This window comes from Adiantum capillus-veneris, chromosome 6 (assembly GCF_014529385.1).
Source record: "Adiantum capillus-veneris isolate H3 chromosome 6, ASM1452938v2, whole genome shotgun sequence".
Taxonomy (NCBI): domain Eukaryota; kingdom Viridiplantae; phylum Streptophyta; class Polypodiopsida; order Polypodiales; family Pteridaceae; genus Adiantum; species Adiantum capillus-veneris.
The window spans coordinates 29,519,042-29,663,220 of NC_140936.1; positions in this window are offsets into that span (position 1 = coordinate 29,519,042).

Here is a 144,179-nt window from a genome sequence, read left to right on the forward strand (position 1 = left end):
CTGTGGTGGAAAGGGACAGGGAGTGAAGAAGTATAGGGAATTACCACCCTCTTGCCGACATTCAGCCTGCCCTTTGCATCAAAAAGAATGCAAACTCATTCAAGAAGCCTTTGGCTTTATGATTTACCTGAACAGCCTGTTTGGATTCCTCATGCAGAATCCTGATGAGGTGTAAGAGGAGCAGGATGCAGCACCAGATGAGGAATGCGAGGAGACAAATCATATGCAAGAAGTCGAGGAGGTTGAAGACACACTCGACCTTGAGGTTGAGGCAATTGAAGTACAAAGAAGTAAGATGCTCTCTGTGAAAACCACAGAAATCAAACTTCCATTGGATGTCAGTAACTTCACTGAGAAGCATGCTCAGATGATGTTTCCTGCTGTGCCTGACTTCAGGATTGGAGACAGGACCTATATCTTCTTACATGATGTGCAAAGTGTGTTTTATTTAAGGGAGGATTTCTCCCTGGCTATTATTTCCAGAGTCCAAGAGGAGAGGAGTGGATTTGTTTCAGAGGATAGTAGTGATGATGAGGCAATGGAAACATCTAGCAATCCAATGGAATGCCTTTGAAGATGCTTTGAGAAAGCTAAAAAATACAAGGAGACACTACCTGATGAAGCCACCTTCCAAGCAATAAGACAAAGCCTAAGACCATCGAAAAGTAACAAAGAAGTGGAGGATTGGTTTAACCATTCAGGTCAGGGGTCAACTACATCTATAGACCTGTGGCAAGAAACCCTCTTTCTGCAGGATGAGAGCTTCATGGTAACTCTCTCTCTCTCTCTCTCTCTCTCTCTCTCTCTCTCTCTCTCTCTCTCTTTGTGTCATTTCTGACATTGTATGTGCAGTCTTGGATTGCTGACAAGGATGACTTCCTTCGACGCCGGACAAGAGAGTATCGAGGAAGGGATGCGGGCCTAGCACAGTACCTTTCAAAGCTTTGCGAGTCGCCAATAGTAGTTTTTCACAATTCCATGTCACAAGAGGGTTCAATAGCAACTTACACATTCAAGACACTATCACGCTTCTTGGGTGGACCAGTGCTGCCCAAAAGTGCAGATAAAGTCATTCTTGTGGACAAAGTGTTTGCTAGAGATTTTTTTGGTTACTGCTCAGGCTATACAGGTGGTCGGGCAGCGTATTACTACACCTACACAGCAATGGCACTAGCTCTTGGTAGACAAAACCCAGATGAACTTTTAGAGTATGGCAAACATCTCATGATTCGTTACAAGGGTGACGTGCCAAAAAACAAAATTGAACCTGCAAAATCTTGATACACTTCAAGTAGCAATTGTATAAGATCATGTATTACATAAATTTTGTACAATGTCATCCACTCGGAGTATCTTTCTCCACTTGTGATTCACATACACCATTGTCTCTCTCCACCTTCGTTGACTTTCACGAGCTCCGGAGTTGTTGTATGCCATTGATCTTTTAGCTTTTTGTTGTTGTAAATGTCTGATGGCTTGTGCTGTTGCTGAATTTGCCAAGACTTCTTTTGCCTGCATTCGATGAATGATTCTACGATAGAACCATTCAAATAGTTCTCTCAAACTGTTAGCCTTGATTCGAGAGCCACCATGTCGTGTGTGCCTGAAATAAGCATTTCTCGCCATGTAATGAGACTTTTCCATCCCTTGGGTATTCCATATTGCCGGGTTCCCATACTTCTGTATAAAATATGGCAAATGATTGAAGATGATGTGCTGGATATGAAAACAGTTTAGTTAGAATATTTTACAGTCACATATTTGCACATAAGAGAGAAAGAAATACATTATAATACCATGTAGTGAGTAATCTGGGTGTCTGTCCATGCTGTCTTGAATGATTTTTTCAGAAGCTTGAGATTTTCCTTGAACTTGTTCATATCACCTTGTGACCAGTCATCTTTGTTGCACATCAAAAATAGGATGTCTATTGATCACCAAACCTCAACCTTCGCGTTACGAGTAGTTGGTTCGTGGTCTTTGACTGCAATATGTAGCTTTTTCCAGCTCTGATACTCTACGTTGCTAACATAAGATGTGTTATATATTTTTCCATGTTTTGTTAGCTTTGGATCTCTTGTACCTTGGGGCTTAGATAAAAACCTCCGTGCCTTCACCCCACCGATGGATGGTTTGCATGGGACATCCTTCTCAGCAGTTGATCTCTTTTCATCCCGCTGGATTTTCACATTGCCACCATGAAGCCCCATATCCGACAGTACCATTTCTAAGCACTGCAGGGCTACTTGTTGTTCTGCGGAGTTCTTAATCTTCCAAGCAAACCCGATGTATAAGTAGACCAATTTCTCCACAATTCTACAAAGGGCATGCATTGTAAAAATGTGGACATTCACAAGTGGTATTTTCAAAACTGGTCGAAAAGCAGGATCCTCAATGTGACGTGTTGGAGCTTTTCTCCACCACTTTGGGTCCATGACCTTTGCAGGCTCCATGCAGAACAAACACGGTGACTTTGCCATTGCACCCATTCCACAATTATACATGCACTTTAATGTTTTAAGGTCACCTGCAAGATGCCACTGAACTTGAAAGTCTCCCCTTTCATCTAGACGTAGTACCTCTCCCTGGTTAGTCTGTCGATCAATCACCTCCGGAATATTAGTTCGATGGAACACCCAATATAGAATCTCATGATCTTCTTTCTTTACCTGCAACACAAAATAAATGAGACTTAAGTAGATCTAAACATTTGAGCTTACTTGAGAATATCGCTTACCTCAAACGCACCAAGCCACTATATGTTAGATTCTGATTGAACACTAAAATATAAAGGATCATCACTGGGACACTTTGAGAGGGCTCTATTCATTAAAGTAATAGTAACACACTCTAGCTTTTTCTCTTTAATAAGCTCACACTCATCCAGTTTTAACACAAAATGTAATAGCCCACGTGACTCTTCAAATGTGATGTTGTAAAACTCCACCATTCTCTTCTGTAGTATCCGCAGGTCCATAAAAATATTGTTGAACTCATCATATGCCATGTTCGCTCCATGGCCACTGTAAGTTGCTTTAATATGAAAGGGCTGTCCAAGATAGTCTCCCTGTGCCTCGTTAAGCTGAAGCCTCTCTTTCCAAACACTTGAGGCTGATGGTAGAAGTTTGGATTTTATACCCTTCCTAACAAAGATGGATGAGACAGACTTTTGGATAGCCGAATATCCTCTTTTGCTTACACCAAGTGAATCAAGTGTGCCTTGTATCTCTTTTGCAGGCACTGAGTTCTCTGAAATAAAGCGGTCCACTACATTTCTTTGTAGAACCTTAAACTTCTTGTCATGTACTTTATCTGCTGCCAGGCTTCTACTTATAAGTGGCTTCAATCTCTTTCCTATATTGGCTTTGGGGTCAATGTTTTCCTTGTCAGGATAGATTGAATCTCTACATGAAGACAATGCATAAGTAAATAACAGAAAATTTGCTTCACTAACACTATTTAGGCACATGAAAACAATGCATAACAAGAAAAAACAAAAAGATTACTTAACAAAGACAATGTAGCCAACCAAGAAGCATCACCTTAATGCTCGGATTCTTTTCTTGAGACCTCCTGATGCAACCTGCAATGTTTCAAGATTGCGCAATTTCTTCTTTCGGATACGACCACCCAAGATGGTGTCCTTCATTTGACAACTTCGCACCTTTCCTTTCAGTTCTTGTACCTCTGTTTTATGTTGCAAAATGGTAACCTGATCTGTAGAATGTAAATGTGAAAGACGAACAATCTCACATTGTTGATCTTGGAGAATGCTCTTGTAAGTTTCAGCTTCTCTTGTAAGTGATTTACAATAACCCAGTAGGCCCTTTTCTCCATCACCAGCAAAGGTCAATAAGCTTGTAGGATTGACAAACGGTGGAGACGCATTAGTTATTGGATTCTTAGGGTAGAGAGAGCCTCTCGTCTAGATATCTATGTGTTTAGCTCCTTGAGCTCTGAGCGTGTCTATGGAAGCGGGAGGTATATGTGTGTTTGTTTTACTGCGCTTAATCAATGGTTGGTACTCATTGTCCAAATCAATGTGAAGGTGATATTTGGCTCGTTTCTGGGTAACATTTGTGCCATTTGAGGAGTGCGCCATTAGCCAAATGTGTAGGTTTAATGGAAAGTGAATAGCGGCTGCGGATTCGTCCCTCCATGTTAGCCTCATTCCCTCCATATTGACGAGGTTCATTCAATGCAACTGAAAAGAGGATTATCCCTCAATCACTACGAACGAATGTTCAGAAGAGTAAGGAATCTACTTAAAGTACACTTTTTGAAGTTTTACTATGAAAGACCCAGCTCTTTTATTTGCCATTTTTTCTAGAGAGAGAGTGCAAAAAATACATTTTCTTAGAAGGCCCTCCAAATGACCTCCGAAATTTCCTAATGGGAGAATACTGCAACCTATGCTTTCAAGAAATTATCTCACTTCTTAGGTGGTCCAATGCTGCCACAAAATGCTGACAAAGTTATCCTCGTCGACAAGGTTTTTGGGAGAAAATTTTTTGGTTACTCTCCAGGATATATTGGGGATCGTACAACATATTAGTACACATACACAGCAATGGCATTATCTTTAGGGAAAGAAAACCCTACTGAACTCTTAGAGTATGGCAAAGGGAATTCTCTCTCTCTCGATCTCCTCGGGAAGAAAGAAGGAAGACTCAAGGATCTCTCTCTTGTGCATAAGCAAGCAAGAAGTTCCTCTCTCGTTAAGCATAAGGCTAGCGGCCGTGATTGAAAAGGCAAGGGAAAGGAGAAACTAGGTTAAGCAAAGAAAGGAATGAGCAGAGAAGGATAACAAGAGTTGTGAAAGCTTAAGGTATCTGGGATCTTGAAAGAATCTTTCAAGGTAAATTGAAGGCATCCAAAGCAAGTCGATTAGAGGAGAATTCGAAGCTTGTGAGCGGCAAACAAGGCAGTGCAAAGCACAGAGAGCAGGAAGCTGCAAAATATTTAACAATAATTGAATCGTGAAGATTGGGGCAGTGAGCTAAATTAACGTTTGCATAATCCAAGGGACAGTTGAAGAAGATAAAGCAACAGAAGAGAATTTCCATAATTGTCATCAGCTATAGATTAATTAAATATCATGTTAAGTCCCAGTGTCATTAACGGCCTGGTTAATCCTGTAAAAACGTAGCTTAAACTCCTAGTTATCAGATGATCTAAGTGACAGTGCTGTTAACAGTCCTCCTTGGCTAAGGATTAAGTTGTACTCAAAGAATTATTTTATTAATTGATAATTAGATGATTGCCATTGCCTCTTTCACCTATTGTTCGCATTCTCTTTCACATCTCTCACAACCAGATGCCCAATGCCTTTCCGACTCACGTTTTGAACACATATCCCTCGACAGCGGTAGTAGACGCAAAAGACGGCACTGAAAATTGAGCACTCCTTTCCAATTTATAGGCACTACAACAAGCTAGAGTGATGCCCAAGGCAAGCTACTAGTGCCTCGTCTCAACCAGGATTAGCTCCAAACTTTTGGGAAAAGAATCCTCTCTTTTCTATAAACATGGCACAGCTTTTGGCAGTCAATTCTCCCACTTACCATTCAATTTTTATAGTAAAAATTGACTAACTGGCTAGTATCCCTGTAAGTAATGAAATTGTGACTAGACTATGTTGCACCGTGATGTCCTGACAAAATTATGGCTTTCCCGTACTGCCTCAACGTATTTATAGTACTTCTTTTCATAAAAATAATTCCCGTCTCGTCCGGGTGGTCATTTTTAAATGCGACTGAGACTAAAATTAATATTTTTATGTTTATGTCATCGTAAAAAGCACGTTGCTTTTCAAAAACACCGAAAAGCACGAAAATTTAAAAATAGCATAAAAGTTTAAAAATGAATTCTAAAATTAAACCACGGGTTCTCCTTCTCCACTGGAACAAGAAAGCGGATTCAATTTTCACTAAAACGCACTAAAAATGATGAAAAATAAAAAATGCATGGAAAGCACTCAAAAAGTAGATTTTTACAAAATAGAATCATAGCTCACTTGAAACACGCAGGTTAAGGATCCAACCCTGCTTTTTGCAAAAAGCACCTAAAGGCATAGAAAACATGAAAAAACTAAAAATAGTGAATTTTTTCAAAAATGAACCAAACGTCCGTCTGACCTACTGGAACATGGAAATGACTTTTTTTATTATTTTAGAATCTTACAATACTATCAATCAAGCATCTTAAATCAAAATCTAACAAAACAAACATTAGAATCTATTTTTCTTATTTTCATAAGAGGCCCAAAAATTGGGGATCTTACATCCTCCCACATGAAACAAAAACCACTTTGTGGACACTCGTGTGTCAAAACAACCAGCCCAATCTGAGTCCGAAAAAGCATGTAATTCTGGCGGCAATGATCCCCCCTTGCCCGATAAAACAAGCATTTATTAAAGTGCCACTCAAATAGCACTACAACACGTCACACAGAAATAGGCGCAGGTACCGACGAAATAAAGTTAGTTTTAAAACTAAAAAGCAGTAAAATAGACCTCAGAAGAGACACCGATTTTATAACATCAGAATGACCATCAGTAAATAAAACGTTGGAACAAGCTTTGAAATGACCGTCGGAATGCACTATGAAATAAGCATCAGTATTCCTATTGGCATATTCCGACGCTGATTTAGAGGGTTGTACCGACGCTCATACCATATTTCTGTACCGACGACCAAACCTGCAAAATGTTTTTGGACAGAGACAATTGGGAAATGATGTTGCATGTACTACAGCAAAAGAAAATAGCCCTCTCTGCCCAAAGGAAGAGTGCACAAGCAACTCCACTCCACCTACAAGCTGACGCTAAAGAGAGAGTGTATGGCAATTAGCAAAATTGTAAGAATAACATAACCACAAAATCAAAAGCTTGATCATGACATAACGGCATAAAAATTTTAAAACCATAAATAAAACATAAGTCGAAAACTATAAAACCATAAACGTAACCTATTTGCCATACCATAACCATTACCATAACTTGCTTGTCATACAATAACCATAACAACCATACCATCATTGCATAAAAATAACCATCATTGCACAACCATAACCATAACCATAACCATCACATGATCTCCATACCATCATAGAAAAACCATAACCTTAAGTTGACTGTCAAACCTTAACCATAACATCTGTGCCATACCATTAACATAAGCATAAACCATAAACATAAGCATTCCAAAACTGTACATATGCAAACAATGACCGAGTGAGAAGACGCTCATGGAAATTCCTCCCAATCGACGTCCTCTCCCTCCTCATGCAGCTGGGTCAAAAGGGCCACAAGTCCATGCTTGTATCCATACTTCTCCTCTCGGCGTGTCGGAAGACGCTTCACGGCAACGTCCTGCATAATTATGGTTTAATCATTAGATAAATCTTCAAGTAACATATATATTATCAATAATTTAAAGCATACGTATAGTACTTACAAAATCATGTCGAAGCGTATCGTAGCCTCCACTTCCAAGATGTGACACTCCAGCACACTCCAAACATGCTATGGATGCATCTCTCTGTTGCTGAAATCTCTGAGGATTGTCTTGTGTCTCGCGTGCAATTCCCACCCACTCCTTTGCATCCAACCATGCCGCCTTGGGACTCCCGTCATTGTACCTGTCTGTCGTCTCTGACTGACGGTGTGACATTGTGGACTAGATCATACCCCTCTGTTGGCTTGTACTCTCTCTGAATGGCCTATACTCTCTGTCGGCCTATACTCTCTCTGAATGGCCTTGACAACGTAATTATTTCTTTCAACATCGAGGTTCTGCCAAACCTCCATCACAGAGTGACCAAACTGGATCGTATAGAGCTCTCTCAAATCCTCTGGCGCATGGAATTTCCGACCCTACCTGCCACAACAGCCCTATCCCTGCTATTGTACACCTTTGCTAGGATCATGCTCATGTGATGCCCAAGGTGTACATGGTGTGCGGATCGGTGACCTATCTACTGAAGAGAGTGGTGGATGCTCTCTCGATGGTATGGACACATCGGTAGAACGGCTACCACAGCAACCACCGCCTCTAGATTGACGCCTACCTCGTCTCGAGGATGAACCACCCGTCGATGTAGGGGGCACACGAGTACTAGGTGTGGGGGACACACTAGACTGAGGTGTAGGGCTGATCGGTGTAGGGACCACACTGTTCCCAAGCGTAGCGTCAGCTGTAGTAGGTCTAGAGGGACCTGCTGCCCAAAGGTGTTGTGCCATCGCGATCTGCTCTAGTGTGAACTGAGACAGAAACGAGCCCATCTGCTCGGGTGACATGCCAACCGGAGTGACAGAAAAACTAGAACTAGGAGAGTATGGCTCATCGTCATCGGCCATGGCTAATAATACACAAACAACACCCACAAAATACGTTAGTTTATAGAAGAAACTCTTTATCAATACAAATAACAAATCAACGAAACTGCTACATAGATGACAACATCTAAAGTGTATTGTAGACTAATAAAAAGAGTTCCTAGCAAAAGTCATTAGTTAATCTCTCATCCTCTATGAGATCTGATGCACCAAATATGTATATCTCAATCTGTACTTCTGTATCTTCGTCATCAAACTCTACTTCCTCTTCGCTCCTTGCATTAGCTTCAGTGTTTGACACCTCATTTCTAGGTTCAGACAATTGCTCATTGTTGACATCCACCTCAAAATCTAAACTTAAAGTTGGAGTCAGTCCTGCGCTTTGTTCATGAATCACCTCTTTGACCTCAACGTCCAATCCTTCACACACTTGCTTATTACGTGGAGCAACTTGAATGACATAGAGCTAGCAGGCTTTAGAAAGATCATTCTCATTATTTTTTGTTCATAGTGGATCGTGTATGAACACAACTTTTTCACAATGCTACGGAAGTAAGAATGTATCCCGCGCATATGTCCACACCCGCCTAGAGTTCATTTGAATCAATCCACTCTTGTCTTTATGCACATTTGCATTAGGGCCGCTGGTAATAACTTTGAACCACCTCACGTCAAAGATAAACATACCAAAATTTATAAAGCTAACCTTCAAGATGTCTTGGATGTGGCCAAAATATTCAAGCTGGCTAGTCTCTGTATTCTCATCCCTGGCACTACTCCTACTTTCTTGGACGAAGCTTGCCCTAACACCACTGTCAAAAGTGACCCTTTGTTCGTCGATCTGTTGGACTCTGAAGTGCTTCCCATGCGACCACAAAGCTCCGTATTAATGATAATGCAACCACAAAATTGAAACAAACTAAAATTTATTAAAGCAAAGTAATCTTCATGTGGAGCTTGAAAAGGAAGTTGTGAAATATACATGCCAATCGCAACCCCTTGACATCTCCTCTTCCTCTTCAGTAATCAACACACCATTCCTCTTTGCCTTTGAGAGTGTGGCATCTAACCACCACCCACTTGGAAAGTCAGGAAATTTTGAAGATGATCTGGGAAAGGAAGGTTTCTAGTGGCATGGTTGCACTTGAATTGAAGGTGATCTATCAAGCGTTGTTGCTTTTCCCCTTTGTACCTCTCTAGCCACTTTTGCATGATTTCTGAGTTGAGAAGTCAAAATCTCATAACCTTTTCTCGCATTGTGATGTCCATCTTCCTAACGATGCCTTGTCCCTGTGGCTCGTCCCCTGTCACCTTGACGTTGACCTCAATAGTCCACATTCAGGGCATGTCTGGATCAATTGAGACCAAAAAATTACTTGATGAGGACAAGAGACTCTTGTACAAGCCATCCTTCTACCATGCTACCCTTAGGGTGAGCCCTTTGACGAACAAACCCCTTTAAAGTCTTCATAAATCTCTCCAAGAAGAACATCCACCTGCTATGGACCACCCCAACAACTGCAACTTCATCAACCACATGCACAAGGACATCCATTTGGATGGTAACAATGTTTGTTGGAAAGTACTTCTCCACCATGCACATTGCTTCAATAGCATTTAAGCATGTTGCATCGATGCTATCTTCTCTTATCTCTTTTGAGCTGATCCAGCGTACCAGCTCACTGATTTTGTAGATTTTTCTTCATGTGTCAAACAATTCTTTAGGCAATTGGTAACATGAACTGTAAAAATTTGTGCCAATCGTGGGAGTTAAGACCACTGAGATTATCATCTCTCATAAAATCTGTTTTCAAACATTGCATGCACCCTGTGGGAGTCTTGAATGAAGATATAGTCTTCTTCACTTGTTGCTCTTCTGCGTGACTCAGAACCCATGGACCTTTTGGTATAACAAACTTTTCATTGGGTTTAAGTCGAGGCCACATCTCCGGCATTCGACCCATAGCCTGCAAGTCATCTCTTTGGGCCTTTCTCTCCCTATTTCCAGTGACGGTTTTCCATATGATCTCCCCCACATTCTTGAAGATGTGCATTGGGTTGAGAAAATGATTAATCAGTAGGTAGCTCTTGTATGGGAGTTCATGGAAAATAGAAAGTCTTTTCATTCTAGGTGGCATTCAATCTCCCCTCTCTAGCCACATGTTTTTCCAATCGCTCACTTTTAGTGTGGATGCATGTCATGTTTGCATATGTTTGGTCCACGTAGCTCATGTCCTTCAGGCAAAAATCTACCATGCTCCTCGTAAACTGTCTTGCTCAAATGATCAGAGCGGCGAAAGCCAAGTCAAGGACCACATTTCAGACATGCATGATTTCCCGAGTAACTCAAGCCTGAAACATCACAAAATTAAAATATAAAAGCATTGGCATAGCCATGAATAACATGTGTGTGAGGGTTTTAAAGGCACTTACCTAAGTACTCATCAAAGCTTGGCCAATCCTGCATAGTCCACATGAGAATTCCTTGCACATGTATATTCCGTTGTCCGATTGGTTGTGACATATCAACCATATCGATTCCTAGCCACAAGATTGGAAACTCTTCTATAAGTGGTACCAGATAGACGTCCATGTTCTTTGTTTTGTACTTTCTTGGGACGATCAATGACAACAGATGGCCCTTCTTGATAGCGAGCCATGGTGAAAGATTATAATCAACCAAACAAATAGGCCTCATCGATTCAGGTGCCTCACGCGGGCTGGTTTTGCAATATCATTTTCAATTAGGAGACCATCAAAAACAAAAAGCAAAAGTTTCTTTTCAGACATGTTCGCAATCTGAAAACGATAACTCAAAATCTATGCAGAATTTGAAAAAAAATTCTTCTACAAAGTTGTAGAACACATCGATGCCAATGCCTTCTGGGTGATTGTTTCTTCAAAATCGTTTTCTATCATGAGAAAACTCAAAAACAAAAATGTGCTGCTCTCATACCATGTTGAGAGAGAGAGAAAGAGAGAGCATAGAAATAGAACCCCGAAGTGTGTATAGAGAGCACACACTGAGTACACATATATAGTTATGCAAATCTATCCATGGTCATCTTTCCCACTCCACTTCCTGCTGTAGTTCTAGCCATGGATATCTCTCCCACTCCACTTCCTAGTATAGTTCTAACCATGGTGATCTCTTTTTGTAGCCCTGTGCGTTGCATCCAAGAGAGGATTTTGCTGGATCCAAAGCTTAGAGAGTAGGTTGCGGCATTGTGGTCTGAGAGAAAGGTCACATAGGGAGACACTACCACTCAAGCGGACATTGGCATTGTGGAGCTTAGCCAGTTCTTCCTCTGAGAGACTGCAGCTCGTTTGCCTACGATGAGGGAGGATAAGAAGAAACTCTAACAAGCCATAGTCTCCTTACAGTGGATACAAAAGCACCACCCAAATAACCCTTGGTTAGAGAAGCAATGCACTAGGCTTGGTAGGAGTTTTTCACCATTGAGGAGAGACAAAATGATTTTTCCTTCCATTGTCAGGCATCTTAGTGGATTTAGATGGGAGACAAAGTGATAGTTGCTTAGTCTTATGACATGTGCAATTCTTACCAGCACATTCTGCACACTGAGAAGATGCCTCACAATATGAGCGAGGGATTGATTTACCTTAACCCTTTACAATGTAACCATGTTTGGTAATATAAATGTTGACTTTCGTATTTTGGTACTTAGTCTTAAAATATTAGCTTAGTGGTTTTAAATCAAATATTAAATTTGTTGTGAAATTCTAGAAAAGGAGATTTTTTTTCACTAATTTATGATAGGCTTAAAGTATAAAAATTACTTTTAAGTCATTTTTCTTGGGTGTTTGCTCTCTACACTCAAACTATCACACAAATGGCTTCAAAAGCATGCTAGAGAAACTCCAATCCATAGGCCTTAACCCAACCATCTACACTCCCATCTTCCTATATCATATAGATCTTAGAGCCACACTCCACATGCATCCCCAGTCCTTACGCCTCAAATGATATGTGACAGGCCTCACAATTTCACAATATCATGAAATTGATGATACAACAGACATCATTCTAGCTTATGGTAATGTAGGAAACGAATTTCTAAGTTGGGACATGACGGTAACATCACCAACCAAGAAAGAAGGGAAAGGGGAAGAAGGACGAGGCTATCTTAGTTCAAGAAGAGGACAAAAAAAATGAGAATATCTTGACTGAGGATGAGGAAACTTCTATATGGCCCTCATTCTAATTAGGGCCCACACCAGAACAAGCTGAAGAAACACTTGAAAGAGATGAAGTCCTTCAGATCATTTCCAAGTTTAATGTACGGCTTCTCCTTCTAGTGGTAGTGGGTGGGTGTGAGTACTTGCTATTTTATGACGTCTGAAAGAGCATAGGCCTAAGGGAGGATGAGCCACTATTTATCATGGCACAAATTGCGGCTTGCAGTGTGCAAGGCACTAAGTGCTAGGTTGTAACCCCCTCACCCTAATGCCAACAAGAATGCAAGGCACTAAGTGCAAACCTGTGCGATGACCCCCTCATCCAAAATGCGAACAAGTGTATCCTAGTTAGCCATGAAGCCGAACTATGCACCTTCACTTGGAAATTTGAGGATTACATGTTGTTGACTGGCATCCTATCTCTCTCTACAGGTGTAGAAGAACCTAGAGCCATAGTGGATAAGATCAGAGACAACAATGTACTTATTGATACCAAGAGAGAGGCCATTCATGCCCTCCTTAGTAATATGTAATCAAAATTTAATGAGAAACTTCTGCCTTATTGTCTTAATACTGTAAAATTGTATTTTTATCTTCATTCTTGTAAGTTCAAAGTAATTCTGATTGTCATTTATGTTTTGTATCTTGCATGAAGACACTATCAGTCGCTTCGTTGGCTGGGTGCACAAATTAGAAAACTTTAGAAATAAAATTTCTTGTGTATGATACAAATTGTGTGCATTTTGCCTTGTTAGGAGTCATGGGTTATTTGAAAAGGCTTTGCAAGCAAGAAAATTGGGACGTCGGGCAGTGTAGAAATGTCTGATTAATTTTGGATTGCCAGGACCTCTAGGATGAAAAAAACATCATCGTGGTTTGAAAAGGATTTGCGGGCGACAAAACTGGGCCGTCAAACGGCATAGAAATGTACAGTCAGTTTTGGGGAGAATTTTGGGCCCAAATGGCTGGCCTATTTTGAGTTGTCAGGGCCCGGAGCACTAAAAAAAAAAGGCCAAAATTCCCTAGGCCGCCACAGTGTGACGTGGGGCATCGGACTAGGTCAAAATGCCAAGGTCGCACCGTGGCGGCCTGGGTATTTTTTCCTTTTGTTTTAAGTGCTTGGGGCCTTGGCAGCCCAAAACAAGCCATCCGGATCCAAAAATCCGCCCAAAATTGACCGGACATTTGTCTGCCATTCGACATCCCAATTTTCTTGCCCGCAAAGCCTCCTGATGGTGAGCCCATGGTCCTTCGCTAACCCTTAGGAGCCACACTAAAGGTTTTTTTTTTTTATGTGTCAAAAATTTGACCTTTCTTCTTGCCTTTGTATCTCTAAAAGGGTCAAGATTTCAAAAATGTTTGTGAGACAATGTTTTATTCTCCTTCTCGACATCTAAAACTCATGTAAGTCGAGTGTTTGCCTAATTTGACTCCGTTTGGCAAAAAAACTAGATTCTTTCACGAGTTGCTAGAGAGAGAATAAAAAACAACCTATTTCCTATAAGTGCCTAAGTTACATGCCTCGAACGGTCATGTATATTATTGAATCTTCATATAACCACTCAATCAAAGCTATTCTACACCTTGAGGACTACATTTGCTACATAAAAACCTTCTTCTAATTCTATATCTATCCTACTAAAAAATATCCCACAAGGTATGCATCTAGTAAGATGAGGAGCGAGAAAGTCAAAATCATGCATCACCAAACTTTGAGAATGTGATCCAAATACCCTACCAAACACTTTCAAATAATATTTACAAATGCCATATAGAAAAACGTCCAATACGAAAATCAAGCTCCATTATATTGCAAACTCTCTCACTCAAATCACTTAAATTAAAAAATAGAAACACATTGCAAATTGCAAAAGATGGTTGTGAGACAATATGAAAGGATACAAAAAGTTTTATTTCATTATGGTCATGATGATTACAAAATAGGGCTTCACTCTTGCGTGGAAAATTCTTAGAACACAATCTCATATAGCAAGGGCTAAGTCTCCTAGCTTTAAGGCAACACATTTTGTATGTATCTGACAAATAACTCCATATTGGAAAACCGAGGTTGTGAGATCCTTTGTTGCATCTCACAGTACTCCAATGCCACATCCTCAGCTTTTGCAACCTGACCTATTATCTCCCAAACTACACAAGTGCACGGTGCCTTTAGGATGATGGGATCGGTGTCCTTCCGATATTTTCATATCTCACGAAGAGCACGTACTCCCTAGCATAAACCTGTACTTCCTTTTTTTCGAAGGAGGGGGAGGTGGCCAGGCTTTTTGTTTCCATGGCTACTGACGATCGTGTCACATCTTCTTTCTCTTCTCCATATCTGGACGCATTAGATTATCTCTCCCTCTCTCACTCAAAGGCCCACTATAGCTTTGCTCATTTTTGTGCACCTTGGGAATCCTTGCGTTGATGCTCTAGTTCATCTTACAACTTTTCATAATAATCAATATCTAATTCTCCTAAATGATTTTCTCATATTAAACTGATCATTTAATGTGGGGAAGTGCCAGGGGAGAAAAAGCTAGAATATTGGTTAAGATAGTAGACCGGCCACAGTAGGGATCCAAAGGAGGGAAAATAGGGATCCAAAGGGGGGCCATCTGCAAAAGAGCGATGCGCAACAATGGGCTAGAAAGACCCTAAGGTTCAGCTCATTAAGACTTCCAAATTGCTAAGGTTCCAAAATTCAAAGGTTGTGTCCAAAGGGTTAAAGCTTAGGGGAATTGGATGCTTTGTGTGCTCTCCAAAGTCAACACACATCCCTACACATGAGGGGACGAGCCCTAAAGGTAGGGGATGAGAGAGAAAGTCACAGACACACACACAAACAGGCTCCCTTTACACAAAGGGAATTAGGGACACATGTTAGCTCCCTAGCCCAGATGCCCACAAGGTGTGCCCAATTCCTATTGGATGGCCTTGGAGGTGGACCAATGAGAATTAGGCTAGAGTAAATCTAGTTTAGTTAATTTAAAAACACTTAATAAAAGAACCAATAGGAATTAAGTCTCCTAGAAGACTATTGGACAGTCTCCCAAGGGGTCCAATGAGCATTCAGGAGCCCAATGGCTTGCCTGATTCCTATTGGCCAGGAGGCAAAGGTGTCCAATGAGAGTTTAGTTTAATTATTAGATTACCTAAGACTCTCACAAAAGGGGAAAGGGGGACACATGTCAGAAGGCTATCACTTATGCTTATTAATTGTGATAGGCTTGACTTGGGGAGATCCAATGAGGCCTGAGCAAGAGCAAATAGCAAGAGGGCTCGCCCAAGAGAGAGAGAGGGGGCTGATTTTTGCAAGGCATTATCACACACTCACTCACACAATCTCATGTGTGAAGAAAGAGAAGACTATCTCTTCCCAAGCTTTAATGGAGAGCTCATCACCTACTCCAAGCTTGTGAGATAGAAGTCTACATCAACACTCTCTTGGCATGTGGATGTTGAGGCAAGCTTTTCCATGCATGGGAACCCCCCATATATTTTTGCCCTTTTACCAAAATATTTTCTATTATATAAGTTACTTTTAATTTTTCTTCCTTTTTCACAAACGTTTTAGCCTTTATTAAATAAATAAGACTTATGCTAATCAATCACGATGTAGCATAAATAAGTAAGCTTTCTTTGTTGATCTCTCTTTTGACCTTAAATATTAAATATATATATTCTAAATTACATTATATATTTTAGTATTTTCTAATATATTTTTCATGTATGTATATTATTCCACCCTACCAAATATTTTATTCACTAGTTTTCATTTTCAAATCTCAACCCCACTTTCAAATTTCAATAATACCTCCATCTAGATGATTGCCAATCTTTTCAAAAATCTAGGTCATGTTTTCATACACATGAAGGAGCTTACACTTGAAGACAAGAGAGAAATCCACTCAAAGGGGACCACCAAAAGACCTTTGCAGCCACAAATAATACATTATTTGGCTGAATTGTTTAAGTAGATAAGAACCCCGAATCTGAAGGAGCGTTCAACATGAAAGATGTAGCTCGTGATCTCAACTTTTAGCTCAATGTTTTTCAGAGTTTTTGGAGTTATGAACACGGAGATATGATTTTTGTAGTGGACCCTAGTTTTCTCGTGTAATGGTGACACAGGCCATCCCCAATTTTCTTCCCTCTAGAATGGCTATGGTTCTACAAGTCTTCAAACATGATTAGAAGAGACAAGGATCTTTTAATGAGGTATTGGCAAGTCTAGAGTGATTCTATCACCATTTTTGGAGGATCCATCCTCATCAACAACTATCCACCTTTGACAATATCTCTTGTAAATTTCTTACCTCTCTCCTCTCCCTAATAAGCTTATGTCTAGCCAAAGCTAGACTATTGTAAATATCTCCTATCCTCTACATCCTACCCACATTCTCTCATCTTCTCTCTCTATTGACTCTGGTATTTTAAATAATGAGGAGACAAGATGGGAGCCACAATCACATGCACCCCATTTTCCTAGTCACCAAAGTGGGACACTCACCTCAAATAGAAATATTGCTAAATCCTCCCCTCCTTCCCTATATAAGGAGGCCATGAGATCTCACTTGGGGGGGGGGGGGGAGAGAACACACACACACACACACACACCTATCCATACACACTCTTGTGCTACATGCTTGTAGCATGAACCCTAATCACATAATCAGAACACCATCATCATCACCATCACCATGCACAAAAGATGAGCACCACACCTCCACACCACTTGTAATTAAGGGTTGAAGGCACAATTTAAAGAAGAAGAAGGGTGGACACACTCATGATATTCCTCGCCATCAACTCCCATCTCTCCATTATGCCTCCTACGATCTTGTCCCCTTCTCATTTTCCTGCCATACACTACCTATTGTATTCATGTTTTGCAAGCAATCAACACACTCCATCTTGGTGCCATACTTTGTGTCGCTTTGGATACATCTCATTGTGAGTATGGTATATGCTTGTTCCTTGCCTTTTTTTTTGCTTATGTAAAGGTGTGCGGATTCGCCACCATACACACACACACACTCTCTCTCTCCCTCTCATATTCCTATCATCTTGCTACTTTTATCTTGAGGTGTGTGGATTCGCCACCTCTTGTATGATAAGTGAGCATAATCGCAAGTTTCCCCTACCTCATTATCTTCCTTACTAACATGCACGAGTAGCAAGCCCATTCTCACTCATTCACCACTCCTCTCACCTTATTCTCCGACCACCCCATTCCACATTTGGGCGTGGATCTTGAAATTTTTTTCCATGGCATGCTTCATTGTGTATATCTATGCGTCCTACCCGCATATCTTGCTAGGTGGTGCCCCTATTGTGTATCCCCCATGATGAGGCCATTGTGCATAGTCTTCGTGTAGAGGCCACCGGGTCTATTTTTCACTTCCGCGTCTCATTTGGTGCCCCCACGGAGGAGGGCTCTTGACCTTCATTTTACAAGGCTGACATGTTTACTTCTCTTCATGGACGAGTGGCTTCTTGAATTCTCTAATTGGACCACTGAAGAGGAGGAGCTTCAAGCAGGTTTGACACAAGTCATCAAGACACTCTTGCGAGGGTGTTGTATTGTTAGCATAGAAGAAGTGGTAAGACCCTCTTTCCCTACTCAGATTGTTTACATTTCTCATCGTCCCCGCAAGCGTACAAGCAAGGCACAAGCTGCATCATGCTCACATTGTAGCCAAAAACCACACCTTCGACATGAGTGCAACCCAAATTGAAGAAAAGGCCATCATTTTCTCCCTCGACATCTGTACAGGAGTTCTCACAACAGTAGGCTTTCAAGTAGCACCAGGCTTCTCTAAATCTATGTCCCCATCTTTGCCACCTATTCCACCTACATCCGCAACAAGCCTTCACAACTTGAGTAAGCTACTACGAGCGCGTGGTCCCTCCCTCTCCCTTGCACCAAAAGATTCAAGGGTTTTTCAGCGCCGACAATCACGCTGTTTCCAAAACAAAAGGGTAAATCCTCCAAAGTATTTCTATACCTCACTCTCATCTCATGAGCCAAGAACTAGAAACAGCAGCATGGATTCTACGTCGTCTACCGAGTGAAGTGGTGGAGCTTGTCATCGGCAAGGTCTTTGACATAGGTTTTGCTTGGCGCAAAGACAAGACCCTCCACCTTCAAGGGGTGTTGCTTGTAAATCAAGGCTATGATAACGAATTTACAGCTTGCTATGTATCCATCCAACTTGGATTAATACAAGTGGTAAGACTCACCACCTACCTCATCACACCTCTCTATACACTAGATGGCACTCTATCTTTTAGGAAAGTCAAGTTGCTCAAAGAGAGAGAGTTCAAGATTCTCCAAGAGCTTGCTAGAGGGGCAGTCCTAGAGCTAGAAGACGAAGACAACCTTTTCCTATGGTACTATAAAGTTGACCTCGACTACCAAGAGCTCTACACCTCCGACTATAACCTTCCACCATGAAGGAGAGAGCCTTTCTGAATTATCATGTGATGGACCCAACGCATCAGCCTTTTGCAAGGAACCAAACTTATGCACCACAACGAATTCAATCAATCAAAGTAATCTTGAACCGCAAGATGTTTTATCAGCAGATCATTACAGCCATGTTTGGTAGAGAACGACTGCAAGAGATAAACACCTCTTCTCTACCCTTTATCCTCCCTATGATTAATCATGAAGTATCTTTTGATGTAGTTATTTTCATCTAAGTCGAGTTAATTTTCTCAGTCTCACAATGGCAAGTGTAGCATTTCCAACATTTACTGGTAAGGTGGGTGAGGATGCTGCAGACTTTCTAGACAACTTGGAAATAGCATGTGTCATCCCTGCGAGAGATGATGATGCTTCGCGCTTGTGCATCTTCCCACTTCTAATGAAGGTGGAGGCAAGATCATGGTACAATGCCTTGGCACAAGAAACCAAGGAACGGTGGGACTTATTAAGAGCAGCCTTTGTCAAGCGTTTTGGAGAGGGCACAACATCAGAGAAGCTATGGCAATTGTTGACAGAGTTGAAGCAGGGCAGTATGCTGGAATACGCATCATATGAGTCAAAGTTTGTAGATTTATGGGGGCGATGGGTTGCATCGCTAAGAGAGGATGAGGGGGCACTTGATTTCCTAAAAAAAGATTGGTTTGTGGCTGGGTTATGGCCAACTCTTAAAGAGAAGGTGAAGGGAAGGTTTCCTACTATGTATGAGCTAGCAGTTGAAGTGGCCCGCCTTAAAGACAAGAAGTTGCGCCTACAAGCCAGGAATATCGATGAAGAGGAAGACGTTAGGACCCGACTACCTCTAGCACCACCTACAAAGCCACCCAGAGAATTCAACCACAAGAACCAATTGAAGATCAGCAAGACCTGCTCAATCGAATCACCAATCAACTTGAGAATCTCTCAGTCCATTTGATACAACAAGGGCATGCACACAATCACAACCAAGATCAAGGAAGAGGACAACAAAGGCAAAACCAAGAATACCACTGCTACAATTGTGGGGAGGATGGTCATGGCATGTACTACTATCCACACCCAAGGAGGCATAATTTCAATAGAGGAGCCACGTAAAACCAGGTTTCACCACCGAGAGCAAGACCACCACCACCGAGGGCACCACAACAAGCACCACCCATTCAACCACAACCACCACCACCTCCACAACCTCTCATTCCACCCTTACCCCCACCACTAGTTGGAAATCCAACAGTAAGCGTCATCAGTCTTGAAGGTAAAGGAAAGAAGAAAATGGAGGAGGATATCAAGGGAGTAGGAAAAGGTAAGACCAAGTTTAAAGGAGTAGATGCCATAGGGGTAAAACGCGCTAGACAAGGTGAATCTTCCCAAAAGGAAGAAAAGATGAAGACTTAAGGGGAATCTAGCAAAAAGCCGTCCAAGTTACGACGTAAAATTGACATTGTAGATTTCTCTTTGGGTGAATGTTCCAAACCATATGATTTGGTTCAAGATGTTTTTGTGCACGGCCCAAACATCACCTCGCCCCAATTACTCCACCTAGCACCTAGGGTGAGGAGACAATGGACAAAGATGGTTAGCACGAGATGACCAAGGCCAAAGATAGCCGGGGCTATCTCTGGGAGTAATCTAGATGACATACTACTAGTGATGGATGCTTACATCAAAGGGCAACACATCTCCAATATCTACATCGATGGTGGCGCACAAATATGCGTCATGAGTGAAAAAAAGATGCACCGTTTGGGTTTAGAGGTGAGTCGGCCGGCACCATGCCGAGCCAAAATGGCAAATAATTTAAAAGTTCAATGTGTTGGTGTCATAAATGCAGTAAGGATAAAGGCATTGAACACCGAGGTAGATGTGGACATCTTTGTCATGCCACACAAAGGGGAGGGCTATCCTATCATTCTAGGGAGGCCTTGGATTATGGCTATGAGAGCTAAGCAGGACTGGGACACCGGCATAATCCAGATGAAGGATTCAAAAGGGAGTCCAATACTTTACGACATGAAGAAAGGTCGACAATGCGACATGGATCTAGAAACCTCTATGGATGAGTTTTCTAGTGGTGACTCTTCAACCACTTTAGAGGAGGAGTCAACAGTGAGTGAAGACAGTGACAGTAGCATTGAGGTGATGGGGATCATTCTCAAGGACCCTAAGAAGATGGAGCAACCTGATTTCTCATCATCAAACCAAGGGGAGACACCAGGTATACAACCTCTGGTAGAAGCACGTAAGCTACATCAAATGCTCTCTAGTGAGTTGTGTGGGAAGGAGCGTGAAGATTATATTGTGATACTAAGTAATTTTACCACATTGTTCATTGATGAATATGATAAAATCACTGGCATCAGAGTAGTTCAACATCACATTAAGCTCAAGGAGGGAAGTAAACCTGTAGTGCAGAAGCTCAGGCGGCTAGGAGTAATTCAACAAGACGCCCTGCTCAAAGAGGTGAGGAAATTGCTAGAAGCCGGTTTTATCTATCCTGTTGAAGAATCAGAGTGGGTTTCTCCACTGGTAGTCACACCAAAGAAGAATGGTAAGTGGAGGGTTTGTGTTGATTACAAGCCTCTTAATGCAGCCACAAAGAGGGACCATTTTCCTCTTCCTTTTCAAGACGAAATACTCAATGAGGTAGCAGGACATGAGCGCTACACGGTATGTGATGGCTACTCAGGCTACTTTCAAATTAGCATCGCTGAAGAATATCAAAAGAAGACAACCTTCATCACACCATGGGGATGTTTTGCTTACACAGTTATGCCTTTTGGTCTCACTAATGCTCCAGCCACTTTTCAGCGATATGTGACATTTGTTTTTCAGCCATTCTTTGGAAAATCAATCCGTGTTTTTATTGATGACTTTTGTATCTATAGCTCTCGCTCTCTTCATTTGGAGAAAGTTTATGAAGGTCTAGCTAGGCTACAAGCTTTGGGGGGCCAACTCAATGTGGAGAAATGCCACATTGGTGAAAGCAAGGTTACTCTTCTTGGCCATGTGATCTCGGCCAATGGCATTGAAGTTGACCCAAGCAAGGTTCAAGCCTTGCTGGCTTTGACCTCTCGCACCACAAAAAATCAGTTGGTCTCTTTTCCTCAAAAGGTGAGGTATTTGAGTAGGTTCATTCACTTGCTCTCCCAAGTGGTTCTTCCTTTACAACAAGTTACCCATCAAGAGATTTTCACGTGGAGTGAAGAAAATGAACAACAATTCAATGAGGTAAAACAAATTCTAGCTTCACTTCCCACCATAGCACCTCCAAAGTGGGACGAGCCATTTTATGTAAACCCTAGTGTGGGCAATAACACACTTGGGGCTGTATTGATGCAAAAGGATCCTCAAACTTCTTTCATGCGTCCTATCTACTTCTCTAGTCGAATGATGACTCCATCAGAAAAGGGATACACGACCGTGGAGCACATGGTGCTTGCATTAATGTTTGCTACCACCAAATTTGGCTCGTATTTATTGTTTAGACCATTCATAATCTTAACAATGGAAGAAGTATTTCCTTATGTAATGCAGCACATGGATGTTTCTTCTAGGATTTCCAAATGGCTCACAAGGCTGCAAGAGTTTGACTACACAATGCAAGTGCAGAACTCCACAAGGGCCAGTCTAGGAGGTATTCTCACTCATCGCCACTATGAAAAGAAGCTAAAGATAAAGCCAAATGATCAAGATATTACACCCATACTGGAAGTCCCTAAGGTAGAGGAGGCTCACTCTCTTTTCTTTGATGGAGCCTACAAGAGGAAAGTGGACACAGCTACAGCAGGCATTGTCATCTTCAACGAGCAAGGGGATAAGGTTTTCTCCATTGGGAATCTCTTGGATTCTCACTCTAACAATGAGGCAGAATATGCAGCCTTAACTCTTAGATTAGAGTGGTGTGTGACACAGGGCATTCAATGGTTAAATGTATTTGGTGATGCCATGCTTTTAATAAAACAAATACATGGAACTTGGGCTTGTAAAAATCATAGCTTGCTAGGCCATTTGCGCAAAGTCAAGGAAATTTTAGGAAAATTTCAAGTTGTACAATTACATCATGTCCCTCGAGCAGGCAATCAAGAAGCAGATGCTCTAGCTAGAGAGAAGCTGCAAGATGTTTCAATGGTGGGTGCTATGAAGTTGAAGCTGCCTCTCTTCCAAGGTAGCGATGCTATGCCTGACATCATGAGTTTCTTGGACACAGGAGAGTGTCCTAAGGATCTTACTAAGGGCCAAAAGCAGTGGCTTGTGCGCAAGGAAACTAAATACCGCCTTATCAATGACGGCCTCTACTGCAAGGGTAAGGATCAAATTCCTAGGCGTGTACCTCTCTCTAGAGAGATCACTGAAATCATTTCAAGTTGCCATGATGGTGTTTGCGGAGGACACTTTGCACTTGACATCACTAGTAGAAAGATTCTACAAGCCGGGTTTGTATGGCCTAGTCTACATAGGGATGTGCATCATTGGTGTAAAACATGCAAGGAATGTCAAAAGGCAGGTGATAGGAGGCTCACATATGAGCCACAGACTCCTATAATCTCATATGGACCATTCGAGAAATGGGGAATTGATGCTATTGGGCCTTTTCCAAGGAGCAAATCAGGTAAATTTTATATCATCATGGGTGTGGACTACATGACCAGGTGGGCTAAAGAAGTTGCCACCACCCGGATTACAGCTAACGAAGTGGCTAAGCTCGTATTTGAAAACATTTGTTGCCATTTTGGCACTCCTCTTGAAATAATTTCTGACAGGGGACCAGGTTTTAGAGGAGACCTTGTAGGAGAGCTAATGGAGACACTCAACTCCCTACTACCCACAATGCAATGGTTTGGTGGAAAAGGTAAATGATATGATCTGCAAGATCATCACTAAACATGTACACAATCACAAAAGTGATTGGGACAAGCATCTTATGGCTGCACTTTGGGCTTATCGCACTTCATTTCGCACATCCCTTGGGTTCACACCATATCACTTGGTGTTTGGTAAGGAAGCCATTTTACCCATTAAAGTACAATTGGCTAGTCTCGGGGTGCTAGTTGGGCAGGTGGAACGTCCTAATGCTCATCTCCACAACCACATTCTGGATCTAGAGAGGCTTGAACTAGATAGAGAAGATGCTATCAACTATTATGCAGCACAGTCAGAGCAACGTCGACTAACCTTCAACAAGGGACTTAGGGCAAAAGGTCTCAAGAAAGGTATGTTGGTCCTACAGTATGATAAGAGGTTTGACACTAGGAAGGATAAAAAGTTTTCACCCAGATGGGAGGGGCCATTTCTCATTAGAAAGTGCTACGCCAATGGCAGTTACCAATTGATGGATGCAGATGGTAGGCTCCACAAAACATGTGTCAAAGGATGGAGGTTGAAGCAGTACTTTTTGAGGTTTGATCAAGCACCTATGATGGAAATCCCTGAGGAGAGAGACTCCTCCACCTCAATTGAAGAAGGATCAAGAACAACGCTAGAGACATGAATACCTCTAGCCTTAGGGGGAGGGCTAATGAGGCAAGCTTTTCCATGCATGGGAACCCCCCATATATTTTTGCCCTTTTACCAAAATATTTCCTATTATATAAGTTACTTTTGATTTTTTCTTCCTTTTTCACAAACGTTTTAGCCTTTATAAAATAAATAAGACTTATGCTAATCAATCACGATGTAGCATAAATAAGTAAGCTTTCTTTGTTGATCTCGCTTTTGACCTTAAATATTAAATATATATATTCTAAATTACATTATATATTTTAGTATTTTCTAATATATTTTTCATGTATGTATATTATTCCACCCTACCAAATATTTTAATCACTAGTTTTCATTTTCCAACCTCAACCCCACTTTCAAATTTCAATAATACCTCCATCTAGATGATTGCCAATCTTTTCAAAACTCTAGGTCATGTTTTCATACACATGAAAGAGCTTACACTTGAAGGCAAGAGAGAAGTCCACTCAAAGGGGACCACCAAAAGACCTTTGCAGCCACAAATAATACATTATTTGGCTGAATTTTTTAAGTAGAGAAGAACCCCGAATCTGAAGGATCGTTCAACATGAAAGATGCAGCTCGTGATCTCAACTTTTAGCTCAATTGTTTTCAGAATTTTTGGAGTTATGAACACGGAGATATGATTTTTGTAGTGGACCCCAGTTTTCTCGTGTAATGGTGACACATGCCATCCCCAATTTTCTTCCCTCTAGAATGGCTATGGTTCTACAAGTCTTCAAACACGATTACAAGAGACAAGGCTCTTTTAATGAGGTATTGGCAAGTCTAGAGTGATTCTATCACCATTTTTGGAGGATCCATCCTCATCAACAACTATCCACCTTTGAAAATCTCTCTTGTAAATTTCTTACCTCTCTCTTCTCTCCCTAATAAGCTTATGTCTAGCCAAAGCTAGACTATTGTAAATATCTCCTATCCTCTACATCCTACCCACATTCTCTCATCTTCTCTCTCTATTGACTTTGGTATTTTGAATAATGAGGAGACAAGATGGGAGCCACAATCACATGCACCCCATTTTCCTAGTCACCAAAGTGGGACACTCACCTCAAATAGAAATATTGCTAAATCCTCCCCTCCTTCCCTATATAAGGAGGCCATGAGATCTCACTTGGGGGGGGGGGGGAGAGAACACACACACACACACACACACACACACACACCTATCCATACACACTCTTGTGCTACATGCTTGTAGCATGAACCCTAATCACATAATCAGAACACCATCATCATCACCATCACCATGCACAAAAGATGAGCACCACACCTCCACACTACTTGTAATTAAGGGTTGAAGGCACAATTTCAAGAAGAAGAAGGGTGGACACACTCATGATATTCCTCGCCATCAACTCCCATCTCTCCATTATGCCTCCTACGATCTTGTCCACTTCTCATTTTCCTGCCATACGCTACCTATTATACTCATCTTTTGCAAGCAATCAACACACTCCATCTTGGTGCCATACTTTGTGTCGCTTTGGATACATCTCATTGTGAGTATGGTATATGCTTGTTTCTTGCCTTTTTTTTCTGCTTATGTAAAGGTGTGCGGATTCGCCACCATACACACACTCTCTCTCTCTCTCCCTCTCATATTCCTATCATCTTGCTACTTTTATCTTGAGGTGTGCGGATTCACCACCTCTTGTATGATAAGTGAGCATACTCGCAAGTTTCCCCTACCTCATTATCTTCCTTACTAACATGCACGAGTAGCAAGCCCATTCTCACGCATTCACCACTCCTCTCACCTTATTCTCCGACCACCCCATTCCACATTTGGGCGTGGATCTTGAAATTGTTTTCCATGGCATGCTTCATTGTGTATATGTATGCGTCCTAGCCGCATATCTTTCTAGGTGGTGCCCCTATTGTGTATCCCCCATGATAAGGCCATTGTGCATAGTCTTGGTGTAGAGGCCACCGGGTCTACTTTTCACTTCCGCCTCTCAATTTAAATCCAACGAAGAGCCAAGCTTCAATGCATGCTCATCTCCTCTACCAAGATAATTACTAAGCTAAGCTATGCTAATATGAGTGATTATGTGAGGAGATGTACATCTTTCTCGTAAGATACTCCTTCTTCCTCTCAATCTACTGTCATACCCTGCTAGCTCTCACCATTTTTGAAGGTGTGTGAGGTCTTGGGTCTGAGAATGGGGATAATTAAAGTTGTGTTTGTTCAGTGTTTTGCTTAGTGCATGAATCTTTCATCTTCATTGCACTAGATAGTCTTGAAGGAACACAAAGAATTGTATTGTACAATGTCTCTCTTGATGGGAGAAACCATAATACAAAGCCTTTTGGAGGGGGGACTGGCTCCATGCAAATCCGGTCCTCAACTGTTGTCAATAGCTTAATTTCTCTCTCTTTTGAATGTATTGTTGATGCTATCTAACTAGGTGTTATGCTTTTTGTTGCTCTCTCCACCCAAGCACTCTTGTAATTCTCATTAGGAATCAATTCTAATGAAATGTCCCCTATGTTCATGCTAATTTCCGCTACACATAAGTTTTAAGACCATTAAATATTACAGAACTTCCTTGCAATTTCTTCATTGTGCTCCTCTTTCATCTTTCGTACTTTCTCCTTCATTGTCGTAGCAGCCAGCCCTCGCAATCAACTCCTACCAAATAGCCGAAATAGTCAACTCCTACTGCCGAATAGCCCAAATAGTCACCGACGGTGGCTCTAGGTGATCCTCATAAACCCTATGACACCTCGCTCTCCATACAACTATATAGTGATGTACATCCTCAAGAGTTAGCTACCATTTGGAATCCTTCTCTTGTGTCCAAGAAATAGCTATGAAGTTTGGGCTATTTCTTGCTGCCAGCCCTAGATATGAACACATGGATAATCACAGAGAAAGCTCATCCCCCTCGAGGAGCCATAAGATCAAACAGGAAAGGGAATTATGAGTCCAATGAAGAGTCAGTTGGAAGCTCACCTGAAGCCCATAGGAGTGAATAAAGTTTTGATAATGAAGAAAAAAGGGCAGTAAGGGAAGAAATAAAAAGAAAGGTAATACCCGCCCATCAGGAAGAACCTCAACAAGAAAAAGGCAAGGTTTGAAAGAGAAAAGGAAGCTTATGAACAAGGTCCAAAATCTGCGGGACGGACTTCAAATCTTTGGAATCCAAGGGAAGTTAAGTGTCCTAGAACCAAAAACCCTGAGAAGAAGATCCTAAAGACATGCTAGAAAGGATGTATGCGAAAGTTGAAGCCTTCAAGATATAAGCGGTATTAGTTGAAGCTCAAAGAAAAGCCACAGAAGTGTCCATTGCTCAACAACCACATCAAGCAGAAGTTGGGAAACTAACTGAAACATAGCATGAACGGGAGTTGATATCTCCAAGACCATCCTCACCAATACCGAACAAGGGGATTAGATTCTTCCTAGTCCAAGCTCTTCATCAACTAACAAATTAGATGAAATTAGGGAAGTAAAAGGAGATGGGTTAAAGAAAGATAAGGAAGCCAATCAAGAATAGCCACATGAAACAACCAAAGATGAGGTTGGTCCTTCCAAAGAGCCTCAAGCACAATTTGAAGAGTGGGAAACAACGGATAAATTTATCACTCAAGTCAATGAGTATGCAAAGCAGATCCAACTGATGACTAAGAAAATGTGAATAACAGCTCTTAGACACAGTGATAAAGCTCGAGAACTTGATCAAGTGATTGATGCGCTCCAATGCGAGCTTAAAGATAGAATGAAAGTATTGTTGATGCTATTTAACTAGGTGTTATTCTTTTTGTTGCTCTCTCCACTCAAGCACTCTTGTAATTCTCATTAGGAATCTATTCTAATGAAATTCCCACTATGTTCATGCTAATTTCCGCTACACATAAGTTTTTAGACCATTAAATGTTACATTAGTATCATAGCTCAAGGTTTCTCTTTTCTTGATCAAGAAGGGAGGTCCTCAAGCTAGCTACAAATGGTTGGTATTATTAACTGCCTGTGAGTAAGTAGAATAGGGATTTTTCAGCCTTGCAATGCGCCTGCCTTCGTGCAGTTAACGGGCATCACCGTCGAGAGCTATGGTCTTAATAGTGGAGTCCTACGGGGCTTGCCTACGGCTTAACCACTATTGAGCTATTAGAAGCTTCACATGAGCCGGTGTTGTTTTGGGGTCGAAAGACCCTCTCTTCTATTCCTTGCAATTAATGGTATTCGAGTCGCGGGTACAATAGCTTGAGTGCTTTTTCTAAAGGGGTAAAGAGGAGTAGCAACTAGGACTTGAAGTGCCAAAGTACACCTAAAAATTTTACACCTAAAAGTTGTTAGAATGGCTGACAATAGTAAAGAGAGTGAAATTAATGTTGATAACTTTGATTTTGCTCATGATCAGGCTACTAATGATGCTTCAATGCTTGCTAACTATCTTGTTTCTAGGCTTCAACAAGCCATGGGCAATCCATCTCTCCAAAGTGAAGTGCAACAGCAGCTCCGTGCTCACGGGATTCTCCAAGCTCATCACCATGACGAGAGAACACCTAGGAAGCCTCCTTGTGAGACTACCAAAGAGGTCTCTCTCCGATTCAGGAAGAAGAAGAGAATCCATATGAAGGGCTCAAGAATTTACTTCTTGATGATGCATCTCCTTCCCAAAGGAGAACTCAAGAGCCTCCACCGAAGGAACGAGAAATAAGTGAGTCTCACGCCACCTCGGCAGAGATGGCTCCACGAAGACGGCGGGCTAAATGCTCTCCATCACCACCAAAGCGGAGAAGACCATCACACTCTTCTCCACACCATAATTCAAAGAGGGATGATAAAAAGAAAGAGAAGAAAAAGGTGAGAAAGAGGACACACTCTTCTCCATCTTCTTCATCCTCTTCCTCTTATGAAAGCTATGGTGAAGGCGACAAAGATCAAGACAAGAAAAAGGCGAGAAAGAGGTCACCGTCTTCTCCACCTTCTTCAAATTCTTCACCTTCTGAAGAAAGTGATGGTGCAACCTTTGAACCATCAAAAAGAAGAGGCTATAGGAAATCATATGCCGCATGGAAGAGGTCATCCAAGTTGAAGAAATTCAAAGAGGGAGGGAAGAGCATCTCTTTCCTTACCTATGATGGTACCTTTGGTGCTACGGACAAAGTCTTGGCCTTTATTCAGCAATTCGATGCAGCATTTGGAGATGAGGGCTTCACGGAGTCCTCCAAGCTATGCCATGTAGCTATGCACTTTCAAAAGTCCACCAGGCAATGGTGGTCTAGTCTACGAGCCAACGGTGAAGCTCCACGAGCATGGAAAGCTTTAAGAGCTTCCATTATGAAGCAGTTTTTGGCCACCGATGCCAAAGACAAAGTACTCACCGAATGGAGAATCTTAAAGCTCTCTCCCAATGAATCCATCCACAAATATGTAGACAAGTTTTGGGACCTACAACTCAAAGCCATTGTCTTCAAAAAGTTGGATTTTGGAGAGCAAAAGCAACAATTTTGTGCGAGCTTAACCGAAGAAATGGTGGAGTATGTCAACTCCCAAAGGCCACGTACCATATCGGCGGTAATACACCAAACTATGGTGGCCTCTCAAATCAATTTCCAAACAGGGGCTAAAAGAAATAATAAGCCCCCGGAAAACAAGGGTTCCAATGAGCCTAAGGGGAAGGAAAATGTCCAAAAGTCTCCTAAGGTCATTCCAACAAAGCTAAAGAGAAGGGAGTTTACAAAGGTAAGAATAAACTCTCTCTTGAAGAGCTTGAGCGTTATTGCAAAGATAACCGGTGTTTCAAGTGCGGCGAACAAGGGCATGCGTACCACGCTTGTACCCAAAAGAACAACCGCCAAGGTCCTCCTAGTGCTTCCTTGGTTGAAATCCAAGAGGAGGAGACTCACCAAACTCACCACAAAGGATCTCCTCTATGCCATGCTTGGGGAAAGGTAAGAGAACATGATGCTTTTATTCTCTTTGACCGTGGTTCTACTCACAATTTTATATCTATGGAGTTAGCCACCAAGCTAGGCATACAATCCTATGAGATGGGAGATGTCCTACCCGCAGACAGTGCTTTCAAGGGGTAAGAAGCTTCAATCACTCCTTTAATCGGGAAATTGAGGCTTCATGTCCAAGGCTATGTGGACAAAGAGGACTTCTTTATCTCTCCTCTCAAGAATGAGGATGTAATCCTAGGGGCACCATGGTTTGACCGCCTTACTGCCGATGTTAAATTTCCTGAAAGGAGAATCTCCTTTGAGTTCAGGGAAAAAGACATGTATATAGATGCTAAGGAAATGGGTAACACTATTCCCATTGTACATACACTAGCTTTCAACAAGTCAATAAAGAGCTCTATTTCCGTGTACATGATTTTTGTTAAAGATTCTCAAAATGAACCTAATGCTTTAGCAAAAGAAAATAAAAGCAACCAAAAGGAATTAGAGTTATGCAATTTTCTCAAGGGGTTTCAAGATGTTTTTATTGACGACATCCCTTTTGAGCTACCTCCTAAACGAGGTAATGATGACCATGCAATTGAACTTCTTCCAGGAAGTTCACCGCCTAACAAACCTCCTTATAGAGTTTCTCAAGCTCAACAAGAGGAGATTATGTGGCAAGTGCATGAGTTAGTTGAGAAGGGTATGTTTATGCCAAGCTCATATCCATTTTGCTCACTTGTGCTACTAGTGCAAAAGAAAGACGGCACATATCGTATGTGTGTCGACTATAGAGCACTAAATAGGATCACTATCAAGAATAGGTTTCCCGTTCCACGGGTAGAAGACCTATTTGATAAGCTACTTCAGTAGGATTGACCTAAAAAGTGGCTATCATCAAATAAGGATAGTTGATCAAGACATTGTAAAGACCGCATTTCGCACCACATTTGGTCTTTACGAATACATTGTCATGCCTTTTGGCTTGACCAATGCACCAACCACATTCAACCACTTGATGGAGAAGCTATTCAGGCCTCATCGAACCTTCACTGGAGTGTTCTTTGATGATATTATCATCTACTCTAATTCATTAGAGGAACACAAGCAACACCTCCAGGTAATATTTCAAGTTTTAAGAGAGAATAAACTTTATGTTAATCGAAGGAAAAGTGAATTTTTCTTGCAAGAGATTCAGTATTTAGGTCATATTATCTCTCAAAATGGCATCCAAATGGATCCATCTAAGTTAGAGATAATAAAAGGATGGCCTAAACCAAGGAATCTTCATGAACTAAGAAGCTTTATAGGTATGTGTGCATACTATAGACGCTCCATAGAAAATTTCTCACAAATTGCGGGACCATTACATGACCTAACAAAGAAAAGATTTAGGTATACATGTTTTGCTAAGAAGAACAATGCTTTCGAAAAGCTTAAAGAAAAGCTTATCTCTCAACTTGTACTTACACTACGGGATCTCTCAAAACCATTTGAGGTCCAATGTGATGCTTGTGGTGATTGCCTTGGAGCTGTTTTGCTCCAAGAAGGGCACGCCATAGGCTATGAGAGTCGAATGCTCGACCCTATTGAGCAAGATCTAGGCATATATGAAAAGGAACTCCTTGCAGTTCTACATGTCTTAGACTCATGGAAGCACTATTTATTGGGGACTCCTTTCATTCTGCGAACGGATCACTAAAGTCTTAAGTACTTCATGACGCAGACCAAGCTCTCCGACAAACAAATGAGGTGGGAAAATTTCCTTTCGCAATTTCATTTTCATATTGCTCACATTGCTGGCAAGAATAATCAAGTAGCTGATGCACTCTCAAGACGGCCGAGAGTGCATGCGGTTTCCATAGCAACTCACAATGATCTATCTTCAATGATAGATGAGTACGCTATTGATCCCGATTTTAAAGATGTGATTTCAGCCCTTGCATTAGGGAAGAAAGAAGAACCATTTACATTACAAGATGGTTATCTTCTCTATGGCAATAGACTATGTGTTACTAACTCACTACGTGAGAAAGTAATGTATGAATCTCATGCTCCACCTTATGCGGGGCATAGAGGGATTCGGTCTACCTTAAAGGGAATTGAAACATATTTTTATTGGCCTACCATGAAAGTGAACATACAAGAGTATGTTTCTAAATGTGTGGTATGCCAAAAGACAAAATTTGATAGAAGGAAGCAACTTGGATTGCTTCAACCCTTGCCAATACTTAATTCACCATGGGAGAGCATATCCATGGATTTTATCTTTGGATTGCCTAAGTCTATCCATGGGAATATGGGAATATGAACGATAGTAGACAGGTTCAGTAAACAAACTCTTTTTATAACTGTCAAAAAGACTATCAAAGCCCATCAAATGGCAACCCTCTTCATTTCACAAATTTTCAAGTACCATGGCTTGCCAATGTTCATAGTGTCGGATAGAGATCCTAGAATGACCAGTAATTTCTGGAAGGGTCTCTTTGAGAATTTAGGGACAAGGCTAAACTTCTCTTCGGCCTATCATCCACAAACGGATGGCCAAAGTGAAATAGCTAACCTAACCATTCTCGATCTACTAAAAGCCTATGTAACAAAAGTAGATCAAAGATCCCAATGGGAGAAGAACTTACCCTTAGTGGAGTATGCTTACAATAACACAGTACATACTTCCACGGGAAAATCACCTTTCGAGGTAATTGAGGGAAGATCAAAAAGTCCCTTGCTACTTAAGGTACATGGGAAGATCTTCGCTACAGATGAGTATAGCCGAGACCTACAAGAATCTTTTCAAAAGATTAATGATTCTATCTCTATCTCACAGTAAAGGCAAAAGGCTGCTACTGACAAGCACAGAAGAGCCCAAGCCTTTAAGGAAAACGATTGGGTCTTGTTAAAGTTTCCCAAGGCTCGATTAAGGCACACGACGGGCAATAATCCTACGGGCCACCAAAAGTACTATGCTAAACTAGCAAAAAGGTACTATGGTCCCTTCCAGATTCTTAGGCCAATCAATGAGATGGCCTATCAACTCAAGTTGCCCAATCATTGGCTCATACACAATGCTTACCATGTGAGCCTATTAAAGCCTTACAACGGAGAGCCACCTCAGAACCAACTATTGAAGACCCACCGGAGATCGAGGACCAAGAGGAGGTGCTGCAGCCCGAGTCCATTCTCCGACATGAAGACAAGGTATTAAGAGGCGGTAAGATTATCCGATGATATCTTATTCAGTTTAAGAATTATCCTTTTGAAGATGCTAGATGGATGCAAGGCATACAATTAAAGGATAACCTAAACCTTGTCAATGCTTACAATGCTTCCCAAGAGTAAGAAAATGTACAAAATGTTAAAAATGAACAAAGTTTTTTGTCTTATAAGACTCTCTTTTTCTTTATTGTGCACAAAAATGAAGTAGTATGCATGCTTAGATCAAGTTTGCGGAGACGACGTCTCCCAAACACCAAGTAGAGCTTGTCACTCTACTATGGAAGATTGATAGGACTAATGTGCAGACATGCTTGCGGCAGCCTCAGGCTCTCAAGCGCCAAATGGACTAGTCATCCATTGTGGAATGATGTCATAGGGTAACATAGGGATCGTCTACCCGCTAAGAAAAGGACTCCTGAATATGCTTTATCTTCTCTACACCAGTCGAGGATGACTATGATTTCAAGAGAGAGGTAATGTCATAATAATCAATATCTAATTCTCCTAAATGATTTTCTCATATTAAACTGATCATTTAATGTGGGGAAGTTCCAGGGGAGAAAAAGCTAGAATATTGGTTAAGCTAGCAGACCAGCCACAACAGGGATCCAAAGGAGGGAAAATAGGGATCCAAAGGGGGGGCTATCTGCAAAAGAGCCATGTGAAACAATGGGCTAAAAAGACCCTAAGGTTCAGCCCATTAAGACTTCCAAATTGCTAAGGTTCCAAAATTCAAAGGTTGTGTCCAAAGGGTTAAAGCTTAGAAGGGAATTGGATGCTTTGTGTGCTCTCAAAAGTCAACACACATCCCTACACATGAGGGGGCGAGCCCTAAAAGTAGGGGATGAGAGAGAAAGTCACACACACACACACACAGGCTCCTTTTACACAAAGGGAATTAGGGACACATGTCAGCTCCCTAGCCCAGATGACCACAAGGTGTGCCCAACTCCTATTGGATGGCCTTGGAGGTGGACCAATGAGAATTAGGCTAGAGTAAATCAAGTTTAATTAGTTTAAAAACATTAATAAAAGAACCAATAGGAATTAAGTCTCCTAGAAGACTATTGGACAGTCTCCCAAGGGGTCCAATGAGCATTCAGGAGCCCAATGGCTTGCCTACTTCCTATTGGCCAGGAGGCAAAGGGGTCCAATGGGAGTTTAGTTTAATTATTAAATTACCTAAGACTCTCACAAAAGGGGAAAGGGGGACACATGTCAGAAGGATATCACTTATGCTTCTTAATTGTGATAGGCTTGACTTGGGGAGGTCCAATGAGGGCTGAGCAAGAGCAAATAGCAAGAGGGCTCGCCCAAGAGAGAGAGGGGGCTGATTTTTGCAAGGAATTATCACACACACACTCACACAATCTCATGTGTGAAGAAAGAGAAGACTATCTCTTCCCAAGCTTTAATGGAGAGCTCATCACCTACTCCAAGCTTGTGAGATAGAAGCCTACATCAACACTCTCTTGGCATGTGGATGCAAATCCAACCAAGAGCCAAGCTTTAATGCATGCTCATCTCCTCTACCAAGCTAATTACTAAGCTAAGCTATGCTAATGTGAGTGATTATGTGAGGAGATGTACATCTTTCTCGTAAGATACTCCTTCTTCCTCTCAATCTACTCTCATACCCTGCTAGCTCTCACCATCTTCAAAGGTGTGTGAGGTCTTGGGTCTGCGAATGGGGATAATTAAAGTTTTGTTTGTTAAGTGTTTTGCGTAGTGCATGATGCTTTCATCTTCATTGCACTAGCTAGTCTTGAAGGAACACAAAGAATTGTATTGTACAATGTCTCTCTTGATGGGAGAAACCATAATACAAAGCCTTTTGGAGGGGGGACTGGCTCCATGCAAATCCCGTCCTCAACTATTGTCAATAGCTTAATTTCTCTCTCTTTTGAATGTATTGTTGATGCTATCTAACTAGGTGTTATGCTTTTTGTTGCTCTCCCCACCCAAGCACTCTTGTAATTCTCATTAGGAATCTATTCTAATGAAATTCCCCCTATGTCCATGCTAATTTCCGCTACACATAAGTTTTTAGACCATTAAATGTTACAGAAGTTCCTTGAAATTTCTTCATTGCGCTCCTCCTATATCTTTCGTACTTTCTCCTTCATTGTCGTAGCAGCCAGGCCTTGCAATGAACTCCTACCAAATAGCCGAAATAGTCAACTCCTACTGCCAAATAGCCCAAATAGTCACCGACGGTGGCTCTAGGTGATCCTCAGAAACCCTATGACACCTCGCTCTCCATACAACTATATAGTGATGTACATCCTCAAGAGTTAGATACCATTTGAATCCTTCTCTTGTGTCCAAGAAATAGCCATGAAGTTTGGGCTATTCCTTGCTGCCAGCCCTAGATAAGAACACATGAATAATCACAGAGAAAGATCATCCCTCTCGAGGAGCCATAAGATCAAACAAGAAAGGGAATTATGAGTCTGATGAAGAGTCAGTTGGAAGCTCACCTGAAGCCCATAGGAGTGAATAAAGTTTTGATAATGAAGAAAAAAGGGCAGTAAGGGAAGAAATAAAAAGAAAGGCAATAGCTGCCCATCAGGTAGAACCTCAACAAAACAAAGGCAAGGTTTGAAAGAGAAAAGGAAGCTTATGAACGAGGTCGAAAATCTAAGGGACGGACTTCAGATCTTTGGAATCCAAGGGAAGTTAAGGGTCCTAGAACCAAAAACCCTGAGAAGAAGATCCTAAAGACATACTAGAAAGGATGTATGTGAAAGTTGAAGACTTCAAGATATAAGCGGTATTAGTTGAAGCTCAAAGAAAAGCCAGAGAAGTGTCAACTGCTCAACAACCACAGCAAGCAGAAGTTGGGAAACTATCTGAAACATAGCACGAACGGGAGTTGATATCTCCAAGACCATCCTCACCCAATACCGAACAAGGGGATCAGCTTCTTCCTAGTCCAAGCTGTTCATCAACTAACCAATTAGATGAAATTATGGAAGTAAAAGGAGATGGGTTAAAGAAAGAGAAGGAAGCCAATCAAGAATAGCCACTTGAAACAACCAAAGAAGAGGTTGGTCCTTCCAGAGAGCCTCAAGCAGAATTTGAAGAGTGGGAAACAACGGATAAATTTATCACTCAAGTCAATGAGTATGCAAAGCAGATGCAACTGATGAGTAAGAAAATGTGAATAACAGCTCTTAGCCACAGTGCTAAAGCTCGAGAACTTGATCAAGTGATTGATGCGCTCCAATGCGAGCTTAAAGACAAAATGAGTATCATAAAAAATCTTGAAGGACAAATCAAAGAGCTCAAGAACAAAGCAGAACAACACCAAAACGTCAAGGAAAAGCAAGAAAAGGAGATGGAAGAGTAAGGTGAACTCCTCACGCAATTATCAGATGCCTATAAAATTAAGGATCAACAGCTGATTGAAGTGACAAATGAGCTTATGGGCACTACTTAGTCAGTAAAAAAGCTCTAGGTACAGTTAAATGTAGCAAATGCTTCTTTGCAATACTCAAAGGAGAGAATCAAGACCAAGCGGCATTTCTAAAGCAAATAACGGAAAATCCAGCAATAGCTTCACTCAAGGGGACTGATGAAGTTTACAAAACTTTAGAAAGAAAAAACAAAGAATTGGAACTTGAGTTGAAGCTGGAACAATAACAAAGAAGGGACCTCACCCTAATGCGCATGCAAAGGGAGGAGCAGTTGCTTAAAGAGATAGAAGAATTAAAAAAAGCCAATTAGTTGGTTGAGAGAAGGGAATGTGGAAACACAGGAGGAGGCAGGTACATGTCTGAGAAGCTGAATCTAGAGATACCATCAATCTCCTTTGCAAAAATAGAAACACAACCAACCGAAGGGCAGACAGAAAGTTTTCAATTCCAAGTGCCAATCAGATACGAGGAACAAGTGCCAATGGTCCAACTCTCTAAAGCTAAAGAAGATGCACTTAAAGAGCAGATTGTTCAAAAAGTGGATGCTGAATGGAAAGCGTGCCATGCCAAGGGCAATGCCTGGTGGTCAAGGACCAGGCCCAAGGGGCGGGGTGCGAGTGTGGATAGGGAATGAGGCCTAGGGTGCTATTTAAAGGGAGGTTGGGAGGCTCATTCCAGGCAGTCCAACCAGGGGTATTTCACTTGTATCAGTTGCGTTGAATTTATTGCTTGTACCGAAATAACTATACGTATAAAATGCTATTATATGTTGAAATCTCATACAATCAATCGTACTGCTGTTTTATTTTTTTCGATCAAAAAAATTTTCAATCAGAAAAGCTTTCGATTGAAAAATATGTTATATAAGAAATCGTCATTGCCATACCATAACCATTACCGTAATTTTCTTGTCATACCATAACCATAACAGCCATACCGTCATTGCACAACCATAACCATAACCATAATTATGATGATAACCATAACAATCACATGATTGCCATACCATCATCGCAAAACCATAACCTTACTTGATTGCCAAATCTTAACCATAACATCTCTGCCATACAATAAACATAACCATAAACCATAAACATAAGCACTCAAAAATTGTACATATGAAAACAATCACTGAGTGAGAAGACCCTCATGGTAATTCCTCCCAGTCGACGTCATGTCCCTCCTCCTGCAGCTGGGTCAAAAGGGCCACAAGTCCATGCTTGTACCCATACTTCTCCTCACGGCGTGTCAGAAGACGCTTCACGGAAACTTCCTGTAAAATTATGCTTTAATCATTAGATAAATCTTCAAATAATATATACATAATAGTTACAAACTCATGTCGAAGTGTATTGTAGCCTCCACTCCCAAGATGTGATGCTCTAGCAGACTCCAAACGTGCTCTCGTTGCATCTCTTTGATGCTGAAATCTTTGAGGATTGTCTTGTGTCTCTCGTACAATCCTTGCCCACTCCTCTGCATCCAACCATACCGGCTTGGGATTTTCGTCATTGTACTTGTCTCTCGCCTTTACCGATGGTATGACATTGTGGACTTCTCCACGCTCAAAATCCAGGGGTCTAAGACTGGATCGTACCCCTCTGTCGGCATGTACTCTCTGTGAATGGCCTCGGTGATATAATTATTTCTTTCAACATTGAGGTTATCCCAAACCTCCATCATAGAGTGACCAAATTGAATCGTGCAGAGTTGTCGAATCCTCTGTTGCATGGCTTTTCTAACCCTATCCGCCACAACAACCCATCCTTGCTCTTGTACACCTTGCTAGGATCATGCTCGTGTGATCCCCAAGGTGTCCATGGTATCCTCCCTGTATCTGTTTGATCCACAATTGGGACACTCTTCCAAGTTTTCATACTCATTGCGAAAAAAGTATACAATCATTAGGACATGCATGTGTTTTGTGATAATCCAAGCCCAAATTAGTAAGAAGCTTTTTAGCGGTTGGACGGGTAGGGGAGATGTGATTCCCTTCTGGCAACATTTTCTCATTGAGCAACTTGTTGTTACATGAACAGGTCAGCCCTTTGATCACTTTATATGAACTGTAATTTGCACGTTATCATGCTTAGGATACGATGTATTTACCTGAAAAGCTCTGTGACTCAGGTACCAGACCAACCGTAGACTACAAATTAAGCATTTGCCAACGCAGTACGGAGAACTGAGATTTTTGCACCAGTGTAGAGCGGCATGCGTGCAAGACATTGCATAATCTCTCCCACTTTCTCGTTGTTATCATGCCGTCAATATGAACGGGATGGTTGAGGTTGGTTCATAGTACTACGTTCAATATTGTCACCTTCTATGTTGGAATCCATGTCAAAGAACGCGTCCAACCATCTGCTCCATCTCTACTTCTTGAAATGTCACATCAGGTATTAGTTGGGAGGACTCAGTTGATGGCTACTCGTTTGAAAATTGTCTTCTCTGGAATGAAGTTGGAGCAATATCTACTTGCATAATTTGACCTTCAATCTCTAGACCATGAGATCAATAATGCAGGTCTTGTAGTTGCTCTATCGGAAAGAGACCGTGATTGCATATGTGTTGGTCGCAGATTTTTCATTTTTGAAAGATTTGATGCTTGCAATGCGCACAAGGACACACCATCCTATCGTCGATACTTTATCTACCAATGATGCAACAAATAATTAAAACACTCTAGTTGTTATAACTACACACTAGTAAGTACATGAAAATACATGACAACCTCACATTCTCTAGTCAGGCCCGATCCCTGCACACCTCGGTCTAGAGGTGCATGGAGATTAGGACCACAGGGTAATAATCTCATCTTTATTATTCAATGACTATATATTAAATTTCTTGAAGTCTGTGTGCACTTTTGAAGTCCGATTGTGTTTTTTCAACTATTTGCTGCTAGCTCTAACAACCTCACATTCTCTAGCCAGGCCCGATCCCCGCACACCTTCGTCTAGAGGTGCATGGAGATTAGGACCACAGGGTAATAATCTCGTCTTTATTGGTCAATGAATATACATTAATGTTCTTGAAGTCTGTGTGCAGTTTTCAAGTCCAATTGCATTTTTTATAGTATTTGCTGCTAGTGAGGCGGTCCGGGGCGGGCAACAAGAAGAGCAACCTCTAGACAACCTTCAAAGCTCCCGTGCTGCTCAATGGGGCTGGGGCACAACACAACACAAACCAAAACAACAAACCCCCAGCCAAATCCCAAATACACAAGGGGCACCACCTAGTTTAAGAGCGAACTAGGACGCAAAAGAGGAGAATCGTTAGAGCAACCCACAAACAAGCAAGGAATTTACACTAACCCTAACACCAATGGAACACTCTCACACACTAAAACACGAGAGAGAGAGAGAGAGAGAGAGGGAGAGAGATGGTGCTCGGGCTGCTTTGAAGTGTATCGTTAATGATCAAGCAAACACAACTATATATTTAAGAAAGAGAGAGAAAGGGGGAGGGGGTGCTTGTTGCATTAGTACCTTCTTACAAATCTATCATGACAAATCAAAGTGAGATTAGTATTTGTTCAACATAGCTTAAGTAAATTTCACCACAACACATCACAAGAAAAGCCACCCCAATCACTGTCTTAAAGCCAGGGGAGTCCTCTTCAGTAATGTTGCCGCTACTTTCTTCTTCTGAAGTGCTATCGGTCCAACCTTCTTCTGTCTCACTTTGAGATGATTCTTCATGGAGCTCCTCTTGGCGTTGCTCCTTCATGTCAAAGACAACCTTCTTATAATTGTCATTCCTGCAAATTAATTTCCCACTCTCCCAATCCTACAAAGCTTGCATTTTCATTAGCCATGGTCTTCCTAGGATAAATGGATAACCACTTCCCTTGGTCGACATAACATAAAAATCCACCGCTTTCTTAATGCCAAAGGCCTCTACAAAGACATTTTTACAAATGCCTACACACCTAGCCTTGCTATTGTTTGCCATCTTGACTTTGATTTCAGGTGTCTCCTGGATGTGCATGCCTAGTCTTTGCATGAGTCCCTCTGTCATGATGCAAATTTGTGCACCCCCATCCACTAGACCTTTCCTAACCAATCTTCCTTTGATGTAACAGTCTAGCACCGGTGTAATGTCCTCATTCATTTCAGCTTGTGCAATTTTTACAACAGGCACACTCTCTTTTACCTTTCTCCTAGTGCTAACTGCCCTTGTTAAATCCCTCCTAACTTGTGGACATAATGCAAGAAATTGAGGCCATGAAATATCAGGACCCTTACCTCTCATGTCTTCCAACAAGTTGTATGGAGCCATACCATGTCCAAGAGGGAAGTCTTGGAGGTTGATACGACGTCGAGTCCTCTTGGTTTCCTTGGTTTCCTTTGCCTTCTTGCCTTGTCCATGGTCACTCTGTGATGTGACTCCTTCTTTCTCTTTACCTTTTCCTCGGCCACGCTTAATTCCATTCGCTTCCATGTCAATCTCATTTGAATTTGTCACCTCTACCACATGCACATTTGGATATGGCAAAGGTGGAACTCCTTCTACCCCTTGTGGAGGTGGTCTTGGTCCATTTGGCCTTTGTAGAAGCCTTGGTTGTTGACCAGTTCCTTCACTTGCATTCATCACTGGGTAATTCAAGTTAGGTCTCCCTGGCTCCCCACGGGGCCAAGGACAATTATACATCCCATGTCCAGACTCTCCGCAATTCCAACATTGCAAGACTCTCCTAGGTCGTGGATCTCGCTCTTCAGACTTCTTTGCTTGTCCCTTTGGACCTACAGCTTGTGCAAGGTGAATTGACAGGCTGCTTAAAGATTCGTTTAACTTCTCAATTACTTCCGCCGTTACCTCAGGAAGCTCCCTCGATGTTGATGCTTGTGACTTACCTTTGGGTCTAAGACCTTCTATTGGAACCTCTCCCCTTAAGCACTTGAGTTTCCTATACTTCTCAGCAGCCCTAGTTTCAGCTGCATCAAAAGTAGCAGGTGCACCCTCCTCAACTTTTACCTTAAGGTCAGGAAAGAGTCCGGCTATGAACCTCTCCTTCTTTAAAAATTCTGCACCATCACCAGGGTTAGCAACATTTCGTATCCATAGAGCCCAAAGACGTAGAAACTCTTGCTTGTACAAGTAGTAGTCATCTAAGTCTTTTTGCTTATGAGAAACAATGTCTTGCCATAGTTTTTGAGTGTTTTGGGGATCAAAGAAGTATCTCTTAAAACGATTCAACTCTTCTGTGTAATTCCCCTTAACTTCCTCAGGCAAAGAGTCAAACCAAGTACTAGCATCTTTCCTAAGGACCACCTCAAACATTTCTACACGTTCTTGATCGGTTACTATCCTCTTGATATGGCAAGACATCTTGAAATTTGCTAAAAATAATTCTGCATCCTCTCCCGGCTCTCCAAAGAAAAGAGGATATCCAGACATTTGGCGTTGGCTCTCCATTATTATGAAAGATTACAACACGAGTTACAATAAGGGATACAATAGAGATTTAGAACCACTCGCCTGCAAATGAAGAAGTGAGAAAATACCACTCTAGGTTTTCTTCTTCAGCTATCCAAGCTTCAATAAGGTCTCGATTTGTTTGATCAAAACAAAAGGGTAGACTATTGATGAGCTCTAAGAAGGGTTGAAATTCTTCAAAGCTAAGGCGATAAACAGAAATCTCTAGAACTTCATTTTCTGGATCCAAAAGAGCAACCACGTCCCAAGTGATAAATTGCACTTGCTCTACAATTCCCAATGCACAAGCGGTTTGTATAAAAACTAGATCTTCATGCTCGTCGAAGGCCGTGAGAAAGTAGCAATTGACTAGGAGCTCCTTTCCTTCGAGTTCCACACAGTCGGAGTGAGGCAACCTTCTCACAATTTCATAAAGAACATCCTCATCAAGTCCAATCAAGTTTGCAAGATTTAAAGACTCCACTTGTGCTACAAAATTCCTGGACAAAAACTCCTTAGGATTATGGTTAAATCATTCAAAAGCATAAAGAGATTTACAATGTCTCTATGAACAAAGTGTCATAGAAAGTAGAGAAGGATGAGAATTTATACAAATTTGCAATCTTCTCTATGCTCTCTTTATTAAGACAAGCTTTGAATAGCTCCCTATCTCCTTTGTTGAAAGCGAAAGGAAGACTATTAATAAGACGCAAATGAGGGAAAAATTCACCAAATGTGAGTCTATGAAGCATGAACTCTAGCCGCAAGTTTCCTGAAGATTCTTCCTCAATGGTGAAATGCACTCGCCAAACGCCAAATTTCACTCTATTTACCAATCTTAGGGCACACACTAGTTGGATGAATGCGCGGTCTTCCTTAGTGCCCAACAACAAGAGGAAAATGGAATCCACGCGTAGGACCTTCCGTCTTAACTTCACCACCCTCTTGTTATGAGGGAGACGCCTTACTACTTGCTCCTGCAACTCAATTGGTAATAGAGCTAGATCTCTAAGGATTGAACTTTCACTGCACACACATTCCCAGTTAGAACAAATGATCGTTTTTTGTTTCTTGTAACAACTTGGACAAACAAAAAACAAACATACACACTATTTTTCCGAGCTGCACTTCATTTTAAAATAAAATGAACACATGTACATCAAAAGAAGTGTGGTAGTTGATGAGAGGTAGAATGACAGGGTTTGGTGATGCAAGAATTTCTCCTGCTCTTTGGGCACCAAACATGAACACCATTCGTTGTTGAAAATGGATCTTTCTACTAATTGCAACGTTTATTCTAATGTGTGGAGTAAAATGAAAGTGAAAAACCTCTATTCCTAGGCCATTATCCATGGCCTATGCATGTCCTAATGCTTAAAACAAAAGAAAAATATAGACGTCCAAACTAAGGTCGTACCTAATGAGAGACAAAATAAAAGGATTTACTGAAGCGTTTATCTCGGCCAACCTAAGAGGACCTAAAATTCTACGAATGACACGTTGAAATTGCAACTTAGTACTAACAATTATGTGTACCTTTTGCCTTGCAATGGGAATGAAGGGATCATACAAATCTTCGTGATTCATGCAAACTACTTGACTATGCTAAAGGTTGATTCTACACAAAAATACACAAGCCGTTCCTCCGTGGGGGCACCAATTTGAGGTGGTCCGGTGCGGGCAACAAGAAGAGCAACCTCTAGACACCCTTCAAGGCTCCCGTGCTGCTCAATGGGGCTGGGGCACAACACAACACAAACCAAAACAACAAACCCCCAGCCAAATCCCAACTACACAAGGGGCACCACCTAGTTTAAGAGCGAACTAGGACGCAAAAGAGGAGAATCGTTAGAGCAACCCACAAACAAGCAAGGAATTTACACTAACCCTAACACCAATGGAACACTCTCAAACACTAAAACACGAGAGAGAGAGAGAGAGAGAGAGAGAGAGAGAGAGAGAGAGAGAGAGAGAGAGAGAGGGAGAGAGATGGTGCTCGGGCTGCTTTGAAGTGTATCATTAATGATCAAGCAAACACAACTATATATTTAAGAAAGAGAGAGAAAGGGGGAGGGGGTGCTTGTTGCATTAATACCTTCTTACAAATCTGTCATGACAAATCAAAGTGAGATTAGTATTTGTTCAACATAGCTTAAGTAAATTTCACCACAACACATCACAAGAAAAGCCACCCTAATCACTGTCTTAAAGCCAGGGGAGTCCTCTCCACCCTGTCGCCCTCTTACAGTATGTGGGATTTATGGCTAGATTGATGACAACACCAGAGACAAGCTATCAAGAACTTAACAAAAAACACCAAGACACTTACGCATCATTGTTGTCCATTACTTCACGTTGGAAGGGAGACAAAGTATCCAAGCTTAGTCCAAATCCACCCTCCTTGATTCAGCAAATGTTGGGCTTACACTAGTAGGAGAAATGATAGATTTCCTACTCTCAATTGAATGATCACTCTCTCTCTTACAATGGCATAGAGTTCCCTTGCTAATCCCCTATAACAACACATGCACATGCATAAGACAATAAGCTTCCACTCAAGAGCTCCTTCTAGAGAGGTTGAGCTTGGCTTCTCAAGCTATAGCATAGTGCTCTTGCTTATGGCTCCCCCTTTTGTGCTAGCTGCACCCTCCTTTTATAGCAATTTTGAAGGCTAGGGTTACTCCTCTAACCATGGTTGGGTTATATTTTCAGCAATTTATCTAATTTCTTTTGCTTGGAATTATCAAGAAGTTGGTGGGGAAAGAGAGAGGAGAGAAATGGAGGTGATAGGACTTTTCATAGTGGTTTAGTGTTAGTAGAGTTAGTATTAATTTACAAATGGAATTGGATATTTACAATGGGAGTATCCATGTAGGATACAAATAAGGAAGAAAAACTCTTAAGAGGTAAGAAAAGGTGGATTTCTTACAAGGTTGATGCTCCAAGTGTCTTGAGTAGGGCCGATTTTGACGCTTGTTGACGGTCCACTAGCTTTGACGGTACATTTTTTCTCCACTCTTGACCTTCCTTGAGAGACAAGGTAATTGAAGCTGAGTAATCAACCACCATGATGCTGTCTTTTAAGAGAAGAGGCTGAATTTTGTGGTTTTTTTGATAGATATGGGTAAATTGGAGGAGGAAAAATGAGACTAGGTGGTCAATTTTGGAATGGAATTGTGTGTGGGAGGTATGAGTTCACCATGGTTTCTCTTATTCTTCAAAGTTGAGGAGAAGGTGAGTAGGGTGCAGAGAGGAGTGGTGAGAGAGATGGGGATGATGAGTGGAGAAGTGTGTGTGAAAGAGGAAAATGATAAAGTGGAAGAGAGAGTGTGGCTGCATAGCATGGGAAAACTGGGGTCCACTAAAAAAATCATAGCTCACAGCTCGTAGCTCAAAAAAATATGAAAAAATTTGAGGCAAAAGTTCAGCCCACGAGCTACAACTTTTGTTTGTATCACCCTTTCAAATTCGGAGAGCAAGTGAACTTTAAAAATTCAGCAAAATCGACCGTTTTTTTCCACTGCAAAGGTCCTTGTGGGGTCCTTCTTTGGATGATTCTTTTGAATACCTCCAAGAGTGAGCCCTCCATAGTGCATGTATGCATGCCACCTACCCTTGACCTTATTTGGTAGGTCTATAATTGAAGATATTGTTGAGATTAGGATATAAGTGAATAGTACAACTAAGAAAATCAAATATTGAGGGGTCTAAAAAATATGTACATGTCAAATATAAATAATATAAGTGGAAAAAATATAAAGGGGTCAAAAGAAATCTCTCTCATTATGAGGCTACCATAAAAAGATAAATATTTTTGGTGTTCTAATTTTTTTAGAAAAAAACAAAATAGATGTAGGAAGGGAAAAATTAAAATAGTGAAAAAATATACACATAAATAAAACTAGTTTTTTTGGATTTTTGTTGGGGTGGAGTTACACCAAATATAAGAGAAGCTTACATGAAAATATTTCTCTATGGAATAAAGAGTATGAAAAATGGTAAGAAAAAATTGTGGTAATGGTGAGGCAATGTACAGAGCATAAATAACACACACCTAGGTAGAAATATTTAAATAAATACCAAAATAATTATGAAAAAATCTTTTATTTAGGCCCTATATATAAAGAAATATTTACATACGCATGGGCCATAATATACTTATATTTTATTTTTTTGGCTCAACTAGCCCAATGACTAGCTAATTGAAGGTTTTTTAAGAAGATATGGGAAAAGTCGCGTGACTCACGCACGCCTATGTACAGTGAAATGGTAGGGATAGCCACAGTGTTTGGGTGATTTTGGTAGGGTGAGGTAACTCACTGTGGTAATTACAAAGAGTCGAAAAACGGCTATCACTAGCTCTAACAACCTCACATTCTCTAGCCAGGCCCGATCACCGCACACCTCGGTCTAGAGGTGCACGGAGATTAGGACCTCGATCTATGGCTTGAAAAACGCTTGTGGACATAAAAACAACACAATGGCAGGTTGTTGGCAATACGACCAGCCATAGAGCTTGCCCTCGATGCATATGCATTGTGGGCAAGCTGTATGGCTTGTCGTATTGCCAAACGGATCGCCATTGTGTTGTTTTTAGGGACACAAGGCAATTTTAGCGCTTGAAAATCGCTCGCAAACATATAGACAACACAATGGAGATTGGAAATACGGAAATCCATACAGCTTCCCACAATGCATATGCATTGTAAGCAAGATCTACGGCTTGCCGTATTGCCAAAAGGCTTGACATTATGTTGTTTTTAGGGCCGCTTAGCTATTTTAGGATTTGAAAAGCGCTTGCAGACATATAGAAAACACAATGGTGAGCCGTTTGGTAATACGTCAAGCCATAGAGCTTGCCCACAACGCATATGCATTGTGGGCAAGCTCTATGGCTTTTCGTATTGCCAAACGGCTCGCCATTGTGTTATTCTTAGGGCCACTTAGCTATTTTAGGACTTGAAAACTGCTCGCGGACAAATAAACAACACCGTGGCGAGCCGTTGGCAATACAGAAAGCCATACAATGCATATGCATTGTGGGAAAGATTTATCGCTTTCCGTATTGACGAATGGATCCCCATTGTGTTTCTTTTAATATGCGCTGTGGGTAAGCTCTATGGCTTATATGCATTGTGGGAAAGATTTATCGCTTTCCGTATTGACGAATGGATCCCCATTGTGTTTCTTTTAATATGCGCTGTGGGTAAGCTCTATGGCTTGCCGTATTGCAGAACGTAGCTTAACCTAATCTAACCTAGCGTAGCTTAACCTAACCTAACCTAGCCTAATGTAGCTTAATCTAACGTAGCTTAACTTAACCTAACCTAACGTATAAGATAACCTAACCTAACCTAACCTAACCTAACGCCCGCTTAACTTAACCTAACTTAATGTATAATATAACCTAACCTAATGTAGCTTAATTAATCTTAACCTAGCGTATAAGATAACCTAACCTAACCTAGCCTAACTTAACTTATAACTTAAACTTAACCTAAAACATAAAGGAAATTTTCTCATAAACCAAAACAAATTTTTTTCATAATTCAAAATGAAATTTCATATCACAAACCATAATTTCTTTTATAGCATTCAAAGAGTAAAGCATGAAATTTTCTTTTATTAATATATAAATAAATCGAATATGCATTTAGAGATGCGAGCACTCACATTCGTCCTATTTGAGCAATAAAAGAAGTTGTAAATGTTCTGGAACCAGTAAAAACGCTCACACAAACACAAAGTTAAACCATAGACCCTATATCTAGTAAAACAAATCTCACCTTAGTGTTATGGGCTAACCCACAAGCAAGATTAGCACTTTCGACAGCTTGTTTTGCACCAGATCTGCTAGAGGTGAGGAAGGAGAGAGCTTGAGAAAAGGTGCAAGAAGAAGAAAAATGCATAGACAAATCCCGTAGTTTTGTTTTTTGTAGGTATTGTTGGTACAAAAATTGGTATAGGTGTCGGAAAGTGCATGCGTGCTGACGTCGGAATAGGCACCGGAACAGACATCGGAAATTTGAAAATCAAAATTTTAAAAAACTTTAACTCCCTCCATACATACCTATGTGTATTATGTAGCGCACATAACAGGGTCCAGTTCTTGTGATGAGCGTACCTCACACTCTTGGCATGTTCATCTCTCTCCTTTTCTCTTTGTGTATTCTCTTCTCTATTGTACAATGTATGTATTGCAATCATAACATATCATAGCTTGCTATGAATTAAGTCAAATTGTGTAGGAAATCTAGATAAACAAACATGACACAAATTTGATAATTTCTCCTCTTCTCTGAAAACATTTATGCTATAAAACTATATCTTGCAGATACGATAGATATTAAGCTAGCACAACATCACCAAACATTTGTCTTCAAAGTGATAATACGTCACTTTCATCGCATGTCAAAGCTTCATCTTCGTCGTTGCCTAAATCCCTAAGCTCCAAAATAGTATTACCAGCTCACAGAGGCTTTATCAAAGTCTGTCTTTGAGCACCTTCAGCACACATTTACACCCTAGAATGCATTTGACATATCTTTAATGACCTTAGGTTCATTATCTAACATGGTCAAGCAGTCTACTGGGCAAATTGCGAAGATTTTTCAAGATCTAAAAAACCCTAAAATAAATACTTTGCCCGGAGTAGCTACTCGCATACAACTTGTGCAGCAGTTGTATACTGAGTTCAAGAGCAAGGAAAAGCTGGAAAGAGCAGAAAAGCACACGAGAGTGGAAGTCAGCTCTTACGATACTACTAAAGAGCCAAAGACTACGGTAAGAGTAGAGACTCCTGCTAGTGCCACTCTCGCACTCGATCAGTCTCAGCTCCCCCCTGTGTTATATCTTTTGCAAGAAACTGCAGTCTTCAACATACAGGCTGCGCAGCTAGGAGAAGGGAGATGTGCAAATTTGAAGCGTGTAGGTGTCACACAACCTGCCTTTAAAGAGCCAATATATGCGGAGAAAATCTTCAAAGTCCACTTGCACAGACCCACGGTGGATCAACAGGTTTAGGACGAAGCCCAGCTTTGGACATCACTCATCGTGGCATCATTTATCCACTTGCCATGGTCCGCCATATAGAGCATCCAATGCTCATTTCACTTTTTTGGAATGGCGGCCATGTAGTGAAGTGGATAAGAGAGTGCACTACAGATGGTGGTCAACCTGTTATTTGCAATTATGTAACCACTGAAGGAACGGTAGAGTTGCTCCAAAATAACATTTTGCAGATAATAAACGCTCTTCTTCAAACCTTGAAGTATCTACATGTGCACGACTATCTTCACAATGATCCTGGCTCCTGCGATGCTTCACTTTGGGAAGAAGGGGGTCTATGCAGGCATTGTGGATTGGGGGTCAAGTACAAAGACCCCCACAACGGCATGCTTTTCTCCTCTCCGCAACTTGCCAATAGAAACTAGAAATCAGAGCGAGAGAGATTTTCCATGGTCTACCCTAGAATGCATATCTACTAATCCCCCTCCCTCGAATAAAGCCATGGATATGTACTCCATGTGCCATACTTGTAAACGGCTCTTGAAGTGCGTGGAAGTGCCATAAGAGAAAAACAAAAGGGATTGTTTAGGCAATGTACTTACCCACCTTGAGAGTGGCAAGCAAAATAATCCCTTAGATCGATCTAACACTTTTCATCTTTCCTATGTCTAAACGGTGCCCATAGAGTGGGCTATGACATTGTAACGATTTTTGGTCTACAACCAAGTGATGATTGAAGTGGCGAAATGTTTATGGTCCTTTTTAGTTGCTCTTGTGAATTATATAATTGATCAAATTATCTTGTCTCTTTCTAACGACATGGTGATAAATATTATATCTCTTTATTGCTACAAGATTAAGATATACTATCTATTTCTATGAAGATTTGAAAGTGATAACATTTTAAATTTATGAAAAATCTTCCTCATGATGACATGTTCGCTTGATTGACAAATATGAAAGAAGAACTTAAGCACGTGAAAGCACAGGCCATCTACAAACAAGAGAGAGAGCGTTATGGTCAAGAGAAAGATCTCGAACCTATTGCATGGATCTAAGAGATTGAGTCCTTGTTGCAAGGTGGACCTATCAACCTTAAGGAGTGCAAGAAACTATGCCCAAGCCACTTTGTACTTCAACATTTATTTTGAATCAGCGGCAATGCCAAGGAATCAGCGCCTAAAAAGCTATCACATTTGCAACACAAAGGACTCGCATGAGTGTTCCTATGAAGATTCATACATCGAGAGAGAGTTAATCCAAACAACAGTCAAATGGTACTCTAATTTATACAACAATGTTATGTTCATGACATCCTTGGGAGACGCGTGGATTGGTCAGACCTCCCCAAGAACTTTGGCGTTGGGCATGGTTGGATTGCAGAGAAAGTGGTTGCAAGTCATGCCAATAATCCAATGCCTCCATGAAAATGTACCATAGTTCTACTTCCCAAAGAATCAGACACACTCGCTACATTGGCAAGCCAAGTGCAAGATCTTGCAAGTCAAGGAGAGACACCTGATATTTTGAACGAAAAAATCCTTGAGCTTGAGATAGAGCTATCAGAGACCCAAGACAAGTTGCAACAGTATGGAGAACTCTACGGTCCACTACTAGATCAAGCCAGTGCTTCGCAGTAAGGGCCTCTAGCCTCATCTCCTACGCCTGAAAATACTGAGTTTGCCATAAATGAACTACTCAATGAGCTTAGCTAGTCAATGGCATGGTCTTCTACTTTTTGCATGTACATGTAAGGGCGCCGTGGAATTCAAGACTTGCTAGGTAGGCACGAAGAGGAAGGAGGGTCGATTTCTATGTGCAGAGCCTCTTGAGGCGAGAGGAGGCGGGTTCTCAACTACCACCAAATGCCGCAAGGGTAGTCTTGAATGGAGCGAGAGGCCTAGCCATGACGTTCACGTCATAGGGACGCAACCCAGATGACATCACAGCGAGACCTCTCGCGGGTTTGCCTTCCTGCGGGGTGTTTGAGTAGCCACCATCACTAAGGTTGCAGCCTCTACACACTTTGGCGGCCTGAAAAATTTCAACTTTTTTTACCCTTGATCTTCTCAAGGGTGTGTGCCCACCCCCGGCCTGCTGTCAAATTTCTTTGGTATTATTTGAAGCAAGCTTGGAACCTGACCCAGGCAAGGTGGCCCATCTAGGCACATCCTTCGACACCCCACCAGTCACTGAAGTTGCAGAAATTTGAACTTGCACACTCATTTGAGCGGTAATATTTAAGGATTGAACATCAATTTTGTTTAAAGGAAGCTACTTGGGAAGGGTTATACGAGAAGCTTTTCTGAACACATCCCGATTGTAATGACCTGTTACTAACAGGAAAACCATGGATCCAAGGGATTCAAGCTCAATTATTTCCCAATTCAAGCACGACTTGCTATTGAAGGAAATTTTATCTTCGATTAAGATTACAAATCTAATTAGCACAGCTAATTATCATCTTTAATGGTGCATACTAAGGTTGCGATACTTTTGGGAATCAAGGTATTCTTTTGCTATTCTTCCCTTTATTTGCTAGCACCACACACATCTATCATGGATGACTCGTTTGATTTTTCAGATACGGAACATTCTGAGAATCATATTTTTAACTTTGAACTTCCTTCTTGAGCATCTACTCCTCCTCCTGAGAGTGTGCTTGCCATTTTGGAAGACACTAGTAATTTACCCGATGACAAAGAGTACGTCACGACACGTGACTTTCAAACTTTTGGAGAATGGTTTTACAAATTTGCGGTTCGACCTTACGGAGCTGATCCTCTCATGCATCCCACAAGCTATCTACAGCGGTGGCATTTGTCGAACCAGTCTTCACCAAGGTGGCAAAGAGGAGACTTTCCACAATAGACTTTCAGATGGCCAAATTCCAAAATTTATGTTTCAATTGTATGGGACAACATCAACGTTGTTCCCAGGTACTAAATTCCTAGGTCTTTTTGATGGATCCTGATACTACATAGTCAATAAGTAGCCAATCAATTTTCTTGCATGCTCTTTATTGGTTATCTTCCCTTTCACATAACCCTTTTTCGTTAGTTGTATACGATATAATAACTTGCTTAGTATAGCATGTTCAGTCAATATATAATACATAATGCTTTCTTACTTTCAACAATTTCTACAGGGTCGACTGCTCTCCACTTAGACACATGTGTGTCAACAGGACTATGAGCACAAGCACTCCATGAGCATTGATGTGAAGCACGGCTTCCTTTTAGACATTTGGCATAATTTTTTTGCAAAGGTTTAGAATATGCTAATAAGAGGTTTTTAAGTCACAAGTGACGGTATATGGTGCATGCAACAACATTCTCTTCCGTAACAAATATGGCTATGAGCCATCTTGCAACGAATTTTGTTTTGCCAAAATCAATACAACTTGTAAGTTGTCATGGCTAGGCAACTAGGATACACACTTTTAAGTTTTCGTTTACATGACCAATGCTTGCCTATTGTACCAAGCACAGTGCTTTGACACAATTTGCGAGAAGCAAGGCTTCTAACTCGATCCATGACCTACAATGGTGAATTGTGATGTATCCATGCCCAATAGTGCAAGGCACTTTACCTATCGACTCAACTGGCAGAGACCATAAATGTCGCCAAGGAATTACACCTCTACGTGCATGGCATGCCACCAAGATTGACATAATCCTATCTCATTCTTATTTCAGCTTCTGCTATCACACTAGCTACTCTATCAAGGACGATCAATTATAGATATTTAAAAACATTTATTATTTTTGTATATTTCCCAGCGCAATGCCTACATATACACCGTGATACAGTCATGATCACATATACGGTAAATGAGTCTAGATGTGATTTATGGTACCTCTCTCTACAAGGGCGTGGTACAAGTACACACTTGTATGGTTATAGGATAAGCTAAAGCCTCTCTCTACGAGGGCGTGTAGTTGTATGCTTATATGATAAGCTAAGATACAGACATGTTCTGCACGGGATCATATGCAAGGAGCATATACCACATTCGCATAAAGGGTTTTTCCTCACTCCAACATTCTCTCTCTCTCTCTCTCTCTCTCTCTCTCTCTCTCTCTCTCTCTCTCTCTCTCTCTCTCTCTCTCTCTCTGCTACAAACGGAAGAGCGGAGAGCCCTGCAAAATACCCAAAAATAGTACACTACAAACCACAAACAAAACTGTATACCTGGCAACCATCTTTGCACATAATCCAAGCCGTAGGCGATAAGAGAGAGACAGAAAGTGGGAGAGAGAGAAAGAAAGCGTGCAGGCACACCTCCTAGAGCGGAGTGCTACACCGACACCGCGAGAGAGAAAAGGGAAGAAGAGAGAGGAAAATACACAGGCACTGGATGCAATCTCCCCCCGTCCAACAGTGACCATTTCCCTCTTGCATGTATTTGTTTTATAGATTTCTTGAATGGTCAAATTGGTTACAAACTGGCCGGCCGGTCATAAATGGCCAAAGCTCATAAAAGAGCACTTGAATAATAAAATGTACAATATATATATTTACATTCCCATAGGCCTAGCTCGTTCCAGTCTTTTCCACATGTAAGCTGCAATAAATAGTAAAATATCAATCCCTTAACATACCTCTCCGTTGGAAAGCAACTGTCCTCAGTTGTTGCGAAGATAATAAATTTGCAAATAGTATTTGTCAAAAACAATGATTAGAAATCTGTATCAAAATTGTCATATAGTAAAAGAAAAATATATAAAATAAGACAACATTGCTTATGCCTGCCATCATCCACATACTACCTATTCTAGTTTCCCATACCACTAGAATAAGCAGTACATGTCATATCCTGATGAATGAGGATATCATTGGTCACACTCATCATCATCATAATCAATTCTCATCAATCTCAAATCCAATTTCATAAATAGTGTTGTGACAACCCACAAAAAATCCAAGTGCAAATATCTGTCAATATATATCCATTTTAAATCCAAAATTCAAATACCCAAATCCAAAATCCCCGAGTAACAAAATCATACCAGTTGCAGTGGTGGCCTGCCACTCCAGCATGATTTTGTAATCGGTGTTGCCTAAACCAGCGAATCTACACCCGACGTGCTGCCTAAATCGGCGAATCTGCATTTGATATAAGTTCAAAAAGCGTGAATCTGTAGTTTGTTGTTGTGCTGCCTAAATCGGCGAATCTGCACTAGATGAGCATTGACACACTGCCTAATTCGGCGAATCTGTGTGCCTATGACCAATGGACTAAAAAGTGAAAAATAAATGACCTATTTGACATGAAATTGGAATAGACTAGAATGTGAAAGCCTGTATCAAATCTTAGCGATCATTGCACACCAATTGAGGTCATGTAAGTAGTGATATGACAAGTCGTCTCAATAAGAGTCCAATTAAAGAAAGTAGAACCCATGACATTAGAAACAATGGATTGTGCAACATGATATAAACAAGTAGAGGAGCATTTGAAAAAAATTCTTGCCTGCTGTAGATATCTATAGGGGTATGAGAATATCTGCAAAAAGACTCACTTAAAAGAAATCAAATATAATAAAGATTAAGTTATCAAACCACTATTAAACTGGACGATTCGCGCATACGGAGATGTGGTGGAGGGTGGGGAAATTTGGAAGGGCCAAGATAAGAGAAGAGATGGGATCAGCACTTGTGGTGAATTAATTAATCTTATTTCTAGGTCTAAAGATGCATAGAGAAACTTTACTTATCAAGGATAATTGTAATGATGTTTCAAGAGGGGTATTATCAGAATGCATTAACACTAGGTTGGTAATGGGACACTTTTATGTCCTGAGACACTTTTATGTCCTGTTAAGTGACCATTTTCCTTGAATTATGTCAAGATTTTTTAAATGGATTTTGAGGTGCTATCTATCTAGAAATCTGTCTCATGAGCTGAAAAAAACTCGACATTTTTTTGGAATATCAATTCCATCTTTAACCTTGTCCTTGCACAACATTTCACAACCTAAACCGTGTAAAAAAACGAGTCTGTTTTTGCCTCTTTTCAAATTTTTGTAACTATACCACTCTAGAATTCATGTTTGTGAGGTCTATAATGCTAGAGAACTATCTTTAGTAGTCCTCAACATGTCCTGATGCTTCTAGGGAGAAATAAATATTAAAGTTGTAAGTTATGACCAAATTACAAAAATTATCAAATCCTGTTTTTTAGCCAATTTTAGCTCTTCTATGATTTTTTTGGTGGATTTCATGATATCCAAATGCATTTTTTATTTTCTATGTCGCATAATATAACATAAAGCTAATATTCCTTGAGTTTTGGGGCACCTAATACCCTATTTTTCATAGTACACAACGATGGTTGATTTTTTCAATCATAGAAGAAAACGAAACATTCTAGTACATCAAGTATAGCTTTTTCAATATTGTTAGTTTCTTGCGACAACTACATGCATTTTGTAGGTAGTAACCATATCTAGTCATAAGGATAAAATTTGGCTAGATATTGAATAGTTTCTATGGGATTCTACAACTCATAATGTTGAACCCAGTTTTTTCATGTTTGCTATATTTAGCACTTCATCTTTGTCCCCAAGATTCCCCTTGGTAAGAGATGTATTATTCTTTTGACATGCTCCATGGATCCTTATGAACATAAAGGACAATAGGGAACTAAGAAAACATGCATATATTATTTGTATTGAGCGTGGCTATAGAAACTTTGATGATAGGTTTGCAGAATGGTAAAAATTCAACTTTTTTGTACCTATTTATTTTGGAAAAACAAAAAATAGTGAGTGAGAATCAATCATATGTTCTGATCACCAACCCATTGAAGTTAACTAGGGAATTTATATCAATGCAAGTCCTACAGAAATCCCTAATCTTATTTTTATGCAACAAACGTAAGAAATGACTGTTTTGTGAAAATACACTGGTCCATCAACTTTGGAGGCTTGGTGTGACCAAAAGATGAGAAACTTTACAAGTTTCTTATTTTTTCCATGTGTAGTAGGCCTTGAACTATAACCTCATGAAAGGATTTTACAAAATGAGTGGATGTACTATGGTTTTGGAGGTTTTTTTCAAAACCCTGAAAGGACACTTTTATGTCCTGTTAGGTCACCAACCTAGTGTTAAGCAATGCCATAACTTGGGCTTGATATGAGAACATTGTATGTAGATTTATCTGCAAAACTTTTCTCAAAAAAAACAAAGCACTAAAAACAACCTTGCGTTAAATTCAACAACAATCTAATCATACACTGAATTTATGTGGCCAAAAGCCGGAATATCTGGAGTCGATTGATTATAAAATTGATAATTCAGGAGAGAATTTGTACAAAATGGGAACAATCATAGTGATAGACATACAGGGGACATGCCATGTTAACAGTGAGAAGTCAACATGAATGTGTGATATATTTGCTTACCATTGGCGTGAAGAGTGGAAACATAGTGCACAAAGAGTGTGTGTAATTTAAAATTTAGGTAGACTCATTTGAAAAGAATTCTAAATGAATATAGAACACAATTACGAACATTTTAATAGCAATAGCAAGAACTTATCGAGTGTATGAGTAGTTGCAGGGCAACTTGTGCTCAAACAGTTCTGAAGCACTTAATTTTGGTTGAAATTTTTCATCAAAAAATTACTTTCAACTCAGTGACCATGTTCGACTAGAACGCTCGGGATAAGCTGCAATTCTGAGGGTGGTTAGTGTATGACACTAGCGTCCAAATTATATATGAGCCCTGCCTGTTGTATTGTTCAAGTACCAGGCAGATGTGTGTTCTCTAATGTTTTTTTTAAATTAATAAATTTATATATATACATATATATATTTAATGCAATTAGTGGATTATTATACATTGCATAATTGTGACTCGAATTGTGAAAATATAATATGATTGACTTCAATTACCATAACAGTCGGGGGTGGCGGGGTGGTTGTGAAAAGAAAGAGAGAAATGAAATGAAATGTTATAGTGCCAGTCCTAAAAATGCAAAAATAACCTACGAAAACAAAGTGAGACATTCCTTACGGATCTAATACAATGTCTGGGTACAAAAATAGACTAAAATCAGCTTTGTCGTTGTCAAGTTCTATGGATGCCCGGCATTGGACTTCGTTGCAAAAAGTATTGCATTGGTCACCGAAGATTTTGTGTAGATCTCCGCTTTTGTAAGTAGTCTCGGGGCGGGGGGGGGGGGGCACTGTTGTGGAGGGGTCAGATGTAGTAGATGAGGGGGAGAGTGAGAAATGAAATGAAATAAATTGTTACATTGAATGCATTGAAAGGCCAAAATTACATATGATACAATCTCGATGGAGCTAATTACAATATCTAGGTATAAAATGAAGTATGAAACTAAGGCAAAAGCCTAAAATATGCATGCTAGAATCATCATCAGCATTGTCATGAATGCCCGATGGTGCTCCATAGTGGGCGGTGTCACAAAAAGTATTGCAGTGCTTGGTGTAGAGCTGCATCATTGTTCCCTGCGATAGGTAGCTACACAAGTTGCCAAAGAGCTGCGTCAAGTACCGCCTCTATAGGTAGTCGGATTGGGGTAGGGGAGACAGATAAAGTGGGGGCGAGAGGGAGAGAGTAGACGACTTTGAACTACCATAACTGGGGGCGGGGGGGGTGGGGGGGTTACTGTTGTGGAGGGGTCAGATGCAGTAGATGAGGGGGAGTGTGAGGAATGAAATGAAATAAATTGTTACATTGAAAGGCCAAAATTACATATGATACAATCTCGATGGAGCTAATTACAATATCTAGGTATAAAATGAAGTGTGAAACTAAGGCAAAAGCCTAAAATATGCATGCTAAAATCATCATCAGCATTGTCATGAATGTCTGATGGTGCTCCATAGCAGGCGGTGTCGCAAAAAGTACTGCAGTGGTTGGTGTAGAGCTGCATCATTGTTCCTTGGGGTGGGTAGCTACACAAGTCGCCGAAGAGCTGCGTCAAGTACCGCCTCTATAGGTAGTCGGATTGGGGTAGGGGAGAGAGATAAAGTGGGGGCGAGAGGGAGAGAGTAGACGACTTTGAACTACCATAAGTGGGGTTTTTGTGGCAGGTCGGGAGCAACTTTGGGATGCTAGTGCAAGGGATAGAGCGACAGAGAGAGAGAGAGAGAGAGAGAGAGAGAGAGAGAGAGAGAGAGAGAGAGAGAGAGAGAGAGAGAGAGAGAGAGAGAGACATGTAGAGAGAGAGAGAGAGAGAGAGAGAGAGAGATGTGAAGCTACTGTGTGTGGTGGTTGCTATGCAATGGTTGGGAAAGGTGGCGGCTAGAGTAGGTGTGTGTGCAAGGGTGTGTGTGGATCAGGATACCTACATGAAGGGAACAACGAGTGGGTTGGAGTTGACGAAGGAAATTTGGAATGGCGGCCTCTACACCAAAACAAACTCCATTGCGCCACAAGGGAAATGAGATGAGGGCACCACCTAGCCTTGGAAGCGTGGACTAGGACCGCTACACACACACACACACACACACACACACACACACACACACACAGAGAGAGAGAGAGAGAGAGAGAGAGAGAGAGAGATATCACTATGAATGAAGCATTAACCGTAGTGTGTGTACAAGGAATGGATGACTTCAAACACTCCCAACACAAATAGCATATAGATTACCAAACAATCACTCAAGGATTAGCCAAGATCACATCAAGCACTCTCACACACATATAAAACATTTCTCTTAATTAACATAAGTAAGAGGAGGAGAGGTTACTAGCATGAAACAATTTGCACTCTAGGATGTGCAAGAATAGAGTGAATGAATGAGCTTATGGGCTCATGGTGAGTGATACAAAGGCTCAATGGGGCTGAGGGAGGCTTGAAATTACAAAGGGGAAGGCCTCTTTATATAGGAAAGAGAGTGATTAGGAGTGAGGTTAAGATCCAAGTGTAATTTGTACAAATGAAGCTTGATTAGGGACATTCAACCAATGAAGAAGCTCCTTCCAAGTGATTTGTTGACCAATTAGCTCCATCATCACTTGTGTTGTCTTCACTCCTTCCTCCATAGCTTGAGTCCAAGAGCTTCCTTATTTTAAAATGTAAAGAATCTACATAAAATCAATACATATCTAGTAATAATAGAAAGGGGTTGAATGAGAACTTATGAATTACAACAAGATTAAGCATGACTTGAGAGGTGATTAGAAGAAGAACTTTGATGGGTTTTTGAGCTTGAGAGAGAGGAGGAAGGAGAGGAGGGTGAGAAGACTAATGGCTGATTTTAGAGAAGGTCTCAATGTGGAAAAGGAAGGGTGTGTGTGTGTAAAGGTAGAGGGGGTGGTCTCCACCACAATTGAAAAAGCTGGCGTCCACCATTTTGGCCATATCTCCTAGACCGTAGATGCAAAAATTATAAAACAAATATGGCTAGAATCTCCAGCTCATCAGCTACAACTTTGATGAAGACAACTTTTCTTGGATCGAAGTGGAAGTATTTTTTAAAAATTCAACAAAATCATGTGTCTGGTTTCTTCCTTTACCAAGTCTTCCACTTGGGTCCCATTTGTTTGAATCATCATATGGCTCCAAAGCCATGATGATATGAGCCACTCATGACCCTTGAATCATGGGTGCATGGATCCACAACCACATCATATCTTTTCTTTTCACATTTACATATTTTTTGTTCCCTTTACCACTAGGTTCTCCCTCTACCTTTCACCTCCAGTGAACTAGTCAAGAAAAAATCTTTTTTAAAATTTTTTTCCAAGAGGTTGTTCTCACTCTTTCTTTTATTGTAAACCTCTAGAAGCAAGGAAAACCAACAAAATATGATAAACAAAAATTTGTGATAGGCTCGGATCATAGCCCCCCCAAAGTTGGCTAGGGGTATTTATGCCTCTAGTCTACTTTCTTTGATCTTGAGCTGACCTTATCCTGATGTGATAAGGCTTTAGACGCCATCCATTTGTCCTGGTCTTGTGCACTTTACCATCAATGTCTTGAAGTCTGTAAGAGCCATTTTTGAACTTTTTGGTGACCAAGAACGGGCCTTCCCATCGGAAAAGAAACTTTCCATCCTTACGAGTGTCGAAGCGATTGTCATATCGAAGCACCAGAGATCCCTTTTTGATGTCTTTGGATGCTAGCTTTTTGTTGAACTTTTCTCTGCGCTTCTCTGCTTCTTGAGAATAGTGGTTGATGGCTTCCTCACGATCCAATTGCAGCCTCTCTAGATCCATGATCCTTTGATGTACTTTCTCCTTTTGAGAGCCTACCTGGCTACCCAATATTCGAAGACTTGTTAACTTCACTTCAATGGGCAAAAGCGCCTCCTTTCCATAAACCAAATGAAAGGGTGTGTACCCTAATGTGGTTTTGAAGGAGGTTCTATAGGCCCATAGAGCTCCATTCAGGTGTTTGTCCCAATCTTGGCGCCTGGCATGTACCTGTTTGGTGATAATTTTGCAAATGATTCCATTTACCTTTTCCACCAAACCATTTCACTGAGGGTAGTAAGGAGTAGAGTGTTGATGCTGAATATTTAGCTTCTTCATGAGTTCTCCTACCAAGTCTGCTCTAAACCCTGGTCCTCTATCAGATAGTATTTCAAGAGGGGTGCCAAACCGGCAACAGATGTGGTCAAAGATGAACTGACTTACATCCTTAGCAGTAATTCTATTGGTCGGCATAGCCTCAGCCCATCTAGTCATGTAGTCTACTCCCATGATGATGTACTCTTTACCTGACTGAGTGCGTGGTAGAGGCCCTATGGCATCAATTCCCCACTTCTCAAAGGGCCCACATACCTTTATTGGGTTCTGAGGTTCAGCTATGAGCCGTCGTGGTCCTGCTTTCTGACATTCATCACATGTTTGACACTAGTATTTGACATCACGATGAAGACTTGGCCAAGTAAACCCAGCTTGTAGAACCTTTCTACTAGTGACGTCATGTGCAAAGTGTCCTCCACACATATCATCGTGACAAGCTTTTAAAATCTCTTCAATTTCACTCTTCAAAGGAACTCTCCTAAGCACATCATCCTTACCAAGACAATACAAGTCATCATTTACTATGCGATACCTGGTAGCCTTCCTAGCTAACCATCGCCTTTCCCCTGCATTCAAGTGTTTAGGAGCCTCTCCTTGCTCCAGAATGTGCATAATATCTTCCAAGTCCTCCTTGCCTTGCTGAAGTGGAAGTTTGATGGCCACTGCTCCCACTATTGACTCATTTAACTTTGATGATGCTAGGTGGTCTGCATCCTTGTTCTGGTCTCTTGGCACATGATGTATTTGTGCCTCCCTAAATGTCCTCATAAGAGATTTTGCTTCTCTCATTTTAGTAGAGAGACGGGCATTTTTGCAAGCCCATGTACCTTGCATTTGCCTTACCAAAAGCATGGAGTCACCAAAAGCGTTTAATCTCTTAATTGAATTATCGAGGCACCAACAAAGGCCATGAATTAGAGCATGATATTCTGCTTCATTGTTGGAGTGGACATCTTCTAGAGTGATCCCTTCACCATGGATCCTCTCTCCCAATGGGGATAAGACCATGATGCCTGCAGCTGCCTTATCCTTGGTTCTCTTGTATGCTCCATCAAAGTAGAGGCTATAAGCATTGACCAAAACCTCTAGAGCTGGAGGTGGTGGAAGTTCCTTTCTCTTCAAATGGAAAACTTTTTCATAGCACTTGTTTGTTAAAATGTTGTCTAAGCATGCTCGAGTTGTTCTTTCAACCTGTATTGTATAATCAAACTCTTGAAGTCGCACCACCCACTTTGCTATTTTGTCAGAGATTTCCATATGTTGTAGTGCATAGGGAAACATATCCTCCACAGTGATAATTACAAACCTCTTCGGCAGCAAGTATGGCCGAAATTTGGTTACCGCAAACATGAGAGCTAACACTAGCTGTTCCATCAGGGTGTAGGCCTTCTCTGTGTTTTCCATGAGGCGGCTAGCAAAATACACAAGCCTCATAAAGGAGGTTTCTGGATCTTTTTGTAGGAGGGCAGCACCAATGGCTTCTTCTCCCACACTAGGGTTTACAAAGAATGTTTCTTCCCAACAAGGTTGGAGGATTACAGGGAGTGACCCTAACATTTTTTTAATCTCTCTAAAATGCCCTTCACTTTCTTCACTCCAAACAAGCGTCTCTTGACGAGTCAGCTGTTGTAGAGAAAATATCACTTGGGAGAGTAAGTGTATGAATCTACTCAAATATCTTAGCTTTTGCAAGAAGGAGATTAATTGTTTGATGGAAGTTGGGGAAGGTAGATTTAGCAATGTTTCTATCTTTTCAGGATCTACCTCGATTCCATCAATGGACACTACATGCCCTAATAGTGTAACCTTGCTTTCCCCAATGTGACATTTGTCCTTATTTAGTTGTCCACCCAGCTTAGCTAAACGAGTAAATCCTTCATCAATCTTGCCGAGATGCATACTTTTGGAGCTGTAAATACAAAAGTCATCTATGAAAACCCTTATGGACTTACCAAAGTAAGGTTGGAAGACCATGTTCATGAATCGTTGAAAGGTGGCTGGAGCGTTGGTGAGACCAAAAGGCATGACTCGAAATGCAAAACATCCCCATGGTGTGATGAAAGTAGTCTTTTTTTGGTCCTCCTCTGCAATGCGTATTTGAAAGTACCCAGAGTAGCCATCACACACTGTGTATCTCTCATGGCCTGCTACTTCATTTAGAATCTCATCTTGAAATGGGAGAGGGAAGTGGTCCCTCTTTGTTGCAGCATTTAGTGGCTTGTAATCCACGCACACTCGCCATTTACCATTCTTCTTTGGCCTCACCACTACTGGGGAGACCCATTCTGAATCTTCTACTGGGTATATGAATCATGCTTCTAAGAGTCTCTTCACCTCAGACAACAGTGCATTTTGTTGCACAACTCCTAATCTTCTTAGTTTTTGTACTACTGGCTTGCTCCCTTCTTTTAGATGGATATGATGCTTCACTGCAGTGACACCTGTAATGTGAGTGTAATCAGAAATAAACAATGATGCATGCTTCTTGAGAACATTTACATAACCCTCCTTTTCTTCTTTCTTTATATCCTTGGATAACATCTCCTCTAGGCTGGCATCCCACACATTCTCCATTTGGATCCTTGGGTTGTCTTCTGATGAGGTAGTTTCCTTTATGGTGACACCCATGACTTCCAGAGTGCTATCACTCTCTTCACTTGAACTCTCTTCCTCGTCCATGGATGAGGAGCATCCACTTGAGCTCCACTCATCAGCTGACGTCTCTAGTTCAATGTTCTCTTGTCGCCCATTCTTTAGGTTATAAACCACCTTCCGACTATGGCCACCCATGCGAGGCCTCAACTCCAAGTCTCCTGTTGCCCAATCTTGCCTAGCTCCTATACCCATGAGCCAAGGTCGTCCTAAAATAAGGGGGTATCCTTCTCCCTTTACTGGCATCACATAAGCATCAACCTCTGTAGTGATTCCAAAAAGAGAAACTCTCAAAGCTTTCACTACACCCACACAAGTGACAGAGACATTATTGGCCATTTTTGCCCTAAAGTTTGATGATTCCATTACCTCTAAACCCAATTGATGCATTAGCTTTTCTGTCATGACACAAACCTCTGCTCCACTGTCAATGTAAGTTTTTGGAATCCGTTGTCCCTTGATTTGAGCCTCCACCAAAGGCACTATATCCTTGAGACCATATGCTTTGATTACACTTACTAGATTACTTCGCTTTGCCCTCGTGCTCACCATTTTTGACCATTGTCGTCGAAGCTTTGGGGAGATATGAAGTAGTTGTGGCCAAGTAATCTTTGGTCCTTGAGAACTCACATCAGCTGTCAAGTCATAAGGTTGTGTCCGAGATCCCATAGGGAAATCAGAGATGTCAATTTGATACCTAGTACGGGTCTTTCTCTTCTTGGCTTCATCTTTAGTTGCCCGAGATGTACTTGGTTCATTGCTTGCATCCTTGCTTGTTTCTTTACCTACTTCATCTTGGACACGCACACGTTTGATAGGCATTGTAGCCACTTCATCTATCTTCATCTTCCCTTTAGCTATTTCTTCCTGGTTGCTTCTGCCCTTGAGGACCTCCTCCATCCTTATGATGCTCACATTTGGTTGAGTAGCAGGGGCTTGAGATTGAGCACGAGGTGGCTGCAAAATTTGAGGTTGCGGTTGCTCTTGTGCTTGAGCTCTAGCACGGGGTGGACTTACTTGTTGTCGAGGACCTCTGACAGGGTAGTCATATCTTCTGGGATGAGGGCAATTATACATGCCGTGGCCAATTTCCCCACAATTGTAACACAACATTTCCCTTGCTTGACATCGCATTGGTGGCCGATTCCCACCATTTCCCTCAATAGGCCTTCTTGCACCCTGCACAAGATTTACTCTCAACCCCTCTAGCTGGTTTGTGAGATTGTTTATTTGTTGGAGCATATCTTCTTATTGACCTCTATTGAGGTCTGGTGCATTAGGCACATTTGGAGGTATGTGAGAAGCTTCCATAGTTGTGATATTGCCTCCCAAAGCTAGCTGGCCAGCTTGGGCTTGATAGAGAATCTTTCTATTCTTTTCCCTAGCAATTCTTAAGGCATCTTCAAAAGCATTTGGAAATTTGCTCTTTACCTTCTCCCTTAGCAAGGGGTACAAACCTGAGATAAATCGATCCTTTTGGAGGCAATTGGGAGCTCGCTCACCAGGGTTTAGTGAGTCTGACCATTGCCCCCAAAGTTTCAGAAAACCTTCCTCATAGGTTGCATAACCATGAGGGTCAACTTGATGAAGGGCCAGAAGCCGTTGCCATAGTTCTCCTGCCGAATTGGCTCGTTGAAATATTCGTAGGAAAGCCGCCTTCAATCCCTCCCATTCAGCTCTTTGGGTTGGATCTAGAGCCTGGAACCATACCCTAGCTTCTTCTTTGAGCACCAAAGGAAAAGCTCTCAATTTCAATGCTTCATCATCTCTCCCAGAGACAAGGAAAGCCATCTCCAAGTTATCCAAAAAATCCCCAGCATTTTCCCCAGTACGCCCAAAAAAATTTGGGAAAGCCATCATAAAAGTGGGTTGCCTTCCTCTCAATACAGCACAAAGATGAAAACGTCTAGGCCCAAATCATATCTTATTAAGGGTAGAATAAATGGATTGATAGATGGATTAATCTCAGCTAGACGACGAGGGCCTAGTAAGTCCCTTATGATGTTTTGGAACCTAAGCTTTGTGCTAGCTATTATATGCACAGTTTGTCTAGCAAGAGGTTGGAAAGGTCCATATAAATCCCTATGATTCATGGAGTATGCTTAAAGCAAGATGAAGATGTGAACATCAAAAGATACATTATACTCCAAAATAGGAAATATTATAGGGTCAGGGGACAGCAATATCTCTCTCAACCTCTCAGCTCCAAAATAGAAGACCAATCTTTGTTGGAAAAAAATCTTTCTATCAATGCGCACATTCACCCTAATATTCTGAACTGATTGAAAGTTGTAGAAAATGGGATTATTCATTGGTGCATTAAATACAAGCTTCCATGAAGCACTTCATTGAAGTTGAGCACTCTTGGATCCCACCATTTGAGAGATGCGAAGAATTTGATCACCAGTGATTAGCCTATCTTTGGTGTGACCATCTTCAGCTTTGTAGAGTTCATAGGGTTCGATGGCTACCCTCTCAACCACCTTGAGCATTCTTGCTAGTAGTAGTTGGAGTGCATCACCATAGGTAGCCTCTTGCCAATACCGCACCCCATTGATGTGTAGCTCCCCCTCCAAAAACTTGTTAATACCCGAGTTTGAGAGTGCTTTCACCACCTGAAGTCGAGGCTTCAAAGGAAGTGTCTTCACACTAGCCACAAAGCACTCAACACAATTTTTTGACCTAGGGACTTGATGACTACAAGATTTTCCTTGAAGCAAAGAAGGGTGTGTGTAGTTAACTCTCTTTACCCGCATACGTGTCGTTTGTCGATAAAGACGCTTCTTTTCTCGAGCTTCTTGGGGAGACCATAGTGGAAGTCTCGGAGAATTTGATGGATCTTCCTTCATAGGATTGATAGAGCGCTGCTTGAGAACTCCTCAGTGGGGGCACCAATTTATGACAAACGAAATTTGGAATGGCAGCCTCTACACCAAAATAAACTCCATTGCGCCACAAGGGAAATGAGATGAGGGCACCACCTAGTCTTGGAAGCGTGGACTAGGACCGCTACACACACACACACACACACACACACACACACACACACACACACACAGAGAGAGAGAGAGAGAGAGAGAGAGAGAGAGAGAGAGAGAGAGAGAGATATCACTATGAATGAAGCATTAACCGTAGTGTGTGTACAAGGAATGGATGACTTCAAACACTCCCAACACAAATAGCATATAGATTACCAAACAATCACTCAAGGATTAGCCAAGATCACATCAAGCACTCTCACACACATATAAAACATTTCTCTTAATTAACATAAGTAAGAGGAGGAGAGGTTACTAGCATGAAACAATTTGCACTCTAGGATGTGCAAGAATAGAGTGAATGAATGAGCTTATGGGCTCATGGTGAGTGATACAAAGGCTCAATGGGGCTGAGGGAGGCTTGAAATTACAAAGGGGAAGGCCTCTTTATATAGGAAAGAGAGTGATTAGGAGTGAGGTTAAGATCCAAGTGTAATTTGTACAAATGAAGCTTGATTAGGGACATTCAACCAATGAAGAAGCTCCTTCCAAGTGATTTGTTGACCAATTAGCTCCATCATCACTTGTGTTGTCTTCACTCCTTCCTCCATAGCTTGAGTCCAAGAGCTTCCTTATTTTAAAATGTAAAGAATCTACATAAAATCAATACATATCTAGTAATAATAGAAAGGGGTTGAATGAGAACTTATGAATTACAACAAGATTAAGCATGACTTGAGAGGTGATTAGAAGAGGAACTTTGATGGGTTTTTGAGCTTGAGAGAGAGGAGGAAGGAGAGGACGGTGAGAAGACTAATGGCTGATTTTAGAGAAGGTCTCAATGTGGAAAAGGAAGGGTGTGTGTGTGTAAAGGTAGAGGGGGTGGTCTCCACCACAATTGAAAAAGCTGGCGTCCACCATTTTGGCCATATCTCCTAGACCGTAGATGCAAAAATTATAAAACAAATATGGCCAGAATCTCCAGCTCATCAGCTACAACTGTGATGAAGACAACTTTTCTTGGATCGAAGTGGAAGTATTTTTTAAAAATTCAACAAAATCATGTGTCTGGTTTCTTCCTTTACCAAGTCTTCCACTTGGGTCCCATTTGTTTGAATCATCATATGGCTCCAAAGCCATGATGATATGAGCCACTCATGACCCTTGAATCATGGGTGCATGGCTCCACAACCACATCATATCTTTCCTTTTCACATTTACATATTTTCCCTTCCCTTTACCACTAGGTTCTCCCTCTACCTTTCACCTCCGGTGAACTAGTCAAGAAAAAATCATTTTTTAAAATTTTTTTCCAAGAGGTTGTTCTCACTCTTTCTTTTATTGTAAACCTCTAGAAGCAAGGAAAACCAACAAAATATGATAAACAAAAATTTGTGATAGGCTCGGATCATAGCCCCCCCAAACCTGGCTAGGGGTATTTATGCCTCTAGCCTACTTTCTTTGATCTTGAGCTGACCTTATCCTGATGTGATAAGGCTTTAGACGCCATCCATTTCTCCTGGTCTTGTGCACTTTACCATCAATGTCTTGAAGTCTGTAAGAGCCATTTTTGAACTTTTTGGTGACCAAGAACGGGCCTTCCCATCGGAAAAGAAACTTTCCATCCTTACGAGTGTCGAAGCGATTGTCATATCGAAGCACCAGAGATCCCTTTTTGATGTCTTTGGATGCTAGCTTTTTGTTGAACTTTTCTCTGCGCTTCTCTGCTTCTTGAGAATAGTGGTGGATGGCTTCCTCACGATCCAATTGCAGCCTCTCTAGATCCATGATCCTTTGATGTACTTTCTCCTTTTGAGAGCCTACCTGGCTACCCAATATTCGAAGACTTGTTAACTTCACTTCGATGGGCAAAAGCGCCTCCTTTCCATAAACCAAATGAAAGGGTGTGTACCCTAATGTGGTTTTGAAGGAGGTTCTATAGGCCCATAGAGCTCCATTCAGGTGTTTGTCCCAATCTTGGCGCCTGGCATGTACCTGTTTGGTGAGAATTTTGCAAATGATTCCATTTACCTTTTCCACCAAACCATTGCACTGAGGGTAGTAAGGAGTAGAGTGTTGATGCTGAATATTTAGCTTCTTCATGAGTTCTCTTACCAAGTCTGCTCTAAACCGTGGTCCTCTATCAGATAGTATTTCAAGAGGGGTGCCAAACCGGCAACAGATGTGGTCAAAGATGAACTGACTCACATCCTTAGCAGTAATTCTATTGGTCGGCATAGCCTCAGCCCATCTAGTCATGTAGTCTACTCCCATGATGATGTACTCTTTACCTGACTGAGTGCATGGTAGAGGCCCTATGGCATCAATTCCCCACTTCTCAAAGGGCCCATATACCTTTATTGGGTTCTGAGGTTCAGCTATGAGCCGTCGTGGTCCTGCTTTCTGACATTCATCACATGTTTGACACCAGTATTTGACATCACGATGAAGACTTGGCCAAGTAAACCCAGCTTGTAGAACCTTTCTACTAGTGACGTCGTGTGCAAAGTGTCCTCCGCACATATGATCGTGACAAGCTTTTAAAATCTCTTCAATTTCACTCTTCAAAGGAACTCTCCTAAGCACACCATCCTTACCAAGACAATACAAGTCATCATTTACTATGCGATACCTGGTAGCCTTCCTAGCTAACCATCGCCTTTCCCCTGCATTCAAGTGTTTAGGAGCCTCTCCTTGATCCAGAATGTGCATAATATCTTCCAAGTCCTCCTTGCCTTGCTGAAGTGGAAGTTTGATGGCCACTGCTCCCACTATTGCCTCATTTAACTTTGATGATGCTAGGTGGTCTGCATCCTTCTTCTGGTCTCTTGGCACATGATGTACTTGTGCCTCCCTAAATCTCCTCATAAGAGCTTTTGCTTCTCTCATTTTAGTAGAGAGACGGGCATTTTTGCAAGCCCATGTACCTTGCATTTGCCTTACCAAAAGCATGGAGTCACCAAAAGCGTTTAATCTCTTAATTGAATTATCGAGTCACCAACAAAGGCCATGAATTAGAGCATGATATTCTGCTTCATTGTTGGAGTGGACATCTTCTAGAGTGATCCCTTCACCATGGATCCTCTCTCCCAATGGGGATAAGACCACGATACCTGCAGCTGCCTTATCCTTGGTTCTCTTGTATGCTCCATCAAAGTAGAGGCTATAAGCATTGACCAAAACCTCTAGAGCTGGAGGTGGTGGAAGTTCCTTTCTCTTCAAATGGAAAACTTTTTCATAGCACTTGTTTGTTAAAATGTCGGCTAAGCATGCTCGAGTTGTTCTTTCAACCTGTATTGTATAATCAAACTCTTGAAGTCGCACCACCCACTTTGCTATTTTGTCAGAGATTTCCATATGTTGTAGTGCATAGGGAAACATATCCTCCACAGTGATAATTACAAACCTCTTCGGCAGCAAGTATGGCTGAAATTTGGTTACCGCAAACATGAGAGCTAACACTAGCTGTTCCATCAGGGTGTAGGCCTTCTCTGTGTTTTCCATGAGGCGGCTAGCAAAATACACAGGCCTCATAAAGGAGGTTTCTGGATCTTTTTGTAGGAGGGCAGCACCAATGGCTTCTTCTCCCACACTAGGGTTTACAAAGAATGTTTCGTCCCAACAAGGTTGGAGGATTACAGGGAGTGACCCTAACATTTTTTTAATCTCTCTAAAATGCCCTTCACTTTCTTCACTCCAAACAAGCGTCTCTTGACGAGTCAGCTGTTGTAGAGGAAATATCACTTGGGAGAGTAAGTGTATGAATCTACTCAAATATCTTAGATTTTGCAAGAAGGAGATTAATTGTTTGATGGAAGTTGGGGAAGGTAGATTTAGCAATGTTTCTATCTTTTCAGGATCTACCTCGATTCCATCAATGGACACTACATGCCCTAATAGTGTAACCTTGCTTTCCCCAATGTGACATTTGTCCTTGTTTAGTTGTCCACCCAGTTTAGCTAAACGAGTAAATCCTTCATCAATCTTGCCGAGATGCATACTTTTGGAGCTGTAAATACAAAATTCATCTATGAAAACCCTTATGGACTTACCAAAGTAAGGTTGGAAGACCATGTTCATGAATCGTTGAAAGGTGGCTGGAGCGTTGGTGAGACCAAAAGGCATGACTCGAAATGAAAAAAATCCCCATGGTGTGATGAAAGTAGTCTTTTTCTAGTCCTCCTCTGCAATGCGTATTTGAAAGTAGCCAGAGTAGCCATCACACACTGTGTATCTCTCATGGCCTGCTACTTCATTTAGAATCTCATCTTGAAATGGGAGAGGGAAGTGGTCCCTCTTTGTTGCAGCATTTAGTGGCTTGTAATCCACGCACACTCGCCATTTACCATTCTTCTTTGGCCTCACCACTACTGGGGAGACCCATTCTGAATCTTCTACTGGGTATATGAATCCTGCTTCTAAGAGTATCTTCACCTCAGACAACAGTGCATTTTGTTGCACAACTCCTAATCTTCTTAGTTTTTGTACTACTGGCTTGCTCCCTTCTTTTAGATGGATATGATGCTTCACTGCAGTGACACCTGTAATGTGAGTGTAATCAGAAATAAACAATGATGCATGCTTCTTGAGAACATTTACATAACCCTCCTTTTCTTCTTTCTTTATATCCTTGGATAACATCTCCTCTAGGCTGGCATCCCACACATTCTCCATTTGGATCCTTGGGTTGTCTTCTGATGAGGTAGTTTCCTTTATGGTGACACCCATGACTTCCAGAGTGCTATCACTCTCTTCACTTGAACTCTCTTCACTTGAACTCTCTTCCTCGTCCATGGATGAGGAGCATCCACTTGAGCTCCACTCATCAGCTGACGTCTCTAGTTCAAGGTTCTCTTGTCGCCCATTCTTTAGGTTATAAACCACCTTCCGACTATGGCCACCCATGCGAGGCCTCAACTCCAAGTCTCCTGTTGCCCAATCTTGCCTAGCTCCTATACCCATGAGCCAAGGTCGTCCTAAAATAAGGGGGTATCCTTCTCCCTTTACTGGCATCACATAAGCATCAACCTCTGTAGTGATTCCAAAAAGAGAAACTCTCAAAGCTTTCACTACACCCACACAAGTGACAGAGACATTATTGGCCATTTTTGCCCTAAAGTTTGATGATTCCATTACCTCTAAACCCAATTGATGCATTAGCTTTTCTGTCATGACACAAACCTCTGCTCCACTGTCAATGTAAGTTTTTGGAATCCGTTGTCCCTTGATTTGAGCCTCCTTCAAAGGCACTATATCCTTGAGACCATATGCTTTGATTACACTTACTAGATTACTTCGCTTTGCCCTCGTGCTCACCATTTTTGACCATTGTCGTCGAAGCTTTGGGGAGATATGAAGTAGTTGTGGCCAAGTAATCTTTGGTCCTTGAGAACTCACATTAGCTGTCAAGTCATAAGGTTGTGTCCGAGATCCCATAGGGAAATCAGAGATGTCAATTTGAGACCTAGTACGGGTCTTTCTCTTCTTGGCTTCATCTTTAGTTGCCCGAGATGTACTTGCTTCATTGCTTGCATCCTTGCTTGTTTCTTTACCTACTTCATCTTGGACACGCACACGTTTGATAGGCATGGTAGCCACTTCATCTATCTTCATCTTCCCTTTAGCTATTTCTTCCTGGTTGCTTCTGCCCTTGAGGACCTCCTCCATCCTTATGATGCTCACATTTGGTTGAGTAGCAGGGGCTTGAGCTTGAGCACGAGGTGGCTGCAAAATTTGAGGTTGCGGTTGCTCTTGTGCTTGAGCTCTAGCACGGGGTGGACTTACTTGTTGTCGAGGACCTCTGACAGGGTAGTCATATCTTCTGGGATGAGGGCAATTATACATGCCGTGGCCAATTTCCCCACAATTGTAACACAACATTTCCCTTGCTTGACGTCGCATTGGTGGCCGATTCCCACCATTTCCCTCAATAGGCCTTCTTGCACCCCGCATATTTTAGTAGAGAGACGGGCATTTTTGCAAGCCCATGTACCTTGCATTTGCCTTACCAAAAGCATGGAGTCACCAAAAGCATTTAATATCTCAAGTGAATTATCCAGGAACCAACAAAGGCCATGATTTAGAGCTTGATATTCTGCTTCATTGTTGGAGTGGACATCTTCTAGAGTGATCCCTTCACCATGGATCCTCTCTACCAATGGAGATAAGACCACAATGCCTGCAGCTACCTTATCCTTGGTTCTCTTGTATGCTCCATCAAAGTAGAGGCTATAAGCATTGACCAGAGCCTCTAGAGCTAGCAGTGGTGAAAGTTCCTTTCTCTTCAAATGGAAAACTTTTTCATAGCACTTGTTTGTTAAAATGTCGGCTAAGCATGCTCGAGTTGTTCTTTCAACCTGTATTGTATAATCAAACTCTTGAAGTCGCACCACCCACTTTGCTATTTTGTCAGAGATTTCCATATGTTGTAGTGCATAGGGAAACATATCCTCCATAGTGATAATTACAAACCTCTTCGGCAGCAAGTATGGCCGAAATTTGGTTACCGCAAACATGAGAGCTAACACTAGCTGTTCCATCAGGGTGTAGGCCTTCTCTGTGTTTTCCATGAGGCGGCTAGCAAAATACACAGGCCTCATAAAGGAGGTTTCTGGATCTTTTTGTAGGAGGGCAGCACCAATGGCTTCTTCTCCCACACTAGGGTTTACAAAGAATGTTTCGTCCCAACAAGGTTGGAGGATTATAGGGAGTGACCCTAACATTTTTTTAATCTCTCTAAAATGCCCTTCACTTTCTTCACTCCAAACAAGCGTCTCTTGACGAGTCAGCTGTTGTAGAGGAAATATCACTTGGGAGAGTAAGTGTATGAATCTACTCAAATATCTTAGATTTTGCAAGAAGGAGATTAATTGTTTGATGGAAGTTGGGGAAGGTAGATTTAGCAATGTTTCTATCTTTTCAGGATCTACCTCGATTCCATCAATGGACACTACATGCCCTAATAGTGTAACCTTGCTTTCCCCAATGTGACATTTGTCCTTGTTTAGTTGTCCACCCAGTTTAGCTAAACGAGTAAATCCTTCATCAATCTTGCCGAGATGCATACTTTTGGAGCTGTAAATACAAAATTCATCTATGAAAACCCTTATGGACTTACCAAAGTAAGGTTGGAAGACCATGTTCATGAATCGTTGAAAGGTGGCTGGAGCGTTGGTGAGACCAAAAGGCATGACTCGAAATGAAAAAAATCCCCATGGTGTGATGAAAGTAGTCTTTTTCTAGTCCTCCTCTGCAATACGTATTTGAAAGTAGCCAGAGTAGCCATCACACACTGTGTATCTCTCATGGCCTGCTACTTCATTTAGAATCTCATCTTGAAATGGGAGAGGGAAGTGGTCCCTCTTTGTTGCAGCATTTAGTGGCTTGTAATCCACGCACACTCGCCATTTACCATTCTTCTTTGGCCTCACCACTACTGGGGAGACCCATTCTGAATCTTCTACTGGGTATATGAATCCTGCTTCTAAGAGTATCTTCACCTCAGACAACAGTGCATTTTGTTGCACAACTCCTAATCTTCTTAGTTTTTGTACTACTGGCTTGCTCCCTTCTTTTAGATGGATATGATGCTTCACTGCAGTGACACCTGTAATGTGAGTGTAATCAGAAATAAACAATGATGCATGCTTCTTGAGAACATTTACATAACCCTCCTTTTCTTCTTTCTTTATATCCTTGGATAACATCTCCTCTAGGCTGGCATCCCACACATTCTCCATTTGGATCCTTGGGTTGTCTTCTGATGAGGTAGTTTCCTTTATGGTGACACCCATGACTTCCAGAGTGCTATCACTCTCTTCACTTGAACTCTCTTCCTCGTCCATGGATGAGGAGCATCCACTTGAGCTCCACTCATCAGCTGACGTCTCTAGTTCAAGGTTCTCTTGTCGCCCATTCTTTAGGTTATAAACCACCTTCCGACTATGGCCACCCATGCGAGGCCTCAACTCCAAGTCTCCTGTTGCCCAATCTTGCCTAGCTCCTATACCCATGAGCCAAGGTCGTCCTAAAATAAGGGGGTATCCTTCTCCCTTTACTGGCATCACATAAGCATCAACCTCTGTAGTGATTCCAAAAAGAGAAACTCTCAAAGCTTTCACTACACCCACACAAGTGACAGAGACATTATTGGCCATTTTTGCCCTAAAGTTTGATGATTCCATTACCTCTAAACCCAATTGATGCATTAGCTTTTCTGTCATGACACAAACCTCTGCTCCACTGTCAATGTAAGTTTTTGGAATCCGTTGTCCCTTGATTTGAGCCTCCTTCAAAGGCACTATATCCTTGAGACCATATGCTTTGATTACACTTACTAGATTACTTCGCTTTGCCCTCGTGCTCACCATTTTTGACCATTGTCGTCGAAGCTTTGGGGAGATATGAAGTAGTTGTGGCCAAGTAATCTTTGGTCCTTGAGAACTCACATCAGCTGTCAAGTCATAAGGTTGTGTCCGAGATCCCATAGGGACATCAGAGATGTCAATTTGAGACCTAGTACGGGTCTTTCTCTTCTTGGCTTCATCTTTAGTTGCCCGAGATGTACTCGCTTCATTTCTCTCATCTTTGCTTGTTTCTTTCCTTACTTCATCTTGGACACGCACACGCTTGATAGGCATTGTAGCCACTTCATCTGTCTTCATATTCCCTTTAACTATTTCTTCCTGGTTGCTTCTACCCTTGATGACCTCCTCCATCCTTATGATGCTCACATTTGGTTGAGTAGCAGAGGCTTGAGCTTGAGCACGAGGTGGCTACAAAATTTGAGGTTGCGGTTGCTCTTGTGTTTGAGCTCTAGCACGGGGAGGACTTACTTGTTGTCGAGGACCTCTGCCAAGGTGGTCATATCTTCTAGGATGAGGGCAATTATACATGCCGTGGCCATTTTCCCCACAACTATAACACAACATTTCCCTTGCTTGACGTCACATTGGTGGCCGATTCCCACCATTCCCCTCAATACGCCTTCTTGCACCCTGCACAAGATTTACTCTCAAACCCTCTAGCTGGTTTGTGAGATTGTTTATTTGTTGGAGCATATCTTCTTGTTGACCTCTATTGTGGCCTGGTGCATTAGGCACATTTCGAGGTACGTGAGAAGCTTCCATAGTTGTGATATGGCCTCCCAAAGCTAGCTGGCCAACATGGGCTTGATAGAGAATCTTTCGATTCTTTTCCCTAGCAATTCTTAAGGCATCTTCAAAAGAATTTGAAAATTTGCTCTTTACCTTCTTCCTTATCAAGGGGTACAAACCTGAGATAAATCGATCCTTTTGGAGGCAATTGGGAGCTCGCTCACCAGGGTTTAGTGAGTCTGACCATTGCCCCCAAAGTTTCAGAAAACCTTCCTCATAGGTTTCATAACCATGAGGGTCAACTTGATGAAGGGCCAGAAGCCGTTGCCATAGTTCTTCTGCCGAATTGGCTCGTTGAAATATTCGTAGGAAAGCCGCCTTCAATCCCTCCCATTCAGCTCTTTGGGTTGGATCTAGAGCCTGGAACCATACCCTAGCTTCTTCTTTGAGCACCAAAGGAAAAGCTCTCAATTTCAATGCTTCATCATCTCTCCCAGAGACAAGGAAAGCCATCTCCAAGTTATCCAAAAAATCCCCAGCATTTTCCCCAGTACGCCCAAAAAAATTTGGGAAAGCCATCATAAAAGTGGGTTGCCTTCCTCTCAATACAGCACAAAGATGAAAACGTCTAGGCCCAAATCATATCTTATTAAGGGTAGAATAAATGGATTGATAGATGCATTAATCTCAGCTAGACGACGAGGGCCTAGTAAGTTCCTTATGATGTTTTGGAATCTAAGCTTTGTGCTAGCTATTATATGCAGAGTTTGTCTAGCAAGAGGTTGGATAGGTCCATATAAATCCCTATGATTCATGGAGTATTCTTAAAGCAAGATGAAGATGTGAACATCAAAAGATACATTATACTCCAAAATAGGAAATATTATAGGTTCAGGGGACAACAATATCTCTCTCAACCTCTCAGCTCCAAAATAGAAGACCAATCTTTGTTGGAAAAAAATCTTTCTATCAATGCGCACATTCACCCTAATATTTTGAACTTATTGAAAGTTGTAGAAAATGAGATTATTCATTTGTGCATTAACTACAAACTTCCATGAAGCACTTCATTGAAGTTTAGCTCTCTTGGATCCCACCATTTGAGAGATGCGAAGAATTTGCTCACCAGTGATTAGCCTAGCTTTGGTGTGACCATCTTCAGCTTTGTAGAGTTCATAGGGTTCAATGGCTACCTTCTCAACCACCTTGAGCCTTGTTATGGCATTAGCCGCACATGCGGTCCTGCGGTCCTTTGGACACTGCGGATCAGGAGTCAAGAGTCATGCGGTATGCGGCGGTCGGAGCGGCAATTCTTCATAGGATATCATGGGACAGGAGTGTGTGCACCGTTCCCGATCTGCGCTGGAGCAGCGATTGTATATGGAGGGGCATACTTGTCTTTTGATGTAATTTAACCAATCTCTATGATATTCATGGCATCATCTATTGTACTCTGTGTCTGGATTACAAATGAATGAAGCAATGGTTGTTCTGTGTCTGTGTACTTTGTACTTCCTTCTCTTGTCATTCTGTGCGTTGATGTTCATATAATGTAGTTGCGGGTAATCATTCCCGTAATGCCTATTGCTCCTGTGTGGGAAATAGCCATTACATATGGCGACCACGATGCGTGATGAATGGCCTGCGATGAATATGCATGCGCACTAGGTCTCAGGGTCCGCCTGACCCTGTGGTTCCAATTGTAGGAAGACGTCGGAGGACAGGCGGTTCAGATGGATTTGTTTTTTCTTCACCACAGATTGAGGAATCTGTATCTCCATCACCAAGCCCGGTACGTGGTAGGAGGTTGCGGCGAGCGAGACGTACTCCGCGCAGTCAGTCATGTCCTCCTGCCGTACGTTCACCCTCACCCACACAGTTTTCTCCACCACCGTCTCCGGTAAGCAGTCCGGGAGTATCTCCGCCACTGTCTCCACCTCCTAGTGCTCGTCAGCTTTTTCCCGGGGGAGGAGGAACAGTTGGGCAAGGAGTGATGGCTCATCCTCAGATTAAGTATAGTCGGTTTCGAGGTCTTTCGAGTGAAGACCCGGATGCACATTTACGCCAATTCAATAAAGCTTATGGATTGAATCATCCTGGGGTGGTGATTTCTCTCCATCAACAGTCAGTATTTGAATCTACACTCTTAGGGAAAGCTCTAAAATGGTTGTTTGAATATCCTGATGATCATTTCTAGACGTATGCTGACGGATCCATAGCGTTTCTACGAAGGTTTTGAACGGAAAAGACAGTCCCTCAACATTTGGAGAAGCTTCGAACGCTCCGGCAGAAGTCATTGCCAGTGGAGGATTACGCTGCAAAATTTCGGATGCTTTTGCAGAGGGTACCTCAGGCACAAAGACCGGCAGCGGGAGTACTGAATGACTATTTTTTACGGGGGCTCAACAAGGATCTCAGAACGGCTATGGCGATAGTGGATAAGGTAACTACTCCACTGGATACTGTAATTGCTAGGGCTGTAGTAGCAGGAGAGGCTTTAGAGGATACGGAACATCCAAAGAAGTCAAAGAAGAAAGATAGAAAGAAATCTCATCGGAACTCACAGGACACTAGCAGTGATAGTTCGGAGTCGGAATCGACAGGATCTGATTCCTCGGACTCCGGCAACACCAATTCGGGAAAAGAATCGGAAGAGACACCACGGAAAAAATCCCAGCGTCACGGGAAAGGTGTATCCTCCGGATCGAAGGAATCGGCTGCAGTGGCTAAAAGTCTGAAGGAAATTTGGTATACCCAATGTCGGAATCCGGGCCATGCTGCTTAGGAATGTGTAATGAATCAGAAGTGGTGTGTGATTTGCACCACCAATACTCATAATATAGTGGAATGTTATTTCAATGGTCGGGGTCGTCGGAGACGAGGGGACTCTTCTACCTGGCAACAACAACAAATAGGGCAGTGACAAGAGCCTGCTGTGGCGATGGCTCATGCTCATACACCAGAGCCGCCTCTGCAAGGTCAAGCAGGAGGACGGGGTCAAGGGCGAGGCCGCGGAAGAGGTGGCCGAGATCCTAATCGCCCCAAGACATGCCTTTTCTATTTGGAGGATGGTCATTGGCGATCTGAGTGTACTGAAGCTATGGAATAAGATCGGAAAAAGCAAGAACGCGCTCCAGGGAAACAGCCTAGTGTGGCTATGGTTCAGATTGAAGGATTGGAGGAGTCTGACCCAGCGGTTTCATTAATCACGCGATCGGGTAAAAATGTGGTTCCAACTCCCAATGTGAAAATTCCGGATTGGACGGCTCAAGAAGAGGTGCGAAAAAAGACTGTGTCCTGGTTGCCACAATCCGCACCACCAGTAAAGACAGCAGGACTATCGACTATGCCAACCACTATAGGCCTGGAAATAAGGGAAGGGAAAGCTGGAATTAAGCGTGATATTAAAGAACAGGAGGAGTGGAATTCAGTTTGGAAAGAGGTTCTCGCGTCACCAATTCAAGTACCTCTGGGTTCATTGTTGAAATTGGTCCCGAATTTCCATAATGCATTGCTGCGACAAACGGCCACTAAGCTGAGGGAAGTTGCCATTGGGAAGGTTGAAAGCGAGGATGATGATTCAGCCCCGTTGCCGACTAATAGGATCACGGATACCCGTATTTCGGAACTTTCAGTTCGATACCATGGCACATACATTGACAAGGTACTCTTGGATGGAGGAGCGGAGGTAAACATTATCACCCAAGCAGCGTGTGAGCGTTTTGGTCTCAGTGATTGGGAGCCTGCACCCTTTGTAGTTTGCATGGCAGATCAGCAAAGAGTGCAACCAGTGGATTTACTTCGGGGTATTGTTTTGGATGTAGCGGGCTTATCCTTTGATGTCTCCTTAGTAGTTTTGAATATTGAAGATCATAATCAGGATTATCACATTATCTTGGGGAGACCCTGGTTACGACAAGCGAGGGTAAAACATAATTGGGAAGCAAATATGCTTACAGCAAAGAAGGGTAAAAGAAAAGTGCGTGTGATGTTGGGAACATGCCAACATGCAGTTCATGCAGCATGGCCGGTGATAGCAGAAACAGTTAATATGGTGGAAGGATTAGAAGAGGATGAAGAGGAACAATTTGTCAAAGAGAATCCGGATTTGGTTTCTCTATACCTTGCGGATATTTCTCTGATTCCGAAAGGGCATTCAGTGGGGGTTTCAGGAACTCCAGGAGGAATAGGGGAGCCCCAACAACAGGTGCTTCCAAGTCCTGAGTCATTGGAGGACGTGATTCAGCAAGAACGAGCGTTTGAGGCGCAAATGAAAAAAATTACAAAGGTTAAGGAAGATGAATTAGAGAAGGTTTTTCTTGGGGAGCAAGCGGAGTCGCAGCCCATATACACTAATAAGCAGTTGGAAGCAAGTTTTAGAGATGATTTGATCAAATTACTGACAGAGTTTCAGGATGTTTTCGCATGGGATTATGCGGCCATGTAGGGATTGGATCCTAAGTTTTATCAGCATACGATCAATCTGAAACCGGATGCGGTGCCCGTGAAGCAGCATTCGTACAGGATGAATCCGAATGTGGCAAAGAAAGTTAAATTGGAAATTAATCGCCTTTTGGAAGTGGGTTTTATTACCCCTATTGATAATCCGGAATGGATTTCTCCAATTGTGGTAGTACCAAAGAAAAATAAGCAAATCCGAATTTGTGTGGATTACCGGAAATTGAATGCCGCTACTGTTCCAGATCCTTTTCCTCTCCTGTTTTTGGATTCCATTTTGGATGATGTAGTAGGACATGAGATGTATACTTTTCTGGATGGATTTAGTGGATATAATCAAATCAGAATGGCATTGCGGGATCAACCAAAAACAGCCTTTATTACCGCATGGGGAGTATTTGCCTGCACAGTAATGTGGTTTGGATTGCGGAATGCACCTTCCACTTTTCAACGGGATATGTTTCAAATCTTTGGGCCTTACTTGAAGGATTTTATGCGGATTTTTCTGGATGATCTCAGTGTTTTTGGAGCACAATTGGAGCATTTGCAACAATTACGGTTATGCTTTACGAAATGCAGAGAGGTAAAATTCAGTTTGAATCCTTTAAAGTGTGCATTTGCTATTCGTAGTGGCAAGCTTCTGGGGTATATCATCTCTGAAGAGGGCATTTGTGTGGATCCGGATAAAATTGCCGCAATTATGGAAGCGCCTGCACCGCGGAATTAGAAACAGTGCCAGATTTTCTTGGGTCAAGCCCGATGGCATGGGAGGCATTTGCGGTTTGTCGCGCATTTGGCAATCCCGATTACTTAGGCAACTCATGCTATAGATTTCGAATGGACACAGGAATGTGATTTGGCTTTTCGAAGATTAAAAATGCAGCTCTCCAAAGCTCCGATTATGCTGGCACCGAATTGGGGGCAGGATTTTCATGCGTTCGTGGATGCTTCGGATCGCGCTATTGGCAGTGTTTTGATGTAGGAACAAAGTCAAGAATGGTTCCGAACGGTCTATTATGCCAGTAGACGATTATCATCTGCAGAAAGAAATTATTCAGTAACGAAAAGGGAATGTTTAGGGATGATTTATTCAGTGAAGAAATTCCGGCACTATCTGTTATACCTGGTAAGGCAACAGAATTTGACGGGAAGATTGTCTTGATGGGTGCTTCTGTTGCAGGAATTTGACTTTGAGGTCATACACAGGCTAGGGGCTCAGCATGCGATGGCTGACTACCTATCCCGGCTAGACTCTGGAGAGCCGTCGACGGGGGTCGCTGATATATTTCCGGATGCATCTCTGTTTCTAATAGGAGTCGCTGCAGAAGATATTACCGTCCCGAGTCACGTAAGGGTCATTCCAAGCATTCCATGGACATGGTATGAAGAGATGTTTCATTTTCTCGACAGCGGCGACATGCCTTCCTTCTTGACCAGCCATGAGAGGAAATGTATGGCTATAAGAAGCAGGAATTTTGAGATCATTATGGGGAATCTTTATTACCGCACGGTGGCAGAGGTGTTACTCCGAATTGTGCTACCACAGGAGCAGGAAGAAGTCCTAGAGGAGGTCACTTTGCAGCACTAATTACAGCTAGAAAGGTTCTCCAATCAGGATTATGGTGGCCCACACTGTTTCAAGATGCGAGAAACTATGTGCAACAATGTGATGTGTGTCAACGTTTGGGGCAACCTACCTGTTGAGAGAAGGAGAGAACACAGAAGTAGAACCCCAAAGTGTGTAGAATACATACATGAGATGATGTATATATAGAGGGGACCTGGGTGCCATATATAGAGAAGCCATATATTGAGTAGCTTCACATATAAGCTCAACACCCCCGCTCAAATAAGGGTCCCTAACTGTGGATGAAAAAACCCTTGGGGGATCAAGGGAAAAACCCACAGCTCTATATACACCCACCGTTATATTATAAAAATCATTAAATATACAAATGTTTACGAGGAGCTACATCACTCCTTTTACAATGAATGTTTTATGAGGAGTTACATTACTCCTATCCTATCAAATACAATAATGAATACAAAGGTTCAATAAAGAGGTATAAAAGCTATCGATTAGCTTGTAATCAAAAGTGTCTCCGTGAATCTGCTGTGTAGCTTGTCATCAATATCGCATCACCAAACATGTCTTCATGTTGTCATCAATATGGCATCACCAAACATATCTTCATAAATCTTTTATTGTCACCAAGTTTGTCTTCATAAAATCAATTCTTTGATCAATCCTACATAGATCATAGACTCCAAAAAGAACATGTCATGAAAATTATTAGCATCGTTAATGAAATAATTACGTTCACAATGCCATAAGAGATGGTTCGCGACGCCACTCTTTTGACGACATATATACGCACGACAACATATGGTACATAAATTATAAACGTAAAAGTACAAAATGTGTGATTACGTGATACAAATGATATGTTTATATACTACATAAAACAACATTTATCAATGTAGTGATCAATGAATACCATCAAAGTATTAACAAAATATCATCATTATATCAATAAAAATGAATAAATGACCATGGTATCAACGAAAAGCATCATGATATCATCGAGAATAATCATTGTATCAACGAAACAACATTATGGGAATTTGGACGATCATCAACGGCTCGACTGAATCGGAACGATGTGTAACTGGCTTCTGCAGCAAAGTTACGTCAGTAACAAATATATGATTGATGAAGAAAAATATAATTGAGAAGTTTTCAATTATGAGAAAAATCAAAAGCAAAAAGTAAAATTTTGATTTTCAAACATATTCGCAGTCCGAGACGATAACCCAAAATCGGTGCAGAATTTAGAGAAACTTCCTTCTGCAAAGTTATAGACCACATCGATTCCGGTCTCTCATAGCGGGTAGTTTCTTCTGCAAAGTTGTAGAACACATCGATTCCGGTCTCTCACGCGGGTAGTTTCTGCAAAATCATTTTCAATAAGCAGAAAAATAAAAAACAAAAAACGGAAATTGCTTTTTATGTATGTACGCAGTCCGCGAACGATAACTCAAAATTGGTGCAGAATTTGAAAACACTTCCTTCTGCAAAGTTGTAGACCACATCCATTCCGGTCTTCTAGGCGGGTAGTTTCTGCAAAATCGTTTTCAATTAGCAAAAAAATCAAAAACAAAAAGCGAAAGTTGCTTTTCAGGTATGTACGCAGTCCGCGAACGATAACTCAAAATCGGTGCAGAATTTGAAAACACTTCCTTCTGCAAAGTTGTAGACCACATCAATTCCGGTTTTCTACGCGGGTAGTTTCTGCAAATCGTTTCCAATTAGCAGAAAAATCAAAAACAAAAAGCGGAAGTTGCTTTTTAGGTATGTACGCAGTCCGCGAACGATAACTCAAAATCGGTGCAGAATTTGAAAAAACTTCCTTCTGCAAAGTTGTAGACCACATCGATTCCGATCCCTTCGCGGGTAGTTTCTGCAAAATCGATTTTGATCAGGAGAAAAATCGAAAACAAAAACGTACTGCTCTGATACCATGTTGAGAGAAGGAGAGAACACAGAAGTAGAACCCCAAAGTGTGTAGAATACACACATGAGATGATGTATATATAGAGGGGACCTGGGTGCCATATATAGAGAAGCCATATATTGAGTAGCTTCACATATAAGCTCAACACTACCAAACGGTCGAGAATGCCTTTTCAGCCAGTCTTGCCCTTGGAGCCTTTTCAAAAGTGGGGTTTGGATTTTGTTGGTCCTTTTAAACTAATGGCAGCTCACACAGGGAATAAGTATATCTTGACAGCAATGGATTACGCTACCAAATGGGTGGAGGCATGGCCTTTGAGGGATAACACTTCCATTTCTGTGGCGGGATGCTTATATAAGGATATCTTTTCTAGATATAGCTGCCCTATTGAGCTGGTTAGTGACCGGGGAAGTCATTTTTTGAATAAGGTGATGGAGAGAATGCTGCGGTTTTACTTTGTATTGCACAGGAAATCTTCTCCATATTATCCTTAGGCGAATGGGCAAGCAGAATCAACCAATAAACAATTGATTCGAATTTTGACAAAGTTAGTGAATATGAATAGAACGGATTGGGATGTGAAACTTCCTTCTGCCTTATGGGCCTATCGGACAACTTACAAAGTGGCAACAGGATTGACTCCTTTTAATTTAGCATTTGGCATGGAGGCAATCACTCCGGTGGAGCATGTGATTCCGAGTTTGCGGATGTTGATTGTGGATCGGCTTCTTCCGGAGGATTCCGTGATTTATCGATTGGATATTTTGCAGGAACTAGATGAAGAGCAGCTGCAGAGATTTGCGGTGCTGCAGGATCTACAGTCCAGGCGGAAAAAATGGCTGGATCGCCCGGAAGCACGGCAATTTGTTCGAGGACAGCTGGTCCTTGTCTTCAATTCCCGTCTCGGGAAGATGCCGGGGAAGCTTAAATTAAGGTGGTCAGGACCATTTTGGATTTTTCAAGCATGCGGGCCAATTTCTTTTTATTTGGCGGATTTGCGGGGGGAGGTTATTTCTGTGCCGGTTAATGGTTTCAGACTGCGCCATTATGTTTCACCTACCATGATTCAGTGCCCCTTTGCTGCGGTACAAGAGCCGGAAGACACCTTAATCATGATTGGGGATTCTTTTGCATGCAATCTTGGGAAGCGGGAAAAGATCTATGATGGTTGCGACACCGTGGATCTCCCTATTTTGGGAACTCATTGTGGAAGGGTTACTATTGCATGCATACGTTTTTTATTGTGGTTCTCTAGTTTCGTGTGTCGCACTCTCTTAGTGTTTTATTCGTTGCTCCTGCATCTCATCGCCACCATGACAGCTTCTCTTCGGCAATGTGTCCCTTTCACTCCCGTGCAGCAGCTCGTGCTTCGACGAGTGGACGCATGGCTGCAAGACTTGCGGCTGCGTGTGTTCGCCAACCTGGACTGGCAAGGAATCCCAATGCACCCGCAGGAAGCACGTTTGATCGAGCAACTCGCGGCTGGTGATATGGTGGTCCTTAACAATCAACAAATATAGTTGACAGCAGAAAGAATCTCAAGATGTTGCTGTTTACCCAACGATGGCGTGGTGCGAGCCTCCCATGTGATCCCTGCTGCAGATGTCGAGCAGGAATTTGGCTTGAAGGTCAAAGGGGAGTATAAACTGTCAGGGTTGTGAGATGTGGCAACCAGGGATGTATATCGGTGGTTCCTTGAGGCGATTTGGCTACAGGCCAAAACATATACTATTTCGACCCGAGCTAGAAATGTGTTGCATTCGGCCAACTTTGGGCCAGTAGCTTGGGCAGCAGTGGTCAGAGAGTGACTGTTGGCGGAGTGCCAACGAGTGATGGCACAGTCGAGGAGGGGTACCCCAACCAACACAAAGGTGGGCCAACAGCTCACATTGATCTTTCCTTTGAGAGAAGTGTTTCCTCTCGCCCTGCATCCTCTTTGCCACTTTGAAGATGATCGCTTGGTGGTCCAAGGCGCTAATCCTCCTCTGTCGCAAACACAAAGCTTGGCAGTTCCGGCGGAGAGGGAAACACAGCAGCAACAGGTGGGTACTGTGGAATTGCTTGGTTCATCGACGGCGGTGGTATCCTCTATAGCCCAGGAGATGGCCACTGCAGGTGTAGGATCAGCCAGCCGCAAGTGCGGCCGTGAGGAGCAGCAATTTTCAACACCACCTCCAACAACTGTATCTCCTGTTGTGGAAGATTTTGCGGTGGCTCGCTGGCTGGCGCCGCCGAATGCAGGAAAGAGTTAGCAGTACGACTCCCTTGAGGATGAGTTCTGCGGTTGCGGACGTCCCCGCTCAACTGGAAACGTCAGGTATTACGAATGCGGCTGCCTCGACGGGAGGTATTCTCCCCTCAGCGCCACCCTGGGAGGCTACGGCAGCAGCGACCCCTGCTGACCAATTACAGGCATGCGGCACATTTTTGAGCAGACTTGCAGAGTCTATTCGTGCGGCCTCGCCAGCCCCAGCCACAGAGAGACGAGTCAATAAGCTGGAAGCACAGGTAGCGACTTCGCAGACTCGGATTGACGAGTTAAACACTCAGAATGAACAGTTGACTACCACTACTCGCTAGCAAGGGGCAGAAATACAAAGATTAAGAGGGGCTAATGCTAAGTCTGTAAGGTCTATTCAACAAGAACTTCTTAAGTTGAGAACATAGCATAGCCTAGCTTCTTACTTAACCTCGCACCCTGGCGATGTTATGATCAACATGACTGATTTGGATGCATTGGCAGTGGAGATGCAACAGGATCTCCGAACTTTTTTAGATAATCAATTACAAAGCTGGAGCACACACTTGGCTGCTGAGGTGGGAGCACAGCCACCCACTTAGCAGGTTGTGGTGCACCAACCCGAGTCATCCAACACTGACAGAGATAAGAGTGTTGTTCCAGAGGGTTTTGATGTTGCTGATTGGGCACAAGCTACAGAGGATTGTGCTGAAGCCCAGGCTCATGCCTCTCATTTGCAGAAAATGTTTCATCGATTTCGTAAGGAGAGGCGCAGGGTCTGTTTTTGGGTGGAGACCTTAGCTCATTCTTTTTCTCTCAGTCTCCCACCTTGCCCTCCATTTTGGGCTGCCCTTAATCTCTACCTTACTCGTTATTATCCCTTGCATACACCTCTTTCTCCTCTGCCACAGCCGCCTCAATCTATCTCCTTGCCAACGCAGTTTATTCCTCGGGCTGCCTGGTCGGAACAAATTGAGATAGATCCACGTCTTTTGGATGAGGTCACTAGCCACAAAACACTCAACACAATGCTTTGACCTATGGACTTGATGACTACAAGATTTTCCTTGAAGCAAAGAAGGGTGTATGTAGTTAACTCTCTTTACCCGCATACGTGCCGTTTGTCGATAAAGACGCTTCTTCTCTTGAGCTTCTTGGGAAGACCATAGTGGAAATCTTGGAGAATTTGATGGACCTTCCTTCATAGGATTGGCAGAGCGCTGCTTGAGAACTCCTCAGTGGGGGCACCAATTTATGACGAAGGGAATTTGGAATGGCGGCCTCTACACCAAAACAAACTCCAGTGCGCCACAAGGGAAATGAGATGAGGGCACCACCTAGTCTTGGAAGCGTGGACTAGGACCGCTACGCAAAGAGAGAGAGAGAGAGAGAGAGAGAGAGAGAGAGAGAGAGAGAGAGAGAGAGAGAGAGAGCTATCACTATGCACGAAGCATTAACCTCAATGTGTGTACAAGGAATGGATAACTTCAAACACTCCCAACACAGTAGCATGTAGATTACTAAATAACAACTCAAGATTTAGCCAAAATCACATCAAACACTCTCACACACACATAAAAGATCTCTCTTAATTAACATAAGTGAGAGGAGGGGAGGTTACTAGCATAAAACAATTTGCACTCTAGAATGTGCAAGAATAGAGTGAATGAATGAGCTTTATGGGCTCATGATGAGTGATACAAAGACTCAATGAGGCTGAGGGAGACTTGAAATTACAAAGGGGGAGGGGGGGGGGCTCTTTATATAGGCAAGAGAGTGATTAGGAGTGAGGTTAAGATCCAGGTGCAATTTGTACAAATGAATCTTGATTAGTGACATTCCACCAATGAAGAAGCTCCTTCCAAGTGGTTTATTGACCAATTTGCAACTAATTGCCTCCATCATCACTTGTGTTGTCTTTACTCCTTCCTCCATAGCTTGAGTCCAAGAGCTTCGTTATTTTAAAATGTAAAGAATCTACATAAAATCAATGCATATCTGGTAACAATAGGAAGGGGTTGAATGACAACTTATGGATTACAACAAGATTAAGCATGATTTGAGAGGTGATTAGAAGAGGAATTTGTGATGGTTTTATGAGCTTGAGAGAGAGGAGAAAGGAGGGGAGGGTGAGGAGACTAACGGCTGATTTTTAGAGAAGGACTCAATGTGGAAAAGGAAGGGTGTGTGTGTAAAGGTGGAGGGGGTGGTCTCCACCACAAATGGAAAACCTGGCGTCCACCATTTTTGCCATATTTCCTAGAGAGTAGCTGCAAAAATTATAAAACAAATATGGTCAGAATCTCCAGCTCATAAGCTACAACGTTGATGAAGACAACTTTTCTTGGATCGGAGTGGACGTATTTTTTAAAAAATCAGCAAAATCATGTGTATGTTTCCTTCCTTCACCAAGTCTTCCACCTGGGTCCCATCTGTTTGAATCATTATATGGCTTCGAATCCATGATGATATGAACCCCTCATGACCCTTGTATCATGGGTGCATGGCTCCACAAACAGATCATATCTTTTCTTTTCACATTTACATATTTTCCCTTCCCTTTACCACTAGGTTCTACCTTTCACCTCCTGTGAACTAGTCAAGGAAAAATTCGCATCCAATCATTTTTTGAATTTTTCCAAGAGGTTGTTCTCACTCTTTCTTTTATTGTAAACCTCTAGAAGCAGGGAAAACCAACAAAATATAGTAAACAAAAAATTTGTGATAGGCTTGGATCACAGTCTTTTCCACCTGTCAGTTGCAATAAATAGTAAAATATCAATCCCATAACTCTCTCTCTCTCTCTCTCTCTCTCTCTCTCTCTCTCTTTCCAACTTCTTTGCGGGAAAGGTGAAATGAAACTAGGCGTGCCTTTATTGACATCTTTCTATGTCAATACGATAATATGAAGGGGTAAGAGTCCTCTATTGCCACTTATTTTGGAATGGCTAAGAGCTATCTTTTTGTAATCCCTTAGTGATTGCATTCTCGATTGACCAACTCTATTCAGTTTAGTACCCATTGATTTTCATGGACAAGTAAAGAGTCTTGCCATTACTGTTTTTTTGGGTATTATTTTCCCACTATATATCTTCAATGTGAAGATCACGTTGAGTTTCTAAAAGACTTAAACTCGTAAAGGCTTATCTCTACTATGGTGTATAGATGGAGCAAGCATTTCCAAAAGCACAACTATTCACAAAAACCCAAGATTATGGATTTTTGGGTCTAGAGGAGACCAAGTGGTGAATACGATTCGAACTTGAGTGGATCTTTTAATTTTATCTATAGCACTAAGAGTGTCTATATGAATACAGCTTTTGGGTAAGACCCATCTCATGATTACTCAATCATTTTCTCAAGTGTTGGTGATCAATTCTTGGACCCATCACACTTGCACTTTCACAAAAAGAAGTCCGTAAGCTGCCAAGGGGTCGTGGATAATTACAACTTCCAAAGTTGACTTCAGATACTGTTGGCTACTAGTCGAGCAGTATTCCCTACAAAAGTCTAACCATGAAGTTTGACAATGTGGATTTTAACTGAAGGGTCTGGATTGCAAAGGCAACACCCAAGGTTATGGGTGCACTCCTACTTGCAACTCATTATATACTTTGAGGCCTTTCCACGCGGGAAATTTAGGTAAGGGACTTTCACTACACATAAGTAAACACTCTGATCAACCTTCTTTGCTCATCAGATTTTTTTTTGTTTCTTTTTGTTTTCTTTTCCATGTAGGATGCATAAACTCTGCGTTCATCCTTTTTTGCTCTTAAGAGAGATGACAAGGTCATATAAGAGCCACAAAATTTGGGTAAGAGCCATGAAATTTGGGTTGTAGTGTCGAAAATAAGTTTCTGCTCCCAGGTATTCATCCACTTGTAGGGTTTTACTTGGCACATGTTGTCACATGGGATGCAACATGGTCTAGGAACTCAAGGAGTTTGGTTTAGCCAGTGTTGAGCAAGACTAATGAGGGTCCCTCTCACTCCCATCGTAGAGTGAATGCAATTATCTCCATGCACAAGTACATCTCGTACTTGAAGGATGTTCTTTTCTAGACATCCTTACATGAGGAATATTCCACATGTGGAGAATATGAGTCTTTGGGACTAACATTGGCGCCCCCTATTTCAATTATGTGTCACGACAAGTCCCTAGGTGTTGGTCAAATCCGTTTTCTAGACCGTTTTCACCACATCGTATCAAGAACAATTTCAGTGGCCATAAATTGTCGGATATTTAGAGTGACTTGGTAAACGTACAAGTGCTGCTAAACAACATTCACGGATGTTTGTTTATTCATATAGCAAGGCTATCTGTTTTTAATGAAAAGGTTTCATTGTTTGTCCTTAGAAGTGATTAATGTTTCACCTTCTATTATGGTTCAAACGCTAGCAAAGCTTGCAAATGATTGCAACAAAAAGTATTTGGTATCTTTTCATACCTATTTACATTCCTCTTTCCTGTGTGCTAGGAGCATCACATTCGCCATAAGTATTGGCAAGGATGATCATTGATCTATAGGTTTGGATTTGTTTTTTGCTAAATGCATGCACACTAGGTGTTATGGGACCTAGTGTTTAGGAAAGACTGATTTGGAGCGGCATGCATATTCATCACATTAGTTTCTTATGAAGCATTTTGCACTCTATGTCAAGTATACCTTGGGTCTACCAATCACCAATAGAGGTCATAGCTCGGTTTGGGTGCTTGTGGATGTTTCTAGTTAACCAAGATTTTTATTCATGACATTTTTGAAACCTCAGCCATGTTGTACGATATTGTGATCCCCGTTTATCGGTCCTTTGGTAAGACTGTCTATGAAACATTGGGAAAAACACCTCAGGACTGTGCGCCGTTATTCAAGGGGATAGGCAGATTAGAAAGTGTAAATTTGTGCTAAAGGATATGCAAAGTGCGTATGTTAGCACCAAGAAATCCAATTAGTAAGCATTTATTGTTCTACTTGGAGTTTGCGTACTATAAGTTAAAGCATGTTTGAGATTAGCTTTAGTTTCTTCATGTATAAGTCAGGTTCTCAACCTTGAACACTAGTTATGATGGGTTTGTTTACTGATGCAATCAAGGACTTAAACTTGGCTGATGAGTTACGTTAGCAAGTTACTCTCATGGAAAGTGAAAAGCAGACTCTTCTGGGTACATATTTGTGGTGATAACTCGTTTAGCATGCTCATGTGCGTTCCAAATGGAGTCTACACAATCTAATGGGATAGAAACTGGTTACACCAAGATGGTTGCAAAGGGACAACAAGGTGGAAAATCAAGATCTTACTCTTCGTTTTCTTGAACCTCCTAGTGAATCGTGTTCCGGTCAAGCAAACAACTAGATCTCTGAAGGAGGCCACTGTGGAAAACATAAGTGTATCATCACTCTTGTTTTCAAAGACAAAAATGCTTCTCCAAGGGGGGAGTAATTTCATGCCAAGTGCAATGCCCAGTGGTCAAGGACCATGCCCAAGGAGCCGGTTGCGTGTGTGGAGAGGGAATGAGGCCGAGGGGACTATTTAAAGGGAGGTTGGGAGGCTCATTCCACGCAATCCCACCAAGGGCATTTCAAAGCGGCTATGGATTGGGAGTTGAGAGTCCTTCACTCTGTCAATGTAACTCAGCTCACTCCTAATCAAATCAATTCTCAGTGGAATCAAGAATTGTAGACATATCCTTTGATAAAGGTGGAGTTGTTGCAAGTAAAATAAATACTCTATAAGGATATGCAAGAACAAGAGCCAGCTGATCTCCACCCCACATGGAGGAAAAATTGGCTCAACAAAAACTCAAGGTATCTCATATTGTTTACAAGGGCACCGACATCAATTCAAAAGGACCCAAAATTCTATCCTCTACCAAGGGTAAGGACATGTGAAGCACATGAAGCATTAAAAAGGAAAAGGCTGACTTGTCTCAACAATCCAAAATTGTCATCACTAGAGCAAGGATGTGCAATTGAAGAATACACAGTAGCAAGCCCACCTGCAAGGAGTCCATATGTTCTTTAAGCCGGATCAAATCAGTGTTGGCACTTGCTTTGAACAGCATTTTGGTGATTGCTTTGACCTCTACCTCCTTGCAGTCAACCTCTCATGGGTCTAAATTCCGTGAGTTCTTGAGAACCTCCAACTCCTTTTTAAGTTGCTCCAATTCAATGTAAAAGCCACTATAAGTAGAGAGAAATCCTTCATTTCTGAGGGAGATGTCCCTTTTTGCATGAAGCAATACTTTCACCTCACCCAACAGTGTCTGCAGCTGATCCTCTTTAGCATGGATTCCATCTACCATGCCCAGTACCAACTAAATATACATTGGATTCTCTATCACCTTGTGTGATTGTATCTTACTTGTAGACATTGTCAGTATTAATGAAAAGGTGTCATCACAAATAGATAGTTCTCTCTTGATAAAGCCATAATCAGCAGGGAAAAGACATATTGTGACCAGCCGACCAGCGTTGCCAAGCTCCCAACTTCTCCATTTACCTCCATCTCCCTTCAATGACCAATAGAAATGTGTGCTTTTGTACACATGAATCTTGTGATTTTTCTCTATGGCAACCAAGCTTATGTGCTCAAAACTGCAGCTGGTCAGCTAGCTTCCATGCTTCCAGCTCTAGCTACCTGGCTCATGTGCTCATGCTAATAGCTTGTTGAAAGCCCAGCTTTGAAACCCTTGTATGTTCAATGAAAAGCAAAATGCAATCGAGATGCATGCATAGACATTAGCGGGCGTCGCTATACGCATCGCAATGTGCATCGATATACGTGTGGAAAGGCTAGATTTGCCACGCGTATAGCGACACGTATATCGACGCCAAAAAAATTGGGCGAAAAAAGCAAATCCCGCATGCAGGGGCCATTTTCGCCTGCTCGGGTCTTGGCCGAAACCTGCTGCGTAGGTATTATGTCCATCTCCACCCTCCCCAACCCCTCTCTCTTGCTCTCTCACTCTCTCTCTCTACCTCTACATCGTGTGTGTGTGTGTGTGTGTAGGAGAGAGAGAGAGAGAGAGAGAGAGAGAGAGAGAGAGAGAGAGAGAGAGAGAGAGAGAGAGAGAGCGGTGTGTGTGTGTGTGTGTAGGAAAGAGAGAGAGAGAGAGAGAGAGAGAGAGAGAGAGAGAGAGAGAGAGAGAGAGAGAGAGAGAGAGAGAGAGAGAATGTGTGTGTGTGTGTGTAGGAAAGAGAGAGAGAGAGAGAGAGAGAGAGAGAGAGAGAGAGAGAGAGAGATAGAGAATTAATGTATGCTTAGGAAATTAAAACTAAAGAAAAAAAAATTAAAGAGAGAAATGAAATGAAATGTTATATTAACGTCTTTGAAAGGCCAAAGTGACCTATATATGAGACATGAGACAAGAAAGTTACAATGTGATGGATCTGATACAAAGTCAGAGTAAGAAGATGACAAAATAAAATATTATGGAATCCTAAACTGCTGGGTGTGGACTAAACGGCTAAACGAGCTAGTTGGGATTGGTAGATCCCCTCCATGGTCAGTACTCTGACCGGTCGTTGTGCATGTCGAGACAAAGTGACCTAGCTAGATCCTCTGATGCAGCCTCTATCAATGTTGTGTAGTCCTCCGCAGTCATGGGCGTCTAGATCTCCCTAGATCAGTCGCTCCTTCGATCATTAGAGAGATAGGGAAATAGAGAGTGAGAGAGAGAGAGAGAGAGAGAGAGAGAGAGAGAGAGAGAGAGAGAGAGATAGGAAATAGAGAGATAGAGAAAGAGAGTTATATATATAGAGAGAGAGAGACAGAGAGAGACAGAGAGAGAGAGGGAGAGAGGGAAGTGGAGCTCCAGGAGTTATGGCAGAGAAATAGGAAAATAGAGAAATAAAGAGAGATAGGAAAATAGAGATAGCGAGATAGCGAGAGCGAGATCGAGAGAGAGAGAGAGAGAGAAAGAGAGATAGCGAGAGCGAGATCGAGAGAGAAAGAGAGATAGAGAGAGTGAGATGGTACATGGTATGAGAGATTCGATGCTCCTTCGGCGCTGTTCTCAAGACGCCCACATGCGGTGCCTCTACAACTACTAGTTGCATATCCAAACGCAGTCGCAAGAAGGTTTGCAGACGCAGAGAATCGGCAGCGACAAGAGCATGTGCCTGCAGGCCTCTCAAGACTCTCCCGGTTTGGTACGCAGGCACAGCAGAGCATCTCGAAACGTAGGAGATCCTAGGTGTGGTTCCTTGGCAGTTGCCTTTCAAAACGCTCCCTTTTGTTGCACTGTCTAGAGAAGAGCCCGGTTGTGGCGGCAATGGCGAGCCTGCATATCAAAACTCCATCGCACTGTTCTGCCGATTTGACTGCTACAGTGTTTGTTTTTTTTTTAAATTTGCTACCTTCTTTGGTAATAAGCCTCAAATTAAGAGTTCATTCACACCCATGGTGCTCAACAGTGATAATCAGACAGTGATAATCGGCAAAGAGGTGGTCTTTAGTGCAAATCAAAACACCTACTACTACAACATGGATGATTTTCTAAGGGATGCGCATCATGCATCGTTCGATACATCTGAAAAGAAACCGTCTAATGATGATGGTAAGAATATTGATGTTGAATTTGATCAATTGGTGAATAACTTGGCTTTGGATAGTGATACCAAAGAAGAGCAAGTAGGTAAATCCAAATTCATAGTTTATGTGATAAGAAAGCCCCCAATGACTTTTTCAACACTTTGTTTTGAGTTTTTGGTACGTCAACAAATGCTACACCATAAAGATCTCCTTCGAGGTTGCAGTACAAATTTTCACAACTTAGTTTACCAATTCAGTGTTATACTCTTGTTTTGTCATGAACTTTCCAGTCAAAGCTTTTTCTTTTACATTGTTAGTTATTGTCATGCTTGTCAGCTTTCACATATCAAAATTTGTACGGGATATAGACACTGCTATCCATAAATGGTAAGACCTCCCATTTTTTCAGTTCTCAGCCTGTTGTTATCACTTCTCATGAGGTTATTGGGTACACCTTAAACCCAAGGTTTGGCAGTGAACCAAAAGATCCATCTATTGGTAGCTAATTTTTTGACCTACACCCTATCTGTTCAAGGGGGGGTTTTATTATAATAGCACCAGGTTATGGATACACCAGAAATCCTTGGTTGTGAGAGAACCTAAAACTCACGGTTGCTGAGTATACCAAAAACTCGAGGTATCATGAGAGGGTTTGTCTACTTCGGGCTTGAGGGGGGGATTGTTGGGTTCAAGCACTTGTCGGTCATCTACTCGTGGAAAACTCCCTTAGAGCATGCAGAGGAGAGTTCAGTTATGAGTCGAGTTGTTTTTGCATGGCTACCTAAAAGCCTCTTATATATGTAAAGTTTCACATAAGTAAATATAGAGCGTTATTTTTCTACTGTGTCGAGATCTCTCTTTCTCTCTCTCTCTCTCTCTCTCTCTCTCTCTCTCTCTCTCTCTCTCTCTCTCTCTCTCTCTCTCTCTCTCTCTCTCTCTCTCTCGTTCAACTTGTTCTGCTACGCTCCCTCCAAACCATGGCCCCTCATCGGCTACATCCTCCCTAGCCCTATTCCTAATAGCCATCATCATCTCTCTCTCTCTCTCTCTCTCTTTATGTCGTTTTTCTAAGTGGACACCCTCTCGGTGATTGTTTTTTATATACGAGTGTATGTATGGATTTTTTGAGTGCATATGAAGTTGCCCCATAATTATTTTATCATGTTTAATACGTTTATTTATGCACACGATGTGTTTATGATCACGTACGTGCATAAAATGTGCTTTTAGTTTCACGTCATAGAAGTGGTAGGAACACTATTTTGGTCAAAACTCACAAACCATTATGAATCAACCCAAACCCTTTAAACCAAAGATAAACCACATCATTTAGAAGAGTTTATCTATGGGTGTCACGTGAAAATCACGCACAGACTAAGAGATATGGTCAAAAACCAGCTTGCTGCTACCCACTGCACGGTCAAATTTTTGGACCCCAGGCTCCTTGGAGAACCACTATATAGATTCACCGAATGGGCAAACCCACTCAGCCAATTGAAAATCTTGATTAAAATTGATGATCAATGTATTTAGGTCTTCGTTATCACCTTGGGCATGCGAGTTATTAGTCCTTCCATAACCGGGTTTACCTACGCGTGTAAGGGTGCTACGAAGGGGGAGTACCATATGACCTCGTGAGTTAATCGAGCCGTTCATGTATGATTTATGGTTTATTTTGGTGATTTGATTTCAAGTATGAGATTTCCATAAACTCATGTGAGGGTATATGGTTAGTCAACCCGAACCACATAGGCATATATGAATAAAGGGGCTTTCTTTTTGTGCTACCATTTGTTGTGTGAGTGTCTAATTGGCAAAGTGCTCTGATAGAGTGTTAGTCTATATTATGGAGCTGAGATTTATGCATTTGTTTGAGGTCAAACACTTTCATTTTCATCGTATGTATGCTCTTGAAAATGGTTAAAGTTGTTTTTTGCATATGTGTGAAGTTATGGTTTATGGTCGACCTATGGGTCGGAGCTATTTTAAAAAATGAACCCTTATGTTGACCATGAACCATAACTTCACACATATGCAAAAAATAATTCAATTGCTGGGGGGGGGGGGGAGAGAGAGAGAGAGAGAGAGAGAGAGAGAGAGAGAGTTAAGCCCTTCATAGGTGAGAAAGAGATAGAGAGAGATGATGAGATTTGTGAGCTTGCCAAGTAACAATATTTTGGCACCAAGGTGTGTTTGTTACCATATACATGGGGTAGTGATGTGTATGAACACACTTAGGACCGTTGGGGAATTTTTTTCCCTCACTAGCAGGTTTTTCCTCCCGTGCATTGTATATATGCCTTCAACTTCCTTCATCTTCTCCAAGCTGTGCTCGTTTCCCTGTAACCCTCATTCCAATAATTGTTTGGTATCAGAGCAGGTTGCGTCCTCTCAAAATTAAGATACGCATGCTCATGCTTTAATTGCGTTGTCTGTGAAGCGCACTATTACTCCTCATATTTGTTCAACAAAATCTGCAAGACAGACATGGGATATTCTGATTGGTCTTTATGCAAGTCGCAATGAGGCAAAAACTGCATTTTTGTGTAAAGAGTTTGAGTCAAAGATCATGCATGAGGAAGATGACATGGACACCTTTTCTTGATGGTGTCAAGGATGTAAACGAGCAACTTATTTGTGCTGGTGAATGTCATTTCTGACAGTTCCCTTCTGCAGATTTTTCTTGATGCTTTGCCAGATTCTTACCAGACTTTTGCTAGCACTTGGAGACTTATGATCCAAGGAAATCCTGAATTTTTCAAGTTTGATACATTATGCACATTGTTGTTGCAAGAGTCACTTTCCAAAAACAACAGGACTAAACAGCGTGCAATTGAATAGCCTTTTATTGATGCTCAAAGAAAAGGTGGTAACAAAAATGTAACTACTTCTCATGGTTCTTCTGTGAGCGGAAAATATTTTGTTCTTAATGCTTCTCCTGGAAGCACTTCGTCTGGGGATTTTTGTGATAAGGGCAAAAAGAAGATGCGTTGCCATTATTGTAAAGCTAATGATCACTTGATCAAGCAATGTATGAAACTGAAGGCAAAGACGCTAAGAAGAAAGAGGTTGGATCAACTACAAGGTCCAATACAAGTGCAACTATTGTAGAGTCCTATGTGAAAGGAGATTGTGATGCTGATGTAGATGTGGAGTGGGCTTTTTGTCACGGGAACCGAATAATAGAGATCGATAGCAAAAGATAGAGAAAGAGATCTTTGTATTGATGAATCTTTGTAGAGTTTTGATACAACAGAGGAGAAAAATATATGGGCGCACTCCGTTGTACGAAGCTCGAACCTCCCGACCACCCCCGAGCTTCAGTTTGCTTGCATGCAGCGTCTCACTCGCACTCGCACTCGCACTCTCACTCTCACTCACACTCGCAGAAGAAGAGATCGGTGAATGATCCCCAAACGCACCACCCGTCGTGCTTTTATCCTTCTTTTCCTCGAAAAGCCTGCACGATTTTCACACCAAGTATACCTGCGAGTATAATATAAGAACGTGATCGCTAAGCGATCCGTAAAGGCTAGATTTTTATCATGACACTTTGCACAAATCCTGTTTCACACATTGATTTCTGCATCGCCTACAAAATAGCCAAAAGAACATACTCGTGCAACCAATTCAACATGATAATCAAAGTAAAAAATATAATTATATACCTTCATAATCTCAATTGCCATACTCTACCATGAAGAAACAATCCACTTCTTGGTTGATAGCAGGGAGAACTGTATGATGTTGTATGTTTGTCTGTCCCTGTGTACACTACACTACTGCTGCCTTCTGTTTGTTTTCATCATAACTTTTACAAACGAACTCATAATAAATCGATCCACATACTCAAAACGACGGGAATAGGTCTGATCTACAAGGCAACGCGAACAGAATTACGAAAAACATCTCTGTTTGGCTAAAATCGTAACTTTTAGGTCGCGACTTATAAAACCTCTATTTTTGGGTCTCCACTACTTTTACAACTTATTTTAAGCCTATCCATGCATTTTAAGCTAAAACACATAAATATAAAACATTGATATTAATAAAAATCTCAATTTTACTATTCATAGACAGACTATCTGTTATTCATTAATCTTTATCAAATCCGTCTTTAGTGTATTATTTAAAAAAAAGAATATATGTTCTCTCTTAATATCTCAACTCATTCGTATAAGCTCTATTTAATAGACTATTCAACAATCTTTCAAATCGTGCTAACGAAAGATATGCCCTGCTACATTCTTTTCGACTTTAAGAACTTCAAAGACTAGTCCTATTACATTCTCCCCTTATCAAAATTAACTCTATCCTCAGAGTTGGTCTAAAGAGAGGAAAATTTTCTTTGCAAAATACTAAGATCAATCCATGATGCATCCTCTACTGGATAGTTCTGCCACTTAACCAAAACTTCCACAATGTCTCTATTTCTCAGATGTTTAAAACGCCTATCTAGTACTAAGTCTGGTTCTACAGTCAATGGTCCGTCATCTTTCAACTTAGAGTTGTCCTCTAAAACATGATGCACATTAGCAACATACTTTTTCAATAAACTCACATAGAATACATGATGCACTTTAACATGAGAAGGCAATTCCAATTTGTAAGCTAATGAACCAATGCGCTTCAAAATTTTAAATGGACCAACAAATCGTGGAGACAATCTTCTATCATTTCCAAGAATCAAATGAGACTTCTCAGGAATAACCTTTAAAAAACCATATCACCAGTTTCATACTCCACAACACGATGTTTCTTGTCATAATACAGTTTATGTCTCTTTTGAGATTCTCTAATATTCCCCCTGATTTTGGCCAACTCGCTATCCATTTTCTCAAGCATCTCACGTGACAGTTCTACCTTATTCCTCGAATTAAGAAAATGAATAGGTGTAGGATAGTTATAGCCATACATTGCCTCAAACGGAGTCATCCTAATAGATGAATGATATGAACTGTTATATGCAAATTCAACCACCAAAGGCAGATATTCATTCCAATTAGATTGGTTTTCATTGACATACATTTGTAACATATCTTCTAGAATACGATTCACTCTCTCCGTTTTCCCATCTGTTTGAGGATGAAAAGCAGTAGACATGCGTAACTGGGTACCTATAGAGTCAAAAGTCGCTCTCCAGAAATGAGAAGTGAACTTAGAATCTTTGTCAGACACTATGCTCTTGGGCATGCCATGTAAACGAAATATCTCTTTCATAAACAAGTATGCAATGGTCAATGCAGTATAAGTTATTTTTACAGGAAAGAAGTGAGCTTGTGTTGTGAGTCTATCTACCACCAGAAAGATCGAATCATACCCTCCACGAGTAGTAGGAAGTCTAATGATAAAGTCCATGGATATACACTCCCACTTCTGTAAAGGAATGTCTAAGGGTTGAAGGTCACCAAGTATCCTCTTATGTTCAATCTTAACTTGTTGACATTGAAAGCATTCACACACATAATTCTTAACATCCAATTTCATACGCGGAAAAAGAATGAACTTTTAATCTTTTCATGTGTCTTATTCAATCCAGGATGACCAGAAAAAGGTGAATTATGACACTCATGCAGAATTTGACTCTTAAAAGCAGAATTTGCAGGAATACACAAGCGGTCATAATAATACAGATTTCCCTTATACAAGTGATATCTGTTCTCATACATCTCACCAATATTCTCACGCAAGAATTTCAAAATAGGCATGTAAAAAGAATCATTTTCAACTTCGGCATGTATCTCATCAACCAAATTGGATCGCACAACAGTCAACAAATTACACATGGGCCTACGACTCAATGCATCTGCAACTTTATTTTCTTTCCCACACAAATACTTCAAGTCAAAATCATACTCAGCCAAAAATTCAATCCATCTCCTTTGTCTGTTGTTTAACAATGGTTGAGTGAAAATATACTTCAAACTTTGATGATCAGTACGCAATTCAAATTTGACACCAAGAAAAAGATGACGCCAATGTTTCAATGCATGAACAACAGCAAGCAATTCTAGATCATGTGTTGCATAGTTCAATTCATGTCGTCTTAATTTCCTAAACTCATATGCAACCACTCTTCCTTCTTGTGTCAAAACACAACCTAATTGTTAACCACTAGCGTCACAGGACACAACAAATGGTTTGCCCATCTCAAGAACTTTTAAAACATAATTTTCCGCTATTTTAGCCTTCAAGGTCTCAAAAGCAGTCTCACAGCTAGAAGTCCACACAAAACCCTTGTCTTTCTTGGTCAATTCGGTCAAAGGACTTGCTATCTTAGAGAAATCTTTAATGTGTGCTCTCTCATATTGTGCTAGACCCATAAAGCTTCTTATATCTCTTACTAACATAGTCTTAACTTTATCAAGATCAATGTGAATCCCCTCTTTAGAAATCACTCTTCCCAAATACACAATCTGATCCTTTGCAAAAGAATACTTACTTGCTTTGGCATACAATTTATGTTCACGCAAAACCTCAAATGTTTTCTTTAAGTGCAATGCATGATCTTCTTCATTCGTAGAATACACAAAAATATTATCCAAGAATACCAGAATAAAGTCATCAAGATACGGGTGAAAAATATTATTCATTAAGCACATGAAAGTTGTTGGTGCATTAGTCAAACCAAAAGCAAGAACTCTAAATTCATAATGTCCATAACGTGTACGAAAAGAAATCTTTGGAATGTCCTCGACCTTAATGCGGATTTGATGGTAGCCAGAACGAAGATCAACCTTTGAAAATATTGTGGCACCACTCAAATGACTAAGCAATTCATCTATGTGAGGAAGAGGATATTTGTTCTTAATGGTCTTTTTTGTTTAATCCCCTATAGTCGATGCATAACCTATATGTACCATACTTTTCTTTTGGAATAACACAGGACTACCCCAAGGAGATACACTAGGTTTAATGAAACCCTTTTTCAAAAGATCATCAAGTTGTATCTTGAGCTCTTTAAGCTCATCAATATTGAACCTGTATGGAGATCTGGAATAAGGTGTTGCTCCTGGATATAGATCTATGGCATGGTCTACCGCTCTAGGCGGAGGTATACCAGGAAGATCGTCCAGAACACATCCTTAACTTCATGTAAGAGATTCTCTATAAATTCTCGATTTGTCTCTTTATGTTTATCCCTAGATTCTCTTTAATCTCATTAGCAAACACAAGCAATGTCTCACACAAGCAAACACAAGCAACGTCTCACACTCTTATCTAAGTCACCTTATCAATTCCATTGACAAAACTAGATTTAGAATCTCTTTCTTTCCACAAAGAGTGTGACTTATCATCATCAAATGATTAAAGATATATTTTTCTTTCTTAACAATCAATCAAAACATGATTTTCAATGATCTAATTGATACCAATGATAACATCCTGCATATCAATGTTTATGTTATAGAAATCATCTTTATGATTTCGACTCTTCAAAGAAAAAAAAAAAAAATCTACTAACTTTTTCGTGGAACTATTATTACCACTAGTTAAGTCCACAAGTCTTTTAACTTCTCGATTTAATTTCAAGTTTAATTTCTCAATCAATTTAGACGATAAGAAGCAATGAATACTATCCAAATCAATTAAGATATTCAAATTTTAATCTCAACTTCTATGCATAAATTTGATCTCACAGAAGCTTTCAAAGGACGTATCAAAGACATAAAACATCACAAAGAAGGGGTAGATGACTTACCTTTATCGTACGCATCGCCAAAAGTCTCCAATTGAGCCATCTTGGTACGTATTGTATTATCGGTCACCTTGCTCGAGCATTCGAAAGTCTCGTGGTCGTGCTCTCGATATTTAAAGTATAATCCAAATCTTTGAGTTCTTCAATCCACGCTTCTAAATCTTTGCATATCTTTCTTATGCCATCAAACTCTTTAAGCTTAGCCTTCGTTAAGAATGATTTGGTTGTCGCTTCTCCCATATCATCATCATTTCTTTTGGCGGTACCCCAGCGCCGCCACGATGATTATTGTTTCCAGGTGGATTAGCATGGTTTTCACCTTCATGTTGGCCATCAAGTCTACATAGATATCAAGCTCTCGTGCTGCTTTCCCCCGCAGAGCCTCAGCACGCTCCCGATTTGCAATTTTCAGATCTTCTCATAGTCGCCGAATCAGGTCCTCTTGCTCCTTCATCCTCCTCTCGTATCCTTCCATGTCCAGAATCAGCCGCTTGCTCTGATACCAATTGTCACGGGAACCGAATAATAGAGATCGATAGCAAAAGATAGAGAAAGAGATCTTTGTATTGATGAATCTTTGTAGAGTTTTGATACAACAGAGGAGAAAAATATATGGGCGCACTCCGTTTTACGGAGCTCGAACCTCACGACCACCCCCGAGCTTCAGTTCGCTTGCATGCAGTGTCTCACTCGCACTCGCACTCTCACTCTCACTCTCACACACACTCGCACTCGCAGAAGAAGAGATCGGTGAATGATCCCCAAACGCACCACCCGTCGTGCTTTTATCCTTCTTTTCCTCGAAAAGCCTGCACGATTTCCGCACCAAGTATACCTGCGAGTATAATATAAGAACGTGATCGCTAAGCAATCCATAAAGGTTAGATTTCTATCATGACACTTTGCACAAATCCTGTTTCACACATTGATTTCTGCATCGCCTACAAAATAGCCAAAAGAACATACTCGTGCAACCAATTCAACATGATAATCAAAGTAAAAAATATAATTATATACCTTCATAATCTCAATTGCCATACTCTACCATGAAGAAACAATCCACTTCTTGGTTGATAGCAGGGAGAACTGTATGATGTTGTATGTCTGTCTGTCCCTGTGTACACTACACTACTGCTGCCTTCTGTTTGTTTTCATCATAACTTTTACAAATGAACTCATAATAAATCGATCCACGTACTCAAAACGACGAGAATAGGTGTGGTCTACAAGGCTACACGAACAGAATTGCGAAAAACATCTCTATTTGGCTAAAAACGCAACTTTTAGGTCGCGACTCATAAAACCTCTATTTTTGGGTCTCCACTACTTTTACAACTTATTTTAAGCCTATCCATGCATTTTAAGCTAAAACACATAAATATAAAACATTGATATTAAGAAAAATCTCAATTTTACTATTCATAGACAAACTATCTGTTATTCATTAATCTTTATCAAATCCGTCTTTAGTGTATTATTTAAAAAAAAGAATATATGTTCTCTCTTAATATCTCAACTCATTCGTATAAGCTCTATTTAATAGACTATTCAACAATCTTTCAAATCGTGCTAACGAAAGATATGCCCTGCTACATTCTTTTCGACTTTAAAAACTTCAAAGACTATTCCTATTACACTTTTACTGGACTTATGATCCTTATGTCCATGATGGATGCATGTCAATTGCTACAGATTCACATCTGTGATATTTTGACACTCGTGCTACAAAGCACATTACCTCACATTGTGATTTGTTTACCTCTCTCAAGTCTGTCCCTCATGGGAATACTGTCACTTGTGCCAACAATGCCTCTTATCCAATTCAAGTAGTTGGAAATATTGACTGCAAATGGCATCTCTTTCGCACGTGTTGATGCATTGTATGTACCTAGGACCAAGAATAATCTTTTGTCTATATCTTCACTTGCTAGACTTCTACTTGTAGTCAAATTTGTGGATGAGAGATGTACATTACATTTGGGCATCTGAATTTTTCCATTTTGCTGCGTTTATAAAAATTTGATATAATTGCTTCTTTGCCGCCTCTTGAAGCACCTATCAAACATGTTTGTGAAGGTTGTATTTGGGTAAGATGTAGCGTTCGAAGCTTCCAAAGGATGGTTCAATTAGGGCCACATGTAGGTTGCAGCTTGTGCATAGTGATGTTTTGTGGGCCCATGCAAACTCCATCCTTGGGCAATTACATTTACTTCGTGACTTCCATTGAAGATTACTCTAGGCATGCATGGGTGTATCCACTTAAGGTGAAGCCCGAAGTGTTTTTGTGCTTCAAGCAATTTCTGGCTATGGCTAAAAATGTCTTGAGATGTACTATGGGCACCCTTCGTTCCAATCGAGGGGGGGGGGGGGGGGGGGTGTAAATGTCTCATGAAATAAATGCATTTCTGGCTAGTCATGGAATAAAATACCAATGTACAATTCCGTATACACCTCAGCAAAATGGTGTTGCTGAGAGAAACAATAGATCACTACGAAAATGGCATGATGTATGGTCAAAAGGCAAGCTTTACCACATTCATTTTGGGTTGAGGCTATTATGTGTACCACTTGTGTACTTTATAGGTGTCGTGCAAAGCTTTCTAGTCTATGACTCCATATGAAGCATGGCATGATAGAAAGTTTTCTATTGAGCACATGCATGTTTTTAGTTGTTTGGCATATGCATTGGTGCCACAAACACAACACAAAAAATTGGATGATAAAGATGTCAAATGTAATTTTGTTGGTTATAGTGTTGAAAGCAAACGTTACAGGTTGTATCATCCAAACACAATGTGTATCTTGGTTTCACAGGATGTTGTGTTTGTGGAAAATTCTGTTTAGCCTTTCTGTCATGTACTAGAGACAGTAACATAAGCTCATAGGACATTTATGGCACTTTGTTGCCTCTTTTCAGTGGTGGAAGTTTGAATGTAAATTCGAATGAGGAAAATAAACAACCTATGGGGATTTCTGAAAATGTTACAGATCAGCCTAGTGCTAATGTAGATGTACATGATGTACTTGATGAGGAAAGGGTTGAGAATGAGCACCCTAGAGGTATGCCAAAATTGCTGGTGCATACGTTGTGTGACAGTAAATTGGATGCACCTTTGTCTAGTCGTACTCATTTAGGTTCTTGCCATGCATCAGATTGTTATACTTTGGCTGTGTCTAGCAAGTTATGTGATGTTGAGGAACCTCTGTCTTTTGATGAAGCACAGAATATTGGATGGCTGCCATGTAATCTGAATATAATACACTGATAGAAAATGACACATGAACTTTATTTGATTTGCATCCTGGAAAAACGGCCATTGGTATGAAGTAAGTTTACAAGTTGAAATGCAAGCTGGATGGTGAGATTGATCGCTATAATGCTCGACTTGTTGCAAAGGGTTATGCACAACAAAAAGACATAGATTATGAAGATACCTTTGTGCCCACTTGTTGTATGACTATTGTGAATTTTGTATGTGCATTGGCAACTCATTTTGATTGGGATGTACATCATTCAGACATTGTTACTGCTTTCTTGAATGGTGACATATTTGGGTAAGTTTATATAGCACAACCTCACAGTTTTGCCAAGAAATAACAAGAGGATAAAGTGTGCAAATGTAAGAAAGCTTTGTATGGGTTGAAGCAATCTCCTCATGCTTGGTATGAGAAAGCTGATACTCATTTGGTCAAACGAGGCTTTTGTTAACAGTCCAACAAAAAGCTCTCATTGTCGTTCTCTATGTGGATGATTTGCTGATCACTGGACCAAGTGAAAGACATATTGTTGAACTTAAGGCTGATCATAATTCTACTTTTAAGATGAAATATGTGGGGCTGTTGCATCATTACTTGGGCATACAATTTTAGCAATGTGATAGTGGTATTGCCGGTCGATCCTTACATAGTGTCCGATGCTCTGCTAGTTATTTTGTCATACTTTTTTTTGATATTATGGTATACCCAGATTTTTGTCATTGCATTAATATATGGTGGCCTGTTTCATTTAGATGGGGCATTTAAAGATTCTCTATTGTCATTCTCTCATGTCTCTGTGCACTCTATTTCACCCTCCACTATACTCTTTCTCTCTCTCTCTCTCTCTCTCTCTCCCCGCAATGTTGTGTACACATATATTCACCCTCCATAATAATATATTTTTCCTTGAGTACTCTTTCATTCATAACACCCATTCAAGGCTAGCACTAGTTGCTAGGTGCCTCTGGATGCAGTTTGGCTCCTATGCTTGGTCGGTGCTGAGAACTCCTCCCTTATGAAAACTCCTTCCCTATGAAAACGCTTCCGCAACTCTGATGTATATTGAAAATTTTATAAAGATATAAATTGTATATTTTGTTCATAGACCCCTCGGGAGGGTATCTCTCACTTGGTATCAGATCCAATGCTTAAGGTTAAGGAAATAGCCTAAAGCCTAGTCGGGTTAGTTATGCATCATGCACGCATTCTTGAATGATGTTCGGGAAAGGATATTGTATTCATGATGCATCTATGAGTGACATTGATTGGTTTATTTACTTGACTTGTCTTCTTATATGGGATTATGTGGTCTCGAGTTATGATGAAGTAATTGAAGGTTTCAACACGTGTAACAAAAATTTCTTTGAATGCTTGTTTTAGTAATGACTCTTGAGGTGACTTCTAACGTCTCATAACTAGCTAGATATTGTCATTCAATTGGGTGTAAATGACTATCCATTCCTTAGAAAATTATGGTTGAAATTTTTTCCTCCCACCCACCCTTTTTTACTTATAGTGCGGGAAGATTAATCTAATATATTGTTAATAATGTTCTGGATTTGACATGATGCAGTAATAGATCATGCCTCCTAGAGGAAATGGAGTACCTGCGTACCTCAACCGAGTATCATTGATCGTGACATCGATGCTATGCTTGAAAAGTCACAATTTGGGAACTTTAGCGGAGAAGGCAAAGATGTAGGCAAGGTTCTTGAGGACTGGATTGAGCGCATGGATTATTACTTTGATTTAGCTCAATCATCCACGGAGAACAAGGATATCATTTCTAAGTTTAGAATTGAAAAGATGGCCAAGCGTTGGTGGAGAGACCATTGTACTGAGAATAATGTCAACCCTAATGCAGCAACTTGAGATTATCGCAAGACTCTAATAAAGAAGAATTATCAGAACAAAGTGTATCATTCAAACCGTATAAATGAGTTTCTTGATTGTACTCAGGGAACCAGAGATTTGGAATCATAGTATCAATATTTCTTGACCCTTGTCAAATATGCTCCAGTCGGAATGACTCAGGAAGTCAAAGTGGCACGATTCGTGTCAGGCCTCCATAATCCTTTGAAGACTAGACTTCAGAGCTTATGCCTTTTTCAGATGTTCTTGATGCGGGTAAACCGATTGAGCTCAAAATATCAAATGGTAATAAAAGACCTCGACCAGAGGATGAGTCTAGATGTTCATATTCTCAGACTGGAGAAGCCATATTACGTAGGAGCGCAATAAGAGATCACCTTTGCTTCAATTGTTTTGAGTATGACCATGTGTCTCGAGATTGTTCGCTTAATTATCTAGAAAATTATGAACTTGCAAGACAAAATGATGCTCAAAGTACGGATACTAACAAAAACCTTAGGTCTGGGTCTAATACAAACCAGAGACCACCATAAAACCAAGGGAATTTCAAACCTGGGAATCCAATCTTTACAAGAAATGGACAATCAAATAGACCAGCTTGTTCAGGAGGAGATCAACAACCTCAAGGAGGAACCCAAGCCAATAGAACTCAAAATGCTTGAGGTGGAGGAAATCCATCAAATGTTTGTACCCATGCAGCTACTACAGATGAAGCAGAAATTCAAGAACTTTCGGTGCCTTTTGGACTTCTTAATGCTCCAACATTATTCAATGTTGTGGCAGAAATCTCTCAGGACACGATCATAATTGAGAAATAAAATAGTCAATTTAGCCTATATTTTAGACTTACTCATTTGTTATTCATGTCGAGGTGAGGACACCTCAAAGTTTTCAAGTGTGGGAGGATGTAAGATCCCCAAATGTTGGGTCTCTTTTGAAAAATAAGAAAAATAGATTCTAATGTCCGTTTTGCCAAATTTTGATTTAAGATGCTTGATTGGCAGTATTCTAAGGTTCTAAAGTAAAAAGCAAGGTCATTTCCATGTTCTAGTAGGTGAGACGGACATTTGGTTCAGTTTTGAGAAAATTTGCTATTTGTAGCTTTTTTTGCTTCTTATGCTTTTAGGTGCTTTTTCGCAAAAAGCAGGGTCGGATCCTTAACCTACGTGTTTCAATGAAGCTATGGTTCAATTTTACAAAAATCTATTTTTTGAGTGCTTTTCACACTATTTTTAGCTTTTCATGATTTTTAGTACTTTTTAGTGAAAAGCGAGTCCGCTTTCTTAGTCTGCTTGCTTTTTTCTCCTTTTTACGCTATTTTTAGCTTTTCGTGCTTTTCGGTGTTTTTGAAAAACAATGTGCTTTTTAGAATGACTGAAGCATAAATATATTAATTTTAGTCTCCATCGAATTTAAAAATGACCAGTTTGAGAAAAAAAGGGATTAAATGAGATTTTTATGAGAATTATTTTTATAAAAAGAAGTACCGTATCATATTGGGTTTGAATATATGTATATATAGTGTCTTTCATTCATGACACTCATCACTTGGCGCTCGACGGGTAAGATCGTCACTATCGATCTTTCCCAGACGGATGAACTAAGTGTGAAGAGTGGGGGGAGTTAACTAGGAGTGAACTAGGGATAAACTAAGGAGGGGTGTGAGCTAGGTTTATCTATGTAGAGTGCACCCCCCATGGCATGATGCGCATGATAGTATGATGGTAAACCCTTTTCCATGCCACATGGGGGTCATTGGTTCGATTCCCTCCCAAGGGGTGGATGGTGTACTATACTGCACTTTTTCCCCCGCCCCTAGTTTACCCGTAGTTCACCACTCTATGTGGTCCCATGGCCATCATTTCCATATGGGAGGATGCGATGAGCATCAAACAACTATGGATTGTGGCATCATGGTGGGCAACTTTGATACAACCACCAGTGAGGCATAGTACAGCGGGACCATTGAGATGATTCTCAAGATGGATTTTCGTTCTTTTCAAATGTATCTATTCAAATATATATGGTTCTAGAATGTCTCCATAAGATATGTACATTGCCTTTTTCCCCCCTACTTTAAGACTCCTACTACTCTGTTGCATTTTCTTACCAATTCTCCTGAGTTGCCCCCCAATCTTAGGGTAGTCCACGTCAGGGCTAACAGTTTGTCATGAACCTCCACCCCTCTCCACTTTCCACCTTTTGAACCAAGTTGAGTTGCTTCTATCATATCTTTCACTTTTTTAAGAACTCTTTGCAGTGACACATAGCCATCTTGAGAAGCGGGCTAGTGAAGGCAATATAAGGAAGCATAAAGGCATTTATCACTTTTATCCGACTTGGGAATGGGAGAAGAGCATACTCCCACCTACTCATTTTTGTTTTGATTTTGTCTAGCACCCACTCAAATCTTTGCTTGTGAGTTACGTCCACCCCCAAGGGGGCTCCCAGGTGTCTGAAGATATTCCCTTTTGTGACAATCTCCCCCGACCAGTCGGAAGGGTCAAATGAGTCATTTTTTGATAGGGAGATTAGCCTTGACTTCTCTATATTACATTGGGACCCCGAAGCTACTGAGAATATTTGTACAATCTCCAGAGCTTTCCTTATGACCTGGGGGCGGGGGCACACCTTCAAGAAGAGGATAGAATCGTCTGCAACAAGTTTTGCTTTGAGTTGGTTGTTTCCTGGCTACTCCAGGCCGTGCAACTCCCCTCGTTCCGCACTAGCTTCGAGAACTCTATTTTGCATTGGTCCCCCTGGCTTTCCAAAGTTGTATATCCGCCACAAATTCCCTATTGGATAGAGACAGCCAGGAAGGTGAATAATAAGGATCTGAATCGATTGGGGCACTTCTGGGATAGTGACAACAAGAGTTGGAAAACCATTGATCTCCTGGCTACCCAATTCAAACTGAATAGCTTGGAGGTCTTGCTAGTCCACAAGGTGAGGGAAGAGCTTGACAATATAGTGAAGCCTATCTATAATTCGGAGTTTGACTGGAACTCCTGGAAATGGCCCGGAAGCAGTCTCTTAGGGAAACCCATACGAAATACATTTACCATACAATGATGCAAAAGAAGAATTGGTCTAGCCCCCTCAACAAGATATGGAAAAAACAATGGTCGGAGGAAAGGTGGGAGCAAGTAATGGAGAACATCTGGAAGCCAAAGGTTCCGCAGCACGTGAAGGTATTTTTTTGGAAGGTAATTTGGGGTGCTCTACTGGCGGGGGTGAAAATTTAGGAAAGAGGGATTGGGTTAGATCAATGCTTGGGGTGCAGGTTGGCTAGTGAAGATCTGGCCCACTTCTTCATGGATTTCCCAACTATCAAAGGGCTCACAAGGAAAATATGTAAATGGGTCCAAAGAACATGGAAAATTGGTTTTAACAAGACTGATCTATTCCTTGGAGGTAAGAATTCAGGTGGTCCTGCCATCCTCATCAGCACTCAAATCGTCGAGTACTTCTTCTTGCATAATGTATGGCAGACAAGGAACTGTCGTGTGTTTGAAGGAGGCCTTGAGGTGGCAAGCTTCACAGAAATTATACAAGAAAGCAAGGTGCTAATTTGGACGCTTGGGCGCAAGCAACACTCGGAGGATTGGTCTAGGACTAATTGTGCCTTGATGTCAGTAGAGGGTATGCCTAGGATGGGGGAAAATCTTGGCTATCGGTAATTAAAAGATCTCAGAAGAACATGATAATGGACCTTTTGTATCAAGGATAAGGGGGCGAGTTGGTTGGGATCGTTGCCGATGTAATTATGGTCCCTGGATGATGTCATGGCTCAACACAAGCATGACAAGACATTGTAATTTTTTGGGTTGAGTAATATAATTCACTCACAATTGTGAGTTTTGGAAAAAAAAAACAAAAAGATATGCACATTGGCTTTACATGGTATAGTCCGGATTCTACCATAAGGGGAAGTATGATAACTTAGTACTTCCAAAAGATTGTCAGGAGGTATGTTTCCTATGTGACTCAAAAAGCATTAAAACTATTGGATAAGTAGATATCATAATTATATCTAACATTTTGTTGCTCAATGTCCATAAATGTGGGTTATCTTCTGTTACCATATACATGTGGTAGTGATGTGTGTGAACACACTAGGACCGCCAGGGCATTTTTTCCCTCTTTAGGAGGTTTTTTCCCCCGTGCATTGTATATACACCCATCACTCTAGGGCTATCTATTTTTCCATTGCACACTAAGTAACACACTCTCTATTGTGTGCCTTGAGCTTCCTTCGTCTTCTCCAAGCTGTGTGTTTCTCTGCAACCGTAATTCCAACAATTGGTATCAGAGTAGGTCACGTCCTCCCGGGCTTAGTCACCAGCTGCTCCAAAACACACCTGCTCACTTTCTCTGATTTCAGTGAGCTTTGGCATTCGTAGGTTGAAAAATATTTTGGGCCTTCGTTTCCACTACAGACAGTACTCCACAGGCTATTTCGTCATTTTGTGCATAATTTCTGTCAGTGCCATTTTCTGCATAACATGTGCCTTATAGTCTTCTACGTTTTGTGCTATATAGCACGTGTTGTTCCCGCTCCATTTTTTCTATTTTCGGGCATTTTTCACATCAGGTGCAACATTTACCATGGCTGACAACAACAACACAGATGTGTTCAAGATGTTTGCTACTGAGGACAGGTTGGATGGGGACAACTACCCTATGTGGGCTTATATGATGCAACATGTTCTTGTGTAAAAGGGCGTCTGGAACATTGTGCAGGGCATTGATGTACATCCTGGTTCTGAAGATGTAGGCGATGTTGAGGATGTTGCAAGTCTTGCTGCAAGGATTACTGTTGTTAGAGTTGTTTTGCCTACGGCAAAACAAGCTCGTTGGGATGTTAAGGAAAGTGCACCACAACAAAGTCAATCAGAATTGCATACCAAATAATGTCTTTGTCTAACATGTGCTTCGGTAGTGTTGGTCTTCTTGCATGAATGTGGTGTTATAGGTCTATCTCCCAATCCCTCTCTTATGATAGACAATTGTACATAGTGCCAAGCTATCCATGCACTAGATTTGCCTTTTCCCTCAAAAAACTTCATGGAACAGAGATGAGAATCTCTTTAGATGATCATCTGTCCAACTCCAGTGGAGAGGCAAGAAATAAATGATGTAAGGTATGAGAATAGCCTATACTATCCTCAATTCGATGTGAATAGGCCATTTAGCAATGCCATCAAACAATCTTAACGCTTCCTCAGTAAAAACCCATTCAAATTTCTAGGAATGACTTATCCGAACCTTGAGTGGGTAATCAAGTTGTTTGAAAATGTGGCCCTTGGGAAATGTCTTACCTCCCTAAACAAATCATGTCAAAGCCATCTGGAGTAATGTGCACTAGGTAAGATCTCTCCAAATTGAGATATAGTCATGTAGCCATAGAGTGTAAGCCCAAGTAGGGAATTTGTGTTGTAATGTTGGTGTTGTCTACCTATAGGAAAACAACTCTATCATCTACAAATACCAATCCTACCACCCGATGCTACCCTAGTGTGGGACATGTGGTGTTGCCATTGCGTGCCTTGACTTGCAAAAGGGAAAATAGAGGATGAATAGCAATCGCAATCAAAAGTGGGCTAAGTGGGTATCTCAGCCTGACACTTCTAGCTATCCAATCTACATGCAATGACTTCTTATATCGGGTAGTCTTTGGTATTTGTCTTTAGAACCCTTTTGCACCTTTGAGACTTGATTCTAGGAAAACTTCCAAAATTTATCCCTAGCTTTAGGACTTCACTAAGGACCTTATCCTATACGACCCTTGTACTGACAGAGCGAGGCCTCTGGGCTCCCATTGTACATGAATCCATTGTTTGAGAGCTCCTGCAAGGGATCTGAGTTCATGGAAAAAGACAATGGAAACTTTGTCATCAAGTGCATTCTGCCAACTATGGAAGGTGTCAATGTTGCCCATGACATCACCCCGAGGATGAACTTGAAGAGCTTGTATAAAGGAAGAGGCAATAGGATTAGGGGGACACTGATCAAACAACAAATAAGGATTGAAATCTATTTCCTTTGTATGAGTTTCACCTTGAGAAGAAGCCCTTGAAAGGGGAATGCCAGTTCTTAATGGGATAGAGGGGTAGCCACTTAAGGGACATGCATAGGGCTCGTCGCAAAAGCCATGTAGGTAGAGGACCTGGATATAACCTATTGACGTATAGCCAAACATTCCCAAAGTTGAAGATGAGAAAGGAAGATGGACAACAACTTCACATAAATAGGAGAAACGGGACGTAATAACACACGTTTTGAAAGTATCTAGGCTAACTCTTTTTCACATACCTTGACCACTAAGTAACACCTATATTTAATGCGTGAGAGAGTAATGGGATCGATGCTCCGGGTTGGGGGGGCGGGATCTTGAGGCGCATTAAACCTGGCCAGCGTGAAAAACGAGGTGTGACGTCGAAAAAAAGAAGGGCACTAAACCTGGCCTGCGAGAAAAACGAGGCATGCCATCGAGATTTGAACACGTGACCTCGCAGTCCAAGTTTAGGGTCACATAAGCTAACCACCTCACCCATGCGCACATTGTGTATCCCAAACCGTGTTTAAGATGTAATATAGTGAGTTGATATCCATTGCCCACATTGTCCAAATTTAGTGTGTGTCCAGGTTTAGTTTTTGAGCAGACACCTGCGGCTGCGATCTTTTCGGTCTTCGTGCGTGATCTTTTCCGCCCTTGATCCCCCTTGAATATAGGTGTCGATTAGTGTTGAGGCATACCATGCCCGGAGGCAACGTCGTGCTTATGCCCTACAAGCTAGCATGCAAGGCATCTTTTCCTTGGTCAAGAATTATCCAAAATGTGGTTGGCACATTAGCATCGTGTGATGCCCCTCTAAAAGAACTGCGGCGCGATCTCCAGTCAAGAGTCAAAGGTCTCAGCACGTGCCCACTGCCTACAATCCCATTGCCATTAGATTGATGAGCAGTAGATTAATATTTTTTCGGTAGAAACGTTCCGTTAGGTAATAGATTATAGTGTAGGGGGGAGGTGTAGTGTTTGGTCGTGTAGCCTGAGTCCGACCACCTACACTTCTGGTGTTCTTGGCATGTAACCTTTCTAGTACTCAATATAAGGAGTTGTCTCACTGGAGGAAGGCACGCTCAGTTTGGTGTTCTCTCTCTCTCTCTCTCTCTCTCTCTCTCTCTCTCTCTCTCTCTCTCTCTCTCTCTCTCTCTCTCTCTCTCTCTCTCTCTCTCTCTCTCTCTCTCTCTCTCTCTCTCTCTCTCTCTCGTGACGGTGTCAGGAGTTTTTTGGAGCAAGGGTTTGCGCATATGTACATACACATGCATGGTGCATCAAATAAAGAATTGCCCATTTTTCAGAGCCAGGTGGTTACGTGGGGCCCACATGTGTACAGGTAGGACAGGGTGTACAGAGTGCATCGATTTTCACTATTACCAGTACCACTGTGTTTTTTCTACAATAAGGAGGAGTTGGTAGTGCGTAAAACTTCTCGAGGAAGTTATCTGCGGGCCGACGACATGAGGTAAGCAGGTGCGTCAGATGGCATCTAGTGGCGTCAAGAGGTCGAACGGGGTCAATACTTGCACGCGGATGAGTACGAACACAACATGGATGTTTTCTTGTGATAATTATGCAGAGAGGTCATCATGAAGACCATATTTTGGGGCCACTTCACGTGGTGACGGGATGCATTATTGAAAAAAGTCGAGTGCCAGGTGTGCGGATAATGCAAAAAGGTGACAACTATGCACTGCGAGGTCAGTTTTTGGCCTGTTCGGGGTCCGTTTGAGGTCATCTAAAAGGCCAAGGGTGCCCAAGTAATAAAGCTAAGTGTGGGAACTAAAAAAACAGAGAGAAGACCAGAAAAAACATGGAGAGAAGAGGAGGAACAGCCGCAGGTGTGTTTTTGGAGCCTGTTTTGGCCCTAAATTGCTCATCCGAGGTCGGATTTGAGCACTTTCACATTGTAGACTGGGGTTTTGGGCCGTTCTGGACGCGATGGCGCTGTCCATTTTGCCAAATTCCTCACTCTTTTCCTGCTATTTTTCTGTGTATGTTTCTCCTATGAGCGAAGTTTCTGCTCTAGTTTGTGATTGTATCTGGCTTATTTTACCCATATTGTGTGAGCTATTTGCCCCATTGGTGTTGGCCCAAGCTCAATTGTATCTAAAAATCAGAAATTATCCTCTTTTGAGCTGATTTTTTTGGGTGTGTGTGTGTGTGTGTCTGTGTGGAGTGCGCAAGTGGATAGTCTCTCTCCTCTCACTCTAGAGGTGTGTTCCCTGTCTCGGCCAGGTGTGTTGTGTAAGCCGAGTGGTGCCCCATAGTGTGTGTGTGTGTGTGTGTATCTTCCCAAGAGTGTGTGTCGGGTCGTTATAGAGGCGCTGTGTGTGTTTTCATCCCGCTCACATTCTTTTGGCGCCCCCACGGAGGATCTTCTTCGAGTACCTTCTGCTTCGAGCTTCAAGCTTCGAGATTCGGGATTACAGGTTGCAGGTTGCAGGTTACAGGGACAGGTACAAGTACAGGTGATTCACACAAGTACAGGTAGCTGGAGTACAGTGATATACTAGGAGTGATGTCACTTGCAGTTGTTGTGGGAATGCATCACTTGGCGCCTATTTGAGCGCATTGTCTGCTGGATTGTACGTTACTTGTGGAAACTGCCATTGTACACATTTGTGGAGCCATACTTGGTTGTATTTGGCAGTCCCAGCCATTTCTGAGACTTGACTATACGCGATTTGCATTAGCCTTCGTGTGAGGGTCGATAGCCTGAGGTTTTTATTGAGCTGGGGGATTCTCAAATGTAGAGATCCTTTCGGTGATACAAGTAGCTGGAGCAACCTTTTTGTGACCTCGCCATAGGCTATGTACTAGTGAGTCCTACTTGATGCTCGGGTTCTATTGTCGACAGTTTATGCATACATAGACAGTCTATATTTTGGGTTCCTACTGCTCTACTTCTGGGGAAACTCTGTCAAAATTTTCCCAAGTTATGATGGCTAGTTTTTTGGTCTTTTGAGCCATTTATGTTGTTATGCTGCTGAAATTTTGGAAAAAATCAGAGGTTAAGTCAGGTGTGCCTTCTTGGGAGCTTCATGGTTGGCTTTAATGGATGATCAACATGGCCCTCAATTCACTCCTTTTCATTTAACTCAAAGAATCCAGATAAATGTTCATGTGTCCAGGAAGATTTTTTTCCAGCAGCGCATAGTCTTTATGTTCGGGCCAAGAAGATTACGAGAGATCCTGGAATGTCCTTTGCCTGTTGTAATTCCGATGATCAACTATGAAAACTCATTTGATGTGCATGTGTTTGTCCTTATCTAAAGCTGAGCTCCATTGAAGTTTCTGGGGATTGGATAGTCAAAAGTCTTGGGTTCTTGCATGTGTGTTCAAAGGGGTTCTCAAAGCATTGTAACTTGGGTAGCCATGGCTTTCTCTTATCCGGAATTTCATGGAAGAAGTGGTGAAGATGCGGAAGACTTTCTGGAGCAAGTCGAGGTGGCATGCATAAGCAACAATATGTGTGATGAGGACAAGATTTTGAGGCTATTTGGATTGCTTTTGAAAGATGAGGCCCGTGTTTGGTTCATGGATTTGGAAGCTAAAGAAGCAGTGGCTTCTTCTTATGGTTTGAGTCTTGACAAGTTTATAGAAGCTTTTTTAGAGCATTTCCAGGTTGTGGAAGATGCAAATGCAGTATGGAATGAACTCAATGCTCTTAAGCAAGGTTCTTGTCAAGGTGTTGATGCCTATGTACAAGGTTTTATAGATTTATGGACTCGTTGGTGTGTTGCTCTTAAGGATGAGATCCCCCCTTATTCATTGAAGAAAAGTTTTTTTGTTTATGGTTTGTCACCTTGGCTGCGGTTCGAGGTTGAGTTGAAGAGGCCCGAGTATTTTGAAGATGCAGTATGCATTGCAAAACACAAGGAATGGAAGTTTAAGCGTCTTGAGGAACATGGTATCAGTACAGGTATGCATGTGCAAGATGGATTTGACATGGAAGATGAAGTTAAGCCTAAGCAGGTGAAAAGTAGCCTATCCTATGATGTTTCTCGTTTCTTCCAAAGGTCTATTGTGAAGCGTAAAGAGGTCTTGCAGGTTGACAGGTTTATGGAAGAGCCTAAAGAGGTGAGTAATTCTTTGGATACAAGATTGAAAAGTCTTGAAGAGGATGCATTGGCTACTTGTGTACCTTGTGATTCTGGGTGTGAGTGTGAGGTCGAGGTTATTGATGATGAGCACGTATCTTTGGATACTAGTTCCTTGGAAAATAGGGAAGAGGGCAAGGTTGAGAGCCATTTTGTGGATTTGTTGGATGTGGAGCCTGTTTTGAAGCCATATTTTGATGTATGTGCAGTGATTGAACCAATTTGTGAGCATGATTGTGGTTTAGAGCAGGGATCTGTAGTCTTGGAGACTGATGAACCCATGCTAGAAGCTATGGATAGTGGTGATAGCCATGATTATGATGTGGATGAAGTTATGTGTGATGATGAGTATGCTTATGATGATGAGAAGGGGTTTGTCATATATGAGTCCAATCTCAGCTATGTGGATGCCTATGCTAGGGATATGTGTGTTGCGGGGATACTTTTGTGCTTTGGATATCAACAACTTTACCTTCACACAATTCTTTTAGCTACTTGGGTGCATGATTTGCAGGTTGTTGCTACGGCTGGTGAAGCCAAGATGCCAGGTGATGAGTCACTTGAGTTGTCTCTATCGGTTGGGTTGAATGTGGCATGCAATATTTATGCTTTTGGAACTCCAGACAGGGCGGATGTGTTAGTTGGATATGCCTATGGTGCATTTTGGTTGATTGTTGACAAATGTAGTTGTGGCGTTATGATGCTTCTTGTGAATCAGGCGATATGCCTTTGGCCTTTTGATCCAGGTGGAATGAGCATCTACTAGTGCTGTTGCTGAGCATGAATTCTCTAGCAGGCTAGGGGGTGGGCAAATTATGTCAGGAGTTTTTTGGAGCAAGGGATTGCGCATATGTACATACACATGCATGGTGCATCAAATAAAGAATTTCCCATTTTTCAGAGCCAGGTGGTTACGTGGGGCCCACATGTGTACAGGTAGGACAGGGTGTACAGAGTGCATCGATTTTCACTATTACCAGTACCACTGTGTTTTTTCTACAATAAGGAGGAGTTGGTAGTGCGTAAAACTTCTCGAGGAAGTTATCCGCGGGCTGACGACATGAGGTAAGCAGGTGCGTCAGATGGCATCTAGTGGCGTCAGGAGGTCGAACGGGGTCAATACTTGCACGCGGATGAGTACGGACACAACGTGGATGTTTTTGTGATAATTATGCAGAGAGGTCATCATGAAGACCATATTTTGGGGCCACTTCACGTGGTGGCGGGATGCATTATTGAAAAAAGTCGAGTGCCAGGTGTGCGGATAATGCAAAAAGGTGACAACTATGCACTACGAGGTCAGTTTTTGGCCTGTTCGGGGTCCATTTGAGATCATCTAAAAGGCCAAGGGTGCCCAAGTAATAAAGCTAAGTGTGGGAACTGAAAAAACAGAGAGAAGACCAGAAAAAACGTGGAGAAAAGAGGAGGAACAGCCGCAGGTGTGTTTTTGGTGTTTTTGGAGCCTGTTTTGGCCCTAAACTGCTCATCCGAGGTCGGATTTGAGCACTTTGACATTGTAGACTGGAGTTTTGGGTCGTTCCGGACGCGATGGCGCTGTCCATTTTGCCAAATTCCTCACTCTTTTCTTGCTGTTTTTCTGTGTAAGTTTCTCCTATGAGCGAAGTTTCTGATCTAGTTTGTGATTGTATCTGGCTTATTTTACCCATATTGTGTGAGCTATTTGCCCCATTGGTGTTGGCCCAAGCTCAATTGTATCTAAAAATCAGAAATTATCCTCTTTTGAGCTGAATTTTTTGGGTGTGTGTGTGTGTGTGTGTCTGTGTGGAGTGCGCAAGTGGATAGTCTCTCTCCTCTCACTCCAGAGGTGTGTTCCCTATCTCGGCCAGGTGTGTTGTGTAAGCCGAGTGGTGCCCCATAGTGTGTGTGTGTATCTTCCCAAGAGTGTGTGTCGGGTCGTTATAGAGGCGCTGTGTGTGTTTTCATCCCGCTCACAACGGGTACACCACATTGGTGGAGTTGACGGGCATAGGTTTGTTACAAGTCTTCTTTCTTGAAATCGTTTCTTGCTTGTCTGTCGAATAGCTACAGCTATGGCGCTATTGTTCGACCCATGATAGCTGCTACCTTCAATTTGCATCCCATTCCATGCAAGATGGTGCACCTAATGAGTTGAATCTCGCAGTTGGGCCTTATTTATCTGCTTGCAACTCTGCTATAGCTAACACTACCTGAGAAAAAATAACCCGACACGCCAAGGTCTTGTGCTAACCTGTGTAGCAAAGGTCGCCAATGCTCCTCCTCCCTTACGAAGGGTTTCCAGAACACTGTATGAACGAACCTTCAACTTCCTTCCAGCCAATTGCAAGAGGAGGCAGCCCTATTGCAGCTCAAGCTCTCATCACATTTCCGCCCTTCGCTTCTCGAGTGAAGTTGCATGAGCTACAGAGAGCTGTGGAGGAGGCACACCGAGTGCAAACAATGAAGGAGCTGGGGTGAGAGCGCATAGAAGGTGACGTGTGCGAGGTGCTGTTGAAGACAAGGGCCATCAAGGTGCACGTGGGGGACTAGGACGCCTCCAAGGCTAGTGGTGCAAGAAAGATGGACGGATACAACCCTGGCATGCCCTCCAATCACACGTCTTGCACCTGCATTACACATGCCTTGTGCAAGAAGGTGAGGCAGCTATTGGAGGAGGTACACTATGCTCATTTGCCTGTGTTACGCTATGCTCATTTGTTCGTGCTTGCTTTTCTTTCTGCTGATAGCCGTTTTTCGGCTCTCCATAATTGCTATACTAAGTTACTCCACCCTACCAAATTCACCCAAATGCTATGGCTATCCCTACCATTTCATTGTACATAGGCGTGTGTGAGTTAGGGGGCTTTTCCCATATCTTCTTAAAAAACCCTCAGCTAGCTAGTCACTGGGTTAGGTGAGCCAAAAAAAAAAAAAAAAAAAGTATATTATGGCCTCTTTGTGTGTAAATATTTCATTGTATATATGGCCTAAATATAGGGATTTTTTATAATTATTTTGGTATTTTATTTAAATATTTCTACTTAGGTGTGTGTTTTATTAAACCTATGTACACCTTCTTTCATCCTCTTACACCATAATTATTTTATTTTTTTATTTTTTTTATTTTTTATTTGCCAATATGTACATACTCTAACCTCATATTTTTCCTTTATACAAATCACTCCCACATTTTCACCCTCACCCTCGTGAAAACAAAAAATTGATTTCTACTCATTGGTCAAGTTTATTATATTATTTACTTGCATACCTTTTCCTCTTTCACCCAAAATAATTCAAAGAGGGACCATATCATATGATTCCAATATCCTTCCATATCCATAACTCCTCCATATTTTTATTATTATTTTTACTCATTATTCTAACACCATGTGCTCATTGAGCTAAAGTCCATGAATAGTCCATACACTAGTCCCACCATGTATATATTTCTTTATTCACCAATAATCCTCCTCCATGCATGTGTCAAGGGCAACTTGGATGCTTTGTATTATGATATGACAAAGGAGGAGCTCACTCTTGGATGCATTGTACAAATTCAACAAAGGAGGGGTCCACTAAAAGACTTTTGCAAGCATAAAAACAGGCTTTTTGGTGAGAATTTTGGCACCTATCTCCACTCCGAATTTGGAGCAGTGGTCAAAAGAGAAAATGTAGCCCACGCTCTGAATAATCACCTCAAATTTTTTCATGATTTTTGGAGCTACCAGCGGTGAGCTATGATTTTTTGAGTGGACCCCAGTCTGCCCACTTTTTTCACAAGTAGCCCATAGTCTTCTCTCACCTCTTTCCACACTTCTACACACACACACACACACACACACACACACACATTTCTCTCAATCCCTCACTCAAACCTGCACCTTCAATGGTTTCTCTCACCTTCTTCACCATTAACCTCCCCACTTACTCCCATAGCTCTCATATGAGCTCTCCATGTACATACACCATCTCTATGCCTCTCTCTATTATCTCCAAAGTACAATTCCATCTTACTCCTTATATATATACATAAATTCAGCATGTGTACCATGCTTAACCTCTGCAAATCAAAAGATCTCATCAACGGAATTACCATTTTCATCACGATGATCAACCTTGGCAGCGGTGGCGTAAAGAAGAGAAGACGAAGAAGAAGATCGATGGTCATTTTGAGAACCTACACAAGTAAGTCCAAAACTTATTCAAGCTTCACCATCACAAGGATTTGTTCATTTCATTCAACCATCTTACTCCAACCATCCCACCCATTCTACCCATTGTAAATATATCATTAACTTTCTAGTGATTACTAACACTAACCACTAACATACTAACACAAAATAGCCATTGACCTAACCATAAAAGACACCTCATCTCAAGACATGTATAGTAACTCTCTCTCTCTCTCTCTCTCTCTCTCTCTCTCTCTCTCTCTCTCTCTCCCCTTCCTTAAAACTTACTTTCACCTTATCTACCATCAATAATGCTCTCTTTTGAGCCCACACCCATGACTCAAGTAGACAAAGAAGGCCCGCAATGTTTTGATATTCAAAAAAATCATAATCCTGATTTGTTAGCTTGTAAATTAGGATTTCCAATAATCTTAATGAGGGGTCTCCAACCTATAAATAGGCCCCTCTCCTTCTTGTAAAACAACTTCCAATATCTCACATAGCACCCCAACACTCTATGCGTGAGGAGAGACTTAGGTGTAGCAACCACTTGTGAGCTTCACTCTTGGTGTGAGAGAAGCCTTCAAGCTACACATTGTAAGTGAGAGAGCGTGAGTTCCACAAATCTCAAAACCACTATTGTATATGCTTCTTCATCATCAATAAATTGAGGTTTGGTGCATCAAAGGCGTGATTCGACGTTCAAATCTTCGTCCTTCCATTTGTGCAATACGGTTTGGTGAATTCAAGGTGACTTGTGTATTTTGAGTTTTTATCGGTTGATCTTGATTTTAGAAAGTGTTTTAGTGTGTTTTTCATTGCCAGTTTTTTGTCCATTGTAAGAGGGTATTGTGGTGAGAGGTCTCCCACACCCTAAGACAGTGTGTGTGTGTTTTGGCAATGTTTAGCAATCACTAAGCATTGAGTGAGTTTTGTACAAGTTGTACGATAGCATCATAACGAATCATCTCCATTTGTAAGTCACAAATAAGGTATTACGCAAGATCCTTTCCTCTCTCTCTTTCCTTTGCTCTAGCTCTCTCTGGTCCATTTCATGTGTGTCTTGGTGTGAGGTTGCTTCTGTGTGTTGTGTGGTGCATCTTCTTGGTTGTGCCAAAATCTCTCTTGCGTCCTAGTTCGCATACCATAACTAGGTGGTGCCCCTATTTTGTTTGGGTTTGGCTATGGGTTTGTTGTTGTGTTGTGCTTGTGGTTGCCCCAGCCCCAATTGAGCAGCACGGGAGCCTTGAGGGGTGTTTAGAGGTCGCCTCTCTTGTTGCCCGCCCCGGACCGCCTCACTGCTTCTAGCAAGAAAGGTATGGGAGCGCAAAGGGGGGCATGACAATAATCAGTATCAATGCACTCGTCCTCGTGGCGACTAGTTTTGGAGGTCCATAATCTTGTTTTTCTCACACTAATGATCGCAAGGTCTTTCTCAACCTGCATGTTTAATTCGGTGATGCCCTCCAAGAAACCACAACGATGGTCAAACATGCTTCTGCAACCGCAAAGGTTATGCATAGTCTTGAGAAGCTGGATCAACCAGAACGAAGGCAGCTTCTTGAGGAAACAGAGAATCAAGGCTTTCTCCATTTTTGGTTTAAACCATTGGAGTCTTTAGCTGCTCAAAGAAATGGAGTTGCTGAAGTGCTAGTGCTGAGGTGCCTTTTATGGATGAGAGTGCTCAAGAGCTGTAGACCTTTTTCACTTAGTTAATTGTTTTTGCCAAACAAAGCAACACCTCACCAAACCCTCTTTGTGAAAAGATGCATGTCACAAAAAAAATTATCACTTTGTTATGACTTAGCCCTTGGTCGTTCCTCGTTTTGTCCATTACATTGGAATAGCAACCTAATGTTTGCACAAGCGAGATGTATGAGTTCCATGCCTTGATGATGAGCGACACGATGACAAGTCTGGCCCCCCAAGTTTACTCCCTTAGCCCCTAAGCCGTTGTATGATCACTCCCCCCAGATGAGGCGTTGGAGTTGATCCCTTCCTATCGAGTACATTCCTAGCCCAAAATTCTAAAAAGATGTCCATCTTTTTCTCCCTTAGGGGGGAGGTGTAGTGTTTGGTCGTGTAGCCCGAGTCTGACCACCTACACTTCTAGTGTTCTTGGCATGTAACCTTTCTAGTACTCAATATAAGGAGCTCTCACTGGAGAAAGGCACGCTCAGTTTGGTGTTCTCTCTCTCTCTCTCTCTCTCTCTCTCTCTCTCTCTCTCCCCCCCCGGGTACACCACAATAGAACGTGCTTAATATAAATTCTTTTAGTACGTGAGTGACTGCCATCGAGCACTTGCATGAACATAGTAAGCCATGACGATTCGCGTCGGGGTCTGGCTGAATTGGTTAATGGCCAAAGCTCTGGACGACTTCCAGACGTGTGCTCTCTCTCTCTCTCTCTCTCTCTTGTATATACTGTGTTGAATTAGGGAAGAGAGGAAGGTGCTTAACGAGCCGCATATCGTCCGCCCAATAATCCGCCGCCGTCGTGATCTATCGCATCCAGCCTGTCTTTCGAGTGGAGACCGTGATCAGCACTGGCCATAACGCCAATGACGCTCTATCACTTGGCACTCAGATGCTGTTTGAGACGCCCAACAGCAATAAGCTCACCACGTCGCCTGCTGCGATCTACCAGATTTTCTGTAAGATAGTCTACAACCAGGTTTTTTCTTGAAAGTGATCAGTACAATATACGTCTGCCAATCCATTCTTCCTCTTCGCCCTCGAGGCTATGCTCGGCGGCGGCGACTGCGCGGGCAAGTTATGGATATAACTACGCGCTTGCAATGCACATCGATTGGGTCATGTATGTTCCTGCCTGGAGGCTATTTGAGCGTCATTCGATTTGTTCTGGGCTCCATGGTATGGCTGATGTCTGATGTATCAAGCAGTGTTAGTAAAAAACCGGGGTCTAGAGTATTTTAACCGGCTGAAAATATAAAGTCCCGGTTAGATTTTGAGTTTGCCTTTAAGAAAACCGGCAAATTTACACAAGTTTTAGTGCTGGTGTGGTTGTTATGTCTGATGTGTCACCAAGGTCAGGTTTACATGTCAGTGGTCACCAAGCTCAGGTTATGTCTGATGTGTCAACAATGTCAAGTTTACAACACTTCTTACATGTCAGTGGTCACCAAGGTCAGGACTAGTACTCAGGAGTTGCTGCATAAATTAATTAAGAACAATGATATTAATTTGTTGCGGATATGTGTCATTTTGTCTATTACTTTGTGTATGTCTCAATGCTCATACGTCACTTCCAAGGAGTTACACTATTAGAAGAAGAAGAAGAAGAAGAAGAAGAAGAAGAAGAAGAAGAGAGTTTTAACGTCGTAGGAGACTATCCCAAGAGACCTTAAAGATCTAGCCGACGAGGAGAGTTGAGCTCAAGATCTGTTATTCAAGAGGGCAATGGCATAACCAATCCACCAAACTTGGCTGATAAAAAGAAGAGAGGTGGTGTTCGCCGCAGGAGAGAAGTTTGTTTTTCTTTAAATTTTTTTCTATATTTATTGTGGGCGGTAATATAGATAGCCCCACCATTGTGTGTGCAGTAATATTAATACTTCTACTCAAGGTAATATCCAATTTATATATTATTTTATTTTAATTGACTAAACACAACGGGTCGTTTACAAATACATAAATATTATATTAAATACTTCTACTTAAGGTAGTATCTAATTAACATATCATTTTATTTTAATTGACTAGAGACAACGAGTCGCTTATAAATACACAAAATCTTAAAGTAGAACCAACTGTAGACAAATGCATACACAATCAATTTCATGTAAAATATAAAAAATGGATATACATGAAATCGTAATTCATCATACATGAGGTCATTATTACAAGCACCTTCATCTAGCTCTAGATCCATAGCACCCAAATCAACAAAAAGATCGAGTGATTCCTCTTTCGAGGCATCCCCAAGAGAGTCATCATCGGCATCTCTCTCATAAACTACTGCTTTGTCATCATCGTTGTCCTCATTCATTCTCTCATCCTCATTATCGTGAGCATCATCATGTAGTTGAGACGAAGAATGCGACACATCCATATCCATCTCTTGATCCTCATTCATAGCATCCACATCGATAGGTACCCAGGGGATGTAAACATGGATATACCTCTAGGAGTCACTTGAACAATGAAAGAAAACCATGGTTAAGAGATAAATGGGATGAAGATAACCCACCTTTATGGACATTGAGCAACAAAATGTTAGATATAATTATGATATCTACTTATCCTATAGTTTTAATGCTTTTTGAGTCACATAGGAAACATACCTACTGACAATGTTTTGGAAGTATCAAGTTATCATACTTCCCCTTATGGTAGAATTCAGACTCTACCATGCAAAGCCCATGTGCATATCTTATGGAGACATTCTAGAACCATATATATTTGAATAGATACTTTGAAAACAACGAAAATCCATCTTGAGAATCATCTCAATGGTCTCACTGGTGGTTGTATCAAAGTTGTCCACCATGATGCCACAATCCATAGTTGTTTGATGCTCATCTCATCCTCTTATATGGAAATGATGGCCATGGGACCACATAGAGTGGTGAACTAGGGGTAAAGTAGGGGCGGGGGAAAAAGTGCAGTAGAGTACACCGTCCACCCTTGGGAGGAATCGAACCAATGATCCCCATGTGACATGGAAAAGGGTTTACCATCATACTATCATGCGCACCATGCCATGGGGGTTGCACTCTACATAGATAAACCTAGTTCACACCCCTGCTTAGCTTATCCCTAGTTCACACCCCTCCTTATCTTATCCCTAGTTCACTCCTAGTTGACTCCCCCCCTGTTCACACTTAGTTCATCCGTCTCCGCAAGATCGATAGTGAAGATCTTACCCGTCGAGCGTCGAGTGATGAGTGCCCTGAATGAAAGACACTATATATACATATATTCAAACCCAATATGATACGGTACTGCTTTTTATAAAAACAATTCTCATAAAAATCTAGTTTAGTCCTGTTTTTTTCTCAGGGTGGTCATTTTTAAATTCGACGGAGACTAAAATTAATATATTTATGCTTCGGTCATTCTAAAAAGCACGTTGTTTTTCAAAAATAACGAAAAGCTAAAAATAGCGTTAAAAGCAAAAAAGAAAAAAACTAAAATTGAACCACGGGTTCCCCTTGTTCAGTTGAATAAGAAAGCGGTTTCGCTTTTCACTAAAAGTCAATAAAAATCATGAAAAGCTAAAAATAGCATGAAAAACACTTAAAAAAGCAGATTTTTGTAAAATTGAACCATAGCTTCATCAGAACACATAGGTTAAGGATCCTACCCTACTTTTTGCGAAAAGGCACCTAAAAGCATAAGAAGCATAAAAAAGTTGAAAATAACGGATCTTCTCAAAACTGAACTAAACGTTCGTCTGACCTACTAAAACATGGAAAGGACCTTGCTTTTTACTTTAGAACCTTAGAATACTGTCAATCAAGCATCTTGAATCAAAATTTGGCAAAACGGACATTAGAATCTGTTTCTCTTATTCTCAAAAGAGACCCAAAATTTGGGGATCTTACATCCTCCCACACTTGAAAACTTTGAGGTATCCTCACCTCGACATGAATAACAAATGAGTAAGTCTAAAATATAGGCTAAATTGACTATTTTATTTCTCAATTATGATCATGTCCTGGAGAGATTTCGGTTGCCACAATATTAAATAACATTGGAGCATTAGCAAGTCCAAAAGGCACCGAAAGTTCTTCATTTTCTGCTTCATCTGTAGTAGCTCCATGGGTACAAACATTTGATGGATTTCTTCCACCTCATTAGGGCCGATTTGGATGAAAAAAGGACTGTGTAAGGATCTAAAAAGGGGCAACCTAAAAAAGACTATGAAGATCTTACCAAAACTATTCAACATGGGTACTCATTGGATAGAGCTCATCAAGCGCCACCCATGGACCATTTGAGCACTAAATTTGGAGTTCATGCAAAAGTTGTGGCTAAAATAATGCAAAATATTCCAAAAGAAAGTGAAGGAGATCTTGACAAGAGTATAAAAGTGCCATACTTTTCGAAATGTGGCTCCTCCTTTACCCTTAGATCAAGAATAGAGAAACCCTAAACAGCCCTTATTTCATCCAAATTGGCCCTAATGTCAAGCATTCTGGGTTCTATTGGCTTGGGTTTCTCCTTGAGGCTGTTGATTTCCTCCTGAAAGAGTTGGTTTATTTGATTGTCCATTTCGTGTAAAGATCGGATTCCCAGGTCTGAAATTCCCTTGGTTTTGTGGTGGTCTCTGGTTTGTATTAAGCCCACACTGTGAATATCTAAGGTTTCTGTTAGTATCCGTACTTTGAGCATCATTTTGTCTTGCAAGTTTATAATTCTCTAGATCATTAAGTGAACAATCTTGAGACACATGGTCAGACTCAAAACAATTGAAGCAAAGGTGATCTCTTATTGCCCTCCAATGTAATATGGCTTCTCAAGTCTCACAATATGAAGATCTAGACTCATCCTCTGGTTGAGGTCTTTTATTACCATTTGATATTTCCAGCTCAATTGGTTTACCCGCATCAAGAACATCTGAAAATTTGTAAGGCATAAGCTCTGAAGTTTAGTCTTCAAAGGATTATGGAGGCCTCACATGAATCGTGCCACTTTGACTTCCCGAGTCATTCCAACTAGAGCATATTTGACAAGGGTTAAGAAATACTATTAGTATGATTCTAGATCTCTGGTTCCCTGAGTACAATCAAGAAACGCATTTATACGGTCTGAATGATACACTTTGTTCTGATAATTCTTCTTTAGTAGAGTCTTGCGATAATCTCAAGTTGCTGCATTAGGGTTGACATTATTCTCAGTATAATGGTCTCTCCACCAACGCTTGGCCGTCTTTTCAATTCTAAACTCAGCAATGATAGCCTTGTTCTCTATGGATGAATGAGCTAAATCAAAGTAATAATCCATGCGCTCAATCCAGTCCTCAAGAACCTTGCCTACATGTTTGCCTTCTCCGCTAAAGTTCCCAAGTTGTGACTTTTGAAGCATAGCATCGATGTCACGATCAATGATAGTCGGTTGAGGTGCAATAGGGACAATGGCATTAGCAGGCACTCCATTTCCTCTAGGAGGCATGATCTATTACTGCATCATGTCAAATCCAAAACATTATTAACAATATATTAGATTAATCTTCCCGCACTATAAGTCAAAAAGGGTGGGCGGGAGGAAAACCTTTTAACCATAGTTTTCTAAGGAATGGGTAGTCATTTACACCCAATTGAAAGACAAGATCTAGTTACGAGACGTTAGATATCACCTCAAGACTCATTACTAAAACAAACATTCAAAGAAATTCCTGATACACGTGTTGAAACCTTCAATCACTTCATCATAACTCGAGACCACATAATCCCCTATAAGAAGACAAGTCAAGTAAATACCACCAATCAATGTCACTCATAGATGCATCATGAATACAATATCGTTTCCCAAACATCATGCAAGAATGCATGCATGATGCATAACTAACCCGACTAGTATGAGGCTTTAGGCTATTTCCTTAACCTTAAGAATTGGCTCTCATACCAAGTGAGAGATACCCCTCACGAGGGGTCTATGCCCAAAATATACAATTTACACCTTTATACAATTTTCTTTATACATCAGAGTTGCGGAAGTGTTTTCATAGGGGAGGAGTTCTCAGCGCCCAAGCATGGGATCCAAACTGCATCTAGAGGCACGTAACAACTAGTGCTAGCCCTGAATGGGTGTTATGAATGAAAGGGTACTCAAGGACAAATATATTATTATGGAGGGTGAATATATGTGTACACAACATTGTGGGAAGAGAGAGAGAGAGAGTATAGTGGAGGGTGAAATAGAGTGCATAGAGACATGAGAGTATGACAATAGAGAATATTTTAATGCCGCATCTAAATGAAACAGGAAACCATATATTAATGCAATGACCAAAATCTGGGTATGCCATAACATTAAAAAAAAGCATAACAAAATAACTAGCAGAGTATCGGACTCTGTGTAGGGATCAATCGGTGCACCCATACACTTCCGCTCTACTACGGATAGAGAGAATTTCACTTCACCGTGAGAGATCTAGAACACCTCCAACCTACCTGAGCCACACTTAAGCTAAGGTCGCTTCGCCTCCCCCCATGCACCCTACCTCTGAAAGGATCCCAAGTACCAATAGGTGGTAGGGTATCAACACCAACCATACCAGTTTAGGCGCCATGTATCTTTGATGCCAGCATCGGGTGTTTAGGCAAAGCCAAGGCAAAATCCCCGACACCTTAGCCATGTAGGTTGTTCAAACCCTGATGCACTAACCCTGTAGATGAGCCTAACAAAAGAAGAAGACCTAGGCAACACCTCCGATCCAACAAAGCCTCATATCAATGTTCCTTTTATCTAAGGTTAAGCGATGTAGGTTATCCTAGTTTTGTAGCGATGCTGCCATGAGAAACATAACACATTAGTCCAATCACAATAGCACCTTCCATATGCACAAACAATCTTTTCCAAGCAGTTAAACTGTACAGGATCTCTATCCTTACACGTCTACCATAAACCATCCAAACCACTTCATGATCTAATTCCAAAATAATAAACCATAATCCAATCACCTCAGACATGTGAGCACTCCACCCAGCTCGGGTGAGACACAACCAATCTTGCATAACAATTTTAGAACATAACAAGGCTACAAATTTTTCGGCAGCATAACCATATCCAAAATTAAAACCAAGAGCACACCGGCTTCCACCATAAAATCTCAACCATAAGCCATGAGGTATATCAGCCCTTAGCCATAAATCATGTCCACACTGAAACAACTCCCACGCTTGGAGTTTGACATATCCATCGCAGTCAAGCGGAGTTCACACACATGACTCTTAAGACATGAGCTTTTCATACATAAAATAAGTCCGACCACCAACTATACATGATGTAAAAATCCAATTTTGACAACATCTAACTATGGAAAGTTCATGCATCATCTCTGCACTTCACCCCTCTAGCACATTGGGCTAGTTTTGACGTAGAAAGGTGGAAAGTAATCATACCCATGCACATGAGGCATCCACATCAACCGATAAGGTTCCATACATCATAGAATAACATTCCACCACCATAAACGTAATGAAAAACAACTCCGACCCTTAGGTCGACCATAAACCATAACTTCACACATATGCAAAAAACAACTTTTTACCATTTTTCGGAGCATACATAGCAGGCAAACGAAAGTGTTTTACCTCAAACCAATGCATCAAGATCAGATCCATAATATATACTAACACCCTATCGCATCACTTTACCCATATAATACTCACACAACAAATGGTAACCCAAAAAGAAAGCCACCTTATTCATATCTTCCTATGCAGTTCAGGTTCACTAACCATATACCCTCACATGAGTTTATGGACATCTAATAACTGAAATCAACTCACCATAATAAAACATAGATCACACATAAGCGGCTAGGTTAACTCACGCCGTCATATGGTAGTCCCCCTAGGTAGCACCCCTTTAGGCGTAGGTAAAACCGATCATGGAATGATTAATAACTCGCATACCCAAGGTGATAACGAAGACCTAAATACATTTATCATTAAGTTTAATCAATATTTACAATTGGCTACATGGGTTTTCCCATCCAGTTAATCGATAAAGTGGTTCTCCAAGGAGCCTAGGGTCCAGAATTTTGATAGTGTAGCAGGTAGCAAGCTGTTTCTTTTACCATATCTCTTAGCTCGTGCGTGATTTGCACATGACACCCAAGAGATAAACTATTCTAAATGATGTGTTTTATCATTGGTTTAAAGGGTTTGGGCTGATTCATAACGGTTTGTGAGTTATGACCAAAATAGTCTTCCTACTGGTTCTATGACGTGAAACAAAAAGATCTTTTTATGCACGCATGTGATTCAAAACGCATAGTGTGCATGAATCAACATTTCAAACATGATGAAATATTCATGGGGAAACTTCATACGTACTCAAAAAATCCATACATAGGCATATGCATTGTGGGCAAGCTCTATGGCTTTCTATTTTGCCAACGTCTTGCCATTGCATTGCCTATATTTCTGCAAGCGGTTTTCAGGCCATAAAATCGCTTTGCAACCCTAAAAACAACACAATTGTGCGTTGTTGTTGGCTGCCTTATTTTTGTATGGAACACGAGGTTGGGTGTTTAGTTTGCAATCTCACAGGTCAACAAATTCATGCATAGCCCAAGGTCTAAGCATTGGCAGGCTGTCAAGAGGATTTTTCTCTACTTGAGTGGCACTTTACATCTTGGGTTGTTTTATCCCAAGGGGGGATCATTGCCGCCAAGCTTACATGATTTTTCAGACTCAGATTGGGCTGGTTTTTTTGACACATGAGTGTCCACCACAAGTGATTTTTATTTCATGCTTGACAGTTCATGCATATCATGATGGTTGAGCAAGAAGAAACCTACTCTGGACACTTCCAATTGTGAGGCTAAGTATAGGGAAGTCTTCACAGCTACGGTTGAGTGTGTATGGCTCCAACACCTTATGGAAAATTTGGGTGCTAGACAGGACACTGCCAACACTATCTACATTGACATTCAAAGTGAATTGCCAATTGTAAGAGGTGCATTACCACTATGTACGGGAGAGGCTCTCAGCAGGAGAGATCAACTTGGCTTATGTGCCAACACAAGACAACCTTGCATATCTTTTCACAAAGGAATTATCTTGTGAGAAGTGAGAATCTTTTTGCAAAGATTTGGGCTTAATCCCCTTTGTGGATTGATCATGTCCTCAGAGGGCATGGCACGTCCGTATACTCTATGTGCTAGCTCTTGTTCACCACATCACTCCCAGGAGGGATTTGTTACCATATGCATGTGGTAGTGATATGTGTGAACACACTTAGGACCACCGTGAATTGTTTCCCTCGTTAGGAGGTTTTTTCCCATGTGAATTGTATACATGCCCATCACTCTAGGGCTATATTTCCATTGCACACTAACTAATACACTCTTTGTTGTATGCCTTGATCTTCCTTCATCTTCTCCAAACTGTCTGTGTTTTCTTGCAACCCTAATTCCAACACCGAGTGCCCCCATTGAGGAAAACCCTAAACTCTATGAGGTGCTGAACCAGCCTCCGATTCAACAACCTCGCAGGCCTTGACCCACGAGCTCCTCCTCCTTCACATCGAAGATGGTCAAGAAGGCCATCCATTGACTACAGCACCACCCATCATCATACCATATAGGTTTACAGAGGGAGCACCTCATTTATGCAGCCTCCATGATAGCCCCATTGATTGCAAATTAATTCAACTAAGATATAGGAGAAGGCTTCCCAGAGAAGTGGACTAGGAACACCATTGTGCCTATCCACAAGAATGGAGACACTTGGACCCAGGGAATTGTAGGACTATCATGATTGGCCATACAATGGCCAGGCTATATGGGGCAATTTTTGAGGCTGATCTTAGTTCTTATGGGGAGGTTGATGGCCTCCGTGCTCTCCGCTAGACATGTTCTATGTGGCCCTTTACTACTATCAACAATATCTTTGTTCTGTGTTGCCTTATTGATGGGGCAAAGGTGCAAAAGAAGAGTCTTTACTATCGCAAAGCGTTTGACATTGTCCCATGGGAGAGGCTCTTTCAACAAATCCAAAGTTTTAGGATACCTTTGGAGATGATATGGGCCATCTACGCTCTCTATGAAAGAGTGACTAGGAGAGTTCGCTACCCAGGCGGTATGTCAAAGTCTATTGCTAGCACTATTGGTGTAAAGCAAGGATTCCCCCTCTCCCCAAACCTCTTCAGACTCTATATCGATGAGATCTCCGACTACATCCTACGAGAAGGAGGGGAAGGAGCGGACCTAGAAAGTACCACAATCCACATTATGCTATATGTTGATGACATTTTACTGATTTTAGAGTCACCAGAGGGCCTGCAAAGCCATCTGAGAGCTTTAGATGAGCTTTTCACAGACAAGGGACTCACAATGAATCTTGGGAAAACCAATGTCATGTTCTTTCACACCTATAGAGCAACCACATTCATAGCAACAGGAGGATTAGTAGAGGTGGTCACCTCTTACATCTACCTGGGAGTCACATTCACCAACAGAAAAGGGCCCTTCTCCATGGCACAAGCCACCACTCACAGACTCACTAGAGGATATGCAACACTAGCCATGCTAGAGTGACGATGCCATCAAGCACACGTTTAGGAGCCCCTCAAAAAGGTTTGGCTATTCGACACATTATTCACTCCAATCTTGATGTATCGTGGGCACCTGGATTGACAGATATCCAATGGGCGTGGAATGTGCTGCCGAAAATCATGAGGGATGATTTTTACCCCCCCCCCCCCCCCATGGTAGTGGAGGCACTCTTCCAGGCGGTCTACTTCATATAGAGAGTGTGCGGGCTCCCAATCGAAAGATTCACAGGATGAGCTTTTGAGTTCTCTATATAGATATCATAGATCGGATACAACAGAGCATGGTACACACATTTTAGATCATGGTTTAGAGCACAAAACCTTGACATGTAGAGTTTGTTACCTTTCCAGTTCGACCTTGACTCCCCCCAGCTTCATCTCTCACATAGTGAGAGAAACATAGTGATCCGACAAGATCTCTGGCATCTCTACATTAGATCGACTTGGATCACATCGCCCCTCCAGTGGAAGATGTCACACTACAAATACCATTTTCTTACTATACTGGAGGATGACTTCATACAACCACCATGCTATATGGACACCTACATGCCACACAGCTCATGGGTGGCAATTGATCAAGTTAGAGTGTCATCACATAGACTAAAGATCGAGATGGGGCGAGCTCATGAAATTACCATCAAGGAGAGAGTGCGTGGAGTATGTAGGGACGAAGTGGAAAGCAAGGAGCATTTGTTTTACAGATGCAGAGCTTATGTGGATATCAAAGGCTGATATGAGCCCCTATTCACAGGGCACCCTACCTTTCGAGATATCATGCAGTCTCGAGATAAAAGACAGTTGGGACGCTACTTATAGAGGCACAGGGACACACTTCTATAGCCACCTATAGAGACTCCAGGGGGCCACACAGTCACAACTTACAAATTTCTTTCAGAGAGCTACACACGTTCCACCCTGAGACCCACCGAGGGGAGTGACCCTTTAGTAGGCTGAGGTGATTTAGGCCCGATGATGCCCAGGAGCTGCCAAAGGCCAGGTCCCACGACTACACCACAAAAAGATAGAGGAGATCTAGACTCGAGCACATTGAGTTTTCGAGGAGAGACGAGCCCAAATGATGGGCGTTCATTAGGGCCTCCCTTGCTACAGACCCTCCCCTGTACTACATTTTACACCCCCCCCATTAGCACAGGATGGAGCTAGCTATATTGATGCATTTTCATGGTTGTACTACCCTCAACATATATACATGCATATATCCCTAGTACTAGTGCCCCTCCGGCCATCCCCATACATTTCATCACCCACTAGACACACTTCTCTCTTTTATTTTGTACCAGTCTTAACTATTTTGTGTTTTTCGATAGACAAAAGACATACACATATGTATACTTGATTTGTCTCATAGGCTGACTTCGGCCTCACATAGATGTTAAAAAGCTCTCTCTCTCTCTCTCTCTCTCTCTCTCTCTCTCTCTCTCTCTCTCTCTCTCTCTCTCTTTAAAAAAATGGGCTTGTACCCTTTTTCATTCCTTTGAAAATAACCAAAAGGTCAATACATGAGAGAATAAAAGGGGGTCCTAAAACCCGTGTAAGATATACAAGGGGAAAAACTCATGAGTATAGTGTCTAATCAAGATTATACAACAAGGAACTGTTGAATGGTAGAGAATGGGTGTGTCTACACCCTGTATCCTCTAAGAGCATTGACTCAAATCTCTTATCCCCATAGAACATCAAATGGCATGGAACTATGAGCAGTACAAATCAAACAAGACAGTACAAAGTCAAACGTTCAAGGTGGCTGATGTGATGCATGAAGTATCAATCACTCTCGCACAACACAGTGCAATTCCATGAAGTCCCTCGATAAATGAAAGAAAAGCGGAGACCACCCCCAAGTACAAAGAAAATCAAATCTTTGCATTTGTGCTACTCTAGAATCTCCTTGTGAAGCATCCCGCTGAATGCGGAGAGTATGCAGTAACTCTATCCAAATAATGCATAAGGTGTTCTTTGTAGAGGAAGTCTCAGAATTAAGAACGTGCAAGCATCGAGCCTTCAAATACACCACAGAATAATAGAAGAAATAGTGGCAAAAAAATACTCCCTAGCCTAGTCTGCAACATCATGTACTGATGGGGGTATCATAGAAAGTGAAAACCCCCATAATGGGCAAGTAGATAAGCAGGGTCTGTAGGCTCCCCTTGGAAGAAAATGTGAGGGCGAGGGAACTGGAGAAGCAAGGAGACACCTAAAAAACTCCCACATGACAGAGAAGTATCCAATTAGATCTCTAGATCGAGTGTGAAGAGTGCATGTGCACAGATACGTGCGTGCGCGGTGCTATGTGCATGTGGGAAGGAGAGAAGGAGAGAGTACACAGTGTGTGGGTGGAGCAAGACTCTAGTATGATATGCCCCTTATTCCTAGTATATGTACACAAGAATAAGGTATAAATGGGTGGGCGCCCATAGCTTGGGCAAGCGGGAAAGGCACAAACGCCTGTACCCCAACAACGCAATGGTGATGTCCATTTTTTAAAATTCTGATCATAATTATAGCAAGTGCAACTACAACAAGTTTATGTTGTGTTTTTTGACCAAAAACGGATTATTTTGGCATATCTGTCACACCCGGACTTGCATACATGTGATCCAAAGTCTATCCTAGGGTTTTGCACGTTCCGGACGCGCTGGTTATATCAAAATTTTGAATTTTTGAGCGTTGAATTTTTTGCAGCAACCTGGCAACAATCTGGACACATCAAAGTTTTGCAGTTTGATTCCTACATTGTAGAGAGTGATACGGTTTGCATCTTTGGCTATGTATGGCACAATGTAGAGCTACTTGAGAGAGAATTCACCTTGTTTTTGTGTATGCAAGTGATGCTTTGGGATGTGACTTCAGATCTTTACACATCCAGATGCGGCTTTATGCACATTGTATGACTATGTGGGGCATTCGAGAGAGATTTTTAGCACAATTTCGTGCAGTTTTATGCTATGTATGCATTTTGTGGATACCACTTGAGTTAGGTATAGCTCACAAGTAGTAGGTTTACACGTTTGTAGCGTTTTTAGAGAAGTGCACGCCCATAGAACCACTCGTTTAGGAGTAAGCTAGTTTGCCAGGCTTTGGCCAGTACATGTAGACCATTTGTGGGTCTGCTTACTAAGACACTAAGTGTCTCTTTTTCATGCAATTTGGTGATATTTTTTTCAATTTTTACTCAATTTACATATAAAGTTCTGTCGAATTTTTCACTGATTTTTGCCATGGTTTATGCCTATCCTTGATTTGCTCTGATGGTTTAGTGGTCTAGTTTACTCCCACTCTGGCCATTATCTGTAATTTTTTGGCTTGCGGTTTGCGTTGAGCATATGCAAGCATCAGTTTTGATGCAATTGGTCATGCTTTTCATGATCGTTTAGTGGTCGAGTGATCTCCCACTTTGTTGTCATTTTGGCATTCACTTATGGCAGCAGACATGTTTGACGGTGAGAGATGGCGGTCTCATTTGTCGATACGTATGATGTTGGCATTGTGGTGACACAGGACGCATTAGGCACCGTTGTTTCAGACTTATGCCTGTGACGGTGATGTCATGGTGCTTGCCTTGAGTATACCTCTTTCCAATATATATATGGATAGCACACTTTCTCCACAGTGGTTACTAGATAGAGATACTGCTTTTCACGGTGTCGGGGGATAAGTGCTCGAAATGTGAGCCGATGTGAGCCGGAGCACCGGGCTGCTAGTGATAGCCGTTTTTCGGCTTTCCATATTTTCCATAGTAAGCTACCTCACCCTATCAAATCACTCAAACATTTTGGTTATCCCTACCATTTCATTGTGCATAGGCGTGTGTGAGTTAGGGGACTTTCTCCATATCTTCTTAAAAACCCTTCATTAGCTAGTCACTGGGCTAGTTGAGCCAAATATATATATATATATATATATATAAGTATATTATGGCCCATTTATGTGTAACTATTTTATTGTATATAGGGCCTAAATAAAATGATTTTTTATAATTATTTTGGTATTTATTTAAATATTTATACTTAGGTGTGTGTTATTTATGCTATGTACATTGAGTCATCATTACCATATTTTTTCTTACCATTTTCATACTCTTTATTCCATATAAAAATAATTTCATGCAAGCTTCTCTTATTTTTGGTGTAACTCCATCCCAATAAAAATCCAAAAAAACTAGTTTTATTTATGTGTATATTTTTTCACTATTATGATTTTTTCCTTCGTACATCTATTCTCTTTTACTCTCATAAATTAAAACACCAAAAATATTCATCTTTTTATGGTAGAATTATAATGAGAGAGATTTATTTTGACCCCTTTATATTTTTTCCACCTATATTATTTATATTTGACATGTATATATTTTTTTAGACCCCTCAATATTTGATTTTCTTAGTTGTACTATTCACTTATATCATGATCTCAACAATATCTTCAATTATAGACCTACCAAATAAGGTCAAGGGTGTGTGGCATGCATGCATGCACAATGGGGAGCTCACTCTTGGAGGTATTCAAAAGAATCATCCAAAGAAGGACCTCACAAGAACCTTGTGCAGTGGAAAAAACATTCGGTTTTTCTGAATTTTTAAAGATCACATGCTCCCCGAATTTGAAAAGGTGATACAAACAAAAGTTGTAGCTCCTGAGCTGAAATTTCACCTCAAATGTTTTCATATTTTTTTGAGCTACGAGCTGTGAGCTATGATTTTATTGGTGGACCCCAGTTTGCCCATGCTATGCAGCCACACTCCCTCTTCCACTTTATCATTTTCCTCTTTCACACACACTCCTCCCTCTCCTTCCCACTCCCAAACCTACAATTCCCATGTCCTAATTCACCCTCTTCACCATTGCCACATCTCTCACAACTCCATAGCCTTCATCCTCCATTTCTACACCCTATGTGTCCCCCTTTCTCTCTACATATATGTCCATATTACCATACTCTCTTCAGCTTTGTAAAGAACTTCAAAAAATCAGAAAAAATCCAAGGATAACCTCTGCAAATGAAGGATTTTTCCAAGGTTTGAAGATAACATAGCTTCATCGACACGTGCTACTTCGCCATGCTGACCGCTTCTTCTTCCGGTGCTGTAAAGAGGTGAATGTCAACTTCTCCAAAGCTTCAACCTCTCTTTACAAGATCATCCCTTCTCTAACTTTTCTCATCATATATCTCACCATTTGGCGAATGATTTTGTAAATATGTTTTAGTGATAATTACTAACTACTAACCACTAACCTTATTGTAAAATGCACCCTCTAGTAGAGTAGGCACTCCCAAATTATTCACTCAATCCTTTCATCCTCAATAATTCTCTTCCCTTGAGCCCACATCCATGTGACTCAAAGGACAAGAGAGACCCACCCTCATTAAAAAAATAAATAAATATGCATAATCTTTTATTCCTTCAAATAAACTTGATTAGGCCTAATCCAAATCGGGGCTTCTAAAACCTATAAATAGAGCCCTTCTCTCCCTTGTAAATTATCACATGATCACACTACACCACACCATTCTCAACACATAACACACCACTCTTCAAGCCTAGTTGTGTAGAGTGTGTGCATCGTGAGTGCTCTATTCCATCATTACACATAGGTGCATGGAGAAGCTTGAAGTTAGTTATGCCATCTAGAGGAGTGGAGTGTATGCCATACTCTTCACCACACTTGTAGCCTACTATTGTGCATAAATAAGATTTATAGTTTTGGGTGCAATTGTATGCTGCAACTACGACTCTGCTCTCCAAATTGACTTGATAAGTTGGCTAATCAAGTGGTTGAAGGTATATTGTCCTTGAAGTTTGTTGTGCCATTTCATGCTTGGTGGTCTGAGGACTTGTTGAATTGTTTGCCAAAACCTTCAATTGTAAGAGGGTGCTCGGTGAGAGGGCTCCCGTGACCCTAAGACAATTTGTGTATTGGCAACAAGGTCAAGTTTTGTGTTGTCTCTCTATTTCTCATCAAGCTTTGTGTGCATCTAGTCTTTAAGGCTAAGACTGAGTTGCTCAAGTTGATTTGTGCTCTTTACCTCTCTCTGGCGTGGTGAATGTTTGTGTTTGGTGTGTGTCGCTATCTTGCATTCCCCTCTCTTTGTGCATTTGAGTACAAGGAGATATCACGTGCGTCCTAGTTCGCATCTACAACTAGGTGGTGCCCCTTTTCTTGTTTGGTTTCTGGCTGTGGGTTGTTGTTGTATCTGATTGTGCTTGCCCCAGCCCCAATTGAGCAGCACGGGAGCCTTGAAGGGTGTTTAGAGGCCGCTCTTCTTGTTGCCCGTCCCGGACCGCCTCACTAGCTATGGGAGAAACGTAGAAGAAAAGATGCACTACACCACAAAGTTATCAAGCAACCTCCTTGAAACAGGATCAAAGTGCTAATTAATTGATTTTTATGATGTCGACAGCGAAGACGGTGTCGTTAACAGAACCGTCAAATTAATTAGCTCCAAATTAAGGAGTTTAAGCTCTGGTTTACAAAATCGAGGCCAAATTACTTTAGCCTCCAATGAATCAAGCTATTTTCCGGTGATCAGTGTCGATGAACATAAGAATAAACATGTTGATTTACCACAAAAATTCCCTTGTCTAGCTAATTCTGCTTCTTTCTTCTTATTATCTGAGTCGTAAATGGCTTCCACTCTGTTAGAGAGATAAGAATCACTCTTTGCTACGCTCTAATCCTTTGGCTTCTGCCTTCGACTCCTTTCTCGTCTCTCCCCTTCACCGAGGCTTTGCTTTGCTCTTGTGCAAGCTTGAGAGAGAACGCTCCTCGCCCTCCCTTGTGAGAGAGAGAGAGAGAGAGAGAGAGAGAGAGAGAGCACTCTTCTTTGCCCCTTCCTCTTCTACCCTCACACTCCTTGCTATGTTCTCTACGTTCCCCACAATAACAACCTTTTCATGCCCAATGTATTTTTAACCCCCCGCCCCCCCCCCCCCCCCCCCCCCCCCCACGCCCTTAGCAACGACGTGGCAGTCAAAATTTTTAGCAGCACCTTTCGTGACGGTGCTTGTACCAAATAGTTGAACCATGCTGAGCCCCATGTTTTTCGTCTCTTGGTCGAGTTCATCCAAGCCTTGTGCACGCTAGCGCGAGTATATTTTCATCTGCTTGCGTTTGTGCTCACTGTCTGCAGCTCCGCGCCATGTTTTAGCCTTGGGTTCACACCCCTTACGGTTTAATCTGACGGCCTTTTAGATTATGGATTTGGGCGGTCCTTTAACTTATGGCCTTGGGTGGCCCTTCAGATTATGGCCTTGGGTGGCCCTAGCCTTGGTTGCCTTTGGGCATTGGGCGGCCAAGCCTCTGCTTAAAGGGGAAAAAAAAAACTCAAGTGGCCATTGGATTGTTTTGGGCGGGCGGCCCTTAAAGGGCACCCTATTTGGCATACATATCGACTAAAGCATTGCCACAAGCACATCAGGTTTCTCCAGTAGCACTTGAGTAAATCCCGCAAATCACATGGTCTAGGTAATGACATTTGGACAACTAGATCATCAAGAACTGTAAATCCACCATTCCGAACTTGTGGCCAAAAGTCATCTGGTACCACATCATTGGTCGTTGCCACCTACTTCAAACATTAATATGTTACAGCTTCAGACTCGGATTGGCAAACTGTAAATTCCTATAGACTTCTCAAGCTGCATAGAACGCATACAAACCCTACTGAGGCTGTAAATTTCCCAAATGGCACATCAACCGAGCTACCGGACTGTTACAGAATCGGCCCCGGTGAATATTTAACGGCCAATATCTTGGCAACTGGAACTCTGATCACTGATTTGAAAAGACCGATGCACTCAACAAAGTGAGAACTTCAAGCCCATGCATTCATTTCAATTCTGTCCTTTCAGTTGCAATTGCCTAATTCAGTACGTATCTGCAATCGGCTCAAACTTTGAACTGCCATAATATTTTCTCCATAGCTCCAATCGACGAGCCATAAAGAAAAACCGGTAGACCCTTCAAGCACTGCAGTTGTAAAAAGAGTTAAGTTCACCATCAAGCTCGCATAACTTATAAGTCGCATTATCATAAACACGAAGTACTACATATGGTCCAAACCCTCGTTGAACCATCTTTTCGCATAGAAGTGTACTGGTTTTCAGGCTACTGTCATATACAAGGACCCAATCCCCATCTTTAATAGCATGAGGTCGTAGTCTGTGCTTGCCATCAAATGGTGCTTTATTCTTCAACCTTTCTTCTTTAAGCATTACTTGAGCCTATTCAATATCTTCTTGACACCTTTCAAGTTGGCAAATGCGCAAGGCAAGCAAGTCGTCTGTAGACATACCTTCTTCCCATGGCATTATGGTCCACGAAATAACGGCTTCCTCTATAGGAATAATGGGTTTTTGCCTCTACATTAGCTCAAATGGCATAAAACCTGTAACAAAACTATGTGTAGTTCGATCAGCCCATAAAGAAAATGGTAGGAGTTTAGGCCAATCACCAATATGTCCCTGACATGCCTTTTCTAAAGCTTTAACAATAGGCGGATTCCCTTTTTCACTTCTACCATTACCCTCTGGATTGTATGCTGTAGTGAGAGACAATCTAATGCCGAAGCGAGCAAAGAATTCCTGAGCTTCATCTGCATCCTGCTCTCCTCTATCAACAATAATTCTACCAACACATCCATACCTGGAAATAACATCCTCAAGCAAGAACTTTCATATAAAACTTGTAGCTTTGGTACACAAAGCTCTGCCTTCCACCTGATTAGTAAGATCTTCTCTGGCAAGAACAATATACCGCATCTCCCAAACACCTACTGGCATGGTAATCACGTCCACCACCCACTTGTAGTGCATAGCGAGTGGATAGGTGGGATGCAATCCATCTTGATGTCGCACATTAGAATATTGTTGGCATATTGAGCATGTCTCCACAAACTGAGCCACATCTTTATACATACCTTTCCACCAGTAACAATCCGTAATCTTGATAAAAGTTTCCCAGACCCCTCTATGTGCAGCCCATAAACTTTCATGAAATTCTTTGAGAACCTGATGTTGAGTTGCTTTATCACAAACAACCCATTGAGGTACCCCTCTAGACCGTTTTGGTTGCTTCCATAAATGTCCATCCTTCAGAAAATCGTCGTAAGCTTTCTTTCTGATCTTTTTATACTCTTGATCCATCCACCCTTCATGCTTAGTAAGAGTGCTAAGGTAGCGACCGATCGAAAGCCATTGTCCATCATAGAGCTGCTCAAAAAATAACTCAAAAATATGAGCAATATTATCATAATTTTCATGTAGATATAGAACTTCAAGCCAACATCATCACTTGTGGTTAGCATCTCTTCTTCATCTTCAAACCTAGCTCTTGATAACATATCTGCATCACGATTATCTCTACCTACAATTGATAAAATTTAGGTTTAAGAGACTTAATATAGGCTATCCATTGCATCATAGCAATATCCGGAGTAGAGCAATTTGCAATCATCCCTATCAGTGTGGCAAGTAGTCTGTCTCTACCATGACTGAAGCTCCAATAAAGTATTCCTTATCAGACCTTAACCTATGGGTAGCCTTTTTGGCGAGCATTGAGCACTTTTGCTCCAAATAGAACCGCCTACTTGTGCCCTTATTCATCATCTTAACCTATAGCCCACCCAATACCTGTCGGTCTAGTGCCAACTGTTAAAATTACTGGCCTTCCGCATTTGTAGTCGACTTTCCTCAAGGTGGTAGCCTCAACAAGCATCTTCTTTAATTTCGTGATAGCCTGTGTGTGAACTTCTTCCCAAACAAATCTTTTACCTTTTCTCAATAGTTGATAAATCACTTCTGCAAGATGAGAAAAATGTGGCAACCAAATAAGATAGAATACACATGCACCCAAAAACCAACGAGCTTCAGTAACCGAAGAGCACGTTTCCTTCATCTTTTGGATAGCTTCAACTTTAGCTAGACTTGGGATTCTACCTTCTAGACTGCACATATGCCCCTTAGAACCTCTTTAGCACCAAAAGTTGATTTTTGCCCTAAAAGTGTTAAGTTAACTTCTTCAATCCCGGAGAAAATATAATCACAGTCAGCAATATGTTGAGCAATAAACTGCCAGCACCCCTTCTCATCTTTTACCTCATCTTTTGAGCCTTCCTCACAGCCTTTAATTGGTCGATCATCAATGAAAGGCATAGTAACATGGGGAATAAAGTCCCTTAATACCTTACTCATGCCGTTCATCATATGAGCTACAGAATTAGTAGTACCCTGTGGTAGAGTGCACATCCTTACCAACCCAAGAGGTGTACGCATCGTAGTAAGATACCTC